The 144,179-nt window shown below is 39.4% G+C and overlaps 2 protein-coding genes and 1 long non-coding RNA gene across 3 annotated transcripts in view; 1 reads left to right on the forward strand and 2 right to left on the reverse strand.

Annotated features, from left to right (window-relative positions):
• Positions 1-71,703: 71,703 nt before the first annotated feature.
• On the forward strand, positions 71,704-90,384 carry LOC121322062 (insulin-like growth factor-binding protein 5). Its single transcript, XM_041261551.1, has 4 exons — positions 71,704-72,555; positions 87,621-87,826; positions 88,311-88,430; positions 89,918-90,384. The coding sequence occupies exons 1-4, from the start codon at positions 72,222-72,224 to the stop codon at positions 90,047-90,049; spliced, it is 792 nt and encodes a 263-aa protein (XP_041117485.1). The 5' UTR covers positions 71,704-72,221; the 3' UTR covers positions 90,050-90,384.
• A 6,758-nt stretch (positions 90,385-97,142) lies between these two features.
• On the reverse strand, positions 97,143-119,489 carry LOC121322063 (insulin-like growth factor-binding protein 2-A). The gene is made up of 4 exons (XM_041261552.1): positions 118,918-119,489; positions 100,508-100,701; positions 97,644-97,784; positions 97,143-97,505 (listed from the first exon to the last, which is right to left on the reverse strand). The coding sequence occupies exons 1-4, from the start codon at positions 119,477-119,479 to the stop codon at positions 97,356-97,358; spliced, it is 1,047 nt and encodes a 348-aa protein (XP_041117486.1). The 5' UTR covers positions 119,480-119,489; the 3' UTR covers positions 97,143-97,355.
• Positions 119,490-135,790: 16,301 nt separating this feature from the next.
• Positions 135,791-144,179, reverse strand: part of LOC121321436 — a 9,671-nt gene continuing 1,282 nt past the window's right edge. The window contains exons 2-3 of the long non-coding RNA XR_005950939.1: positions 136,013-136,104; positions 135,791-135,853 (exon numbers count right to left, since the gene is read on the reverse strand). This is a non-coding gene — a long non-coding RNA (uncharacterized LOC121321436). The remainder of the gene's footprint in view (positions 135,854-136,012; positions 136,105-144,179) is intronic.

Here is a 144,179-nt window from a genome sequence, read left to right on the forward strand (position 1 = left end):
AGCTCCACCTGGCGAGAGCATTTGTCTAGGATTGTAGCCATCCTTCAGGCTCTAAGGGCAGTCCAGCTGACAGCTAACTTGAGAAAATGTGTGTTTGCCAAGACAGAGACTCAATATTTGGTATTTTTAATGGGAAATGGAAGGGTGAGACCCGTGGTCACCAAAATCCAGGCTTTGGTCGACGCGGTGATCCCCAAAACCAAGTCTCAGCTGAGGTCACTACTGGGATTAGCCAGATATTACTGCCACATTATCCCCAAGTATGCCACAGTGGTTAACCCTTTAGTTGACCTCACCAAAAAGAGTGCTCCAAATTTAATTAAATGGTTAGCTGAGTGTCGGGGGGCATTTGAGACTATTAATTGTAAACTTTGCCAGGCCCCCACTATTATCACACCTGACACAACCAATAGATTCATCCTCCACACCGATGTGTCAGACGTGGGTTTGGGTGCTGTCTTGTCCCAAAACCGATACTGTATCTGATCAAAAAGATGCTGCCTCAAGAGGACAACTACTACATAGTTAAAAAGGAATGTTTGGCCATTAAATGGGCTACTCACTCTTTACGATACTACCTGCTGGGACATTCATTTGATCTTGTTACAGACATCGCCCCACTCAAGTGGTTAAGTGCAATGAAGGATAGCAATGCCCGGATAACTCGGTGGTATCTGGCATTACAACCCTTCATGTACCACATGGTACACCATGCAGGGAAAGACCATCAAAATGCAGATTATTTTTCCCAGGAGGGGGGAGTAATGGGAAAGATAGTTTCAGCCACGTGTTCCTTCGGCTCCACTCTGAGAGGTGGGATATGTGACAGAAATACAATGAATCTTGGTTGTAAATCTCCCTCCCGATCTGTAAGGGCACTATGCAGCGAGGACAGTGTTTTTTTGATGGGCTGGTCTGTCAGTTCTTTCCCAGGGTCGGGAAGTCGGCCAGTCTAGAAGAAGAGACTCTGTTGCAAGAACGTCTTGACCCAAAGGGGAAATGTCATAGCAGCAGCAGATTGGAGAGGCAGTTGCACTCGTTTATCAAGGGGCCATGCGTGACAGCATAAAAGGGGATGGAGAATTGTAATCTGTTCCTTCGCTTTGGTTAATGTATTTATTTAGACCTAAGAAGGATACTGAGAGACCCCTGTCACGAGAAAGTTGTTTTCGTGGGTGTTTTCTGTGTAATGTCTTGTTTGTTACACCACATTAGACAGCTTTAACCTGTATCATCCACCACGAGCACTATTGCACTCACCCAGGTCTGGTGACCATGTGTGTATAATTGTGGGCTGGATGCATCGTTTGGGTTACTATTATTGTTTGAGTTTGCAAAACCCAGTGTTATTTGTTGTTATTGTTTCGGTCGCCTGAATTGGATTACAAATGCAATAAAAACATTTATTTTCCAACTGGATTAAAACTCTGTTTGTTTCTTTACCGCACTGCAACACCCCTGCACCTGCATCCACTCAGCTACCATGTCACAGTGCTACATTGTTTTTAACTTAAAATTAAGTCAAAATTAAAAAAATGTTAACTTAATTCCTGAAATATTTTTAGCTTACACGTTTGTGTGGATCTGCTTCATCAGGAACTACAATACTTGAGGTAGCTTCAGACACACAAGATTCCCTCTTCTTTGTAAACTAAACTGCTGTCCTCCAGGTACTACCTGTAGCAGGGGTTATGAATGCTTTGTTGTAACACCAAGAAGCAAAACAAAACGTTTTTGCGTACTGATAACATTTTATAAGAAATATTTATAAAGATAAAACACATACCTTATTTAATTAACTAGTCACTGGGGGGTTTTTTTGTATTTATTTATTTTTTAATAAATGCAATGCAAATAAAAGTATCAGGTCAGTGTATACAGCCCATGGTTTTACTAGCTGCTATGGACTCGAACCAGAATGATGTTCAACCAGTTAATTTCTAGGGTCTTTTCTCATTTCTCCCCTGTCCTTGTTCTTTATGTTGTTGTTTTTTTACCACACATCACATTCTGACACTTGACATTAGGCCTTGCAGTGGCAGCACTCAAAATGAATTATTTTTACCGAGGCAGAGAAGTATTTTGAATTCCTGACGGTTATGCAATTCTCAGAGACAGGCGGGACTGCAATGCGATCTCTCCTAGATTCGCTTGCCTTACACCAGCTCAACTGCTGGCCTGTTTGGTGCACCACATGGTTTGCACATGCACAAAAACAAATAAGGGAAAACACAATCGACTTACTGTAGGGCTAGATTCTTCTTTCCTGACTTTAAACAACCAGCTGCTTTCCTTATTGACTGATGTGGTTTCAGCCAGTAAGATGCGTTGACACAGAAGGCACTGTTGACTTTGGAAGTACAAGTGTTACAGATTCCCTGAGAGGTTCAACGAGAACTTTCTTTAAAGGTTTGTTTTATAATGAAAATACGTGTATGAAAATACAAGTGCACATTTGACACCTACTGTATATAAGGAATTGAAGTTCAAAACAGGTTAGATTTAGGGAATTATTTTAATATATTACACTACAATCACTTTTCATAAGCTATTTTTATAGGATTGTAATTGATATTTGTTTTCGTACAGAATGGCACCAATGACAATTTAGAGTAAATAGCTTGAAGAATTAAACTTATACTCACTTGAAATGTCTAAAAGGCAATACTAAACTGCTCAAACGATACATTGCAATAGCAATGTAATCCATTTAGAGACTTCTGGGTAATGTGGATGGAAAAACAATGCAACACTTCACGTTCAAAGTAATGTGATGATAGCAGTTGGTTATTTTTAATGTTTTTTTTTTTTATGTCTTTTGTTTGTGGTTTGATTCGTCAGTGTGACTGCACACATTATCCATTGTAGATGTTTTTTTTGTTTACATGTCAGCAATTGAGCATTTATGGAGATTGGAGGTATTTTTTAATGTCTGCCTATATGTTTTGGTTGTGCTTGTCTGAGTAAGGAGGGAGGCATTTTTGTTCAGGGAATGACACTGCCATGGATGCTTTACCATCTCTGACCCAGCATTAGTATCTAACCTTTATTTAACATAATAATAATACAATCTGCAGAGAAAACAGGCAAATATTTTCTGAAAGCAAAAGTTATTTAGTTTTGTAAGCCTTGGCAATACATAACACTGTTGTTCTAAAAAGTCCTTAGTCCTACAGTTGATTTAGAGAACCTCATTTTCACGAGTAATCCCTTTAAGATATGGGATGCAAGAGTTCCCAGAAAGAGGATAAGACATAATTGTTGCTGACAACATTGTTCTTCCAGTCACACACAAATCCTTCTGATTCTAATATAATTATTTCATATTTTGAAACAGCAAAGAGATTATCATGGGGTGTTTTATTAACTTCTAGAACAGTTCCCTGAATATTAAACCTTATCTAATTAATAAAAACAATAAAATTCAGAGCTATGTGGATTTCACTCAGATAATGTCAGTAACATACATCCCCCCCACAACTGTACATTCAAAATTAAAGCCATCCATATGATAGAAAACAAGTTGGTGACCAAGAAATATATCAATAGTATAGAACAAAAAATCACAATGAAATGTTTATATAATGTTTAGAAGCAATTCTCCAGATACAGTATAAGAATATGGTGTGGAATTGAAGTTGACAAATGTTTGCACTCAACAAATTTCACCATTATGTCCGGTTACAGTGTTTATAGTCACCATTGTACTGTATATCATGAAACATCAGTATTTTTCTGTATAGTCTTGGATACAGTACACCTGCTAATCAGTCACCTACTCTATATAAGTCTATGACATCTGAGGCAGGATTTTCAAAAACAGTGCTAATGTATTGAAGTTGTGGTACAGTAATGAGAGCTTTAGTAGCAAGTGATTTTCAAAAGAAATGTGTTAATTAAATCAATCTGTTAATGCTTTGAAATTGAGTCAATGAGGTTGTTAATGAAAGCATTTCTTTTTATAAGCTTAATTGTCGCCAGTCCCCTACATCACTTCCTTCCTGTCTCAATGACTAGATAAAGGGAAGTCTTTAATCAAAATAGATCAAGAAAAATGAATGGAAGCATGTGGCAAAGTGGTTTGCAGTGCTTAGGTGTAGTGATGATGTGATTAGGAAACAGAAGACAGACGACAAAGTTTGCAATCTAAATGGGTTCTATTATTGGAATCCTGGTCTAGCAACCACAAAGAATAATCCCAGGCCATACACAGCAATGTGTATTGCACTGTTTCAAAACAACAGGTTACATTCCTGAAATAATAAGACACAGTTCGTAATTAATGAAACACAGTAGAACACACACAAAGACACACGTTCACAAGTCCAGAATGATTGTTATTGTGCTCATGGTGAAAATACAATTTATTTGTGTACAGTGGTTCAGTGCTGTCTGGGTTTAGTGCTGGCCTGCAGTGACAACTCCGGATCATGTTAGCCATTTAATAAATAACAAATAGTACAATTAGAACCGACAAAACAAACAAACACTAGACCCTCACTGTAATATTTTGCTCATCCTTTAGCATTCTCTTAACCATAAAAACAAAGGAACAGATCACCTAGGCACATCCCCTATTTGAACCTTCATTCACGCCCCCTTGGTTAGCGAGTACAACCTTTTCTCCTCCAATCCGTGGTTGCTTTCCCTCTGGAGTGACAACTTAATGTATCACAGCTTTACTCCCTTTCTAGATGGTTGGCTTTCACCTAACCCTGGGAATTAATTGTCCAGTCCAGGGCACTCTGTTACCTTTTCACTGCGTCCTCGCAGGTCAGGAGGGATTTTTATCACCAAGAATCATTCTGTCTCTGTCACAAACCATAATTTGTTGTTATGGAAACTACTACTTGCATACAGGGAGGCTATCTCACTATTGAGCAGCAGACAAATGGAAATAAAAAATAATGGGAATATCAAGTTTGTGTATAATTTGTAAACTTCATTTAAAATTGTGCATTTTGTCATTCAGAATGTATATTTATTTAGAACGCTTCACATGTAAAATGCTTATTTATGATTATCTGACGTGTGGGTAAAAGTCAAGCAGCACAGACTAAAAAAAAAAGAATTTATACACCATTAGTAAATTATCTTCATTCAGTGGGATATTTAGCCACATATACAACTCTTTTAATGTGCATTTTGCAATTGTTGTTGGTTAATACCATAAGCCATCTATGTTTATTAGAATCTACTTTTGTATGTATTTTAGTATGTACGATTGCAGGCTATCAGTACATACGTTTCAAGTGCCATTGGTGTTTGTAGCTATGTGGTAGAGTGCGTGTATTTTGTGTTATATGTTGTATGTTGTGTGTATGTATTAGTTCATGTAGTGTGGGTTATGTAGCACAGGTGATGTAAAATGTATAATTATATTTAGACACAGGGATTGAACAATCACTCCACGTGCAGATTAAAGTGAGTATTAGGACAGAAGCACGAGGGGCACAATTAGTTCACATGCAGATGTACCGAGATTCCAATTGAATGATTGATTACCAATCGAGTCTCGGTACAGCTGCATAAAAAGAGTCAGTTTCACTCACTCAGACTTGTGTGATCAGGAGAGGAGAGCGGGTGTAGAGAGGAGAGTAAAAACTAAAACTAATTTAAATAACAATTGCTATGTATGCTAGTTTTGCAACCAGCATACTACTTGTTATTGTTTGTATCTGTCTGTTTTGGCCACCATGCTGTATTTTTTACAAAATGTTTTTGTCTTTGTGGAAGGGTGGTGGGTAATTTACTGGCACATGTGAGAGGTGCCACACAGGTGCCCAGTTTTATTTCTTTCCTGACTCTCGTCAGTGATTTGTTTTAGCCCGCAGAGGGCGCTGTTGTCCGTGGTCTGACTGAACAATGATAGACAGGACCACGGAAATACCAATCCTGGTACTTAAGTCAGTTGCGGGCGCACTCGCAGGTGCTCAAATAATAAATGGAAAAACAAAAGGAGAAGAAAAAGGGAAAATAAAACACGTAATAAAACTACAAATAAAAGGTGCTGCACTTCACAGCTTTACCCCGGTCGTCGCTACCCGCACGACCCGGGTCACCGTCCTACACTCCCCGCTCCCTCAGCCTTCTACACACACAGTACTTCGGGGTCCTGCCCAATGTTTCCCCGCTACCACTACGACTCTCACATTCCTCCCGGGTTGGTTTCTTAAGGCCGTTCGCAGTCCTGGAACAGTGCTTCCATACACACAGCACGTCTAAAAGGGCAGACCTTTGGGAACACCAGAGTGTTATTTTATAGGACTAACAATTCCCCCAAAACCCGCCTCTCGGCCACTCAGAGAGAAGGAAAGCCACACACCCTCTCTCCCACCTCTCCGTGTCACTGCCGTGACCGCGGGGCGGGTGTTGGACAACCGCTGCCCTCTTCCTGCAGCACTATGAACATGCCAGCAGAGTCAGCACAGATCTTCCCCTGTTACAGTCTTGTTAAATCTTTTTATTTTACATTAAACTGGTGTATCAGCGCGATTTCATCACTTATTAGTTATGTCTGTGTCCTGTGTTCTTCCTGGTCTGACGTCACCACTCAAGCCATCCTGTGACAAGTTGATAGTTATTATACATGCATGTAACACTTCATTGTACATTTATTAAGCTTTTAAAATTATGATAGAACTCCCTAAACCAATACACAATTTGTTTATAATTAATTGTTCGCTGAATTCCTCTAATCATGCATTTTCTCTATTACCCTTTGCTGGCCTCCGCTATACATAAACTCATCATGATTAGACGTAGCCACTGAACACTTCCTGTATTATTGGAGCATGTTATATGCATACAAACTTGTGAAAGTGTACATTGTACATAAAGTGTAGGGGGAGTCTGACATCATTATGAAATACGTTTAGACAAAATCCATGTCAACGATCTCGATCACATTCCTAGTGCATCGCTATGTGTCCTTGACATCTGTTCTTCGCTCTTGTGTGGATAAGACACAGCTGTTAAAAGCCAAGGATGCATTGCAAATCTGCAATCACCTAAGGAAACTTTATGTATGCTGTTTTCTATACCAAGATTTCAGTTGTATAATTCAAATAAAATCTACAGTAGAGTTCAGCTGTCATACAATGTACAATTGTAGAATTCAAATAGGCTACAGTTGCGTTCATAATTTCTTGGTAGTAACATTACACTGGGTGCAAATAACGATGTATAATTTTAGCAATACAACAAATGTTCTGTAAGGTTACAAATGTTTAAAACAAGTGGATAAATCTCATTCATAACCCTAAGTATAGATAAAATATTTTCATAACTACAAATATTATATTAACGAGGCAGTCTGTAAGAAATTAACTGTGGTCCTGTACAATTTCTCTGTAGACAGTCTGTTAAATGTCTGTTTCAAGGTGAGTTATACTGTTTTATTAATTAAAGCCCTGTGGCAGGGTAGGGCCCTGTCTGTAAATATTGTTGGGTGGTGATTTGGTGGTGGTTGGCAGGGATGGGGTTAATTTCCTATCCCCTGCCAAAATACATGTGAGAATGTGGCTGGAGCTAATTGAGTAATTGATAATTAGGCTCCAGCCACATGCTATAAGAAAGGGGGAAATTACTTTGTTTGTTGGAGGTGTTGTGGGGTGAGTGTTTCTAAATTTGTTTTGTGTTACAAAATTCAGTGAAGGCTCTGCCCAGCCTGAACAGTTTTTGTTTGACCTTTTTATTTTTGGCTCTATGAACAGTGTTTTGTTTGACTTCTTTTTATTTATTTTTGTTGATTAAAACAGCGCAGCAGCGCTTTAACTGCAGTTTTACTGTGTCCGAGTCTCTGTCCTCCCAGCTATCCGGTCACAAGCCCTCTTTTTCTAAGTGCAAATTAACTCCTGATAAATGATGACAATTAACACGGATTTGAAATAGTCACAAGAAGCACTGCTCGTTAAGATATTAACATTATTTCATAAATCAACATCATTTCGGAAATCACATTAGGAGGATTATTTAATAATGAAATAAACACAACAGCTGTTTGAAAATGCCAAAATCAAAGCTGCATACCAATTTATTGATTAACACTGGAGTTATCATTTACAAACTTTTGAAAACTTTTTGCCAACAGTATACATGTCAGAGATTCCATTTGCAGAAAAAATGAATCAGTCATGTGAGGGACTTTTTTTTTTTTAATTTAGTGGTTGCCAATTATTTTATTGTTCTCTCCCCAATTTATTAATTTCCAATCATTTTTAGGCTCAGCCCACCACTACCACTCCTGTGCTGAGCTACAGCATCAGAGGACAACGCAGCCATTGGGCAGCTTATAGGCAAGCCCACAGGTGCCCGGACAGACCACAGGGGTCACTGGTGTGTGGTGAACCGAGGACACTCTGGCTGACCTAGCCCTCCCTCCCCCCGGGCAGCGCTTGGACAATTGAGCACCGCCCCCTGGGAGCTCACATCTTTGGTCAGCAAAAGAATAGCCTGGACTGACACTGGCGATGTCCAGACTATAGAGCGCATCCTGCACTCCATGCGAAGCGCCTTTACTGGATGCACTACTCAGGAGCCCTTGTGAGGGACTTTCTAACTCATCCTCCTTCTGTAGATGTATCCAGTGATAGTCTTACAGTATACTCCTCAAGCTGCAATTGGAGCATGTTTAAAATGTAAAAAACAGAGGACTTAAGGGCTCCCAAGTGGTGCATCCAGTAAAGGCACTCTGTCTGGAGTGCAGGATGCGCCCTATAGTTTGGAGATCGCCGGTTTGAATATAAGCTATGCCACTGCTGACCGTGGAAGGGAGTTCCAGGAGGTGGCGTACAATTGATCAAGCGCTGTCGGGTGGGGTAGGAGTTAGGTCGGCTGGGGAGTCCTTGGCTCATTGCATACCAGCAACACCTATGGCCTGCCGGGCGCCTCTGTCAAATGGTGACATTAGCCTCTTTGTAAAGCCCGGGTTGACCACTGTTGTTATTTTTTGCATGTTAGAAATAAGCTTGTGTGTGTTTACTTTTTAATCCTTTAATGAGCACATTTATAAAAGTATTAGAACTCGCCTTATATTTTGACATGGAGCACTTATTAGGATTGTTTGTGTATGGAGCATGGGGCTGCGAGAGGGGAGGTCATTGTAAATGGAGGGCTGCGGAACAAAGGCTGTGGTTTTGTTTGAGTAGGCAAGGTGAAGCACTGTTATAGGGTCAAGTTGTTTTTAAAGCTTTTTACCAGTGTTGTTGTTTCTCTGCCCCTCCCTGATAGGTGCAGTGGGGGAGCCTTAGGGACTGCTGGACCCGACCATTGTGCTGACACTATGCATCCAGGAGGATTGGACTCTGCAGCAGACAGCTCTGCTGAAGTCTAGTGGACAGGGCCTCTGTACTGCAAGTTCTATTTTTCCCTCTTATTATTTTGATACTTTTCCAATTAGTAGGTGGTGGCCGTTTTGCTGAAGTTTTAACTGTTGTTGTCATTTTTTATATAATTAATAAACAGTGTTTTAATTACATTGCTGGTGTTGTCTGTCTCTGGGTGGGTTAGTCTCCATTGATGCAAATTAAATGAACCTGTGCAAATGAATGGTTTTATTGTTGTATACTGGGTCCTGGTGCCCACTACCACCAGTTGGCATAGTCGGACTACATATATATTTTCACTACCGTGCTATTAAGCTTGCCGGAGGCTGTGTGGACCAGTGATTAAAGAAATGGGCTTGTAACCAGCTGGTCTCCAGTTCAAATCCCAGCTCAGCCTCTGACTCATTGTTTGACCCTGAGCAAGTCACTTAACCTCCTTGTGCTCCATCTTTGGGGTGAGATGTTGTTGTAAGTGAGTCTGCAGCTGATGCATAGTTCACACACCCTAGTCTCACATCTTGTAAAGCGCTTTGTGATGATGGTCCACTATGAAAGGCACTATATAAAAATAAAGATTATTATTACAAGATTATTATTAACATGTACCACAACACCTGCAGGCCAGTCTGTACACAATTCATAACTGCATGGTCCTCCAACATTGTAAGTTCTGGATATATCTGCATGGCAGGCTCACAGAGTGAAATAAAGCTGACAGCACTCGTTTCGGAGGACGCGAGTGCTCTTCTTCGTCTCTCCCAAGTTAGTTCGGGGGTGCAGCGGTGAGCCAGGTTGAATGATAATTGGACGCTCCAAAAATTGGTAGAAAATTGGAAAATTAATAAAAATAATTGTTAAATAAATACATAAATAAATAAATAACCCTATGACATGATGAAGATAACAGAACAATGCTTATTTCCTTCCTTTTGATTTTCTTTAATAAAAGTGCAGATGGATTTGACAGTTGTAAAATCGAATACCAAATGCTTGCAACCTGGCCTGTTTTTCTGTTTGAATGGGACCATGGCACATAAATTGAGTCTAATTCCATTGTAGAGTTTCATCTGTGGCTACAGTATAACAGCATGGCTATAATCAAAGTATAATATAAGCATTTTAGCCATATAACTGCATTGCCGTTACATGGTTTGGGTTAAATTGCTGTGTAACAAATGAATGATGCTTTGTGATGGTGGTCCACTATGAAAGGTGCTATATAAAAGAAAGATTGATTGAATAGCTATGATCTGATTATCTGAAAGGACCTTGAACATTTTATAAAGGTAGTAAGTGGTTTTGTTGTGGTGGGAAAATGTGTATTCATGAATTCTTTATTTCTGGACGTAGAATCTAAAAAACTATTTTAAAAATAAGTTTTGATTCCAAACAGATGAGTCAGAAGAGATAGTGATCTTAAAGAAATGTAGAATGGCACTGAAATGGCTTTAAATAATAATAGCTATCCCCTTATGAACCAGGGCCCCTTGCAACTGAGTTCCACTGTAACTCACACCCACCAGTACAAAGGCAGTTCAATGTCTTAAACTGCTGAAAGCTTTTTCATTGTGCTTACAGAAAGAAATGCAGGTTGTGGTGATGGTGGTAAAGGGGTATGAGGGGTAGAATAATTCAAGACAGGTTTGATCAAGTATTGTCTGGCTCCACAGCAAATTTCAAGGCAGTTTGAAACAAGTGAGACGTATTATTCTGCACAATCGTTAGGATTTCTATCTGCAAAGTTTCCATGATTCATTCAGGATTGTTTTGGGTAGAGGGTGGAGATGTTATCAAGACTGAAAGAAACTGTATGTCTTTTGTGCTTTGGGTGTCAACTAGAATGTATCAAACAGGATTGGGTGTAAATCACAGGTATGATAATACCTGTGCTGAAATACTCTAACTTGAATTAAAGCTGCAGTGTCCTTCAATCCTGCTGAGTGTTATGTAACATTTTGGATTAAAGAGTCATATCTATGGCTAGAGCCTTAAAAAACACAACAAAAAATAATCAAGGGGAATTTTTTTTTTAACTTGTCTACACACTGCTTCAGTGTTCCTGTGCTCATTAGACAAGCTACTGTTTAAACACCAAAAACTACATACTACAGATAGCTAAAGGGTCATCTCTAGGGTTATAATATACCTAAAACATCAAGTAGCCTCAAATTACATTTTAGTATTTATGCATTTTGTACCTTTCCAAGTGCTGCTGCTCTCTTTTATTGTTTGATTTTTTTCATATGGCCTGGGAAAGTGCTTTTAATTGTTGAAAAGCCAAACTATTTTTGAACCTGCCATAATTTCTAATTTGTCTTCCACATTCTCATTCTGCTTAATCACCTGTATATAGGGCATACAGAATAAGGAGGTACAGAAGCAAGTGCTGCATGGCAAAAGGCGCTGCGGTGCTGTTTATTTTCATAACAATAAAATAAAAGGTTTGAACAAAAATAAACACAGAGTAAGAATAAATAAACAGAACAAAAATTTTGTTTTCAGATGCCTTCGCTCGCTCTCGTTCTTTCTACTACTCTCCACCCAGAGTGTAGAAAACTGTATGCTTTTTATACAGGTGACCATTTCACGATTAGCAACAATTAATCAATGAATTAACTCGGGAGATGGTCACCTTCTGCACGAGCAATAACAAAAATACACACGGCTATTCGCCATTATTTATAAACAATAAATCATAATACAATAAATAACAGCGCACGTACCCCCAGAAGGCACCTCTTATAAAAGGCGTAGAGTGTTTTCTGGTGTGAATCCCACCCCTAGCCAGGAGGATGAGTATGACACCTGGGTGGCCCATGTGGCCCACATGATCCAAGAGTGGAACTGTGGAGAAGGAGAGAAGTGAAGAAGGCTGGTTGAAAGTTTGAGTGGCCCGGCCCTTGATGTTGTCTGACCCATGTGTGTTGGAAACCCTGATGCAGCGGCTCAGAAGTACCTCAGTACACTTGAACACATGTTTGGAAGCAAGAGTGGAGAGGACCTATATTTAAGATTTAGCACTACAATGCAGAAGCATGGAAATAGCTGTCTGTATTTCTGGCCAGACTGGAGAAGCTATTACAGAAAGTGTATATGAAGGGAGGTATAGAAGTCAGCGTGTTAGGAAAAGCATGCTTCACAGCTACTCAAATGAGCTATCTATTCCAACATGTGTCTAGTTAAAATCAGGCTTAAAGAAAAGGCAGGATAATCCACCCGCTTCAAGGTTACCCAGAAAGTTTGAGCCTGTAGCAAATACCAGCAGGAGCCTCTCTGTCTCAGAAAAAAATATACAGTCCACAAATTGTAATTTCTGGCACTGAGGTTGGCAGTTGTCAACTGTTTCCATGACTAGCTATATGGAGCAAAGTTTACTGTACAAACAGAAAACAACCCCCTAACACACACACACACACATATATATATATATATATATATTGAAATCACCCCGATTGGGTGCAGCTGGACACAGATGGCTTGCTTCCTTAGCTCTATACGACTTTCAAATCTTGTACCGCCCTGGCTGACATAACACTGATGCAGATGCATTATCAAGAAGGCCTCACCCTGACAGACCAGTTGACGATGAGCCATGTGTAAAATGGTAGAAAGGCAAACGGAGAATGCGACAGTGAACTTTCTTAGGGCTGTAGATACCCTTGGAGCACCCCCTGCTAGAATTCCGGATTCCTATGCCTACACTTCTGAGCAACAAGTAACATCGCAACAGTTATCTCAAAATCTCAACAAACTGACCCCTGCCTAAAAAGAATGCTACATGTGAAGAGAATGGATAAGCCTGCTCACTGGGTAAAGATTGATCATCCTGACACCAAGCTCCTTTTGAAGGAAAGGGATAAGCTTGTGCTGAAGGGAGGAATCCTCTACAGAGCAATCAAAGATCCACCTCGGCAGCCCCAACAACTAGTGTTACCCCAGGAATAGAGAGAAACCGTTCTGAAAGCAATGCACAATGACAGTGGGCATCTTGCAATGGACAAGATTTTGGTTCAGATGAGACAATGGTTCTACTGGCCTCATCAAAGCAAAGATGTGGAGACATACTGCAAAAACTTTCTGTGTTGTATGGCTCGAAAGACGTTGTCCAAGAAGTCCACCCCACTTGTCAACATACAAAGCCAAGGGCCGATGGAATTAGTGTGCATGGACTTTTTATTTGAGTCTTGATTATTGCTAAAAGTTATTATTTTAGTTTAGTTTAATATTACAAGGTAAAATATTTACAGTGTTGCTGCAATAATTCTCTCTCTCTCTCCTATTAACAGGTCTAGATATATATTATATATATATATATATATATATATATATATATATATATATATATATATATATATATATATATACGGAGAGTTAGGTGAGGAACATATATTCCCCTGGAGGCACTAAAACACAGGCCGTTGAAAACTCTAAAACACCAGAGAGGACATCGGGTAAGGGGCTCCTTTTTATTAATAACTCCTATTATATTATATACACTGTGGAAGGGTGGTGGGCAATTCCCTGACACACAGGAGACAAAACTTTATTTGTAACGCCACTCAGGTGCACTGATTTATTTTTGCCCGCAGGGGGCGCTGTTGTCCGTGGCCTGAATACAGCCAACAGTAAACAGGACCACAGGGTTACCAATACCGTTATACAGTCCAGTGCACATACAAGTGCTCAAAATAATAACGAAAACAAAAGGCACAAAAAAAGGGAAAACAAAACACTGCTAACGAAACTACAAAATAAAGGTGCTGTACTCTGCAGCGTTTCCCCAACCGTCGCTACCCACATGGTCCGGGTCTCCGTCCTACACTCCACTGTTCCCTCAGACTACAGTCTATACATTTGGGGCCAGCCCATGGTTTGTCCTCTGTCCCTATATTTGTTTTATTTTATTTTGTTTCCATTCTCCGGATGTTCTCGATCCACAAATAGAGCTTCCCGATCGATCGTTTGTCGTCCTATAGAAGCAGACCTGATGGAACAACAGAATGTTATTTTGTAGGCCCAGCAATCCCCCAAGGCCTCCCAACCATTCAGAGAGAGGCCATGACTGAAAGGCGGGTCTTACGGATTGCGGCCCTCTTCCTGCAGAACCACGCATGCGGCAGACAGTCAGTACAGATCTCCCCTGTTACATACATCAAAAATACACCCTTACTATACTTGAAGGTCTAATGGTAGTGAATCTAAAAACTGTTGCAATTTAAAGTGGTTTAATGGCATTTGGTATATTTTTACATGTGTATCAAACATCTTGCTTGTACTAAGTGTTTGATACACAAAGGGCCCTCTGTTAATAATCTATACAATAGCAGTATCTAGATAAATTTAATAGACCCCTTGATGATCACATATGGTTGGAAGTTAGAAAGGTTAATGTCCAAAAGTTCACAACTGATGATAATAGTTATAAACATTCTATGCTATTATCCATATGTATTATACAGAGCGGAATAATAGAGTTTTGGCAGTGCTATAGTATTTTGTTTTTTGTCTGTTTATTTCTTAAAACCTGTGCTTTTTGGGAATACCCACATTATTATCTCATTTACTGAGGCAGTCTCTTGGGACACCAGATAATTGCAACAGTACAAGTTGTACACATTCAGATATACGTCATGTGCTTAAAAAACGTACTGTACACTGTTATACTGTACAATAAACACATGAACTAAATACATTCTAAGACTGGATAAGAATTGTTGGCCGAACACCAAAACAGTACTAAAAAATCAGTCCTCGATGGACAAGCTTTTTTGTTTTTAATTTGTATACCCTCTACATGTCTGTGGGGAATTATTATTATAAATATTTCCCCCGAAATTAATACAGTTGTTCTGCGTTATACCAGCCCCTTTATAATGCCACCCTCGCATACCACCAGCTATTCTCTCTGAACAAATGTCACTAATATAAAAACAGTGCTATTTTTACGTTATATCGTCACCCCGCTGTCGGCCACCCACCAATTTCCCAAGTCAAGCAAACGTAAATATAAGCATTGTAGTTTCCCTCATTGTAACATCAGCAAAATAATCATGGCCAATTGATTAAGTTATGGAGTTAACCTTTGACTTGCTTGTTAACTGAACGTTCATACCAATGTCATCAACACTCCCGCTCCCAAAGCAAAACATAAAGTACAAAATGGAGAGTCGACCCTACATTTAACACCAGAGCAAGAAAAAAAACTGCATGTATGCATCTGAAAATAAGAAAGCAAGACATTGCAAATGTTTTTTCGCCTAAGTGAGGCATATACTGTCAATCAAAGGACAATTGGAGACATTCTAATGGATAAAAACAAATGGCTTACCTTGATGGAACCAGTCGATTTGCTTAACCTGAAAAAGGCTTGACGCATTCTAAAATAAGTGACTTTTATAAAGCACAGAAAAAGTACGGCAAGACTGAGGTTTGTTTGTTTACGTGCAAGTTTTGCACAAATACAGTAGGTAGGGTGGGCCTGTGGTTAAAGTACAGGGCTTACAACCAGAAGATCACTGGTTCAAATCCCACCCCTGCCACAGATTAACTCAGTTAACCTCCTTGTACTCCATCCTGCAGATGAGATGTTAAATCAATGTCCTATTGTAAGTGACTCTGCATATAGTTCACAGCCTACCTTGGTAAAGCACTTTGTGATGGTGGTCCACTATGAAAGGCACTATATAAAAATAAAGATATTATCAAATGAAGGCTGACTTAAACTAAAGCTTCAGTTTTGTAAACAGCAGAATTTTATTTATTTATTTATTTTTTACTGTTTCAACTTTTTTTTTTAAATTGCTTTAAAAAAAGAGTGCTGTTGAGCCTAAAATGGTTTTGTGGAATAAATAGATGGCATTGTTCAATGGGGGATAGTATTCAGCAGGCTTACAGTCATGCCACAAACAGTGAAGTTCAAATGACCAGTAAGTATAAACTATTTCTCAAAAGCAACCATGTATGTTTCATACAGATAGGAAAAGATAATATGTCACTAGTAGACCTACTGTTATGTTAGGAACTAGCACTGTAGTTTAAAAAAAAAAGTTTTAATCTTGTATTAAAATGGTGTGGAGATACTGTAATTATATAACTAAAAATATTAAGTGTTTGACTTTATTGCAAACATAGAAAGTTGTGTGTATTTTGTGATGTGGTTGTTGTTGTTGTTGTTTTAACCCTTGCTATAATGCCGCCCTCGCTTATTGCCTGTTTTTGCACCTGGCTCTTACCAGGCGGTATAAAGAGGGTTGATTGTATTAGAAGCTAAATCACAATCAAAGTTGATGCTATTTGGCAGCTGACAGTAAATGTATAGATCTTATCAATCCCAAGCGATGACGCCACAGTGCAAACATCAGTGTGTTTGTTACAAGAAGTCCTTTCAGGAAGAATTCAAATATGATTTGTATTTTGTTTTAAGTTCACTTAAATAGGAAAAGCAAAATTTCAAAAGCAATAGTGCTACACCAAGGTTATAGAAACTGTAACCCTAGTGTTGATGTGGGTCAGCAAAATGTACAATGAAATTCAAGGAAGAGTAATGCTTTAAAGTAAGTGTGCTCCAGGCACTGATTTTGTACTTTAATGGTAACATTGTAAAAGTAATGGTCCACCTGACCAAATGACCAACCACTGCCTGTTACTCAAAGAACATGATAGAAACACAAACCACAAATGTTTATGTTTAACCTCAGTTATGCTATGTTGTAGTTTCTAAGTGAGTTCAGAAACAAGGGACTCATTCAAGACTTTTTCTAGTCAGTCATTTTCATCTTGTTAGGTCAGATTAAGCATGGGTTTCACGTGACCATTATTCACTAATAGCTTTCAAAATGTATTTCTATTCCGTTTACATAAAGTCAAACTTTGTGAGTGGATCGAAAGTACTGTAACTCATGAATTATTAATAAATGTATTGATCTTTTTCTGATTCGCCATTAGCGACCAATTTCCTAATCGAACATCAGGTAAAAATCAGTGACTCTTTACAGAGGCCTTCAAAACTGAAAATATGCAAATAATATTATATATTGTATACACATGAGGCTCCAAGTATCCCACCAGGACTTTTAATCAATCAACTCACGTTTAATTGAAGCTGACAAAATGAAAGCCATGGCGATCAATAGTTAATCGATTGTAGCGTAGTATCTCTGGAAGTAAACTAGCTTTGTCTTTTTGGGGGTTTGTGGCAGGGCTTAGGCCTGCCCTGTAAATAGTATGGTTTGCTTTGGGGTTTCTAAATAAAATATGGTTTTGGGTTGGGTTGTAAATAATGACATGTTTAACTTTGTTTAATTGGATGGCAGGGCAGGGAGGTTAGACCTACCTGATTGCCTAATTAAAAGGAATGGGCAGCAGCTGGCCAGGGGGAACTGAACAATTGACAATCATTTAACTCTGCTTACCTGCCTTTAAAAAGAGGCTGAAAAGCCAGTTTCTTGGTTCTTCTTGGTGTTGTACTATTTCTGTGTTTGGTGCTTTGTGTGCTCATCCTGGAGGTGAAGGACTTTATGGTAGGGGTTATTGTAGGGGATCCTACCAGTTTATTTAGTTTGTGTTGTGAAGAAGGTTCCTGGTGCGGGACCTCCCTGTGTAATGGAAGTAGCCCACAGCCTGAGCTTGGACACCTTTTATTTCTTAGCTGTTTTTAAACTGTGTTTTGTTTTTCCTTTTTGCTATTCGTGTACTGCTAAGTATATATCCTCCGGCCCTTGGGTTACCATTGCTGGTACCCTAGTGGAGGCCACCAACACTGCAACTTTAAATAAATAAAACCTGGACGCCTGAGCGACGTTTCAAATACAAAACCCTCTGAGTCTCACACGTTTCTCAGCAGATACCCACACCGTAACAGTACACCCTTGTTACAGGGTTGCTTCTTGTTTTGGCTCTAGATAGCTGGACTGTAAGCTCTGAGAAGAAAAAGATTGGGCCAAGTTATTGCAGCAGTTAAATCTTTGCAATGTAACAGCTTAAAAGCCATTAACTATTTTAGCCCTATTTTTGCTTCCTGTCTAAAATATTTAAGTCAGGATTTCTCCTTATTCATTCATGTTTTTGAATAGAAAGCCAGTGGGAAAAGCCAGAGTCAATTTTCTCTATGCCTGCTTTAAGCATGATAATACTGTAAGCCAGCCTTTTCTCTTTCATACATTCTTATCTATCAAGTGTTGACTATTTTCTTCATATTAGCCCATATAATCTATATAATGTATAACAATGCTTTAACAATGACCTGTATTAGTGTTTAATACCTGTATTTTATTGATTTTAACATATTATAGATGTATTATAGATTTTATATACTGTGCATACCTGAAGTGACACCAGTACATGACCCAAATACACCTGTAGTTTTACAATTTACTTCAGCTTATTAGAAGTTTTTTCCCCATATAGTAAAGAACAGCAAGCTTAGACCAGAGTACAAATCAAAGCACCAATAAAAGTCTTCTAAGATTGCCAAAGCTGGCCGACCGTATCTAATTGTAATCACTATTTTACTCTGTCTGTTTGGTCCCCTGGTGTTTGCTCCGGTTTTGTCTGAGTGAGTCCCATCGCTTCCCACAGCCCTGCTGACATACAGATTCTGAAAACAGTGAACTCCTGGAAACTCTCTCTGCTCTGTAACCCAATCCTATTGAATACCGAGGCTGTATTTTTATCACTGGCCACTGGCTGATGCAACTCCGTGAGAGGAGAGAGGGCATCGGGAGACTTCACCGTGGAATTGTGCCAAAATGGTTGCGTCGGATAGGGTAAAATTGGGACATAGAGGCAGCTAAGATGAATAAACAGAAATATAGGCTAACAGGCTGGTCAATTACTAGATTTTTTTTGCAATGCTGTGATTTAACAACAGCAATATCCACAGTATAATATGTCATGTACATGTTATACTGTATAAAAAAAGTTTGAAAAACAATTCTCCAGCAGAAATTAGGAAACATGTATATAGTTTATAGACAAATCTTTAGATTAGGTAGTGAGATAAACTGCAAAGTACTGTGCAAAGAAGTTAGATTTAACTTCAAGACTGTTTTGTTTCTCCAACTTAATTTCATTACCTGTGCACAACATGCTACACCGCACCAATTTAGTACAGAAGTGGTACTTCATGCTAACAATGAAGAGTTAAAGGAATGAATTCAGTCTTTGGCAGGTTAGGAATTCAAAATCTCATAAAAGATGTAGAGGAAATTGTGTTGGAAAGCTTTAATGATGTTGACGACATCATTAAAGAGATAGGCAGGGAAGTGACTTATTAAAATGTACTTTTAGAATGGTATCTGATGGGGGGGCAAGATACTGTTTATATGGCAGGTTACATAACAAAAGCATGCTATATTTAAATAGCTGTTGTTCAATAACTAATTTTGCAACTTTTACAACCTCCCAAATAGTTTTTTATGCATCCCTTCAGGAAAATGTGATGAGAATAGGTGTCATCATTGACCATTAAAGCATTAAAAAAGAGTGAATGTCAATGCACTACCAGGGCACACTGGAGACATCACTGCTGTGCAACTCAGCATGGGTTTCATTGTCAGCTAATGCATGTGTACTCAGCATGTTGCTGTAATTTAGTGTCCCAAATGCTACCTAATAAGCCCCTTAATAGTTGGGTAGCTGCACCTGAATGGACATTATGTGCAGTGAGGGAGAGCCGTGCCAAGGATGACAGGACTTAAATGTCACTGGATGAATGATTGGGCTAGGTGTAGGGCAAAGGTATTCATCTAGATGTATCCTATACACGAACGTGTATTAGGTGAAAGACGGTAAAAGGATAAATCTTCGGCCTTGAACCATTGATCTCAACCTAGCAAAATGGCCACTCCTGCTAACTTTATATCAAAATGGAAAACCAACTGGAACAAATGTTGTCTTTGTCAACTGGATGAGAAGGAAGATCTCAAGTCACAACCAAGTTCCTACAGTGCAGAACAAAATGGCTATAGCAACATTGCAACAGATGTTTCTGTTTCATGCAATCAATACTTTACCCATCAGATTAGACAAAGATAGCAGCATAGAAGATACAATGATAAAGAACAAAGCAAAATATCTTCAAACATGTAGACTGATGTTCAACAACACCAAGGTACAAAAGACTCAAAAAAGAACATCTACTGTTGAAGCAGATGCAGATCAGAACCACAGCAAATGCTCGAGAACTAATAGTTCTCAATCGTCCGAATGCTTTTTGTTTGAGAAAGAGGCTCCAGAATCTGCATTGAGACAAGCAATGAACATGAAACTCAATGACAGACTAAACGAATGTACAAGAACTCTTAGCAATGGAAGGCTCTTGGCAAAACTGGTGGTGGAGATGTTGTGGCACAGGTGCTGAAGTACCATCCTCCTTGCTTGGCAGGATTATATAACAGAGAGAGCCCACCTTAACCATGAGAAGAGTGGTCAAGGCTTACCTGGCAGGGAACTGGCATTTTCTGAACTTGTCACCTATATAACTGACCTGAACTCTTGCAGTGAAGGTACCACTTCCACCATATTCAGGCTTGCATTTCAATGCCTAACCCTGGGAATGAATTGCCTGGCCACCCAGTGAAAAAAACAAATCAATTAAAGATAAAAAAAAAACCTTTACTATGACACTCCTAAATAAACTCAGGTGAAACCAACTGCCTTCAGAATTCACACAATAAGTTAAATGGAGTCTATCTGTGAGCAATAAAAGTGGTTCAAATTTCAGATTAAATACACCTGTCTCTGTAAGGTCCCATAGTTGGGTAGTGGATTCAAAGCAAATATATTACCATGAAGACCAAGGAGCTTTCAAAACAACTCCTGGATAAAGTTGCGGAAAGGCACAGATCAGGGGAGGAGTATAAAAAGATTTCAAAGGCACTGAATACCCTTGGAGCACAGTCATGTCGATCATTAAGAAGTGGAAGGTGTATGACACCACTCAGAATCTGCTTAGAGCAGGCCGTCCTCCCAAACTGAGCAGCTGGGTAAGAAGGGTATTGGTCAGAGAAGCCACCAAGAGGCCAACGATAACTCTGAAAGACCTACAGCGTTCCATGACTGAAATGGGAGAAACTGTCCATGTGTTAACAATAGCTGAGCCCATGTAAAATCCGGCTTGAATTTGCAAAAAGGCATGTGAGACACTGTGGCAGGAAATGGCGTTGTGGTGACGTCAGGCCAGAAAGTGAAAGAATAACACAGGTAACTGCAGTTCCGGTACAATGGCGCTTGCGCCGTTTTATTTTCAAATAACAAAAATAAATAAAATATTTAAACAAAAATAAACACTGCTCACAGAGCAAAAATAAAGGTTGAACAAAACAAATAATGAACACAAATATGTCAGGCTGGGCAATAGTCTTCACTGCTCTAAATTTCTTTCTCTCTCCTCTCACTCTCACGTTCTCCACTTCTGAACAAACCACCCCAAAGTGCAGAGCTCTGCAGGTATTTATACAGGTGACCATCTCCTGATTAGTAACAAATTAATCACTTAATTAATTCGGGAGATGAACACCTTCTGCACGAGTTTTAATTATTAACATGGATGGGCTTCCCATCCAAGCTGCAACAAAACAAAAAAAAATGTTTTACACCTACAAAAACAATAAACAAAACACATAGCAGTTCACTGTCATATATACAAATACAGTAAATAATAAATAAACACACACACAAAATAACACAGGGGCAGAGGGGGAGACCCCATTCTAAAAAATAAACAAACACAAAAAAAAATTTTATGTATTGAACTATAGACCTAAATGCAAAGCGTTATGTCTGGCGCAAACCTAACACAGCACATGACCCAGGTAACACCATCCCTACTGTGAAGCATGGTGGTGGCAGCATCATGCTAAGGGGATGCTTTTCATCAGCAGGGACTGTGAAGCTTGTCAGGGTAGAGGGCAAAATGTATGGAGCTAAATACAGGCAAATCCTTGAGGAAACCAGTCTGCAAAAGACTTAAGACTGGGATGGAGATTCATCTTTTAGCAGGGCAATTACCCCAAACACACAGCCCAAGCAACACTGGGGTGGCTTAAAAACCAGAAAGTGAATGACTAGAGTGGCCCAGTCAAAGCCCGGACTTGAATCCAATTGAGAATCTGTGACAAGACTTGAAGATTGCTGTCCATCAACGATCCCCATCCAGATATCCTTGACAGAGCTTGAACAATTTTGCCAAGAAAAATGGGCCAGTATTGCACGATCCAAATGGTCAAGACTTACCCCAATAGACTCACAGCTGTAATTGCTGCCAAAGGTGGTTCTAGCAAGTATTGACTCAGGGGGGTGAATACTTATTTAACCAAGACATTTCATTTTTATTTATTAGTATTATTTATGTAAATGTGACGACGTAGCCGTGCATGTTTTTTTGCTGTAATTTGCATTTAAATGTGTTCTGGTAGGTCGGTAGCTCGTCCTCTGCCAGGGTGGCCATCTCCCAAATTAAGTGATTAATTTGTTGCTAATCAGGAGATGGTTATCTGCATAAAAGCCTGCAGCTCTCTGCTCTCTGTGTGGGTTGTCCAGAGGAGAGAATGGAATGAGAGAGAGGAGAAAGAAACAAAACAAAACAGAAAGTAAAGTGTGAGAAACCCGGATCAAGACAAAACTGCCTGGACAGGACAGCAATGCGAACCTCTTGAAAACTGTACCCCTCGATAACTCCATCGCTATAGTCTACATATTAAAAATAATTATCATTAGATGAATTTTCATATTTTTGTAAAATAAATTTAAATGCTTAAAATAATATTTATTTTTAATATCTAGACTAGAGTACTCATGTGGTATAGTTTTCAAGACATTTTGCATTGTTATAGTGTCCAGCTTTCAAGCACTCCCATTAAAACATACATGCTGCTACAGCTGAGTTGCTTTTAGTTGATGTGATTATTAATAACTCTAAAAAGATTTTTGTAAATTAAGGAACAAAACACAGCCAGTCAAGGACAGACATTATTTGGGATATCAATATGCATGCTGTCGATCAAACAAAAACAACTGCGAGTAAACAAAAAAAACGAACTGCCATGAAGTAAAAAACAAAAGAAAAAAATAGCATTGGCAAACAAATCTGCATAGGTGGTGGATGACATCTGGATACTCTTTTACCCCCGCTGGAAATACAAGCCCAATCAACTATGAACATGGAAAACACTGACGGAATTTGTGGAACTGATTCTGTATTCCGTCCTCGAACAGGCAATAATGGAATGTACTGTATCTCCAGATTTGTTTAAAAGAAAGCACACTTTTGATTTTATTTTGTAAATTAATTGGGTGGGTGCATGTTTGCAATATGGGAATATAATATGATTACAATATGTAACCCTATGTTGCATGTCATGAGTCCAACCTTCCCATTATACAAAGTTTCAACTTATTTCGTTCTGGTGCCCACAGGGTTACCCAATTGTACATGAAATGTACATTTAATAAATGATGGAGTCTATAGGGACATGGTATGCAAATATACCTGCCAAGTACACTTTCAGCATAGAGGGGGACCTGCCCACCTCCAGCAGATCTTGCAGAAATTGTAAAATAATCGCTATGGGGCAGTAGATCGGGTCATGACCTCTGTCCATGCATCGCTTCTGAAAATACCTCCACTTGTAAGCATATAATGCTCTTGTGGAGTGCAGTGCACTAACTACCGCATCTGAGAGCCCTAAGGCAGACAGATGCAGTCAGGGGCCAGACGCACAGCTGGAGTCTGCCCAGTTCTGGATGCCAGAGGGTGCCTTGCGACTCACTGAGTAGATCCATACACAGCGGGATCTCCAAGGACAGGCCCTGCAGCAGCTGGCAGAGGTTTGAAAACCAGATTCTCCTGCGCCATATGGGGGCCATCAGGAGAACTGTTGTTTTCTCTCTCCTGACCTTTTTCCAAAAAACCAGGGAGCAGTGGTTTTGGGGGAAAGTGTATAAAAGCACTTTGGGCAATTCATTGGCTAGGGCGTCGACGCCTAGTCGACCTCCGCAACAGTGGAGGAAGAACCACAGAGGGCCGAGGCAAAGATTTCAACCTGGGGACCAAAGCGGGGACCAAAGCCAACTCTAGTGGTCCACATACGCCAATACTTCTCAACATGAGTGAGACATTGTCAACCGATGATGTCTGTCTTGCTTGGGATGTGGGCTGCAGCCATCAAACCCAATAGTTTTTGACACAACAGTAGCTGCACTGTGGACCCCTGTTGAAACAGGGCCAGACAGTTTTAAATGGCCTCTACTCTGTCGTCCGACAGAGAGGCTTACACGGTGAGGGAATCCAGCCAGAGACCCAAGAAGACCGTACACTGCACCAGTATTAATTGACTCTTGACCCAGTCTCGCTAGATGGTTTGTCACTGTCGCCGTGTAGGCCTCTGCTCTTTCCTGCAAATGGAAGCAGATCAACTAGTCGTACACGTAGTTCAACACCCAGATCCTTTGCAGCCGGAGGGAGATCTAGGATTGCATCCATGCACTTCGAAAAGGTGTGGGGGTCTATAGAGAGGCTGAAAGGCAGCACGAAAAACTCAAACATTCTCCCCTGAGCGGTGAAGCAGAGGTATTTCCTGTGTGCTGGATGGATAGGAACATGAAAATACACATCCTTCAAGTCCACTATTTTAACCAAACAGACTGGAGGATATGGCAATGCGTGACCATCTGGAATCTCCTCTCCCTCAAGAACCGATTGAGGTATTTCAGGTCTAGGATGGGGTGAAAGCAGACATCCTTTTTTGGCATCAGAAAGTATCTTGAGTAAAACCCCTCTTCTTGAGAGGTGGTCGTTTGAGAAGCAGTTTCTCTACTTCTTGCCTGAGTGCCAAAGCCTGGAGAGGGTCGTTCACAGATATAACCGGTGTGCAGGGTGGCGAGCACCCAGGAATCCAAGATGCAAACGCGACCTGCAGGCGGTGTCTGTGCCCTCTAAAGAAGTGAGCTGGGCCGCTTGCTTCAGCACACTGGACGCTGAGGCCGGACAATCCCAGGAGGAGCGTATCTCCTCCATGAAATTGGGGAATGCAAGGAATTGCTGAGGGTGAGGAACCTGAGGGCCCAAGGGACCTGCAAAAAGTTTGCAGCATGTCCTATCAGGGTTGACATGGAGCTCGAAAACGGAGGTTCGCTGGCTTATAAAGGCAACCTCAGAGTGGGGCTCTACCTCAGTAGAGAGTGCAGGTTCCTCTCCTTCCTCCATTTCAGTTGGGAAGGAGTCCTCATTCCAGGAGGCCATATAGAGAGTGTGTCCTCCTCCTCAGCTGTCTGTGCCAACGATTCTAGCTCATTGTAAACTCCATTGGGGAGACAGGGGCTGGTACTGGGACAGGCACTGGCGGAGCCACAGTCGAAGCGGCAGCACTCTGCTGTCACACCAACAGCTGCAGGACCAGTGCCTTCCAGTCCATGATGTCTCTCACCTGTCTTATGCGTTTCACCCACTTCACCATCTGTGGAGACATGGAGCAGCTGCAAGAGGGTGGTGGCTGAGATTGCTCGCAGGGGAGACCCTGCAAGGGGCACTGGCACAGTTGGAGGAGGGGGGAACCAGGGATCCTAGGGACTCAGAAGGCTCGGTCATAACGATGAACATTTTATTCCTATGGCCGTGTTAAGTCTTCTGTGAAGCACCCAGGCTGGAAAGCCACATAATTGTCGCAGAACGTCTCGTCCCCGAGGGCTGAAGTGGCGTGTTGGACACCCAAGCACTGCACACATAATGTACGTCCGTCCTCCTGGGGGTTGTTTGCCCTGCAGGAAACCAAGACATACCAGCTGGGGTATAACCCTGGCACTGTACACCTTCTTGCACTTAGTGTAAGTACGGGAACACCTAAGCACTGCAAATTCCGAGGTACCCAACTGCCGTGGGCACAGAGTGCATTGAGCACTGTGCATACCGAGTGTGCCGAATGTCTTGTGTACTGATTATTGTGTGCACTAAGCACCACATGCACCGTGCACCGAGGTGCTATGCACACCGAGGCACCAATGCACCATGTGGACCGAGTATCCTGCACAGCGCGTGCATCAAGCACTGTGTGCAGCGAGTGCAATGTGTATACCGAGTATCGTACGTACTGTGACCACAAAGTGCAACGCGTGCCCTGAGGTGCTATGGACCAGTGGAGACAGACAGGCCGAAGCTGCGGTGAACGAGAGCTCAGTCGAAAAAGAACAGAGCAGAAGGGAGAACACACTTTTTTTTTTTTTAAAGGCCCAAAGCACCAAGGTGGGCAGGCTGAGGTAGCCAACAAGGTCTACTCGACAGCTGGGCACGCTAAAGCACAGCCCTGATGGAGGAATGCACGGCTGACTGAGAACAGCGTTCTACCTGAAGATGTAGGTTGAAAGATAATACACGCACACACACCAATACTGTACAGGTAGTCACACTCATATGACGGACAGCCAAGAAAAGACTGTGACACAAGCGAAGTAGACCATAAGAAGGAAAAAGACACTCAAAATGGAGCCGCTGATTCCACAAGAGCAGCAAGCCAACTCTCAGCACGAATACAAGGGAATTGCAGTCCACTCAGAAGAGCGCTTTTCGAAAAACACTCTGGTCAGTGACACAGGTAGCTTACTGTTGGTGAGAGGCAAAAAAGGAAGTGAGCTCTGCGGAGCGACTACTTATTCCCTCGACAGGCGGGACCGAAGACGTCACTCCACAGAGGGGCCTATCGGCATCTCTGACATAAAATGCTCAGCAAATACCTACCCATAAAGTATTGGTTGGTTGTCTTTGAACGGAAAGGGAACTAGGTAAAATTATAGAAAATGCAGCACTGAGGCATTGCTACTTAACCTTGTTGATGAAACCTCAGCCTCAATCAACAATACATGTGATCGTCTGGTACTAACACCACCAAAACATTCTGTGAACTGGACCCATAGTTTCCTGTGAGCATCAGAAGGAGTATAATTTGCAGGTGGGGTCCTACAAATTGTTTTTTAGCCTTTAAAGTTATGTTTTGGTAACAGCAAAATTGCTATAACTTTGGCTGTGTGTAAATCAGGGGGGAAGAAACCTTGCTCATATAAACAGTTTATCCACTTGGGAGTTGATTTATTTCTTGGTACACTGAACCAGTATAAAAGTGATCTCTTAAATATATTTGTAGCATCCTTGCTCTGACATAAAGAAAGGACGTAGTGAGATAAACGTGCAAAGTACTATGCAAAGAAGTTAGATTTAACTGCTTTGTTTCTGCAGCTTAATTTCATTACCTGTGTACGACATGCTGCACCATACCTATTTAGTACAGAAGTGGTATTTCACGCTAACAATAAAGAGTTAAAGGAATTAAATCAGGGCTTGGCAGGTTAGGAATTCAAACTCTCATAAAAAACCTAGAGGTGATTGTGTTGGAAAGCTTTAATACAATATATGATGTTGATGACATCAATAAAGAGAGGCGAAGAAGTGACTCATTACAAATAATTGTTATCTCATGAGGGGCATGATACTGTTTATGGGGCAGGTTGCAGAAGGAAAATATGCTGTATTCAAATAGCTGTAATTCAACAATGCCTGTGTTTACTGCAGGAAGTTGTGAAAAAGTTATTTCTTAAATATATTGGTAGTATCCTTGCTCTGACTGAAAAGAAATGGCAGGTGTAAAGTATCTGTAAATGGATGAGTCTTTTCAGGAAAAGTCTTTTCAGGTTTGTCTAACAAGGTAAAAGAATGGTTACCTCCTAGCAGTATAAATACAACAGTGAAACTGAGTTTGGTACTTAGTAACAGTGCTCAAGACAAGACAAAATATTGTGTTTTTGTTTTTGCAAGGGTTATCTTTGAGGTTATCTTAAAGAGACATCAATATACAATACATTTTGAAAAAAGGAAAAATATAGCTCCAAGCTTCCTAAAAAAAGGCTGTCCGCCAATTACAACTATTGTATGTTGATATTAAAGTAACGATCAGTTTATATAGTACCTGTTGGAATGCTTTGTCTTTGACATTCTGAGTGAGAGAAATTAACTTGCAGCAAAATTATAAGTGAGGTAGCTACAAATAGGTTCCAATGGGAACATGAGTTTTAGACACTAAACCACAGGGCTGCACTGATTGTATGACTTGTGATAATGTAAATAGGAGAAATACTAATCAGAACTTCTAAAAATAACAAATTCAAACGTTGAATTGCTGAACAAAAAAAAATCAACTCTTTCACACTCTGGTGTATTTAAATGGCATTTGAAGCTATATTTTTGAAGACATCTATGACATCTATTTAAGAATATGTATTATTATTATTATTATTATTATTATTATTATTATTATTATTATTATTATTATTATTATTATTATTATTGCTATTTTGTTTACCTATTGTTTTTGTATTTTAAAACTTAAATTATTCTGAATATAAAAAGATAGGCTTCTTCCCTGACACTATTTCTCATTGACAAGCCTTCAATTTAAAGTATTCTGTATACTCTGTATTTCAGCTGCAGCAAACAGGTCAAGGGCATGATAATATTTCTCTCTTGATATTGACCTCATGTGCACAGTAGATTGCAATGGCTTGATTTACTCTGCAATACTACATTGGTATTTCAGTAGTCAGGATTATGTCAAGTGCAGGCACAGCTGGATACAGAGCTAAGGTTACATTTCAGTGAACTACCCAAAGGGATTAGAAATTGCTTAAACAAAATAAACTGCATTTATAATACTAACTTCCACTGCTGTCCTGTCACAGATAAAATTAGTTAAATGCTGACCGTGATTAACCTTAGGGAGTATGTGCCAGATATACCAGGGGAGACAAGGTTCGATACAGGTTGCCTCAAACTAGGTCTTTTGGTCTCCTGGAACGAGGTTTCAAGCCACTGTTCTTGAAACAGTCTTTTGTTTCTTGCACAGATAAACAGAATTGTTAGATGTCTGTATATCATGTTTTATATAGTTACTAAAACTCTGAACATAGGGATGTCACTAGTATCTGATCAGTGTTTAAATGATGTTACATGTTCAACTTCTGGTTACATGTTACATCGTTCACACTTATTTCATTGTCCCATAAAGTAACAGGTATTTCAATGTACGAGTTGCATGCTCAAACATACGGACTGCCTAAATTTATATAATATATATATATATATATTATATATATATATAATATAATATATATTATATATATATATATATATATATATATATATCCCTGTGCGTCATATGGGGATTTCCCTGTGCAGTATCTTACAGTCATCTTCTTGGAATTAAAAGGAGATGGATTCTTCTGCTCACTGACGAGAAACAAAGGCTGTGATTGTCTCACCTTTTGGGTTTTAGGATACTGTGGCTTTGTGTAGGAGTCAGCTGGGGATTATCACTGACAACTCCAGAGATTTTCCCACCAAAATTTGTTTTCCTATTCCAAATGCCACTGTGCCAAAATGGTAGTGATTCAGTTCATTTTTCTTACAAAGTGGGTGGCGCATTGTTCACCTTGGGAGACCCAGAGATCCTTGCAGCTTGCTTTGGGCAGGAACCGGGTGGAACTGGGTCCAGAGAGATATGAGCCCTTTTGAAGGGACTCGTGAGACTTTAGTTTGCTTCAGAGACTGGGTGGCCGCAGGATGTTTGCTTTCCTGTTCATGTCAGACAGATAGGGTAGGGTTATAGACAAATCGATGACATGACAGTTTCTGCATACTGTACTGTATACAGCGTGTGGATATCCAGACAATGTGCTGCACAGTTACATTTCCAGTGCAGTGGTCCATACAACAGTACTGAGTGTCTTGCCTAAGTAGGCTATTTAAGTAACTGCAAGTTAAGGAATCCTAGGTATCTGACTAAATAAACCTTGTTTATTGTCATTTGTAGTTCTAGCTACAGTATATTTGTTTTAAAATAGCAACTTTATTGTGGACTGCTGTATAGAACATTGAATTAAATATATTACACACGTCTTTATTTTGTTTCAATGTATAAAAGCACTGGGCAAGACAGTGATTTTGGGATTCTCAATCAGAGATTTGGAGCTGGAAGTTGCCAACTTCAAGGAGTCAGACATTTGGGCTGAAAAGTTTTGTACTCTAAATTCAAATCTGGAATGCCTTGCTCGGCAACGCGCAGAACTAGCCAAACTGCACAAATGGACTGATTTGAAGAAATTAGAGCGTGAAGATTCTATGTAAGTGGAATGAACTTCCACTTACATACGGTACAATGAAGAATGTCAGTTTTGCTCTCTTAATGATGTTTGGCTCCATCTATATGTGCAGACAGGCATTCTCATATTTGAATCACATCAAAAACAATTTGCGCTCAAGATTAATAGGAGAAAGCCTGAATGCTTGCATGAAGCTAAACTTAACCAGCTAAAAACCGTGTACGTTCCTTGAAGGGTGTGGCAGGGTCCCCCGTCCCTGTGCATATTTTGTGTTTTGTGTTTTATGTTGTCTGTTATATGTATGTATGTATTGGTGCACAGAGTGTGGGTTATCATGGGCAATTTAAAATATATAGCTGTATTTAGGCACAGGGATTGCACAATCACTTCACATGCAGATAAAGTATGTAATAGTATGTGAGCATGAGGAGTGCACAAAGTAGTTCATATGCCGTTGTGCCGAGACTCCAATTGAATGATTGATTAGCAATTGAGTCTCGATACAGCTGCATAAAAGATCCAGTGTTTCAAGCACAAGGGTTGGGTGTTCGGTGAGTGGAGACCGGGAGTAGATAGAGGAAATAAAAATAATAAATAACAATTGGTACTGGTGCTAAACCACCTCAGCACTGTATTTGTTTGGGTCACTGTTTTGTTTGTCTGTTTAGTTTATCCAATGAGCCTTTTTGTTTCTTCTGTGTTTCTGCTTTGTTAAACTTTTGTATCTGTTCATGTATAATAAGCTGGCACAACAGTGCAATTTACTCACAGTACTGTTGTCATTACTTCTTGGCCTGACGTCACCACCAGCCAGGCTGGTCAAAAAGGGTTTGAGGGAAGAGAACCTAAACTCGCTAGTCACTGGGAGGGACCTTGCAAATTGTTGGTCCTCCATCAGGATCAGCAAGAACCTACCATCCTGGGGCATATGAAGAAGAAGTCCCTCAGGCTAGTCAACAAGGGGTGGCCTTGTCTCCTGCCTCTTCTGTCCAAATCTAAATTACATATTTTAGCTGCCAATGGCCATGGCTTTACAATTGGGAACCCCCAATCCACAAACTGAAGAAGAAGAATGAACTGACGACCACAGTATGTACAGAGAACAGTGCAGCCATAAAGTCCATTGGGGCTCCCAAGATTCCCAAGAGATGTCCATGTTGCTCTGCTATTGAAGTGCACAAAAGTGCTAAAAACAAGAATTTGTGTGATTCCTGATTTACCACCAAGCTTTGTATTCAAGAGGCAAGTATGTGTTAGTTGGACCGTCATAGCACCAGTCAATCTAAGGCTCATTCAGCATTTTCTGAGCATTTGGATCAGGAGGCTGTTTCACAATCAGGAGCGGCTACTCCCGAGATTCCTCCTGGGGTTTCAGCACCTGACACTGTTGTCCAACAAGCCCCCTCTGTACCACCAACTGTAACCTTTCAGGTTCTTTTTGGCCTTCTCTGCCAAAGCTGCTGCCCTTCTCCAACAATGGAACCAGAGGATCTACTGGGGCGCCCTGGACCAAGACATATTCTCCATTTTTTTCACAGGTCTCCGGCTCCTAGCATGCTCTGTATCTTCTCATCCCCTCATGTCCCTCCCTCACAATCCTCCTCATTCTTTCTATGGTGGTGGTGGGGTTATGGTATGGGCAGGCATAAGCTAGGACAACGAACACAATTAAATTTTATTGATGGCAATTTGAATGCACAGAAATACCGTGACGAGATCCTGAGGCCCATTGTCGTGCCATTCATCTGCCGCCATCACCTCATGTTTCAGAATTTTCCTCATGTCGCAAGGAACTGTACACGGTTCCTGGAAGCTGAAAATGTCCCAGTTCTTCCATGGCCTGTGTACTCACCAGACATGTCACCCGTTGAGCATGTTTGGGATGCTCTGGATCAACGTGTATGACAGCGTGTTACAGTTCCCACCAATATCCAGCAGCTTCGCACAGCCATTGAAGAGGAGTGGGAAACAGTCCACTGGCCACAATCAACAGCCTGATCAACTATGCGAAGGAGTTGTGTCACGCTGCATGAGGCAAATGGTGGTCACACCAAATACGGACTGGATGTCTGATCCACGCCCCTACCTTTTTTTTTTTTTTTAAGGGATCTGTGACCAATGCATATCTGTATTCCCAGTCATGTAAAATCCATAGATTAGAGCCTAATTAATTTATTTCAATTGACTGATTTCCTTATATGAACGTTTATGTTTTTGTGTGTGTGTATATATAAAACATACTTCTGTGTAATTTTGTGTACTCTGCATTCTCCAATAACAATATTTGTACTAAAACATGTTGTGACTGGTGTTTCACAAACTGCTGAAATGCTATTATAAAGGGGAAAAAATGAGACATTTTAAAATGTTTTTTATGGTTAGACTGGACTTAGAAAGCTTGGAATTGACATTTCTGTTTAAGGTCGTTTCAATGTGGATGTTTTGGGGTAAGGGGTGTCACAGTAGTCATAAGCAAGAAAAAGTTTGTAAACCACCACTGCTGTAGAGTTTAATATTAAAGTAAATCTCATATAAAAAGGATGAAACTTTCAAATTAAGAAAACTACTGCTAAATCAATCAAGAGGATTAGGTGGCTAAAGGTGAAATAATAATTTTGCTCATGCCTTTCATGTAAAAAAAAAGTTAAACTTTGTGTGACATTTGCATACTAGATGTTATACAATGATGAATTTCACCATCACATGCTGTTAGTCCCTAAAGCAAAAGGTTTTCAAACACAGGAGGCAGCCCTATTCACCAATGACAAAGTAATGGCATACCTCTCAAATCTTTTCCCTGGGGTGTCTGCTAGAAGTGAACTTATTGTTTCATCTGTGTATTTAACTGCTTTAGCCTGATTGTAATTGATTGTAAATGTGATTGTAAATCCTGTTAGAACACGTTTCATTCACACAGTGCCCAGGGAGTAATGAATTTTAAAGTCAATGGAGAGTCAGTGAGCTTTGGTTATTTTTTTTTAGTGTACTTTATATGTTTGAAACATGTCTTGGACATATAAAGTTCCTTTTTGATAAAATATGTTTATCAATAAAACATAATAGTGCATCATGGGAAACTGGATTTATTAATCACTAATGCACGCATGATGAATACAGTCTAAAAATCTGCCTACAAGTACATCTAAGAAAGGTTAAAGGAATTCATCAGAGCAAAATGAGTTGAAAGAAACTCTTATAAATTGTAATGTATCAGGGTGCTGCAGTAGGAGCATTGTGGTTGGTGACTTAGATTTATTCTTAGTGGATAAGGAGACAATACTCACAGAACCCCACATGACCCAAGGGCTGTTATATTTCATTTGTTTATTTGTAATTTTTGCCAGTATATATTAGACTGACTTTCGAGTCTGTGAGTGCCTGATGCTAACAATTAATTAAGATTTTAGTTTTAATTGGGCAGTATAAGGTAATCGCAAACTGACCATAAAACAGGGATTTGTTGAGGTCCACAATAAATAATGCCCAGCTGTCTAACATTAGTTCATGCAGTACTTTTACATGGGAATGGTGGATGGCATTTATAAATCTATACAGGAAAGGTGGGGAATCATAAAGCAGGTGTGTGAGGCGAGAGTGTATTAAATGGAATGTCCAGACAGTAATTTATGTGTACAGAAATAAAATAATTTATTTGTATTATCTATACACAACAAAATAATTAAATAACAAAAGAAAACAAAATGGTGTGAGGGAAGGAGTGCAGGGGTGAAATCCAAAACAAATCGTGATGACTCGTCTTTAATTGTCTTCGTGGCGAACCATACATAAACAAAAAAGACAAAAGAAATGTTAGTGTTTTTTGTTTTAAAAATAACCCGCTGCACCAAACCAGTCTCTCCCTCCACCCGTTACTCCTCCTATTTTACTTTCGGACCAACCCCGAACACAGTAGTACGTTTCTTTTAGTATGTAATGTCCCGCCTCTGTAGTCAGTGGAACACAAATCCCCAACTGACAAGTGTCCTTATCCTTCACTTGACTCCAGTGGCTGGAATTTACATACTCGTACTTCTGCCCCTCACCAAGGTGCCGCCCCTCAAAAGATGACTTTTTCCATGGTCATGAGATCTTGGTAAGGGAAGTCCCGAGTTGGTTTGATGCCATCTACTGTCGGGAGGCTGAATCACAGACCGAAATCCCTTTGACTCATCACAAGGTGTTATCAAGATTATCCAATGACAATATTCTGCATAGCTGCTTGGACACTGTTCCAGTTGATAACGCTGATTACGATCTGCATTCTATATTTGGGTTTCTGTACAGATTAATTGATGTCCTTCACCTCACAATCCTCTGAAAAAAGTCACCTTTTAACTCATTAAGTACCAGATACATTTTTCTGTATTTGTGTAATTTGGTGCATTCTAAATCAATATAAATCAGTTGTTTTGGCTACAAACTGCTGGGTTCTATTTTGATAACATTCAAGACAGCAGCCTGAAAAAAGAAACAAGAACCAGGGGTCACAAATGGAGATTAGACAAAGGGACATTCAAAACAGAAAATAGAAGGCACTTTTTTACACAGAGAATTGTGAGGGTCTGGAATCAACTCCCCAGTAATGTTGTTGAAGCTGACACCCTGGGATCCTTCAAGAAGCTGCTTAATGAGATTTTGGGATCAATAAGCTACTAACAACCAAACGAGCAAGATGGGCCGAATGGCCTCCTCTCGTTTGTAAACGTTCTTATGTTCTTATGTTCTTATGTAGATGTGGCTGTAATTAGACCAATGAAATTTCATGCCGGCTATGAAGCTCAACACATAGGAAATGTACCTTTATTATCATTGTGGCAAGGAAAACACATTTTTAGTCATAAAAGCATCTGAAGGGCTATATTTGCAGAGTGAACAATTACATTTAGAATAAGTTATCAAAACAATATAGTTAAAGAGAAAATTCAAATAGGAAGTAAACACCAGTTAAAAATGTTCCAAAAAATGAAAAAGCAGCCTGTCCTCAAATAAATACAATTACACTCAATGAGCTAAAAAGCCAACTTGAATAGGAACTCAAACATGGAAATATTTTGTGTTTTCACATTCTATTAACAGTTTCTTTAGTAATTTGCCCTTTTGGTAACTTAAAGTTAAGAGCAAGGAAAGCACTGGGAACCAAGAAAAACTTTTTCTAGCAGCAAAGTATTACAAAGTATTAGTTTTTTTGACCATGGCTAGACAATGCACACACTCAAATGCTAGCCCCAACACTACCCCTTTAAAAAAAAACTGAAGAGCAAAATTTAAAAAGAAATTAGGATTGATATCTGAAAAAGAAACCAAAACCACAAATTATGGCAGAGGGACCGATAAAAAAAAAAATAAACTTAGTTAAATGTGACATGAAAACCCTGGGGAAGAATTCAATAGTTGCTGACTCATTTTATAAACACCGTGACTGGTATTTATTTATTTATTTATTTATTTAATGTTGTTTTTTTGTTTTTTTTTAACAAAAACTGCATATCAGCATATTTTCCAATGTGATTCACCCTGCATTGTGTTACATGCCTACCATGCAGCCCTTATAAAAGATTACCATGGTAACTACATTTGCACAAAATTGACATTTTGCTGTGCCTTTCCCATGCTTACTGGATACTGTGCATTTAATCCTTCTTTCCATTTTCCAAATTTAGTAATCATAGCCACACATAACATGACTGTGCAATACAATAGTAAACTGTGGTTCAGAAACTTTCTATAGACTGAAACTTTATTCGCTGGACAAGTTTCTTTCAGTCTTTGCAATTTCTGTTTGTGAGTAGCTTTACTATTACAGTACTTTAGACGGTGTACGTTAACCAGTCACTACTCTAACTATATGATATTGACAACAGTATTCTTTCTAACAACATGTAATTAGACCAGACTAGGCTGATTTATCCAGAATACCCTCAAACCACATAAAAGCTGCACTGTGGGTAAAAAAAATAAGTCAATTATGTTACTAAAGTGCATTTCATTTAAATTATGTAGATTGAGTCTGAATAAGTCTTCACAATAAAAATTCAATTATTATTTTTCTTTTTTTTTTGGTGAAAGAAAAATAAAACTGATTATTCAGTACTGGTAACATTAACAATTAGATTTTTATTTCATGGAAAATTAAATTGGTTCAAGACACAGGCCTTTCATAACTAATGTAGATAGAAAGCTAGAACACATCAGAAAGTTAAAAACAGAGCTGTTGTACACATTATATTGTGTTTGGCATGTGTCAGAACATTTCAATACTGTACAACACTGTAATCTCTCCATTCTTATGTTTTTATATCCCAAAGTGATATTAAAGTAGTTGAAACTGAGGGATCTAATTGATGTTAGCCTTGGATAATACCTGATTGTGAAAAGTTAGGAGTTTTTCCTATTGACGTCCATTTCTATTTGATGATATTACACAGATAGGTGCAACTAAGTGATATTAAACATGTTTATCCATAGATAGATAGATAGATAGATAGATAGATAGATAGATAGATAGATAGATAGATATTGCTTAATTAAAAGGTACTTTACTACTACCTGAGGAATATGTAGGAATTACTGAAGGCATGTTATATAAAAATTGCTCACAGCAATTTTCACTTGAACAATCCCTCTACATGTAATAAATCATGCAGGGAGGTAAGCAGAGACCTGTCTTTTCCTGGAATTTCTCCAGCAAAGTGTGGGGGGTTGTGCTGAGGTGTCACTTTCCAGGCATGAAGAAATATACAGTATGTGTGGCCCAATCTACAGCACATCAGAGATTGTCAAACCAGAATATTTATACTAAGCTACAGTTTTCCATGTTGGTGTGTAACCAGTAACCTGTAACAATATATCAATATCAATATTAAGCCACAAATTAATATATCAATATATCAAATCAAAACAAGAAAATGTAAATAAATAAACCTCTGAACAGACATCAGTTTACAACACACCTGTTTTGTGTGTGTGTGTGTGTGTGTGTGTGTGTGTGTGTGTGTGTGTGTGTGTGTGTATATATATATATATATATATATATATATATATATATATATATATATATATATATAAAACTGAAAATAGCAATACATTTTTTTTACTCATCAACAGCAATCAGTTTGTTATCAGATGAGCAAAAGCAACTGAACAATGTAGATAAATAAAGTTTACATTTTAAAACATTTTACAGAAGCCCACAGCACAAGAAGTTATAAAAAAAAAAAAGTAAAATGTATTTTTCTTTTTATCGACAAAAGAGTATTCCTTTACTTTGAGTGTAAGGCTGTTTACAATCAACACAGATAATACGCTTCTCCACGCCGCCTTTCTGCACAGGGCAGTTGTCTGAAGTTTTATTTTTATTGCACTTGCCAACCTGGCATTGCCAGCTTCAGCTGTGGATACACGCTTGGCAGTCTCCCTCTGTTCCAAATGCTTCTTGCAAAGTTCCTGTGCTAACTGTAAAATATATTCTCTCCTTGGTAAATTCTTCTCCGTGCATTCCTTGTAAAGTACCCAGGAGCTGATCGCTGCTAGGTCTAATATATTGTAAAACACCTGAACAGACCACCGTTGGGAGCCACCGGTGGGTAGAACAAGCAAGCCTGAGTCAGAGGACCTCAGCTTGCCATAGCGGGTCAGCAGGTTGAAGAGAAATTCAGGACCTGTGTGATGAAGGAGAATTTTAAAAGTAATCCTGAACTTTACAGGTAGCCAGTGCAGCTGGGCAAGACTGGGGGTAATGTGATCATGTTTTTTACATCTGGTAAGGATCCTAGCAGTGGCATTTTGAATGCATTGCAATCAGTTTATCACATGTGATGAAAGACCACCATACAGAGAGTTGCAGTAGTTGAGAGGAGATGAATGAATGACAGAGTATCTCTGCATCTGGGAGGGAAAGGTAGGGCCAGACCTTTGAGATGTTTTGGAGGTGGTAGAAGGAGGATTTGACTAGGTCAAGGGAGAGTGTGTTGAGCACTGGAGTTACTCAGGCACGCTGGCTTTAGTGGCTATCATTTATACATTGGTAAGAAATGCTACATAGTACACATGTTATATTCCTAGGAGTGGCAGGTTAGTGTCTACACTTTGGTGTAGGAAATATACTTGTAGGTTTGATATGATTCTGAGGGCTATATTGAAGCTACAGGGGTACTTTAAAAAAAAGGTTCTAGGAGATAGTGTGGGGAGAGGGCAATTATATATGGGGTGGAATAGATAAGTGGTGTCTTACTACATGAATAAAACAAAACACAGTCCAGATACATAGGTGTCTGACATTTTGCATGTCTTTTTGTGAAGCTTCAGGTGAAGCAGGCCTGTCTGTTTGTCAGGTGAGAGGATTGTGAAGCTCCAGGTAAGGCATGTCTGTCTCTTTCTTCAGGTGTGAGGATTGTGAAACTCCAGGTAAAGCAAGCCTGTCTGTTTGTCAGGTGTGAGGATTGTGAAGCTTCAGGTATAGCAGGCCTGCCTGTTTCTTGAGTTGTGAGGATTGTGAAGCTCAAGTTAAAGCAGGCCTGTCTGTTTGTCAGGTGTGAGGGTTTTCTGAAAATGTAATATATGTCAAGAATTGTAAACTTGGTTCCTTTTCTGGAAGGAGAATCTGCCATAACCAATACGTCATCAGCAAGCGCATAAAAGCTCTATGTACTATTCATTCTTGTCAATCCTTTTTGTTTCGGCTGCTCAGTCAAGCACTGGGAGGCTGAAACGGGAGTTGACCACCTAAAGCCTGGTAGAAGGGCTGCCCTCAGCCAAGGATTTCCTGAGGTTTCCCCTAAAAAAAATGTAAAATATGTGAGTATGGGTTTGTTCCTTAACTGTGCTGAGTGGTTCATATTTAGTTCTGCGGGGTGGGTGGTCGGGTTTGAGAGGCTGGGTTCTCTCCCTCGGTGCAGTCATGCTCTGGGGGACGGGCCGTGTCTCAGCTGCTCATTTTCTTTCAATTCAATATTTGGGGGTTAGGTGGAGTGTGCCACTGTGGAGATCGTTAAATATTTTTAATTATTTATTCATGGTTTGGCGGCCTCGTCATTCGGGGATAGGTGGCTGCAGCCACTTCTTATCTGCGGCACTGGGATGCATGTATCTGTTCGTGTTTTTCTAGCTGGCCTCATGTAGGTAGCTGTTGGACACCCACAGACAAGGCCTCCGGCCAATTTTATCTCGCAGTTGTGGGGTGCATTAATTATTTATTACTCTCCATTCATGGTTTGACGGTCTCATCTTTTGGGGGAAGGTGGCTTATAGTTATGTCCTATCTGCCTATCTATCCAGCTGGCCTCGAGCAGGTAGCCATCGGGCACCCGTGGACGAGACCTCCGGCCAAATTTATATTTCTCTTGGGCCCTGATCGCCTACACAGTCATAAATAATCTGCAATTGCAATCGCCATCATCTCATTCATTCACTGCCATTCATTTAAGCGGATTCTCTGTGCTGAATATAATATGCACTGTTATTTAAAAGAAAACATGAATCCAGCTTTCATTAAAAAAAATGGTACAAAATGAATCAGAACAACCAGAATAATCTATTAGTTAGGAAAACTCATACCAAGTCTCTTTTTTATGTTTAACTGTGTTTTAATGTATTTATTGGGTTTTTTTTTTTTTTTTTTTTTTTTTTAACACAATACATATATTACAGGAAAATTACAAATGGGGCTGCTGTGGTTACTCTTGGTTATTATTCACGCTTGTGAATTTATAATGTCACCAGAACATCAATACAAACAATAGCTCTGTAGTTTCCCACCGCCTATCTTTGTTTCTGTATTTACACAACATTCAAGACTATTTCAGCCATCCGGAGCACAGATCATTTATTATACAGTAACAGCACAAATCCAACTCAAGCATGTAGGTAAATGCAGTTATACTGCTAAACGTGTAATTAGAGCCATGCAGTTGTACTACAGTCCTGGAGCACATCTCCGTTCTGTTACTACAACTTCAATACTGGCCATGTCACCTTTTATTTCAATCAGAGTAGGCTATCTTACCTCCACTGGCCCAGCCACCACTAAACACACCACATTAAAACCACAGACAGTAGCAAACTTTGCATAGTTGAAGTAATTAAATAAGCAGCATCACCTTTGTCAACCATTTAAACATTCTGAATAATATCTCAGTTACCAGGTGAAGCTACTTGTGCAACTTGGCTATCACTTATTTCCAAGGGAGACACCCTGAACACAACCCCTCAGACTGACTTTCAGTCAGTGATACATTTCTGACAAGATAAATAGAATACACAAACATCAGGGGTTACACTACAAACACTTTCTTTGTAACTTCAAAACATTGGGCTTACACAAGTATTGTATTTAAATTGAGAACAGTGGTCAGTTAACACTCAGACATCCAAGGGTAATTATTTACAGGTTTATAATTATAGAGTGATTGTTTTGTGCTGAGTAGCTGAATAAAATACGAGTGATAAACCTTGTCATTTTGTGCAGACGATAAAGCTTCTTCTGTCATAAGGATTACTTTTTAAACTTCAGCACAGATCTGCCTTCAAGCATTGAATGAAACTGACACCAACCTGTACTTTCAAAGGGCCTGTCTATTATTTCAGTAAAACTGACACAGACCTGTACTTTCAAAATAACTGTCTATATAAATAACACCTGATCATATCCAGACACTGTACCAGTACTTTGATTTGACATCCAATTTAAATAACTGTGTCTTTCTTTTAAATAATTTCAAAATGTCTACACTGTGTTGGTAAATAAAATACACTTTATATTTTTAAAACGCACAGATATTAACGATATTAAAGGTATATTAAAACACTTGCTGCATAATTCGCTATAACTTTATTGTTGTGTAATTCGGACAAACCTCCCACCTTGGTATAAGTAGCCCTCAACATAGTCTTTGACATTTATTCACTCTGGAGTTGAATTATTGCCTCTCTTAACCAGTCCTACAGTTGTCTCTTAAATCTACTGGCTATGCTTCAGTATACACAAGGCCACATAACATCACACCCTTAATCAACAATCTTGACACTGACAACAAAGCACGCTGTCTAAGATAAGGACACCCACTCATAAGTGTGTCTGGGGAACTGCTGTAAGCATTTCCAAAAGTAACACCATGTGGTGTCAAAACAAACAAGTTTTTTTTTTTTTTTTTTTTTTTTTTTTTTTTTTTTTTTAACAAAGAGTTGTTCAAGCTTAAGTAAGATTTTTATTTTCACAGTCTTTAATAGAAAACCTTTTAAATGGTTGGGTTTCTTAGTTTCAGTTTGTATGGATCAGCTTCCCTTTAATTAGCGAGAGAAAAAAAAAAGAATGAAAAGCATTTCCCAGCTTCAGTTGAGGCTTTTCCATACCACAGTGATATTCAGAGCAATTGACCTCACGAGCAACAGATGTCTCACAGGTCAGTGAGTGAATGCCTGCCTTTGTTTTTGTAAAGACTGAACAAGTGTCTAGCAAGGTGAAGGGTTAGCCACAGCAAAATACATTTTTTGACCAGTATGTTGACCTCTTAAATAACTGCGATGTGATACTACAGGGGTTAGCTGTCCCCTACTGAAACGAGACCCTTGCCAGATACAGCCTTGGTTTACAAGCACTGAGCCCCTAGCAACAGTGTGATACTGCAAAACAAAGAGATATCAATAAAGGACATTGGCAGTAGAGGGGAGAGCTCATACCTCAAATTTCCACATTACCTCAAAAGAAAAGGCATATCTTCTTGGTGAAACTTGGAAAAACACTTAAAATAAACAAAACCATGGAATTACTGCAGAAATTAAGAGATTTTCTTTTATTTTCTTTTTCTATTTAAATCTATATGGATTTCCAGTGTGCGCAGAGATTTCTGAAGAGAGGTTTGTAGAATGTTGTTGTTGTTGCTATTGTTGTTGTTGTTGTTGTTGTTGATGATGATGTTGTTGTTGTTTAAAGAAATATTAAAACAGCTGCAGCTGCAAAAATATGCAGTGTTTACATAAAACTGCAGAGAACTCAGCTATGAGAGGGCAATGGGGAGAGTGGGCTCTTGGTTCTTATCATATAGTGAGATCACAGTAAAGCATAGGGAAACATCACATATAAGTCTGGTTTTATGGTAAGTTTAAGATAAAGTAAATACATATGCTAGGCAAGGTTAAAGCAAAGTATGCTGCAAATGGTACACTTTTATTAGGGGCCTAGCAAATAATCCACATAAAAGTCAAATTTTGGAAAATTAATTTTGATTAACCATCTTGTCGCTTCTCCTCCAAATATGTTCTGAAGATGATGTATTTGCACGCATTATGTGTAGAATGATTTCCTTTATTGTATGTTAAAGAAAGTAAGGAAACCAAAATATGTTGTGCATTTTAAGGGTTTACATTTAAAAAAAAAAAAAAAAAAAAAATGAGAACAGCATTTCAACATGCAGAACCTTGAACAGAACACAGTTCAGTTTACCATCGTGATGCAAACTGCTGATATCTACTGAAAAACAGGTAAAGTAACTGTAAGATACTGGTGTTTTTATAACTGCCTCTTTACACCCAGGAGCAGATGTCTACCAGCCTATGGAGGACAAAGGCCATCCGTGCATCCGTGTCCACTTGAGCTGGCTAGGTGCCTGGACAGTAGGGGTCCGCTGTAACATGACGAGGATAACAGTTGCCAGAACCAATATTGTGCTCCCTCTGGAGTCACCAACAAAGACCATCGACTTTGCATAGCCAGGGCACAGACATGCACCCCCCTGACAATAACTAAACCTGCACTCCATGTGGCTTTACCAGGTGAGCCACTCGGGACCTTATTCAATGGGTTAAATCAGAAAAGGGCTTTATTTTTAAAGTAAACTATTATTATAAATATTAACAGAATTGTTTCTTTAATTCAGGGCTAGCGAATCAGTAGAATGTGCAGTAACCAATGAGATTGCTTGTTTTAATTTTCAGTGTTCAGGCTTGTAATCAGATGGGAAGGGTGTGCTCGATCTAGCTGTTTCTGGTCCAATTAGCAAAGAGGGGAGCTGGAATTTTCTTTATGAATATCCATTATGGAAGGCCTCTATTGTGAAAACCATGCTCTCTCCTAGTCCTTTAGAAAAACTGGTCCCTTGCCAGTGATGTGGTAACTGCAATGGCAATGTTAGCAATGCCTTATTGAATCCAGACTGCTTAGTGTCCTTGTTGAATGATATAAAGTAATTCCTTTTTACTTTTGGGCCTTGTTTTTTGGAACAAATAGGGACTCAAATATCTCATGGAATGTTAAGCATTTCTGCTGTCATGACGGCTTGCTTGTTCAAATTTGTTCAGAAATCATGAAGCAAAGAGTGTACAAAAGATGTTACTGTTTATGGATTAAAGCAGTAAGAAGGAGAAATCCCATACCAAATGATTTTCAGTTGCAGTAGCATGTAGTAGCACTATAATGCCAGTGCTATGGGGTATTGGTAGAATAGTACCACAGTTTTATTCTGACATAACTTAACAACACACATTGGTCAATTGTTGATCAGCGTGTTACCATATCAGTACTACAGGGTGGGCCAAAAGTCCTGGTAAAGGCACCATGGCTGCAGGGCTAGTCATACAGTCAGGGAAGCACAGGTTTGCATCTTGGGTCTGTGAAGCTGTTTGTATTTACCAGGGATCTGTTCGGTCGTTTTTGCTCTGGTGTTCCCACTGGTTAGGGAGGCAAAACCGACAACAAATGTTTCTCCTGAACATGCTACAGTAAACCTTATTCCCTATTGGCCAGGCAGCTGGTGAGCTACGTGGACACAGGGCACATGGCCCTGGTCTTCCAGATGCTGGTGGCTCGATATCCACTTTAGAGCTCCTAGGTGTAAAGTTGGCTTGGTCGTGGGATCGGAGAACACACACTATAGACATATTTGTTGATATTAAACCAGGTAGAAAAACGTGGGCACCAAAAAGTTTTTTAAGTATTTTCTCCAAATCCATTGTGTTGCCATTACTATACTATGTTCAGCTGATGGTTCTGCTCCAATTTCTTCAGGATTATACACCTTACCTCTCTGTGGGGACCAGGAGTGCCTCTTGCTCCAAACTTTTAAAATAACTCCAAACAATGAGTAATACTTATTGTTGGTTCGCCTGCAGTTTTGGCTGGCCTTCTTTGGCCATCCTTTGAGCCGACTAAGTGGATCTGTACGTTATTTAATGAAATCCTGTTGGTCTTCTTCAGTTAAACATTTCGAAACATGCAGTCAAACTGTGCTATTAAATATAAAAAGCTAATATTTACAAGTCACGACATCTTTAACTGTTTAGATGTTTGCTTTGTCCTATAAACACCCAGATTAAGAAAATGTATCTTCGGTCCTTGAAGTTATTTATTACCATTAAAATTCTTTCACATGCCATGATTGTGAGACATCCTGGGAAGGGTTCCCCTAGTTCCTTGCTTTTATTTTAATTAAACAAAGGCACAGTGTTGGTTGCTGATCGGTTGTTTTCACTTTGTTTATTTTGGTTGCACTGTTGAGTTTCTGTTGTTTTTAAAACTGCTTAGTCAGTTCTCTGTTGTTCATTATATAACAAACAAACCTTTGATTACAATGAGACCAAGAATGCATTTACTTGAGTGACAGCCAAGGCTTTACAATTCATTTCTTTACTTCTTATGATTAGCATTAGCAATAATGGTTATGAGAGATATAAATTGTTATAACTGGTCTTCCATTGTGCTGAAGATGTACAATAATAAAAAAATAGAGCATTGTGTGCAAACATATGAGAGTTATGTGCTCCTACTCAGTAGAAGGATCTCAGTGCCAGCACAACCAGCTCATCCCACAATGCACTGGCCAAGACAGTTTCTATCTAAACTGTCTATTGAGTTTTTCTGAAAAGCCAATGTTTGCAGGAAACCACCCCTGAAAACACAACTCAGTTTGCAAGGTGGTCACAACATATTGTGACAAGCATCAGTCCTGTTAGAGAACTGGACACACTTATTTTAGTGTAGTGGTAGATACTGTACGTGGTCCTACCATTCTCTATTTGTTCAGCCAGTCAGCGTATATAAAGATTGAAAGTTCAATGTGCTTATTACACCTTCTACCTCATTGTTTCCTGTGCTGTAGGTCATCTGGTCTGATGTATATAGACCGTTGGAAAGAGCGGAAATATAAACTATAATTTCAAGGTTTTTTTTTTATTTTTTCACTGTAGTTTCAAAATAATGAAAAGTTTGTATGCGAAGGATACTTTTGCCACAGTACCTCAGCATTTCTTATAGTATTTTCACAATGAATTGCATAAGAGTTCAACCCCACACATAACCTTTCCTCTGAGGCTATCAATCCCAATGCTGACAGGTGCCTGAAGCACTGTATCTCAAATGTGGCCACCAGGGTGTGCAGTTACAGAAATCCCCCAGGAGCAGCCTTAATCAACTCCTCATCTGTACAGATTTACATTGTAGAGAATTGTACATTAAAGTGACCCTGTGGTTCTGGGGTGGATGTTGTGAAGTCTCTTATTTTCAACCATCCTTTTTGATAATGTTTTTGAAAGTTTCTTTGCTCATAATTTGTATTTTTTCATGTATGTTGGCAAAAGAGGACCACAATTATTTCTGGTGAGAGTAGCCATGTAGATATAAACATAAAAGTATGGTTTTGTGTGGGGTTTTAAGGTGGGTGGGAGGGTGTTGTGAATTCTCACAGGACAGGATGAAATAATTTCACATATGCAGTATAAATCAATATAACACGCAGGTCATATAAGGCGTTACACATACCATACAAATATCTTGGTTGTTCAATGGTCTTATGTAATTCACTTTGTTAGCCAATCATATGAAAAACAACTGCTGTTATCAACTATTTTGAACTAACCAAAAGCAGTTAACCATCCATGATGTGCTGTCTACTGATAGGAGATAGTGTAACAGGGCGGAGGCTGGGCATAAACTGGTGGCCACACACACAGCAATCAAGCATCTTAACCACTATGCAAAAGGCTCTTCTGCATTTGTGGTCATAGAGCTTTTAACCTCATCTTGAGTCAGATTCCGTCGTGCAGTGTATCATACAACACTGCCCATTACACTGGCTTCAAGTGCTTGTTGGGTGGAGGAGGTTGTAAATGGCTTCCTGTTTCTACCATCTTGTGTTTTTTCTTTAGAAATTGATTACTGTGTAGGAGACATCTGTAAACGGGCGAGCACTCATGGTAGTTTGTTGTCCCTTTAAAAAAATAAGACCCAGAACATAGAAAATGGAGTTTAAAGTGCAGATGCGCTATTTTTTAATAAACCAAACTAAACACTTAGCTCCATTAGAGCACTGACTATACACTTTTCAGCCGGACAGCTAAGCTGTTTACCAGCTAAAAACACTCAGTTTACCAAAACAAAAGGAACATACCGTTACCTTTCAGTGATGGCTTGGCAGCAGGGTACACCTCCTGCTTCCTTTTACTCAGTGTCCAGTGGAGACTGACTGCACCTCTTAAATACCCTGCACCTGGGTCTAATTTACAATTACTTCCACGTGCAGGGGATAATTAACAATAAAATTAAACAAAACGTGCATTCAGAAGGAATTTAACCCTCTGCCTGCTCACACATCCTCCCCCATGTCTTTTTAAGACACCAGCATTTAACGGCCACTTCCCTCCACCTTTAATAGACCACCGCTGGTGGTGGATACAATGAGCTATTTCTTACAGAAAGCAAAGCTATAGCACTGCAATGGCAGTATTGCAAAAGCACTTACACTACAGGGAATCAGTGCTTCAAAGCAAAGCCCTGTTTGCTATTTTGTTAGCAGATTAGAACCTATCTTGTCAGAAAAGTTTAAAATCTTCTTGCTATTGCCATGGAAACAGGAACCTGTTGCCATGGCTACCACAAAATTCATGCAAAAGCACACCAATATTACTGGCAAATAAAAAGGACAAATAGTGGTAACCATAGTTACAGTAGAACGCTGTCAAAAATCCCCCCCCCCCCCCCCCCCCCCCCCCGTGCTCAAACACTTGGTAACAGGTTTTCCCTCTTTTAGAAACTAGTTGAATGTAACTTGTTCTCCAGAGATTACAAGTTTCCCTGCTGGGTAGAAAGTAAAAGCAAACAGACAGACACTTTGAGGGCAGACAGATAACGTTGATGGGTGCTGCTCTGGATTCAGAAGCCAAAATCTTTAAATATTCAGCTTCTGAGTTCTAATAATGCAACTTTTTTCAATCTGTGGAGTGGGGCTTGTACCTTCAGTGGGGGAATGCTAGAAGGTGACGCATTGTGGCTAGAGTTTGTTTTATTGTTATAAAAGATGTGATCATTTGAAGCTTGAGCGAGAGAACCACAAAGCGATGCTGAACAGCTTGTAACAAGAGACACTATGCAAGTCACCTAACTTACTATAAATCACAAAAACAGATTGTACTCAGGAACTAGGACTGTTAAATATAAAAGGTTTTTTTTTTTTTTTTTTTTTTTTTTTTTTTTTTTTACTTAAGGATTGTGTAAGGTGTTCTATGCACTGGATGACATCTACAGATCCCCAAAGTTAGCTAATATATATTATATATTCCGATCATGTCATAGATTTCACATTTTCCTATATGAAAGTTTTTCATTACATTTGTAAACAACAAAACTGGTGAGCGTGTCTTGCATTGTTTTCCATGCTGCACTTCCTGTTGAGGGAACACATTCAACACAGGTAAGTTGTTTCTGGGAGTTTGAGACGATGTAGGAAAAAACAATTCAGAACGTTTTCATTTTTTAGACAGTGACTTTTCTTGGGTGTATGTTTTAAGTATATATTTTTTCAGAAAGAGAAACATGCATTTGAGTACCAATCACAGTTTTTTGCATGATGTGTTTTCAATGTCAAATTAGTTATTTCATGCAACATTTCAAAGTTGATTTGCCTTTACCATGATGCGTTTTTCATACAGAAAATGGGGTTATTTGTCTTGAAAAATAATCCAATTTGAAAAATGTGAAGAAGCTGATAATTACACATGTGCACTGTATCAAGAGTGACCCGTGATCTACAGTGTGAAATGCCTTTTGTTTTCTATTGTGAAGACCTCAGCCAAGCATACTTTTTCTAAGTGAGGCATTGCTCCTCAGATTTTTCTCTGCCACACAGACAGGCTGTGGATTGTTGAAGCTGTTCAGTTGTCCGTGTTGTCGTTGGTGATGGACCGGTGAACATGTTTTTTAAACCACTAAAATGTGCCCCCAGGCGTCTTGAGAAGGAAGGCCTCTGGTGAACAGGACTACCAAAACAGGTACGATCCTTTGTAGGAATGTCCTGCTTTGTGTGTGTGGATGCAGAGTGATTGAGTGGACTGCTTTGATCTTCTTCATATAGATCCCCTGAAGCATGGTGCACAGACTGACAGATCCATCATGTAGAAATGGCCAAACCCTTTTTTCAGTGGTGAGGAAAGTAAAAATGGTATATCAACAAACTTCTTATGCTTTCTCAAGCAACTGCTCAGATTCATTCTATGATCACCTCTGAGGTTGATATTTTCATTTCTCTGTTTGTTGACCTTTCTAGCGTTTAACAGGTTGCAGGGATAGTAACTCACCTTAAACCCCCATATCATATCCTTACATTGCATAACAGAATAAGACATTAAGATTTTAAAATGTTGCCTGTCATTTAGAAAGCTGTCCACTGTAAAAAAGATTTCCTATTTACATTGTAGAGATTAATGTGTGGATACATTCCTTTAAGTGTTCACTAGTGCTCAAGCTAAAGTTGAGCAACATTTTTTTTTTTAAACCTTGGTGGACATTCTATTGCTTATACAATATTGATATGGAGCCTACTATTGTAAACATGAAATAAACTGTAAGATAAATCAATAAATTTGTGTTGAGGGGGAAACTGTAAAATCTGATAACACGATGGAATTATTCACATACTGTAACTTGACACCGGTCATATAAAATACTAGATATATCAGGAGTCTTTGGGAACCGTTCATATGAACAAAACTACTACTGCTAAGTTATTCAGGGTCCAGTGTATCTATTTTTTGTCCTGGTGACAGAAGATTCTAAACATTTGGTTGCTTTTTACATACCTACCTGGTGCCTGAGCAAGAATTACTTTCACAGAATTGATGCCTGAACAAGGACGTACACCCAAGATTCTGTTTAACACTATAACCGCCATGCCGGTCAATGTGACCCATTTTGCATTTAAAATGTTAATTATTTGCATTCATAAGTCACATGTGTATGTCTGTTTTTGGCTTTTCCTAAATATATGAATTAAATATCCTGATGGCATTGATAGCCTGAATCTGCAAAATTATAAAGTTATTAACAGTTCTACCTAGAACCGCCACGTGGGTCAATGTGACCCAGGCATTACAATACATGTCTTTTTTTTTTTTTTAGTATAACGTAAGAGATTCTATTATTTTATCATTTTTGTAAATGCAGCAAACAAGACATGCCCCCTACTCCTAGCACAACGTTGTTGTTTTTTTTTTTTTCAAGCCTTTGTGGACTGACTACGAGACAGAGATTGCTATGATAGTGGATTTATCAAGATGCCAACTCAGTCAAAGCCTAGTTGTTTATTTTTCAATGAACCTGGGAGACAACAATCCTTTCTTTTGTTCCACAAATGCAACTGGGAATATACCAGAAGGAAATGTTTAATCTTGAAAGTAATCATTTTGATTGGATTAAGGCAAGCTGCACTCAGATGCATACAGCAAGCTGAAATGACAGGTAGGATAACAACTTATGCACCTGTTATGTTACACTGCACGATTTTTGCTGCTCACCGATGAGCAGAGGAGTCGGTGACTAATTTCTTAAAATCTGGGACAAATTGAGGTTGTTGGGGAGAAAATGGTCGATAAATATGAGAGGGTCTAAGTTAATAGCTTCTGCGATCTCCCGACACTCTTACGACGTCTCGACAAATTTCTAACATGTCAGAAAACTTTAGACCTCGACAAAGCCATTCGTGAAGTGTGGTGGAGCTACAGGCTGATTTTTTCATGAATGCTGCCAGCAGCCAATAGGACAAGCTAGCAACAGTAGCAACGAAGTGAAAGGTTGTGCCCCTCTTTGAAATAAGTGACATTTCCTATCATGATCGCTCATTGAAGGTACCTGGTAAGTAAATAATTGTTATAACTTGTTAACCCCAAAGCAGATACTGTGTGTGGTAGTGGTTGATTTCTACAGTCACTCATATTCCATATCCCTTTCAAACCCTTACTGTATGCTTGTATTGCTAATTTATTCAAAATACAAGGAGGAGGAGTGCGCTTCTGTGTGTGTGAGAAATAGAGAGAATGTAGATTACATTGTTGCATATTTAAACCTATAACAAACTTGTAGTAGCCTACTATTAAAGTTGTATTCTAGTCTGTTCAAAAGCGCAACACTCGCTCGTAGTACAAAATATTTATTAGTTTAAACGTCTTCAAATTATTCATCAGAATTTTATATTTTGATGAAGATCTCTTGACGGCCAAACTCCCACGCCAATCTTTTATTTATCTCCCGAATAATGTCTATGATTCTGCATTGAAAAGAGGCTCAATCCGTGACAACATATCTCGTGTAGTGTGTGTAGCTTGTAATCCCCGATCTGTAGTGAGAAATTGTAGTTCAATCGGTAAGTGTGAGTGTAAGCCCGGTTTAACAGGGCGAGCAGCCCTGCTCAGTTATTCTTTTGAACGGGATCTCCCCCTCCGCCCCTGTGTTATTTTGTGTTTTGTTGTATTGTTATTATTTGTATTAGTGACGCTGTAGCTGTATGTTTTGTATTTATGTTGCAGTGTGGATGGGAAGCCCATCCACATTAATTTAAAAACCTTGTGCAGAAGATGGCCATCTCCCGAATTAATTAATTGTGTAGCTGTTGCTAATCGGGAGATGGCCACCTGTATATAAACCCATAGGTCTCTGCACTTCATGGTGGGTGTTCAGAGGAGGAACGAGAGCAAGGAGTGAAAGAGAAGCGAGAGATTAATTTAAAAATACATGCAATCTATGATCAGTGAAGGCGATTGCCCAGCCTGACTGGGAGTATTTATTTTCTTTGTATTCGAGACTTTGTTTTTGTTTACCTGTTTCATTTGCTCTGTGAGCCTTTCTGTTTGTTTAAATATTTACTTAATTTTTTTGTCTTTAATAAAAACGGCACACACAGCGTGTTCTTTTGAACTGCAGTACTTACCTGCCTTTGTTTTGCTTCCTGCATTCTGGCCTTGTTGTCATCCTGTCACAGTGCCTAATATGAAATGTATTTTACATATTCTTTTTTTTATATATTTCTTTTAGAAAAAAAAACACATTTCGGTTTTGCAGGTTTGAATGTACCAGTTTACACGTGTTTACACAATAGTGTTCAATGGAACTGCATCTGTGTTTACAACACAGCTCCTGGATGCAGGATGCGTACGTTCCTCCATAGAGTACAATGCAGCCATCATACTGGAAGAAGTGTTATATTTTCTTTTTATGTAATGTTATAAACAATGATTTCGGTTTTTTAGTTTTGTGTGTACATATACCCATTTACACCTGTACATGGGTATATGTACATAGCCATTTCTTTTGAAATGTGTATTTTATTATATTTTTCACTGTATGTGATGTTCATGAATACAACTTTTCAGTTGTACCTGATAGTATGTCTTTCATTTTCATAACAAAGCAGTTTAAAAATGTGTGGGTCAAAGTGACATGCGTGTGTTCTCCTAAATGAGGAGAAGGGAGTCGCAAATTAGGATGCTATTGTCCTTCACCTTTCATGAGCAATAAATACAGATATCCATATAAATAACAGTGGTTGCTTCAATATGCATATCTCAAATATTTACATAGGAGTAAATTAGACTGGAGAAAAAGCAATGACAATGTGCCACAATGAAAAATATCATATAAAATATTTAAAGTGTAGGACGACACTCCCAAGGCTCAGAGTGTAGTTGCCTTTTACCAACACTGTATCAGCAATTTAGAATAATTATACACAGCGGGATAATAGAGTGTAACTGCAGTTTAACATCAACACAACTGCTTACAGGAGAACAGAGACTCTCAAGCATTGGAAATCTCAGACTAATCTTTAAGATTTCCATGATGTATGTTTCAATCTACAACAATTGTTTGCTCAACAGCATGATAATACCTTGTTTTGCAGGCTTATTATCGTTGCACAGCATGATTACAGAAAAGAGGGTGTTTCCACCTCGGTTTTGATCCTCCCAGACTTCCCAGTTCGCAGGCATAGCTTACTAAACAACCAGATGTGTTTCCTTCACTGTGAATGTCCTTCTGAAGCGCTTATTGAAATAGGCTCAGTAAGCATGCATGAAAACCTCTGCTTAATGTAACAGCCTGCTTGTTACCGTCGGTTTGAGCACATATTTGCTCAAGATGGAGCATTTTTCAGAATGTCATGAGATGGAATGAAAAGTTGTCAAAGGTCATGTTTTCTTCTTCTTGTCTGCACTGTATTTAACTGTTCCCTGGCAATTTTGTTGCTATAATATTAAATTATCATAATTTCTCTCTGTACTTTATCTGTCTTTCATTGAATGAGCTTGCTTTGAGCTTGCCTAGACAATCCAAAATACCAGAGATTGAACAGAGCTCTTCATTCCATCTAAATAATGTGACAATGTGACCTTTCATCTCTGCTGGCCCCAACTACTGCCTCTCTATATGAGCAGGTGGGCTAACAGAGTTCAAAGGTTACATTCTATTTATTTCTGCTGAAAGTGTCGGCTTTGCATGAGGTGGGGAAGCATGTTATTGTTAAGCTGTGCACATGCCCATAGGTTAAACAAAAAATATATACGCAAGCCTGTGTAACATTGATAGTCTTCCCCACAATCAGCCTTGAGAAGTCTTTTCAGAAGCATTTTTTGCAAGGAAAATAATGATCCTAAAAAAAATAGAGCAGAATATCAAACAGGTTAAAAAATAATAAGGAACATGTATATCTATATAGGTAAATTAAACATGAAAACTGAATTGACCAAAGAGACTGAATATTTGTGACTGCTTATTCAAGGTACCCTCTATCATTCACTAATATTTTTCTGGGGTTTAGTGGCTGTTAAGAGTAGGTGAATATTTAGTTCAGGTAAGCAGTAAATACTGGTAAGTCAAAAGTGTATACATCTGTCATGCAAAAAATAAAATGGCTTCAGCTTGTGCCTTGGAGCTATCATAATATCCACTTTCAAAACTAACAGTGTAAAACCCTGTGACAGGGCGATAAGCACTGCACATGAAAAGGGGCAGGGCAAAGCCCTGTTGTAAAATGTATTTGTTAGGTATTATGATTTAAAAATGTATTGTTTATTTATTTTAGAATGGGGTACCCATCCGCCCCTGTGTTTAGTGTGCATTATTTTGTGTAAAGTGTTTTATTATAATTTATATATTTTTTAATATGACAGCGTAGCTGTGTTTTGTTATTGTTTTTTAGTGTGGTTGGGAATCTCTGAGCTGTGTTTTTTTGATGAAATATTTTATTTTCTTGTTGTTTAAAAAAACGGTGTGCAGCAACTTTTGCCCTGCAGTACTGCATTTGTCATTCTTCCTGCATCTGGCCTGATTTCACCACTATAGCCATGCCTGTCACAAACCCCTATAGAATTTTTTTTTCAAGATGAACCCTGTATAGCAGGGATCTCCAACCCTGGTCCTGGAGATCCCCAATCCTGCAGGTTTTCTAGTTGTTTTTACATCAGCAATGGCCAGAACACCTGTTCATCTTGACTAATTAAGAAAATAATTGGTTCAATTAAGTAACTGAGAGCTCAGTTGAACCGAAAACCAGAAGACCCTGTAGCTCTTCAGGACCAGGTTTGGAGACCCCTGCTGTATAGTTTTTCAGTTTCTGTATGGGATTATAAACTCCACTGCTTTTACAAAACTCACTTTTTGAGAGCATTCCTTGTGAAAACTTCAATAATTTATGCAGGCTTGGAAATGAAAGTTAACCAAATGCCAACTATAAATCCTCTCTCTGTCTGCTCTGTTGCCCACTATGACTGAACTCGATTAGTAACATGGGGATGTCATTACAGCTACATTTATATCAGGGGATGTCATTTTCCTAACTAATAAATTAGTTATATATGGGACAGCCCATTATCCAAACATTCACTAAACCATACCATGACCATGATTGTTTCATTTTGACTCATGTTATAATAATGACTAGTTGTGACAGCCTACATCAGTATACAGTCTATCTTATTATAAATCACAAGATTGTATTCAGGAACTTCTGTTACATATAAAAAGTGAGGTTTTTTTTTGCCGTTTCATGCACGGAATGTCAGCTGTACATAGGACACAAGGTACTGGAATTTTAACAAATCTGTTTGATTTCTTATACGTGATTTGAAAATGTGTATAAGTTGAACATGATTTGGTTGTTGTGCCATATTATCGAGCATGCTTATTAGTGGTAAATTGGGACTGATTAAGATGATAATTCATAATCTTTTATTAATCCATGCACCTATAATATTGCCAGAAGTAGTTAATTCTGTTGCTTTTGTAATATTCTCACTGAAGTTCTACTATACAGGTGCTGACTGCCAAGGGCCCGTTGTTCTGGAACAGAGAGTTAATCCCAGGACACTATAGCACAGTATTGCCATTGTAGGGAAGTTGATGTATTTTGTGAAAGAGGGATATCAAGCAAGACAAATTGCTGGAAGGTGAAAAAGGGCTCACCAGAAAAGCGACAAGATCAAGATTGACAGTGCGGCATGTTGAACGTGAGTCAAGCTATCATGCACAGCATTAGAGACAATGCTGAGGGAGCTTTGATAACAGGTACACGTCTCCAAACTTGCTGGCTTAAACTTCACAACTTAAACCTAGTAATTAGCGGGTATTGGAAAAGCGCTGGAAGGGTTTTTTTGTTTTATTGTGTTTTTTTTTTTTTAAATCTTCTGGTTAATCATATGATGACTCAGCCTAGTTGTAAAGCCTTCAATGAGTAGACTGGGGCTGCAATTGAGATTAGCATTCCCTTGGAGTGTTGAAGCCTTGGTACTGAGGTGGTACTGAAGTGGTAATGCTGTAAATTCAATGGGATTACCTACCTTTTACAACCATGAAGTGGGGCTGCAAAAGCACCATTATAAGATACCATTTTAAAATTGTCACCATGTGTTATCCCAAGGTTTACAAGTAAACACGGTAGTATATTTGTATGAAAACATTATATATCCTAATGTTCTTGGCACTGTTAGGAATGTAATATATCTGCTAAGGAGCAATGGTGATACAAGAGCAGCTAAGAACAGCCATTGGTACTGTAAAATTATACCACAGTGGCATACCAAGGGTAGTAATGTTATACCAATAAACTCTGAGAATTCACTGCAGTTTACCTTTTATAAAAACATACTCTCTGGGCTTTACAGTGATGTATTATGCTTTATCATGCTTTCACTATGCTTTGTGCATCTGTATGTTTTTATTCTGCTGCCATATCAGGACCACCGTGCAATATTCATTTGAAATCCATTGGGTTCCCATTGCTGGTAATGCTGTGGTCAGGTAATGCATCTGCTAGGGTTTCTTCAGGGTGTTACACTACATTATAATAGAATGCCAATAGTTCTTTTTTAACCCTAAAACTCATATTATATATATATATATATATATATATATATATATATATATATATATATATATATATATATATATATATAGAGAGAGAGAGAGAGAGAGAGAGAGAGAGAGAGAGAGAGAGAGAGAGAGAGATTAAATATTATTTTAACATTTTTCTTTTTCATCATTACCACATGCTTAAGAGTGTTTAAATATTCTTTTAACTTTTTAGCTAGGGCATGTTGAGTCCTTCTATTCATGCTCTCCAATGAATAATTATGATTTGAATATTGTGTGTTTTACCTGGTAATAAAATATAAAATAAAAATGTAATTTACAGTCTGCTTTCTAAATCTGGAAAACAAAAACATAATGATGTACATGTGAGGAATAATCAACTTTGAGTGGGGCTTGACGCTACTTCGGCCATACTCCATGAAGGTTCAGGTTGTATCTTCTTTATGTACAATGCAGTGGATGAGTTAATACAGGGGAGTTTTTTCTTGATGTGTGGAATGCACCTTGAGTTGTCCTGGAGTGTGTTTGAAAAGAGAAGAAACAGACATGAATTAGCTGTGATTTTTGTGAGCAGGCTTATTGTTTCTTTCCGGCCTGTCTTCGTTCACAAAGCCAGATGTCTAATCCTGGGTGGTAGCAGCGCTCTGAGAGCCCTGAAAAGTGAGAGCTTTGCTGCTGAGGTCTGGGATCAGGGGCCAGGTGGTAAACTGGCAAGAGACTCAAATTTCGAACCCTGAAGTCTGTGAGCATCCTTTCACAGGTTATTTAACAAACAATCTGAAGTGTGTGTTCATATACTGTATGTATAGTGACACCAAAAATGATTCAGATGCTTTTTTGTAAATTTCAGTAGCCATAAGTTGTATAGGTTACAATTAGGTTGAATTGTGTACAAAGAAAATGTTGTAGTAAAGCAGAAGAAGATATTGAGATAGTTTAGGTGACAGCGGTTGTGAAGATATTTTTCAATTCCTTTAAAGAAGTTTTCAGTTGTTAGGTATTAATTAAATGGAATAAAACATGGTAATCACTCAAAATGGTTACCCTTGTTTACACAAATTTTGAATAACAATAACTAAAAATGAGCATGTTTTCAAATCAACTATTTTTTTAAAGGGAAAAATGCAATGCAGTGCAAAGTTTCAGGCACTCTCAGGTTATTTTCTTCTCATTTTTACCACATTAAACTAACTGAATAATTTACGATCCGCTTTCACATCAAAGTGGAATGTTCTCCTCTCAACAAAATAGGAGTTAATTAGAGGCTGGAGTAAACAATTTAAAAGGATGGTCAGATAAATTAAGATTGTGTCAAGTGTGTATTATGTGGATGTTTAAAACAGAAGCAGTAAATCAGTGTTATAGTCACAACTGTGAATTACTGTACAACTGACTGTATTGGAAACAACAAAACATCCCCTTCTTGTGTTGTGTTTAATTAATCCTTATTTCTAATTGAACTAATTGCTACAAAAAACAAAATAACAGATTGTGCATTTACTTGTTCCCATGGTCTGTAATGTCATCATAACTTTGATGTTAGCTTAAAAAACAAAACTTACATGCATGGGGCGCAAGAATTGGGCATAACTTGTGTCAAATTGACATAATGAAACAACTGGTCCATATAGGACAGCTTCATACTAAGAGCATTGCTCAGGACTACCATATAGAACACCAACCAGAACCTCAACCTATTATAATTACTTTCTAAGCATTCTAAGTACTTGGCCCTCCCTAGCTCTAACATGTTATCACCATGAATTATTAAACTGATGAAGGATTTAGAATGTCTTGTTTCATGCATGTACCTGCAACAACATTTATAAATGTTTTTGATTGCTAAAATACCCTAACATGTCATCTCATTTACAAGAGGGGAAAAGTTAACTTTAGATTACTTAACTTTATACAAACCACACCATGCAAATAGAGAACGTCTTACATTTTGGCAGCAAAACAAACAGCATGTGGCTTGTGATGATATTTAACTTGACTGGAAACTGTCTGAAATGATTTCATCAGTCTGGATGTAGAATGCTTGTCTTCTTCTGCATTGCTGGTGCTGCTGCTGATGTATTTCAACATGAGATGTTCCAGTTAACCTCTGTGTGGTATTAACTTTGAATAAATAAATAATGCATTTCATGATCTCTTTTTCTTACAAATAGTAGCAATGGAGCCTTTATGAAACGTGTAATTGCAGCATCAATGTACAGTTGGTATGTTAATCAAATCGCAATGGCAGTATTATTAGCTATGCTATTGTTTTTACTGTTTTGATGCAGCTGAATTGCAGTACAATATGATGTTGCTAAACTGATTGGAGCAGTGCCTCATTAACACTCTTTTCTTTTCCACAAAGAGATACCTTCGTAGGTCTTCTTGATTATCAGATCCTGTAGGACAAGAAAGAAACAGGAAAATCAACCCTGTGAACCCCATAAATCAGTCGTAAGCTCGGTTCATCAGTAATTAAACACAGTTGCGCTCAAGGGGATTTGAAGTATAAGTGCTGGCGCTGGAGCATTTCAAGACTCTCCTTTTCACAACTACACAGACACATACTCACAAAACTTACACATGCTTAAACACACACAAGGCATGGCTGCATAAACACACCAACTGTATACAGAGTGCGGACTGTGAATGGTAAGGAGCTGTTAGGAAATAAAGTAGGTACATTATTTGGCATCACTTAACATATAATATTATCCACTGTGGCCTGGAGAAGTTAGCTGTGAGTTGGTGGCCATTATAAATCACATATGAAAAATCAACAAGTTACTGTTAAGAATTGGTCAGAGTTCTAGTAGATCTGCTGCTGTGTCTAGATGTCATCCTGTGCTTAGAACATAGTATAGTACAGTTCTAAAAAAAACAACAATCATATATAGTGACCAATTCTTCTACCCCTATTTTCTTGACCATAGAATGTCCAATTACATTCCCTCAGTGCAGCAATTACCCACAACAGCTCAGGAGAACTAAAGGTCAGTGGGTGTTCTCCGATCCCATGACCAAAGCGGAAGTCAACAATCGACCTGCCTAGTCTGCAGGACAAAGGCCATCTTTGAAATTGTTCAGTTTTTAATATAATTAATATCCTCTGTAGTTATCATTACCAGTAAATAATTTACCTTTTGATAAGTGCCCTCAACTTCCACTCGTATCATCAGTTATCTAGCAGGTAATGGTCTTCTGCATCAGACAACAAAGCTTACATACATATTTCCATTGTGTGTAAAAAAATATTCAAACTTTTATTGCTCTTTCATTGTTGTTATGGTCCTTTAGATGGAATCTTTCACTTTGACAAGTGCTGATAAATTGTGGAACAGAAAATAGGTTACTTGAATAAAACATTGTAATTTGCATGACAGAGAGCATGGCAGAACAGTGCTCACAACCACACTGTTTGCCCAGTGCTTACTTGGAATGTTTTAAATGCATTCTTCATGAAGAATAATAATGTAATAAAACCATTTTCCCAAGGTAGGATAGTGTACTAACTGGATTTAGAGAGAGTAGCATATAGCTGCCACCACCTTTGATTACCCAAGAAGGTCTGTAAATAATGGATTGCTGGAAGATCTATACAATAAAAGATGCACCAAAAAATAGGACTAGTATAAAACAATAATCCCATATTTACTGGCATGTAAAAAAGAGGACATTAAAAAATCACCATATAAAATGACTGTATGTTCAGAGACAGGATTAACAATCACCATTAATAATAAAGACAAGTTACCTAGCTAGAGTCAGTAAGGCTGCATATAAATCAATTGACTACAATTAACACAACTGTATAAAACTATCTAACAATGCACACAACAAACAATAAAGCAAATCCTTGAAATCTATTTAGAAATACACACAACAAACAATAAAGTGAATCTTTCAAACCAACACAATACCAAATCAAAACACTCATTAATATAAACACATACGTGAATCTACAAACATGTAGCCAATAGATAAGAATCAGATCTATTCAATCAATACAGGCTTATATACAATTAAGTTGGGTGTTAGATAATATGTAGGCTCCAATAGTTATATGGTTAATAGTAATCTCTAAATCACAGCATGCATTAATAATTGCAGTAATTAAAAGCCCCCCTCACAATACAATATCCCACCCCACAATTGATACAATCAATTAAAAGAAAAAAAGTATTTAAAACTTCCCTCGAAACGGTGGTCGGAAGAGCACCACCGCCCACCCCACACACACACACACACACCAAAAGTCTTAAAAGTCCTATTCCTCCTTAAACAGAAGACGTACTCCAGCCCTGCCCTCTGACATCCTTTTGTGGCTCTGCCTCTGGCATTCAGGTTTTTCTCAGTTCCAGGTAGGGGTGCACCGAATCCAAGTTAGTGAGATTCAGCTGAATACTGAATCCATTTCAAAAGATTTGGCCGAATACCGAACCGAATACCTAATCTACAAAAAACTGTCAAGAAAGCTGAAGGAAACTGTTGAATGAAAAACAGACTGGCAGCTACTAAAAAGGGACTCCCACAATTTATAGCTTTTGAGCCTTTTAGTTAACAGTATTTTTTTTTTATTACCAAATGGAACCTCTGAGCATGCAGAGTCATATTCTCGGTACCTCTAGTTAAAAATCTCATAAAAAGCGTTCTTTTTAAATTCTCAACAGTTGTATAAAGTCTGCAAGTTCTTGCGTGCGCTAAAGAGAGAGAGTCCGCTGCCACGTTTGTAGCCTACTTCAATTTACTTTACAATTCCAGCTTGAGTGCCTTTAAGTAAGATGAGCACTGGCTGCAATTCCATTGTTGTTTTTTTATACACAAATAAGCTTACATGATTTGAAAAACATCATGAATGATACAAGCAGCTTCTTACATTATTTGGTTTGATTAAATGAGTAGTATACAACAAACAACAACAACTTTTTAATGAAAAAAATACAGTGTAGCCTACTTCAATCGGAACATTAGCCTGATATATTAAACCAAAACAATAAAAATATATAAAAAATCTGGTTCTCTTTTGCCTTTTTCAATGAATATAATTTAATTAATAGTGAATAAAAACATACTAAGATAACAACTACCTAGCCTAAGTTTAAGTAATAATTTTTGTAATCTACCAGAGGCTTCTGTTGCATACACATCACTGATGTAATAGTGCAGACCGTGGGTCAAACCATACTGTTTGTTTTGGGGCGCGTATTATTTTATTTTTTTCTTATCGTCCTTTTGGAGCCCTCTGAAAACCTTTTATTTATTTATTTTTTTAAACAATTTAAATGAAAGACAATAACAAAACATGTATACAGGCTTTTTTTTTTAATTATTATTATTATTTATCATCCAGTTGCCTTTAATTATTTTTTCTGCACGTACTACTATTGATGTAGAGTACCTAAATATAAATATTGAATGTGCAATACTTTCAAATAAACATGTTATGATTTTGAATGTGTGGTTCTTTGTCCAAGAAGGTTGAAACTCCCTTGGCATAATTTGTTTTACAGAAGACCCTCCAGATACCATGTTGTCAACTGTAGGCTGAGAAGCAGTGCATTGAAGTCACAAAGGGTCCCTTGTATTGTTGCAGAGGGTAAAGCCAATACTTGCTTGAACATTGCTTCTATAAGCCATCATCACATATGGTAAAACCCCAACCCAATTAGATCAGTTTTCATCTACAGAGAAAACGTAGAGGTGAGCGTATGATTGAATCATTCAACGAGTCCATCAGATTGAGGGTGATAGGGGGAAGTTCTAGATTTATTAATCTCCATGAGTCTATATAGCTCGCCAAAGAGAACAGATTCAAAATGCTTGCCCTGATCTATATGGATTGAATGTGGAGTCCCAAAATGACAAGTGAACTGTTCTACAAATACCTTTGCCATAGTAATAGCCTCCTGATTAGGCAAAGGGAAAGCCTCTGTCCATTTAGAAAAATAATCTCCACCAACAAGGATAAATGTATTTCCTAAGACAGATTCAGGAAGAGGTCTTCAACTATCAAGTGCTATCCTTTCCATAGGTCTTGAAGTTTTAGAAGGACACAATGGGGCACACAGATTCTTACCCTGAGTCTTACAAGATGCACAATCTGAACACTCCCTACACCACCTCTTTACTTCCTGAGAAGCAAGCTCTTACTTTCTACTGTAATTTCTGTATCCCCCAGGTGACATCCATCACATTTCAGTAGGTGGGAAGAACCTGCACCAACTACTGGCCTAGCACTTGAAGTAGGATCAATACTCCTGTAAACCTCTTCAATGTAGAGTGCACTTGTACTTCTCTGAGAATATCTTCTGCTGTCCCCTTCCATTGTAGTAATTGTTTAATCTCTTATTTGAATGGCAGCCACTAGTGGTTCTTCAGGAGGTATTCTCAGTATACCCTATGATACATTTCTCACACTCTGGACGAAGTCTTGTTCCATCTCTGTCTGAACCGGAAGCCTTGAAAGAGCATCTGCATTAACATGCAGTTTTCCTGGATATTGCACAATTTTATACTGAAAACTTGCAAGACGTTCCATCCACCGAGCGAGCTGACCTTCAAGTTCCTGGAAATTGTTCCTGTTGTGGCCTGTCTGCACTACAAACTCTTTCCCTAACAGGTAGTGTCTGAAGTACTGCATAAAGGTGACCATAACTAACAGCTCCTTCTTAGTAGTAGCATACAGGCACTCCTGTTTTGTCAGGGCCCGGCTAGCATAAGCTAACACTCTCTCCAGTCCTCCTTCTTCTTGGGACAAAACTACACCTATGCCCGTATCACTCGCATCTGTGTCCAAAATAAAGCTTTTCATAGGACCTGGATAAGCCTGCACAGGTCCAGTGATAATTTTTGTCTTCAAAAGTTCAAAGGCTTTTTTGATAATCTTCATCCTAATTAAAACCTTTTCCTTTCTCAGTCAGTTGATGTAATGGATGAGCAATAGCAGCAAAGTTCTTGATACAACAGTGGTGGTAGGAAGCAAACCCCAGAAAGCTCCTCACTTCTGTCTGTTTCTTCGGTACTGGCCACACTCACAGTGCTTCCAGCTTCTTTGGATCTGCTGTCATGGCCTGTGCAGAAATAATATGCCCCAGATACTGTACTTGAGTAGAAAACAAATTAAACTTAGATGACTTCACTTTTAGTTCAGCTTCTTTAAGTTTAGCAAGGACTTTACCTAACCTAATCAGGTACTCTCCAAAAGTTCTTCTGAATACAATAATGTCATCGAGATTGACTAAACAAGTAGTCCACTGTAAATCAGCAAGAACTATAAGTCTTTGAAATGTACCTGGGTCATTACACAACCCGAAGGGTAAAACACTCAATTTGTACAGTCCATAGCGCATGGTAAAAGCAGTCTTGGCTTTGTCCCGAGGGTCCACTTCTACTTGCCAGTGTCCACTGGCTAAGTCTAAAGTGGAAAACCATTTTTGCATTGGCCAGTGCATCAACAGCATCATCAATCCTAGGTAAAGGATATGCATCCTTCACTGTAACATCGTTTACTTTACAATAGTCCATGCAGAAACTTAATCCTCCATCCTTTTTATAAACTGGAACTACTGGCGCTGCCCATGGATTGTGACTCTTGTACAACTCCACTGTCTTGCGTCTTCTTCAAATGGTCAGCAATCCTCTCCGTGATGCCATTTTAATTTGCATAACTTGGCCAGTATCAATTTGATGACTGGTCAGGTAGGTTCTCACTAGACCACTATCTCTTTTACTAAAAACAAACAAATTAGCTTGAAGCAAAAACCCAGTTGCCCAGTTGCCTTACTAGAGCATAGACCAACCAATTACTAATCTGATATTTCCCACCTTCCCTCTCCGAATCAATAAACTCACCCCTAATGCTAATATCAATAAAAAATGATGCTACTGATGTACCTTTTTTAATATTTGTGCATCCTCTGCCAGATTGACTATCCTGACAGGCATAATTCCCTTCTCTGATGAGGGTTCCAACATTCCTTCTAAACATTCCTGTACTAACCCTTCAACTTGACCAGGAACAATAACTTCCATTTGAAGGATAATAGTTACATCTTTCCCTGCTACAACAGACCGAGTGTCAACAGTACCCCGAGAAAAGTACAGCTAGCACCCAATTCATTAACTGCACTAAATCTGTACTGAAAAGTCTGTACCCAGTAAACCCTCCTGTTGAGCAACAATAGCTACCAAGAATTCCAGTCAAAGCAAGAGTGTCAAGCTGACATACAGTTTTCCATTTTCCTAAAATGTCCATTACTCCACTAGCAACCAGGACTCTACCTTCATAGCAAAAAAGACCTTTTAGCAACTTCTTGCCAAAAGGACTTCGAAACTATAGATACTTGTGCACCTGTATCAGCTAACAAAGAACATGGCTCTCCTCCAATTTTTCCTCTCAGATACATCCCTACTCTAATCTGACTGCAGGGGGATGTTGGGGGCTTAGTATTGTATTAGAGGGGGTGGGCACCAAGCCCATAATGCCAGCCCTCTCTAGTTTATTTATTTCCTATCCTTTCATTATTATCCATATATGGCATCTCTCTCACAGCTTGTCTCTGTGTAACATATCCACCTTCCTTATGGTGCCTGCAAGACATGTTCAGCTTCCTTGTGACTCTGAATACTAGTTTGTAACTGTTTCACTTCCTGACATAAACATTCTACAACTCCCAATACAGTTTGCATTTGTATATTAGCAGCAGACGAGGTATCAGTTGTCAACCCTTTAACTTTAGTATCTGTCCCACTACAATTCTGTTCAAGCTCTCTAATCAATTCCAACTCAGATGCCAAATGTATAGCTTCTTCCAAAGTAGTTGGTACAGCACTTCATAACTGGATGTGTAAATCTCCACCACCTACATTAGCAATAAAATTATCTCTTACTAAAATGTCTTTGGTGTTCAAATCAGCAGAAGGATAAGCCTTTGCAACCAATTGTCTAAGAGCATTTCCAAATTCCCTAGCTAATTCTTTAGTCAAACATTTTCTTGTAGAAAAGCTCACTCTGATCTAATCCCCACTTGCCAAAAGAACCAAATACTTCTCCATAGCCTGCTTTAAATTCTCATAACTACCCCGAGCTTCAGGATTAAGTCTGTTAATATCACAAGCTTGTCCAGAAAGCAATAAGGACATGAATTTCAATTGCAAATCATAATTCCATTGTTTAACTTCAGCTGCCATTTCAAATTGTTCTGCACAATCAGCCCAATTCCATCCAGCCCCTATAAATGTCTCTGGCATAAATACTGCCTTATGAAGAAGCAAGTTCCTATTACTAGAATATTGTATAGAACTACCAGCAGGCTCCATTTTATTTTATTTAATTGTATCCCACTGCTTTCACCAGTTTGATTAAACCCTTTCCCAAGGTACGGTAGTGTACTGACTGGATTTACAGTGAGTAGTGTATAGCTGCCACCACCTCAACATTCAGCTTGTTGAATTTTGAGCCTCTTGTCCACAGCATGTCATGTCAGCATTCAGTCCAGTCTCTCCCATACAAGAGAGAGATTGCCTTAAATGCAGCCCTGAGTCTCCTGCGTGTATTTCATACAGCTTTAAGCAATTAAGCAAACATTTATAGAGAGGGGTGTGCTGTTACGTTCATCACAATAGCATTAAAAGCATGCTTGAAGTATCAAAAATTCATCAAGTGTGTGTACTGCTTCTCAGAAAGTTAAGGAAACAGATTTAAATATTATTAAGAGCTGTCATGAGCTTTCACAATTTTGTATGTTTATATTTGTATGAGAACATTTGAACAATCATTTAAGATGTGCTGACTCTCTGGCACATATGTGGTTCTGCAGGAAGAAGGCAGCAGCCTTGTAAGATCCGCTTATCAGTAATGGCAATGACACGGAGAGGTGGGGAAGAGGTTCTGTTGGCTTTCCCTCTCTCTGAGTGTTTGAGAGGCTCAGCCCATTAGTACAGCGGTTATGCATTAAAGAAACCGATTATTTAAATAGGTTACCTACTCGAGGGGATGTATGTAGTAATAGGGGAGCCTTGGCCACCACAGTGAATGTTGCACAGTGAAGTGTAGGACAGAGACCTGAGCTGACCGGCATAGCAGCAGTGGAGGCACTACGTAAGCAGCACTTTTGCTTTGTAGGTTTCTTACTGTTTTTTACTTTCCCTTTTCATTTCGCCTTTGGTTTTCATTATCCTTTTTGAGCACCTGTGAGTGAGCCTGCACACAGCAGTGCAAAACTAGGGTTCAGAATGGACCCGCAGCAATTCACCGCTATGATGGACCACCATAGATGCATACAATATAGTCCACTCTTCCAGTAGATTTTTATTTTAATGTATGACTGCACAATAAATGATTAACAACTCTGCTACAGGCACCAGTAATTGAATTAAGATATATAATATATTATATAATAATATATATATATATATATATATATATATATATATGGATATTATAATGATATTTATACATAAATATGTTCTGTGTTTGATATGTCACAATCATCTTGATATTAATATATAATTATAATTTCCTAGACACGTTATATAAATACTTTTATACAAGACAAAACTATACAGTGTTAGAACTGCCTCATTTAATTGTCATATTAATAATAACTATATCTGTGCAAAGGGTTACCTGAGTATGCTTGCTAGGCAACCAAAAGGTGTCTCATTTTCCCTTTAATAAGTTGGGTAGATGTTTTTTTTTTTTTTTTTTTGTCCTGTTTTCCAAATATTAAATCTGAACATAAGTTTAGCACCTTTCTGTGTTTACAGTTAATCCAGTAACAATGTAATTTTTTTTAACTGTATTTGTTACTTTACATTACAATAATTTACTAACTACTTATACAATCATTTTGAAGTGTGTATTTTGCAGTGTCTTTTTTGTTTGAAAGACAACTTTATTTTTCTAGCTGTAATGCTATTTTGTCTGTTTTATGTGTATTAACATTGTACTTTGCAGCAATTTTTACTGTGAAAGGCTCTATATTAAACAAACAGAGCAGGATCTTTCCATCAATCATTAACTTGTAAGCAATAATGAATAATCTCTTATATGGATTATTTTATTTATAAACAAACACACACACACAATGTATTTTAGCAGTTGTTCCCTAGTTGTCTTTTACGCTGAAGTAAACCACATAATTGTTTTACAATTTCCATAAAATTTGCATATTCAAATCATACCACTGCATTTCCATTTAAGCCTTCATTTGATAAGGGCTAGTAAAGATCATGCTATTTAACAACCCTTATCATATCAAAGCCTAAATGTCACTGCAGGGGCATGACAGTGGCAATTGTGTACCAACGTTTGAGCAATGGCAGCACAGGGGACCGCTGTAGTAGTTAGACTGGTACCATACCATAATATTTAATAATAACATAACTGTGATATCCTAATGGTTTGCACCAATACACAAAACCCCTTGCAAGGCCACTGCTGTCGAAGCTTTCTAATCATTTCCCAGCAAATGCCTACAGGTTGGAACTTTTTTAACCTCATCACATTCTTAAAACTTAAATGAAATGAAGTTGGCTTCACCTCATGTCTCGCCACATGGTATATTACATGAAGACTGCATAGCCTGTCCATACCTTATCTTGTGTTATTGCATACTTAATGCACCAATTAAATCAACAAAAAAATCAATACTTTCTGTCCTTGATTGTCTTTCCTTGGCTAGAGGATGGGATGATGAAATAGGTAGGGAATTAACTGCATGTTGGTGGGAGGTAGAAGTGACTTGAAAATGATAAGTAGAAGTCATTTGTGTTTGTTCCATAGCTTACTTTGTACAGTTATACAACCACAATTGTTGAACACAAACGTATATTTTTTAAGTACTGTATAAAGTTAAATGCATATTGCAGCTTTCTTAATGGCCTGGCTGTCATTTTCTCTCTGTCTACTCAACATAAACCTGTTTGTCAACAGCACAGTGATGTGTATGCCATTTCAGTACAAACCATCAAATGTGCTAATAGTGCAGAGTGAGAATGACCTGTTTTCTTTACCTGATCGCTCAGCATCACCCAAAACAAACAACACTACAGCATAATCAAATTTCCTGAAGGACCCTGTGAAAAGCAGCATGTGAAACTTACCTCTGCTTATAGACAATTTGGTTTCTTCTTACCTAGACATGTCATCTTAAGTGGCAAATGCTTTGTTTTAACCCTTTATGAATATGGGGCACTGTTTTTAAACACGGGAATGTAAAATTGCATTAGAATGTGCTTCTTTGATTCTCAATGTGGTTTTCCAGTTTGTTCTCTGTATCACAAAGTAGCATAAATTTCAATAAATTCAAATAGCACATACGCTGTGCCCAGTTTGACTTTCTCTTAATTGGGACAGTCTTTGCCAAGCAGTCTTGTCCCATATTCAGTACTCCAAATTTACTATAATATTTATCATACAGCTGAGTTTGGTAGTGTGATGCAAATAACCATGATGGCTATGTATTTCAACAGTAATCAAACATCAAAAACTTACATACCTAAAGGTACAGTACTGTACAATTTTCATGTGTACATTATGTGTACAGGTATTGTAGCATGGCAGCTTTGTGCATAGGCAAAGTAAACATTTTCATTGGTTAATTTTACCATTTATGACACTGGCTGCATTCCATTTCAGGTGTCAGAAAGATAAAAAGATAGACAAACCAAACAAATGGCTGTGTTGGGAGTTTTAAAAGGCCCACTTCACTATTTCACTACTTGGAGATCATTTTCCACAAAAGGATTGCTAATCTGATTGCCTTTTTTCTCTGCTTCTCAACCCACAAAAGTTAACAGACAGTTAAATTAATAGAGCATTGAAAATAGTTACATTTAATAAAGATGAACGTATCCAAAAACTCTTGTGATTGGTAACAGCTCCTTCTAGTGGTCATCGACATTATTGCAACTAAAATTTGCATTATTGTAAATCTTTCAGAAGGAAAGCAGTTGAAATACATAATCTAAAATTTTAAGAACAAGGTGGTAAGGATATTTTTTTTTTTTTTTTTTTTTTTAATCCAATACAGAAATGTGTTTATTATTTTGCTATTTATGGTTTATTGTGAAAAATTTGAATGGACATTTTGCAGATACATATGCTATGCATTAAACTGTGTATCACAAACTTCAAATATGCTTTAATATACTGCACAACATATACATAGCGGGATAGAATTATATACAGCTATAAGATTTGTATTTTATATTATTATAAGATATGCATATCAATTAAACTACAGTTGCGCATTCTTAAGACATTTAATATTGTTTCAGCATATTTATTTTGTTAAACTGGGATGACAAGGACTGGACAGTATAAACAAAAGCACAGCACCAATATGCTTTGATAGAGAGTAATCTAAACTGATGGTTATGGATTTAGAATACTGTGTCAAATAATCCTTTATTTCAGTTGGAAGCAGACTTGGTTCTCAGGAATTGACACCACTGTTACACGCAAGATCTGATAAAACTATCCTATCCTCTTTTTAAGCACTGCTACTTTTTCTGTTATAAATGGTGCTCAATAGATATAACAGGTGCAGGGTTTAAAGTGAGGTTATTTATGGAACAGAATAGGCAGCAACAGCCCATGGTTATCTAAATACAAAACAGGGATCAGTTTAGCAAGCAGAGCATGTTGGACACTAGGGGCTAACACACACTGATGGTTCAGGGGAGGTGGCATTTAAAATAGGGGCCAGGGAACAAATGCAGAATTTGGCATTGTGACTCAAACTTCATCCATCCCTGTGAATCCATGGACCGTGCCCTTTTCTATTCGCTGCCAGTGACCCTTGACCTCTGTCTGGGGTTGACGAATGTAACCTTCTACTCCTAATAGAAAAGCCTTAAGAGCTACTTTTATGATGTATGCGATGTCTCAAGGACTAGGGAATCCATTGCAGGTTGCACAAAGTTTTGACCCTTAAGAAAGTCTTTTTAAAAGCAAAAGTGTGTGCTTACAGATTTGTTTACTTTTTGATGCACAGAGATTAGTCCAGTTAGACGGGAAGCTATGGGTGAGACCAGGCTTGGAGACAGAGACAGGGATAGACAGACAGACAGATGAACACAGATGGACAAACAACCAGGCAGGTGGATAGACAGGGGGTATGGTGCCTGAGGCTTGACTTTCGGTTTTCAAGATGATTTAGTGGCAGACAACAGACTTGCTGGTAGATTAGTGGTCTGGATGAGATGACAAGCATACTCTTTGTATAGACTGACAGGTACATCAAACAACAAATACAAAGACCCCGATTAAAAGGACAAACAATTGAAAAGACAGATCATGCATTGAGAAAGAATTGCTTTATTATTATTATTATTATTATTATTATTATTATTATTATTATTATTATTATTATTTTCAGGTTTTGTGATGGGGTGTTTGAATTGAAAGAAATGAACCCTGTTAAAAAGGCAGAAAATAATGTTCACTTCACTTGATTTTGTTTCTAAACACACACTGTCAGGTTTTCTTAATGGCTCCAGGTATCCTGGGACTCATCCTGAACCTTTTAAATTCAATGGTATATTTTGGTAAATGTGATTCAAGTCACCTACCTGTCTTTCCTGTTATTTCTAATATTGTCCCTGAAGGTGGTGAGTCAGAAGAGTCAGGCAAGCGGATTTAACATATTGATGAACTCCCATTGCTATTAAAGTTGATTGCAACACGGAAGTTGAATGTATAGACAGTTCACAAAACCACACTCAAAGTAATGTTGCTGCAAAGTCATAGTTTACTACAGCACTTCTGGATAGTATGGCTCCACTCATTTAGGAATGCCCATTTGTGAGCTATTAATTTATTTTTTCAGGAAAATCATGTAAATGTACCGGTCGTTATCCTCCCGTTGTTTACTTTGCGTATAAAAGTAACAGTAAGTTATAAAAATGTTTTTTTTTTTTTTTTTTTTTTCTTAATAGAAACAGAAGGAATTTCTAGGCGATGGTTGTTATGTTACCTAAGAAAATAGTTTGTATGTAATAATTTTGTCACAAGCAACTTCCTGGACATATATTTGCTATCATTTAGCTTTTAAAATATCCCCAATTTGAGAATACATTGTACCTAACCTCCGGTGTTTCTTCCTAAACACACACTCCATTGAGAAAGGCTTCTTAACCTGCATGCCGAAACCTGGGAAGCTGGCATTTGGGTGAAACGTATGCATTATAGTAAACTCCAACACTCGTAAACATATAACGGACTATTTTACATTTATATACAGATTCAATATAACCTACGGTGTTGTGAGCATTTAAACCTAGGGCACGCGCGCAAGTATGCAGAATGTCATGCTACTTAGGTGTTTTTTTTTTTTTTTTTTTTTTTTTTTTTATGCTTCAGGTTCCACAGCCAGTTTTGCACGAGATTTGAGGTTGCACCGGTTACTTGTACTGCTTGCTCTTGGCATCTTCTTAGCCCCGAGTGTCAAAGGCAGCTCGAATTGCAGATAAAGACTGGCAGCGTGCCAGAAAGCGCTTTTTGAAACGCCAGGAACCCGCCCCAGATTCTGCACATTATATAGCTAGTGCGCCCGTCGTCTTTACTCCCATGCGGGTTATTCATGGTCCCGGGTTGAGGAATTCGCTGCTGTTTAAAAAGCCAAGCCTGCTCTAAATTGATCAGTCTGCTTAGAAAGTTCTCCAGAGGGGGAGGTTGGAAAGGCTTATAAAAACCTTGGGGTTTTGTGCACAGATTTGCAATTCTTTGCAGACAGAACATTTGGCAGTTTTTATTTATTTTTTTTTCTTCCAATGAAAGAACTTTTGAAAGCGTGTGCCCATACTGGTTAATTTGCACCTTTTTGGTGGCATTTGGTTAATTTATAGAAATAAGCTTTTAGTCCTAAGTATAACTTAATTTTATGAACCCGTAGAGAGAAAAAAACGCAAACACGCTGTCGTTTGAGGTATTCTGCGGTGTTGCAGGTGCTGTGGATGCTGAAATATAAATCTTGAATTGACAACTCCTTAAGGCATTTTTTTTCTTTCAATTTTCATCTTTGTTGTAATTTGTCGAAACGTATTCAGTGAGCAGAGTCACGCCACTTGAATTTTGAAGAAATTGCTTTGGACACTTTTTATTGTTATTATTGCAGTACTATTATTTTTGCAATAAGAAGATGTTGTTCAGTTTTTGCCTGTTGCTGTCATTTTTCATGGGACTGCCCCAGTGCACGGGCTCTTATGTCCATTGCGACCCCTGTGACGAGAAAGCCTTCTCAATGTGCCCTCAGGTCCCGGTCGGCTGCGAGTTGGTTAAGGAGCCGGGCTGCGGCTGCTGTCGGACCTGCGCCCTGTCTGAAGGGCAACAGTGCGGCGTGTACACCCAACCATGCTCCCAAGGACTTCGCTGCTTGCCACGAAACGGCGAAGAAAAGCCTCTTCACGCTCTGCTGCACGGCCGAGGAATGTGTAGGAACGAGAAAGGATACAAAGAGCACCATCCACCCACCGGTAAGTGCTGCCTGGCTGGGGGTGCTGCCTTTTGGTCTGTGGGCAGTAACCGCTAGTTTACCTGTGTATGTAGCTTTGTCCTCTCCTCACCCTTGAATTTCTTTCTGTCTCTTTACTGCACTGAATAAAACGCAAAGAGCAGGTGCAAACAATGAATACAGTATTCCACTGATACAGTCAAGGTTTTACTGAGTTTGCACATCCCGTAGTAACGACCTAGTTCAAGTAAGGTTTTGTACAAAGAAGTGGTTCATTGCATGTGATAATGAAAATGTTATTTAAAAAGGGAAGAGTAATGTATTTATGCATGTAGGTAAGTTATATCAATTTTTGTTACAAGTTCTAATCGTTTTGTAACATGTTTATATACAACACTGACTGTTATGAAGATGGCAAAAAAAGGTGGGGGCGCACTGAATAGCAGACTGCAAACTTTCCACAGAGATTAATAGAAACAAGAGTAACAGGTTCGCCAGCACAGCCAGGATTTAAAAAAAAAAACTCAGTTTCACGGAGTGCAGTCATTTGTTTACGTGTAAAGAGCTGAGGTAAGACTCAATGTAATTATCTCTGAACTACCAACCTTTAACTTTCCTCGCAGTCAGTGTATCTTTGGTTTATCCGGTTTGTTTTGTTATTACGCATAGATAACTTATCAAACTCCCCGCAAACCACCCCACCAATGGTTATTTCTGTAAGATATTTTTATCGTTTAAAATAAATTACTGAAAACAGATTACCTATTTGACCTGTGGAGAACATAGTTGACCTTCATAGGGTTAAATATTACGATCAACGCATGGGTTTTACTCGGCACCGCGCCAATGGAAAGGTAAAGGTGGCAATGGAAAACATTTCTTGTGTGGAGGTGTGAAATGCTTGCTTTGCATTACATACATATTGACAGGTTGGTTAGTTTAATAGCTAACACAAATGGTTTCCATGGATTGGGTTTGTATGTGATGGTTCACAAATGTTGTATTGTACAGTAATTCAATTAGTTGTTGGAATAATTTGTATTGGGAATGAAGGTATCGGCTCTAAGGCATCTTTGCAAAGAAGTAAGCACTGGTTTGGGTGGTGGTTTTATAGAGGTCCACTATCTAATGGAAACCCAGTACTCAAATCTGCTGAGACACCCCACAGACTGTCCTCTCTGTTTAATCTGTCTGCATGTATTGGTACAGCCTGTCTTGTCAGTACATGCTGCTAATTCTATATAGCTGCATACCCTTCTTTTATTCCTTCCACTACCCAGTTTATTTATGTATTCTAATAGATACACCACTTGGTTTACAGTAGTGTTCTATTTGATAAGCCATTTGGAATTTGAGTTTTCTATGCTATATAAACTTATTTTTTCCACTTTCTATTGGATTTTGATTTGAATCACAGTTTGTTTTAACCTGTGTGTACTGTAAATACAATGCTTAGAGACACTGTAGACTGAATGCACCATGTAGTTGTTTGTCATACATCACTCTAGAGCTACTATAGTGGAAACAAACAGCTCCAGTACTTTGTTTATTTCTTAGTGGGACAATCCATCTTTGCTGGAAATTTCCAAACTGAAAGAAATGGACTTTAAATTCCTGGGGGCAACAGGTCTTGGCAGAGCTGGTCGGTCTGAAATAAGGTTTATATCTGTGGGTGGTGTCGAGAGTTGGATTACTATTCGATGATTAAATCTGACTGAGGGAGGGGGGCGTGCTCCAATTAAAAATAAATTAATGTCTGGCTAACTGTAAACAGACAGACACACCTGATTGGAGGTCAAAAGCACAACTAATTAACCTCTTGGTTTCTGGATGTTTTTACAATAGTCCTTCAGTTTGCAGTACAAACAGAGCATATGTAGCCACTGTAATGCCACAACAGTTACTACAGTGTTACAACCATAGGCACCGGAGACAGGTGGGCCAATGGGCCACTGCCCACATCCTTTTTTTACCAAGGGGGAGTGGGGACTCTGCCCACTCACTTGTAACAGCGAGGCAAAAAGAAATACATATTAATACCTTGTATCTCATTGTTCTTCCAAAACTCACAGATAAGTCAAATAGATCCACAATTTGAGACGACACCGGAACTGATGGACAATAATGTTAACATTTCACTAGCTGTGCCACCAGCTTCTACAGAGGAACTTTAAAGCTTTTAACAAATCATATGGGAAAGAATAAGCTCAGAGAAGCCGAGTGTGTGTGTGGTAGTGAATGTTGCTACATTTGTCATCTTGTAACACTATAGAACTGCCTTTGTGACATCTTGACAACTTTTGTACACTTTGTAAACGGAGCATTTAAATATATTATATATATATATATATATATATATATATATATATATATATATATATATATATATATATAATATATATATATATCTAGGGGGGCCGTATATCTATCGATTTGGTATATGAGCTAATCGACAAAGCTAAACAAATACGTTGTAGACAGCTGTTTAATATTCTTTATCAATGCATTTTCTTTTTGGTTGTTTTATAAACCAAACATTTAATTCATTTTGAACTAAATTAAACAATGTTTGTGTGATACCACTCACTACCCAACATTCAGATAACAAGCTCATTATTAGCAGTCGTAGTCGTCATAGTAGTGTAGTAGTATTATTGTTGCAAACTTTAAATAACCAGTCAACTATAAATATATAACCTGCTTCAATAATTGATGTAGTAGTTAAAATGGATTAATTTATCTATAGAAATACTTCATACCAACACCCCCCACCCCCCACCCTCCTTGGCCCACCCACTTTTAGAAATGCTCCAACGCCGTTGGTTACAACTATGCTGCAGTGTTAATGCAATAGCACTTAAATGGTTCAGCAACCTGTTTTTTTTTTTTTTTTTTTTTGGAAGGCCTCTTTGTAGCACCACTGGTCTGAAGATGATGATTTTTCGATTAATTAATTTGACCAGGTTTACCTTGAACTGAGATGCGTCATCTCTGTTTCAACCTGATTTTACAGTAGCGTATGATACAACCACAGAGAGGTCACATGACCTGCCGAAGGTCACACAAAATATTGCTGAGCTTTAAGTGAAGCCTGGGATCTCTTGTTTTTAACTCTTTTATTGTGCTACTGTACAACTGCTTCCTAAACCCATAGTAAGTACACTGAACAAAAATATAAACGCAACATGTAAAGTGTTGGTCCCATGTTTCATGAGCTGAAATAAAACATCAAAGAAATTTTCCATACGCACAAAAAGCTTATTTCTCTCAAATTTTGTGCACAAATTTGTTTACATCCCTGTTAATGAGCATTTCTCCTTTGCCAAGATAATCCATCCACCTGACAGGTGTGGCATATTAAGAAGCTGATTAAACAGCATGATCATTACACAGGTGCACCTTGTGCTGGGGACAATAAAAGGCCACTCTAAAATGTGCAGTTTTGTCACACAACACAATGCCACAGATGTCTCAAGTTTTGAGGGAGTGTGCAATTGGCATGCTGACTGCAGGAATGTCCACCAGAACTGTTGCCAGGGAATTGAATGTTCATTTCTCTACCATAAGCTGCCTCCAACATCGTTTTAGAGAATTTGGCAGTATGTCCAACCAGCCTCATAACCGCAGACCATGTGTAACCACACCAGCCCAGGACCTCCACATCCGGCTTCTTCACCTGCGGGATCGTCTGAGACCAGCCACCCGGACAGCTGATGAAACTGTGGGTTTCCACAGCCAAAGAATTTCTACACAAACTGTCAGAAACCGTCTCAGGGAAGCTCATCTGTGTGCTCGTCGTCCTCACCAGGGTCTTGACCTGACTGCAGTTCGGCGTCGTAACCGACTTCAGTGGGCAAATGCTCACCTTCAATGGCCACTGGCACGCTGGATGAATCCCGGTTTCAACTGTACCGGGCAGATGGCATCGTGTGGGCGAGCTGTTTGCTGATGTCAACATTGTGAACAGAGTACCCCATGGTGGCGGTGGGGTTATGGTATGGGCAGGCATAAGCTACGGACAACGAACACAATTGCATTTTATCGATGGCAATTTGAATGCACAGAGATACCGTGACGAGATCCTGAGGCCCATTGTCGTGCCAGTCATCCGCCACCATCACCTCATGTTTCAGCATGATAGTGCACGGCCCCATGTCACAAGGATCTGTACACAATTCCTGGAAGCTGAAAATGTCCCAGTTCTTCCATGGCCTGCACACTCACCAGTATGTCACCCATTGAGCATGTTTGGGATGGTCTGGATTGACGTGTACGACAGCGTGTTCCAGTTCCCGCCAATATCCAGCAACTTCACACAGCCATTGAAGAGGAGTGGGACAACATTCTACAGGCCACAATCAACAGCCTGATCAGCTCTATGTGAAGGAGATGTGTCGCGCTGCATGAGGCAAATGGTGGTCATACCAGATACTGACCGGTTTTCTGGTTCACGCCCCAACCTTTTTTTTTTAAGGTATCTGTGACCAACAGATGCATATCTGTATTCCCAGTCATGTGAAATCCATAGATTAGGGCCTTAATGAATTTATTTAAATTGACTGATTTCCGTATATGAACTCAGTAAAAAAAATTGTTGCATGTTGCGTTTACATTTTTGTTCAGTGTAGTACAGTATCTCCATATATAACCAATTACATAACTATTAGGTATTTCAAATGATTGCATTTTAATCAGATGATTGCTAGTATTGCACACACAGTGAAGTGAGACATGATTTATATTTAACTACTAGAGAACTGGTACCAACTATTAGCAAAATCTTCTTGTGTCTTGATAAACACACAAGTGATTTACCAGAGTCACCAGTGCCTCACAGATGGAAATGTAACCCTGTGTGTACAGGTTTAGGGTGTTATATTCATTAGCAAGTGGTAGATTTAAAGTGGTAGAGCAATATCAGATATCAAGTATGGTAACCTAAATATCAATTACATTACCACAGAACTTCCAACAGTTTAGCATTAAATCCTAAACATTGCAAAAAGGGAGACATACACTGGAACTACAAATAAGACAGCTGAGCAGCCAATTGCGGCAGTGGGACAGCAAGAACTGTTTAAGTGTTCATTACAGTATTGGCAGCTGCTTGGTAATGATCAATATGTATCATCATTTACTGTAAGACCACCCTTGTGATGGCTGCCTGCTGATCTGCATCTGTCCTCATTTATGTGAACATTACCAAGGTTCTTTCGTCACAGCATGGATCTACAGTCTAAGGGGCACGCTCATTTAAAGCACATGGTGTAGGAGTGTTTAGTCGTCACTAAGCTGCTACTGCCAAGCAACATGACATTGCAACAGCTGATTTTTTTTTGCCCTTGCAGCTTTAAAGCCTTATGTTTGCTCATTTAAATGCAAAGCATCTTCAGAGGACAATAAACAACATGCTTTAAACAGCATACCTTTGGCTTTTAAATCTCCATTTAAGGAATATAAGTAAACTTGAATAAAAAAATGAATAATTGTTTCTATTTGCATAATGAGTTAAAAGGGAATGCCAATGAGTACTAGACAGCTTGATTTGATTTATGGTTTGATGTTGTCAGCCTTTTGTTGACATGTTGCAATGCAAGTTTGTGTTTTTCTGAAGTAACAACACATATAAGACATATTATTGTCTTCTAGTTGGTCTCATAGAGATATTGTCTCCATAAAGCAAACAATGAACACAGTATTCTGCATTGATACATGTAATAATATATGATATTCTCAATGCATTTGTGATACTGGCATGTGACAGTAACTGTGAAATATGCGACAGTAGGATCACATTAATTTCAAATGTGTTTTAACCTGTTACATCAATAGGATTAAGTATTGTTTTAAAGGTTGACTCTTATTTGTCTTTTGAAGATTACATTAGTGCACCACTCTCTGGTTTAATAAAGGCATGGTACAGCCAAGCAAAGGGAAAACACTTTTGACAAAGTATGGAATAGCATGTTAAACTTTTCTAGGTAAAGAAATTCCATGAATGTGCAAGTGACACTCCAAAGTACTGTAATGAACAGAGCGTATCACACCGTCAGCTGCATGCATCGTACCAACCTGTAAGACGAGAAGCTGTGTAATAAGCTGGGATCATATCTCCCAATAAAAGTCTTGCTGCAATCTGCGCCACATATATGTATCACGACACCTGGGAAATGCTTGTAGTTTGCATAGCCGCTCCTGTAAGCATAAACACTTCCAGACTAGAATTGTCTTTAACATGAAAGGGGATGAACATTTGCACTCTTTTTAATGAAATGTTTTGTTAGGACTGCCTGTTTTTTGATTCATTAAATCAAGTTGGCATTAAATTAAACCTTTTTTTAAACTAAGAATTCTTTAAACTCCTGAAAAAAAAATAACAGTCCTTAATTGTGTGTGGATTAGGGCCACGGTATGTGAAAAAGCTTTGATACTAAAACCAAAAGTGTGAATTCACAATGTCAAAACAATAAAATATATACTTTTTTTTAAAAAGAATTAACACATATTTTATTTGTTAATTTATTCATGTTGAGAGGAGCCCTTAACAATTAGAGGTGCTTCTGTAGACAAACTGGATGCAACATGCATTATCAAAACACTGTCAAAACAACTTTCCCAATGCTCGCAGTGGAAATTATAAAACAACACCATAAAGATATCTAACACAATGTCTTTTTTCATTTCAGTATTCAGCTACTACGGCACCACAAAACACTAAATGGTAATGAAAACACCAATACTAGCAAAGTTTCGAGTTCGATCAGCATATAGAGTTCACTCCCTACCCTTTTCTTGTCAACTCAGTGGAGCTTATCTTGAATAAGTGTTCCTTAATTGAGACTTGAATAGCATATGTGCGCTATATATAACTTGCCAGGCCGTTATAAACTGAATTAAAATGCAACTTAGTTTGATTTTGCTGTCTCACTGTTTTCACTTGGTATTGTGTTTATAAAATGGTTTATTTCCTGTGAAGTATTGGCTACAGGAACCGTGCTGAATTTGGTCTGTCAGCAAATTTACACAGCAACAGGGAACTTGGATCATACAGCCAGCAATTTCAAGGCAGAACTCAGCTTTCAAGATCTTTTTGAACCTGCGGAAATAGAAGAGCTATAAATCAAATACAGAAAACAGTTTTTAGAAGTTTTTTTTTTTTTCAACATAAAGAACTGAGTAACTGGAAACAAGTATACTACTTTTTGTACCATCTCTATATATGTAAAGTGAGAAAATCTGAAAACCTCTGGAGCCATTGCTATTGTTGCATATGCATGTATATGATTAAGGTTCCACATGCACTCAGGTGCTGTAACTAATTGCAGTATTCCAGTTTAATGCAGCCGCTGCTAAAAAGATTCTTTGTTTTTGATTTATTACTGAGAATTTATTATCAAGGATTACCTTATCAAGATCTATTGAGTTGTAAGCCTACCTGAAATTTGGAACCCTTGTGGGTTAACCAGTTCTCTTGATGAGATTACCATCTTGTCATTGAAATGCATTTTCTTGTGTCTTAAAGGACAAAGGTAGGACAGAAAAATAAAATAAAAACTTGGTAATCAACTGAATGCAGTTCTAAAACCAGTTTCATTTTGTGCAAGCCTTGCTTTGCTAAGGTTTACCATCTGAAAAACAAAGTATGCGGCATATATTATCTCAGATGTATCTTGTGCTGCAAGGAGTATTGCGATTCCTTATCAATTACTTATATACTCATACGAAGGTGTTGTTATTGTTATGATTTAGTGTTTAAAGTGATTGGTGACATGTTAAAAGGATAAAATCAAGAAATAATGAAACAAAACATAGCAAAACTAAGAATTTACATTGTCTCACATATTTGTTATAGAGTACGTGTTACCTGTTAATGTATATTATTTAAATGCAAACATGTACCAAAAAAACCCCACTGATCTCCCTTATATGAACCAATCTGAACAGAGTATTCCTCATTTGAGCTTGTGTGTCAGTTATCTGTTGGGAGTTGTCGAAGCAACAATGGCAGAGGAACAACAAATCAATTCAGAGGAGATTTAACTGGGATAGGATTGCTCAAATTCCTAGCACCATATGTTTAAATGAGGGTAGTTCAAAACCCCAGAACTGGTTACCAGGCATCTCTTAAGTTTTAGCTATGGTTTAAACTGAGTGTACTTTCACTACCGGTTACTACCCAAGCTGGTCCCGCACAGCAGTTAATTCTGTTCTGAGGAACTTTATGGCACAGAAGTGTTTTGTAGTTTCTGGATTGTCTTGTAAAAAGTCTTAACATCTAAAAATGTTACCCTGCCAATTTATACAAAATAATTACAGTTAAAGTTGTGCTGTGCATTATAAATATGGTGGTTTCTTACGTGGGGTAAAAAAATAAAAGACAGTGCCTTGAATCAGTAGGACACATAAAAAAAATGAATACAGCTGGGAATGCAATCTGACCATCAGCGTTATACACTTGCATCTTTTCCTAGACTGAGGGCTATTTTTAGTCCGAACTCATTATCTGCTGGAATGAATGTCTGCAAAGCTTAATAGCTGCCTCAATAACTGCTATTTCCCCGAACTTCATGTTTTCTGGAAGCTTCTATGCAGTGCACGCAATGTTGTTCTTAAGTGAAAATGAAAATGATAGCTTCTAAGCATGCCTTGATAGCCAAAAAGACCTGTCTCTTTATCAGGGTGGGTAATGAAACTCATAGAGAATAATTGCTGAAAGATCCTCATTGTAGGCACATCTTCAAAGCTATCTGATGCCCTTATATTTTGTGGAAACTTTCTTGTGGCAAAACGGGTAGAGATGTATATGTTTTTTGAAGGGGTGTACGGATAACACTATGTAACACAATTTTTGTTCCTGGGTAGTAAGTGTTATTTCTTAATTGCTTATGCCTCAAAAGTATAGAAAATGGCTATTATTCCCCACAAACTTTGCTTTTGTGACCAGGACAGTGATATTTTGAAATGTACCTATTTCCAATGAGAAAATGGGCAAATTTGTGTCATTTCGTTCACATAAAGTCAGAAAAAAACAACATATGAATCCAAATTAACATGTATTTATACTAAAGCAATACAAAAATGACTACAAAAGATTTAGAAGTGAGTAGTTTTGAGATTTACGATTATACTGTAAATCACTTTCACGAATCAGCCCCCAAATGTAGTCTCCCATCATGTTCTCGCTATACTGTCCTTGGTAGCGGCATTCAAAGTCCAGTATATCCTGGTGGAAGCGCTCGCCTTGCTCCTCCGAGTATGCTCCCATGTTCTCCTTGAATTTATCAAGATGAGCATCAAGGATATGGACTTTGAGGGACATCCTACAGCCCATTGTGCCGTAGTTCTTCACCAGAGTCTCAACCAGCTCCACATAGTTTTCGGCCTTGTGATTGCCCTGGAAGCCCCGAACCACTGTGACAAAGCTGCTCCAAGCCGCTTTCTCCTTACTAGTGAGCTTCTTGGGGAATTCATTGCACTCCAGGATCTTCTTTATCTGTGGTCCGACGAAGACACCGGCTTTGACCTTTGCCTCAGACAGCTTAGGGAAGAAGTCTTGAAGGTACTTGAAGGCTGCCGACTCCTTATCTAGAGCTCTGACAAATTGTTTCATAAGGCCCAATTTGATGTGCAGTGGTGGCATCAGCACCTTCCAGGGGTCCACCAGTGGCTCCCACTTGACGTTGTTCCTCCCCACAGAGAACTCGGTCCGCTGTGGCCAGTCCTGCCTGTGGTAGTGCGCCTTGGTGTCCCTGCTGTCCCAAAGGCAAAGATAGCAGGGAAACTTGGTAAAACCACCTTGGAGACCCATCAGGAATGCCACCATTTTGAAGTCTCCTATGACCTCCCAGTCATACTCATCATACTTCAAGGCGTCCAGCAAGGTCTTGATGCTGTTGTAATCCTCTTTGAGGTGCACCGAGTGAGCCAGGGGAAGAGACGGGTACTTGTTACCATTATGGAGCAGCACAGCTTTGAGGCTCCTGGATGAGCTGTCAATGAAGAGGCGCCACTCATTCTGGTTACAGGCGATTCCAATTGCCTCGAACAGATTGGTCACATTGTGGCAGAAGCAGAGCCCATCTTGACGGGTGAAGAAGCTGGAAAAAGGTTGGTGACGCTTCCTCTGATCTGCGACTTGCACACTTTCATCCAACAAGTTCCACTGCTTGAGCCTAGACGTCAAAAGCTCTGCATTGGACTTGGTGAGACCAAGATCTCTAATCAAGTCGTTGAGGTCTTTTTGGTTGTGGTCGTATGGGTTTCTCTCCTCAGCTCCACCTCTGAAATTGTCATCTGGATCTACATTGTCTTCCTCTCTCTCTGACTTGCTGCTCTCTTCTAAAGACGGCTGCTCTCTCTCCGGAGGAGTGGGTACGGGGAGCTCATGGCAGTGTGGCACCGGGGCGATGGATGAAGGAAGGTCCAGATACGTGATAGCAAGTGCATTCTTGCCAGTCTGACGTTTGGAAGGGTCCACTATGCAGAAGTAGCAGATGCTTGAGTGGTCAGTGGGTTCCCGCCAAATTCTTGGGATAGCGAACTTCATGGCTCTCATTTCCCCTCTGTACCATCCTACAAAAATACATTTATTTCACCCATGACTAATGTGTAAGAGATTCTCACAACATTTTTCATATATGATATATTTTTTCAATAACATTGAAAATTGTAAAACATTTTAAAATTAAAAACTTTTACAATTTAAAAAATTTTAACAAATTTTATAACATAAAATTCCGAGCAACAATTGTCCATCTTACCTTCCGGAGTTTTTTTTGCAGTGCTCGCAGGTGAAATGAGGTGCCCAGGGTTTGTCTTGATCCCCGACAGGCATGCCGAAATATGCCTTGTAGGCCTCACACATCTTAGCAGATGCTTCCACGGAGTACATTTTCGCTCTTGTCTTGATAAATTAGCCGCAGACATAACAAAATGTGTCTGCCGGATGCTTGCAGCCTCTTGATGCCATCTCAGAAAAATGCAGATATGTATCCACTTAGGCAGCTGGAACTAAACTGAACTGGTGGGCTTAAGGCCCCTGTATTTATACTACTATTTATATTACTGGAAAGTTCTAGAAAGTTCAGAAGTTACTCCAAGTTTACTCAGCACTGAATCTATCTGGAATGTTCTGGAAAATAGGTAAATTTCAAAATATCACTGTCCTGGTCACAAAAGCAAAGTCTGTGGGGATTAATAGCCATTTTCTAGACTTTTGAGGCATAAGAAATTAGGAAATAACACTACGCAGGACCCCAAAAAAAAAAAAAATTGTTACACGGTGTAATCGGTAGCCTATTCTCATGGCACATATATAAAATTGGAAAAACACACAATCGGCAATTGGCAGTTTATGTTATTTTATCCGATAATGTACGCAGATATTCGTGCTTAAATTTCTCCCAGCACAGAACACTGACACTAATTTTCTCAGTGCTGTGTAACTGCGATCACAATGGAGTAAGTACGTCTCAAAAGAGCAGTGTTTGGATTTATTTATATTTTATTTTTTTATATATAAACAATAGGATGCTTTGTAGTTGGTTTCAGGCTGACAAAACTGTAATAAATATAGGGGTATTTTTTTTTTCTACTGATACTGTACAGTCAGTATGTCGAAGTTATAATACCCAATATTTGACAGCAAGTGGCTATAAAGTTCTTTTCTACAGAAGTGTTTTTACTAGTACAAATGCAACATGTTATTTTTGTGTGAGTGTGTTGAATGACACTTGAATAAATGAAATTATAAATTGCTGACAAGCACAAAATATAAATACTATGTTATTCTTTGCATTCATTTTCTGAAGTAAATGCAACAAGTAAACAATACCTCTTTGTTTTTGTCATAAATACAAAAGTAAACGATATCTGTTAATTTAACATTCATAATTCTAAAACAGTTTAAATATAGGTCCTATCTAGTAGTTTACCTGCACTGTTTATCAGTATTGGCCGATATGGGTAGATAACCACCGGCTATCAGTATCGGCCAAGAAAATCTTATCGGTGCACCTCTAGTTTTTTTAGCCTGCATACTACATCTACAGTTGTTGAACTAGTGTTCTGTATGTGATGCCATGTGCTAGAGTCTCTCCAACAGATTGGCATTGATTCAATTATAAAACATGGGCTCACCCAGCCTTCCTTTAAAACTAGGCCAAGTCTTGGTGCATTGAAGTCAAGCCCTGGTAGGAAAAGAAAGACTAGAATTGTGTAAAACACATTGTCTGTATCATCCACCCATATATACAACACGAAAACCCACATTTCTACATTCAGGTCATGGTAATTAAACTGATGTCAGCATCACTTAGAGATCATCAAGTCATCTGAACCAGTGACGGATGAAAAATCCGAGCAGTTGTAGAGAACTTGTTCATAGGCAGGATTTCTATCCACTTATATTCAAGACAGTATTCACCAGCTGGCAACGAGTTGTTCATGAGTGTGATGATGAAAATGTGATTGTATTGTGGCAAATCCCTGCTATTACAATTTCCACTTGCTTGATTTGTGATTAAAATATATGCAAGAGATATATTTATAGTACTTTATTACGTGCTTCCTGACATGGACAAGTCTGGGAAAGTCAATGTGTCTGTATGATAAATTTGGATAGAAGCCTGTCAGCCAGAACTGAGAAATTTGCCGCATTTTTTATTTTTTAGTTGGGGTTTAGATCCCAGCTGGCTAAATTTAAAATTTAGAACCTTCTGATGCTAACAGTCTGTTCAGGGGTGTGCTGTTAGATGGACAGATCAACAGCACACCCTTGAATAGACTTTTTGTTTTTATAAAACGCCTTTTGCAGGGCACATTCACAGAGCATACGGAAGTGAACTTGTACGATTATTTGTATTCCACCCACCTGTCCCGTAATATCTCACTGCCTTCTCTGTAACAATACTTGGCACATTTTGGCAATGTTCTAGCCAGACTTTGCCTGCCCATCGCAATTCTGCTGGATTTCCTGACTGGATAAATATAACCAGTCATGCACTGGCACAGTGGTTCAGTTAGTCACGGACTGCCAGACAGATGTTGTTATTTACCTTTTTCAAGGTATTCTTGCCACAAGAAAAGTCCATCAATAAAATAAATGTTATAAATAAAATGTTTATACAGTTTGTCAGTTTTTTGAGATTGAAATTGTTGAGCTATTTACAACATGTTCAACAGGCAGTAGTTCTGAAACTTGAACTGACAGGGCACAAACACCTTCCCAGAAAGATTCACGGTGAGTAAATATACTAGAACAGAACTCCTTGCTTTGTTGCACCCTGCTGCCCCTACGCATGCTGTTATCATCTTACTGCAAAAAAAAAAAGCTGACTGTGGAATTTTGGCCAGGTGTTTGTTCAGATTTCAGAACGACATTGCACTGATTATGCATTGTGATAAGTGGAGAATTACTGAAATACTTAAACGATAAACAATCTGCCTTCATCTCTGAGATTAATTGCAATGTTGCATCATTCTATTGTCATACTTTAAATCTGGCAATTCTGCTTAGTTAAGAATGTGAATAACTGTGTGACTGAATGTTAAAGGCCTCTAGTTCTGTTTCAAGCTGTTTTAGCATAGTTTAGATTCTAACCATCTGCACCCAGACAAAATAGTCTGATGAGAGAGCCTAAGGCCATGCTTATGCAATGAATTTACCATGCTGTACCATACTGTTACTTGTTTTGCTTTCATTACTGTTTTACCATGGTAATACAGTTCATAAAAATATGTAGAATCAGAGCTCACTTCAGATATTTCCCGATTCTAACAATTAGAGAATGCCTCAGCTTATAACTCGTCTTGGAAGAGAATTCCAGCACAAGGGTGCAACACATCTCCTCTAGCATCCTCAAAATGAAAATACACGATCAGGAACGTAATGACGAACCCAGTCGCAAAACCACCCTGGGGCTAAACCATGTGAAATCTGACAAGGGTCATAACCTTCATATCAGTGCCATTGGCATGAAATGGCACGTAACACCAGTTGGTTTCAGAAACAAAAAGAGAGAGGCTGTGCCGTGCAAAACAGTCATGCTGCTGCGGGACACTTGGTTTCACCGCGTGCACATTTATTACAAACCTGAGAACAAAGATACTCAGAGACAGTGACGTACAGAGCCCTCACCACACCAATCACTGTACAGTGCAAATGATATATTTAGGACTTCAGTTTTTTTGTTTTTTATTAATTACATTTTGGTGTTTATTTTTTAGCTATTTTCGAGTTTTATGTAAATCATTTTTGTAATTCTTTTTCAAATCCTCCTTATCTTAACTGTACTACATCGTAAAATTCTGGGAACAAGCCTCCATTCGGGTTTAAAGCATCCAGAACGCATAAATGATAAATATACAAGTCAGGAAGGATCGAGGAACATTGCCCAGCTGCACAGGGAAAGGTAGTTTGTTTTTGTTTTTTATGTGTTAAGTTTTTGTTTTTGCAGTGGGAAAGTGGTGATGTCAACGTTAACTGAGAAACCACGTCCAGTGTTTTTCCGGTGTTTATTATATACAGATTTCATTTTTTTTTTGAGGGGTGGGGAGGGGGGAACCGCTGCTATAGGATAGATATATAGTAATGAAACAACTATGTAGTATTAGTCTTTACTGTTTTAAGGGGGAGGGGAAATTTTGTCCAACACAATTGTACAAAAGTGCCCTCTAGTGGAGAAATAGTTACATTAGACTACTGCTATTTAAATAACGTGAATCCAATTTTTCATCTAATTTATGTAAATCCATTGGAAAAATAATGAAACTTTGCACTGACAATTTTTTTAGAAGTATTTCATTTACCATGCCTTTTTTTCATGAATTGTTTCTGGTGAAAGTGTACACCTTTTCCTTAATGTCTGGACATTTTCAGTAAAAGAATATAATAAGAACTCCATGGCAGAGTAGTTTGCAGTTCAGTTAAAATGCCTTACCCATACTTTGCAGTTCCTTGTGTCAGCACAGTCCCACTGCATTTCTACAAGGCTGAGGCTGTAAGAACATGTAATGTGTTTCCAAAGGCTCTGGGTTTGTGCATGCATGCAGCGTATCTAACTCGATTTCTCTTGGTATTGTTCCCAGATCGTGATTCACGAGAGCCTGATGACATCCCTGAGATCACAGAGAATCCACTCCCTGCCAAGGTCCCTCTCCACAACAAGAACCGAGTGTCTGACAAGAAGGCCGAGGCATTGCGCAAAGAAAATCGGAGGAGGCTGGAAAAATCCAAGACTGTCATTCAGACGGATTTCACCACCTACTCCATCGACAAGCAGGAAACAGTCTATGTAAGTTTAAACACTTGCTGTAACACTGTCATTTACTAATGGAGACGCTTTTCTCGAGAGGGATATATGACCAAATGAAGAAAATTGTGGGGCTACTGATCTAAACAATGGAGTTTCTAAATAACAGTGCTGTTTTATTCTTTCCTGCTATTTTACAAATTACATACATTACATAGCCTTGGCCCACAACAGGCCCTTTTTTGAGGATTTTTTGAGGTCAATTGAATAAACTCCACAGAGTACTCATTAAGACATTTCCTTCTGAAACATGATTTTACAGTCTTTGTGAGGGAAGCACCTGCTTACCAAGCACCTTATACATGGGATAGGCTACTATACGATAAGATGCAGGCTAGTACAGCACTAATGAGGTCACATGTCACATATTAAATGATTGGTAAAAGGATGCGTGGATGCTGTGTGTTTTGTTTGGTAGGTGCGTTTAAGATATGAGTCTGTAATGCTCCTGTCACTGCTCTCACAGGGTCCATGCCGAAGACAGATGGTAGAGATTCTCAAGCAGTTAAAAAACTCATCTCGAATCTTAACCCAGGCACTGTACCTTCCCAACTGCGACAAAAAGGGCTTGTACAAGCGGAAACAGGTATGGAAGAATACAACTGCGATTTTAGTGATCTATTTCCACAAGTTAAAGAACATAAGAATATAAGAAAGTTTACAAACAAGAGGAGGCCATTCGGCCCATCTTACTCATTTAGTAGTTAGTAGCTTATTGATTCCAGAATCTCATCAAGCAGCTTCTTGAAGGATACCAGGATGTCATCTTCAACAACATTATCAGGGAGTTGGTTCCAGACCCTATTCTCTATTTAAAAAAGTGCCTGTTATGTTCTGTTCTGAATGCCCCTTTAATCTCCATTTCTGACCCGTGGTCCTTGTTTATTTTTTCAGGTCGAAACAATCCCCTGGGTCAACATTGTCAATACCTTTTAGAAATGTGAATGCTTGAATAAAATCGTTGCATAGTCTTCTTTGTTCAAGACTGAATAGATTAAATTATTTTAGCCTGTCTGCACATGACATGCCTTTTAAACCCGGAATAATTCTGGTTACTCTTCTTTGCACTCTTTTGGAGCAGCAATATCCTTTTTGTAGTGAGGTGACCAGAACTGAACACAATATTCTAGATGAGGTCTTACTAATGCATTGTAAAGTTTTAACATTACTTCCCTTGATTTAAATTCAACACTTTTCACAGTATATCCAAACATAAATTCTTAGGTTTTTTTCATAGATTCCTTCTTCAATTTCAGTATCTCCCATGTGGTATTTATAATACAATTTTTTATTGCCTGCGTGCAGTACCTTACACTTTTCTCTATTAAATGTCTGCCCAGTTCTGAATGGTATCTAGATCATTTTGAATGACTTTTCTGCGACAACGGTGTTTGCCACTCCTCCTATTTTTGTGTTGTCTGCAAATTTAACAAGTTTGCTTACTGTACCAGAATCTAAGTCATTAGTGTAGATTAGGAATAGCAGAGGACCTAATACTGATCCCTGTGGTTCTCCACTGGTTACCTCACTCCATTCTGAGGTTTCTCCTCTAATCAGTACTTTCTGTTTTCTACATGTTATCCACTCCCTAATCCATGTGCATGCATTTCCTTAAATCCCTGTTGCGTTCAGTTTCAGAATTAATGTTTTATGTGGGACTTTGTCAAAAGCTTTCTGGAAATCTAAATAAACCATGTCATATGTTTTTCAATTATCCATTGGCAATATAGCATCCTTAAAAATATCAAGCAGGTTAGTTAGACACAATCTCCCTTTCCTAAAACCATGCTGACTGTCTCCCAGGATAGTGTTACCATATTGGATCTTATTATAGTTTAAAGGAAAACAAAAGGCAGACTTTTAAAAGTAATTTCTTTCCACCAGTAGAAGAATTAATAAATAAATAAACAAATAAATAAACAAACATACTTTGGGTTTAGTATTGTCAGGGTGCTAAATAAAGATCAATTTGGCCATCCTTTAAGTGTAGTTAGTTTTCTTCCAAAAAAAGGTTCTCACTTTTCCATTGCTTATAGCCTCTCCCTTTTTTTCCCCCTTTTCCCTGTGCTGCAGTGCAAGCCGTCCCATGGGCGGAGGCGTGGAATCTGCTGGTGTGTGGATCGGTATGGGCTGAAGCTTCCTGGCTCCGAGAACAAAGGTGCTGACATCCACTGTCAGGAACTGGAGAGCAGTAACAATGAGTGAGGTGGAAAGGAGGGGTCCAATCACCACACTCCCTGAGAACGTGACCCAGGGCCTTCCTCCTTCCCTCTCGTCCACCCGCCAGTCACTTCGGGATAGAAAACTTTTTCATAAAAAAAGAAAAGGAAAAGGAAAAAAAAAAGACATTTGAACCTTCAACTGTGCGCTCATCTCTAAATAGCTGGGCTCTTTGGCTCTCTGCTCTCCCTCTGTCTTTGTCTCTCTGTCTTGGGGCCTCTGTGGAAAGGGCTGGGTCAAAGCACTTGATTTGTAAAAAAAAAAAAATATATATATATATATATATATATATATATATATATATATATATATAATACAAACCAGGGTTGAGCACAAAACTTCTTTTAAAGTTTTACTAATGCAAAAAATTAAAAAAAAAAAAAAAACAGAAAGAGGAGTCCGTGATGATAGGGCTGTCTATGTCTTTTATGTTTCTTACTTTGTAATGAAGTAGCAAGAACTAATACTAAAGGCCATTTTTTATTATTTGGTTTAATTATATTATTATTTTATTTTCTGACAAGTTATGCAGGGGTCTGCTGAAAAAGTTCTCCTTATTTGGGCGTTTGTCTTGTCAGAGCACTTACTTATGTTGGTGGAGAGGAGGGGAGAGAACCTTGTTAGCTGTAACAGTTACAGTTTGTATGTGTCTGTATTTACACTGTATGTGTATAAATTGGGCCCAGTTTTGTTGTTGTCAGATAGGTCATCTCTTACTGGCTGGTATACACAGTATACATACCGGGAGTTTCAGCAGAGAATTCCTGGTGCTCTGTGACACCGACCATACTCAAACATGCCTACTGTCTGTGGACTGGCGGTTTAATTCACCCTATAGGTAAATGCTTAAAATATATTAATTGCTAGGTTTCTAAGTTGGCTAAGGATCACCATGTCTTTGTGCTATAGCCTTGCCTTCAGTGGAGTAAGATATAACTTCCAGGACATTTTGAGCCATTTTCTTGGTTATGTAGAGATAGCAGCAGAGGTATATTCATATAAACACCTATGTATATGTGGATTTTGCCAGTAAGAACTATCTTAAGACATATGAAGATACAGACATTAAGTATATCACTAAAAACCCTCAAATGTCATTTTCTTTTTCTTAATGATTGTTAATAACTAAAAAACATCTAGTTCCTCAAAAAGCACCTTTCTTATATCTTAACCAATGGTACAGGCAAGTCTAAAACATTTTTTTCAATAGCAACCATTTTCGTTGCTGCTTTCAGGTTCTACCTAACAATGTTTGGCTGTTTCTCTTTTCTATGTAAAACCAGGGAGAAACATGTTTCTCTCACCCCTGGGTTTGCATGAGCAAATTCTATCTAGCTGGGTATTTTTTTTGTCTGCACTCTCTTCAAATGTTAAAGTGATTGTAAATGTTATCTTTTAAAGGAACAGCATAAAAAACACAACCTTTACAGTGGAGTCTCAGTTATCTGAAATGAATGGAGAAACATTTTTGTTTTACATAAAAAAAAAAAAAAAACTATATGCAAATATAGTTGAAATGCGTTTATGTGTCAGTCTGGTTTTGGGGTTAGTGACATGAGCAAGGTCATCCATTTAAAAAAAAAAAAAAAAAACAGCGCCTCCAACTGGCCAAACATGTTCAGTTCTATTCCAGGACAGCAGGCAAAACCCTAATCTAATTATAAGAGCCACTATATTATATATGTACCATATAGCATGCAGTTACAATGCTATAAAAACAGTTATATGACTGGATTGAAATGACTTGTGCTGTAGTTAGTCTAATGTTTTCATATATGGTGATGACTCTTTAACAAATTCACAAATTGACAGTTATTTATATCTGTTAATTGTTTCGACAGACAGTCCGTATGGTACTTCAGATATATGTGACTCTACTGTATAGCACAGCTGACAAGAAATTCTTGCTTTTCTTCAGTGGGCAGAAAGTGACAATTCCATAAATGAAGTCAAATGTTTTAGTTTTTTTTAATCAAGAACGTGACTGGGTATGTTGAAGTTCTGAAACTTTCAATAAGCTTTATTGATGTAAAGACAGCAGCCAAATACTTCTGTACTGTGTTTTTAATTTTCTTTCTCACTGTCACACTCTCTCGCGCATTGACCCAATGCACTAAATGCAGAATCGCTCACCCAGTTCACACCCTGATTGACCCCAATACCTGGACACCCCAATCAGAGAGAGATTTTACTTTTTTATCATCCCATGTCAAAATAAGCTGACTTCTAGTGAGCTATTTGTGGCTTTACCTTTCATAGTTTAAAAAGAGTTGCACCCACAGTAGTTATTTTCTCCTGGTTAAGGAGTCACCTATTGCTTCATTCCCTTCCTGAAGCTTTACAATGGGGTTCTATATGTTATACATTGTCCAGTCTGCAAAAATGTGTTAGTAAGTTTTAAACCCATTGCAGATGTGTTTGATATCCTGTGAAATACTGACTATCCAAAATTTTTTTTAAAAAAACTGGAATAATATATATGAAAATGTCAATGTCCTTTTTGAATATTTCTTTTATTGTACTGTACTGTAACGTCAGTAGAATTTAGTGCAAAAAAGAACTGCCGGGTATCCTTAAGGGCTTTGTGATGGTGGTCCACTATGAAAGGTGCTATATAAAATAAAGATTGATTGATTATGTACAGAGCTAACCAGTATCACAATAAAAAGGATGTGAAAATCACACTATTAGAATATTTGGCCTCCAGGTGGTGCCAGACTCAATTGTTATTTTGAATTTGATACAATAAGTTATCTTTGAGGTGTTTTTAATTTCAAAAAATCTTTTTTGTACAAACACAATCAATGTTATCACATACCCCAGCACAGGATGAAAAAAATTAATCAATTTAATATGCTGTATTTAACTTTGACAGAGGCTGTACAGCCCAAGCCTGGGGTGTGGGAAATGCAATTTGGGAGAACAGCTACTAGTACAACACAGCCTGTGGAGGTGCTCCTTAGCTGTCACATGTAAATGAGCATTGGGGAGATCAGGTGACAGGTGATCACCAAGGAATTAAATATCTTTGTTTGCATCACACGCATTTAGCACAGACAAAGGGGGCTTTGGAATCTGAGGAATGTGAGACATTTTATTTTAATCTTTTTGCTGCAAAATTTTTTCATAGTTTTTAGACTGATTATAAATCTGGAAGAAAATTAAAAAAAAAACACTAACAATATCTCAATATTAATTAGACAATCCCTGGAGGTCTTACCCAGTCAGATTCCAAGTTTCCTACCATGTTAGACTAAGCAATATTCACTGCTGATGTTACAATAGATAACTATAGCTTTTTTAAATGCATAACTACTTTGTCTTTTTCAAGGAGAAAAATAAACTATTAATTATCTTAACGTGTGACGTAAACCAGTTTGTGAAAAAAAGAACAGCAAGAAGAGAGTGAAATGTATAGCATTTTGAACTTTTATTAAAAAAAGGGGGAAAAAAATCTGTGTAATATTTATTCAACCTGTAATTTATGTACTCTTTTAACCTTTGTCTTTTTGTTATGACAAAGCATTTATTTAAATAAAGTTATGTATTCATTTAAATACAGGGTCACAGTAAATGTTTGTTTGTTTATGTCAGAATGAGGATGGCTGTTTATAACATTTAAGAAAAATGCAGGCATGAAGACACAGATATTAAATATATCAGTAAAAACCCTCAAATGTAATTTTCTTTTTCTTAATGATTGTTATTTACTTTTTAAACATCCCTGTAAGGGGAGATTGCATGAGTCTCATCCTGCAGCTACGACTGTTAAAATCTTATAAACCATTTAGCCTAGCAATTTCAGTGTTGTGAAAACTGCAAAATCTAATGTCGCCCTTCACTTTGGCCTGTGATCTAAGGTGGCTGCCATGCTTATGGGACTTCTGAAGTTACACTTTGTACACTGAGTTGTTGTTGATGTCTGGTTATGGTTAATGTCTAACTTTTTTCCCTGACCCTAAGGGAGCGCAAAGGCCTATGCAGAACTCCCTGCTCCTTTCCTTGTTAATAAATTATTGTTGTTTGCAGTGAATTGGAGTGGTTCTGAGAATACTCCATAATCTAGCTTTCTGATAAAGTCAGATAGTAATCAAAATAAGGCTTCAAAATGCTCAAAGCTTGACAGAAATATGTAAAACTCCAGACAATCTATACAATACCAGTACCTATTTTAACACTTACATTTGAACTGCAGTCATAATGTGTAGAGGACCTGCTTCTCATGGTCTCTTTCACTTATTCTTGATTTCTGTATATAATCATACGTTCTTCTGGTTTAACAGATCCTAAGTATTGATAATACAAAAAGGGAGCTAATATATGTAATATAATGCTAGAAGAGGAGGTAGACTTGCAGCAAGGTGACTGGCAAAGGCTTTAATGTCTTGGGGTACAGCCAAAACTGTAAAAAGCATTGATATGGATCATTCCAGCTCCGCTTGTTTTAATGGAATCTAATGACAAGGACACTAGAAACATAGTGTTAAAACTCAAACAGTATAAAACTATACAAAGGATACAAACTGACAACATTGATTAACCTTAACACATCTGATTCATATTTTTTATTTGCATTTATTTATTTTACAAATGCCATGTTTACTATGATTTTATCTGACAGTCATGTGACAAATAAGAAGTGTGCTGCGCTACATGCACTGTTGCCATGGGAACTGAGAGGACAGAAAGAGTAAACCTCATCCAAGACCCCAGAACCTGTATCTTGAAGAATGTAAGCTTAAGATTGTAGTCTAAATTCTTAATCACCAAAAGATAAACAGTGATTCAAGAAAAAAGAAAAAAACATCTAGAGCCATTGATATAAACTTTAGGACAATCTCATATTATACAAGTTTAATTACAGACATTAATATATGTCTCTGAATACCATTACATGTATTATATGTATGTTGAATCAGGCCTGTCCTTTGGCTCCCTATGGCGGCTCTACATTCTGTTACAAATCCAGGGGATATAGAACTACACAGTACTCAAAGTAAGCTTTTTATTTTAGGCCCTAGCAGACTCTGATTTTTTTTCTTTATGGTCGCATAACTGCACTGAAATGTATTAAATATAAATAAAAACTATCGTTCAAAATAATATAATATTAATGTATACATTTTTTATTTGTTTTTCTGCACAGAACTTATTTTAAAAAAAGGTAGTCCAAAACAAACTTTAGAATAGGTAATAGTGAACAGTAATTTTGTTACTATACTTGCTTACAATAACTGCAGTACATTACTCCAGATTTGCTAACTAATCAGTTGAACTGTTGGTACCGTGATGGCTCAAATCTCATGTGAACTTTTGGTTAAACACATTCAGAACACAATAACTCCAACGTTGTGGGGTTAAAATTTGAACTGTGTTTTTCTGTAATTTCGGACTCATTTCGCTTCATTTGTATTGGTGCTGCTTAGAGATATTGGTGTAACTTTCTTTGTCTTTGAAATAAGACAGTACTTTTGCTGTCTGTTTTTTATGTTATTAATCTTCTTATAGGCTTGCGTGAACATTCGTGTAAGTTGGTGAACACGCACATAGCCTCACAGTTGCTGAAAACAAACAGGTGTCATGCTTTTAATTGTAACTACCATACACTGTAGAAGTAATTTTCCCAAAATGACAAGGAGCTGTGTGGTTGTGGGATGCCACTACCACGACTGTATGAAAGCAGCGCTTAAACTTTGAGCCTTGATAGACGAGAAAAGTGTCTGTCTGCTGTACATTGGCAGCTGCAAGATTGATCTCAAGACCCATCTGCAGCGAACATGTTCTTGGTAAACATACTTGCACTTACAGTATAAGTTACAGTAATAATTTATAAGTTACAACTATAATTTATACACAAATATAAAATATAATAACCACAATACTGTATCACTTTAGAAATGCAGAGATGGGTTTTATAAGCAGACACATGAATGTACTCTATTATTATTATTATTATTATTATTATTATACAAGTAAAACATTTTTTTCTGATTGTACAGTAGTTGTAGGCTGTGCAGCTTACCTATTTTCATAATGAAATGCTTGCACATTAAGTGATCAGTTTGCCACTTCCATGTAAATTGATGTAGTGAAAATCGTAATAATATTTAAATACATTTTCCTGTTTTTGATTTTATTTTATTTTTGTTTTTTTTATGGTGTCTAGAGATTTTGCATACAGTAACATGACAATCTGTATGGACAGGTGTGCCTGTGACGTAGGCACTAAAAGGCTGTATTATGTTTAACATGGGTCCAAAGGTATTCTAATTTTAAAAAAAAATGCTGATTGTTATTAAATATTGAGAAAAATGCAAAGTGGTCGTCTGTAGGCGGCAAAAATAATATTTAGCCGCCAAAAGAAAAAAACATTGCCATGACAACTAAAATGGTCGCTACTTCGAGCACTGCTACACCACATATAATTGTTTGACATTGATTGAAACTAAGCCTTGTAGCAAATATGACACGGTTTAAAATGAACTCCATAACTAGCAATTATATTAGAGGTATAATTCATTTATAATAGCATATACGGCACACTTTATACACAGTAATTCATAATTCACAACAACATTGTTGTTTTGCATTGTTTTCAATTCTACTTAAACGTCGATGTTACTGAACAAACCTCTAGTGGCCAAATAGTGCAGCATAAACATTGTCCCTTTGTATATCATCCTCCATGTACCCTATTCAGCACATTTACCAATATGGCCCTTCATTTGCAGAGAAGCTAATGGAATAAGATTTAGAACTTGGTGGTCAATGATTGCAGTTGATCAATAGAAGGGCCTTGCTGAAAATTCATCATTGATCTTCCTGTGATTTGTATTGAATGATTTTTTGTTTTATTGGATAGCCTGTAAAAGCAGCAGTAACCCATAATCACATTGTATTTTACACAGAAATTATTCAATATGGCTTGCAAAATGTAGCCGACTGTACTGCTAGTTCAGAAATAGATTAGAAGTAACATTGTATAACCTCTGTTATAGATTCTTTTTTTTTTCCCCACTCAAAAATACTGTTCTAAATATACGGTTCTTGAAAATGTAAAAACAAAATAAAATAAATGTTTACATTTTTAAAACCATAAGGGCCACCAAACTCTAAAAAGTGATATTGGTGATATTTGACTTTATAGTCTGTATAAAAACAAACTATAAAATATACATCCATAGCTTGCATAGTTATATAATCTGTTGTTTCTCCAGGAGTTCCATGTTGCCTGGAGGGCCCAGACCATATGTTTCTGGACGCGTGGTGGTGGGGGTTACTGGAATACTTGCTATTTTTGGGGTACGGGGTCCTCATTTTCGTTGTAGTATAGATTGCACTCGGGGTCCCCCCTTACCATGGGGGAGTTTGGAATAGGCTTCCCTGTGCTTGGGCTCACACACCAACACTCGCCTCGCTGTCCGTTTATAGACATCTTGCACTGAAATTAAAGACAACGCAGAATGGTTTTGCATGGAACAAAGTACAGTCCTATTTACAACAGGGTTATTTTACAGTAAAAGTGCCTGGGACAAAGCAGAACAGTGGTAGGGTGCAGGTGTTTCTGTAGACTGCTCACCTGTTTGAGGTTGTAGAGCCCCCACTTGTCACAGTTGGGCATGTGCATTGTGTACAGGAGCTCCAGGGGTCCCTTCTCATCGTGGATATGCATCATGGAGATCTTCTCTAGGACCTGGTCCAGTTGCTTTTGGCACAGACTCTGCACAGCAAAGAGAAAAAGACAGTCAGGTATGTTTCTGCTGCTGAGCGCCACATTTACTACTAATGCAGAATGACTGTGTGGGATACATACATGCCAAAGCGCTTCCAGCACACATACTGTTTTATACATATTATTTTATGCATATTGTCATAGAAGTTTGTGACTTGTGAACAACTTGGATTGAACATTTGTACATGCCTTCATAATAGTGAAAAATGCACAATTTCTGATTTTTATAACCACAGAATACAGAAAACACCCACCCACTGTCTATCAGCATAATTATCTAATTCCCCACAATATGGATTTCTGCAACTGTGTCTGGCAAGACAGGCATCACATCGAAGGTTATATAGTTGTATTTGAATAACTTCATGGCAATGTCTAATAATCTGCAGGCATTGATAAGTGTGTAACGTTACATAAAGACACTGGCAATAACACTTGTTTGCCAACAGAGGGCTCTGCTGTACTGTGTTAAGCACAGTATCAATCTAGACTAAGTAAACTTTGGTTATGGATAGAACCTTCTAAGGAAGCATGTTTTTAAATAATATCAGTACCCAAAGAAGGGTTGTTCCTGAAATTTTAAAGAAGACTTTTCCTGCATCCTTTTCAGTTGTATTGGGAAAAATAAAAAATAAAAAAATTATATATATACACTACCGGTCAAAAGTTTTAGGTCACCCCCATTTTTCCAGTTTTTATTGAAATTTAAACAGTTCAAGTCCAGTGACTAACCTGAAATGGTACAAAGATAAGCGGTAAACTGCCAGAGGTTAACAAAAAAGTTTAGGTTACCAAAAACTGAAAAATAATGTACATTTCAGAGTTATACAAAAAGGCCTTTTTCAGGGAACAAGTAATGGGTTAACAACTTACAGCTGTTCTGCAGCAATGGAAGTAAATTAAGCCTTAAAAGTTGATGCTAACAATTCCTACAGGTGTCCCAACTTTTGTTGATTACTTAGAAACCCTCTGTCTGTATAAAAGCAGTGTTGGAACAGACTGTGGTACTACACTCTCTTAAGCATTATTTGGACAGTATTGTACTACAGGAAGTAGTATATTGTTATCATAATGGCAAGAAAAAGACAGACGGACCATTATAACCCTTAAATGTATAGGTCTTTCCTTTAGAGAAATTGCAAAGAAAGCCAAGGTGTCAGGTGAGTACAGTTTCCTACACCATCAAAAGGCACTTGGAAACTGGAGGAAACTCTCACAGGAAGAGGTCTGGCAGACCCAAAGCCACAACAGAATCAGAAGACAAGTTTCTGAGAGTCAACAGCTTGCGTGATAGGTGGCTCCCAGGACAACAGCTTCAAGCATAGCTTAACACTGGTCGAAGTAAGCAAGTCTCAGATTCAACTGTGAAGAGAAGACTTCGAGCTGCAGGTTTGACAGGTCGAGTCGCAGTAAGAAAGCGATTGCTAAGATGGCAAAATAAGAAAATGAGGCTTGCCTGGGCCATGAAGCACGGCCAGTGGACTACTGAAGACTGGAAGAAGGTCTTATGGACCGAAATCTTTGAAATCTTCAGTTCATCATGCAGGGTTTTTCGGTGTGTGACACCAGCTGTTAAACATGGAGGAGGAAGCATGATGGTCTAGGACTCTTTTGCTGGATCCAGAGTCGGCGAGTTGCACAGAGTGAGTGGCACCCTGAACCAAAACGGCTACCACAGCATTTTGCAGCGCCGTGCAATACCCTCTGGTATACGACTAGTTGGTCAGGGGTTCATCCTACAGCAAGATAATGACCCAAAACATACCTCAAGGCTATGTCAGAACTACCTTAGAAGAAAAGAACAAGATGTAGGCTTCAAATCATGGAATGGCCAGCACAGTCTCCAGACTTAAACCCCATCGAACTGGTTTGGGATGAACTGGACAGAAGGGTGAAAGCTAAGCAACCTACAAGTGCAACACATATGTGACAACTTCTGCAACAGTATTGGGAAGAACTTTCCGATCAGTATTTGATTTCCATTGTAGAAAGAATGCCACAAGTGTGTTCAGCTGTTATATCTGCAAAAGGTGGCTACTTTGATGAGTCAAAAATTTAGATTAAATTTTGTTAAACAAAACGATTCCATGATTTCTTTTTTTATCTCCAATTGTGTATTTGTTCTATGCTTTAATTTCAGAGTACATTGAGACATAAAACTGCATAAATTTCAATAAAAACTGGAAAAATGGAGGTGTTCTAAAACTTTTGACCGCATCAGTATTTACAATAGTGAAAAAAAAAAAATATATCGCATATATATATATATTATATATATTATCGGTTATATATATATATATATAATATATATATATATATATTAAAAGGTATAAGCAAATAATACAAATAAAAAAGGACTAAAACTAAGTATTTTTTTTTACCTGGCTCCAAATAAAGAATTGTATTGGCTAAAAAAAGTAGTGCTCACATTAGATTATTTTAGATTTTTTAATTTATTTTCTTAATCTTTTGTTTTATTGGTTTTAAAATTGATGTAATTAAGGAAAACAATTTGGTGTTGTGCGGGTGGACAGTACAAATGTGTGTGCCCCCTTCTCTTACATTACCACATATCTTTAGCATGCGCTTAAACTTAGACATATACACACAGGACTAAAATATTAAACCAAAAACAGTCAATGCATATATGCAAATATAAGCTCGCAACTCCAATTTCAAAGATTTTACAGTAAGGTGTGATTTCCACTGACCGGTTTTAGCCTGGTCCTCTTACTGACTTCAGTGGTGTGGGGCTGTTTCGGTCCCTTGCACATCTGACGTTCCTGTTCGGTCTGCCGGAGTCGGATCACAGCCAAATCCTTTGCTTCATTCCGCTGACCGTTCGTCTTGCGGCCCTCTGGTATGGCCTCAGTCAGACTCACCTCCAACTGATCAAGAAACTCTGCTGTTGAACAGAAATTACTGAAATTAGATATAAACTACACATATACCTTTACCAACACCAGTAACTGTTTTTCGGATGGAGAGACAGACAGCCTCTAATTATCCCCACATTCCAATTCTAGCAATAACCTAGGCAAACTAAGATCCTGAGCAAGTTGCATCACAATTGCATAAGCAGTTCATATATATATATATATATATATATATATATATAAAACAATATGACATACAGTGTGTCAGACCAATAGACTCCGTATTGTGACATACTTGATCATCTGTGCTAGATAGTAATTATCACGTTTTATCACAAACTGTTCTTTTGTAATTTTTTTATCTATTCCCTTTCTAAGATATACATTTTTGGGCAAAATAATCTGGGGGAAAAAATATCTGAACTGGATTTATTTGGGTTTTGGCAAACAGTGGTTTTGTAATAAGAAGCATAGGGTTAAAGTACAGGTGATTAGCCGTAAACTGAGAATAAATACAACACATTATTCAATTGAATGTTCAAATTACATCAGAAGGTTTGATGATGTTAGCACCCAGAACCCATGAATAAAAACTGCCTTGTTTAAATCCAACCACCTATTATGGTTTTATATTATAGACTTCATTAAAAAGAAAGTTGATGAGACTAGTGTCCAGAACTGGCTCTATCTATATACCTTTGGATCATTTTAGCAGTTGTCAGCATGTAGGTCAAGCAAGTGACTGTATCCTTTGGAATTCTTCACACGTTCACGTACATATGTATATACATAAAGACAGGCGGACAGGTATTCTCCATAATCTTAACTTTCATTATTGATCAGGGGAAACACCAGGGAGTTTCATTTTTCTTATTCATAACTGAATCCATCAAGGCAATGTCACCTTGCGCAATCAAAGTCTGAGAAGTGAGTGATAAAACATAAAAGCGATGAGATGATGAGGTCCTATTCTAAGTGACTCTGCAGTAATTTAATGCATAGTTTACCCCGTGATCTCTATAAGTCGCTTTGGATAAAAGTGTATGTTAAATGACTGTCGTGTCCTGTGTTTTTGCTATTCTTTGAAACCTTTTATTTTATGTTTGTTCATTATTAAATGCTGAGTGAAAACAATCGCTCAGCTTCACCAAACTCCACCTCTCTGTTTATTTTGTGTTGGTTCCTGTTTCTGGCCTGATGTCACCCACTGCATCCATCTTTGTGACAATCCTTTACACAGTAAAGCAATCAATATCCTTTAAGGAACGTATAGCTAGAAAAATAGCTTGTTTCTTCATCGTCAGATAATATAATTTAATTCAACAGTCATGGTTTAACATTGCTAATTGTAGCTTTACTAAAGGCAGGTAGAGTGGAAATAAATAAAATAGACAATAATAAAATATGCAATTAATAATCAAAAAATGTTTTAGCTCTGTCTTTTGCTAAAACGTTGCATTTTATTTTCTTCGTTGGTGCAGCAGCCATGTTGAGTTTCATCAGAGAAGTATTAAGTGAAGTCACATGATGAATTAATTCAACGTGGCTGGGTGCAAGATAGAAAAAAAACAGACAACTGGAGTTGTGGAGAAAAAGACAACAATGCAAAATCCCATTCACAAAATGCCTAATTCCATTCCCAATGCCTAATTCCACCATTCCGTGATTGCGGAAAATCAGTAGACCTATTTTAGAGTAACTTTTAAGCTATACAGGATTCTTATGTATTCTGATTTTAGCATTCAACCTGATGGAATAAAAAAAAATCTGATAGATCTCTTTCATTAATATTATAAAGCTACTTTTAATAAAGCATACTGAAATGTTAAGGTGGATGTTTTGGTTGTTAAAAGGACCCAACAGCCTATTCTTTGAGTTCAGATTAATCTTGTGTAGTTCCACACAAACAAAAGATGGACTTTTACTAAAGACATGAAACAAACTTTCAACTGTTGGGGTATCCAGGACAAAAAAGGTTAAATGGCCTCTTCCTGGGGTCAGTCCCAGAGCAGCCAACATCCTTAGGATGACTCCCTAAACCGTGCCATGGGGGAAATTTAGTCCACCAAGCACATAACCTGCCTTTGCAGGTGTTGTCAAAGTTTTGGCCTCCTTGTTTTAGTGGATTGAAACTACAGTGCTTGTCACTGATATTTGCTTGCCAGTTGGTACAGCTAAACCTACTCAGTATTGTCATAGCATTATGTCACAGCCAACACCAATATGTCTTGTGAAATTATGCCTTTGTGTGCACAACAGTAACACTCTACTGAGCCCTAAACTGTTGCCTAGTGTACGGTATAAACAAAGTTTTCAGACCTGAGACATTCCAGTTTCTCATTCTCATTTGCAAGGTAAAAAATAGATTCAGTAAATAGATGATAGATCAATGAAATTGAGACATCTATGGATGTGTTTCTTTTTTGTTTCATAACCACTGAGTTCAGGGTCAGGAAAGGTTAATATGGTCTCATATTAATCCAATATGTCTCCAACATACTATGGGTTCACCTTGAGTTGGGAAATCAGTTATATAAACCACAGACATTTTTGTTGAAAAAACACAAATGCTGCTTCTCCCTTTAGTGGATCTGAAGTAAAAGAAAAACAACCTACTTTAACCTTGGACATTTAACCTGGTAACTCTACAAACCTGATAAAGTATCAAACATTTACAGAGATGGCGTAACATCCAAAAATGTAACAAAGTCATCCAGTTTGTATTGTATAAGCATTATATTCGGTTAAACAATTATTTAACAAATATCTAACCCATATAAAAACGGTTTCATGGACTGCAAACTTAATTTAATTATTCAAAATGGACTTTTAAAAAAGATATTTAAAATAATTCCCTAAGATATTTAAAATAATTCCAGTCTTTAAAAGTTGAGTAAATAGGCCCAATGTTTCTACTTATTACCCCCTTACCCCAGAACTTCAAGTGACTATATGTGTATCTACTGGGGGTTCACTTCAGATTCACCTGTATGGGGAATATGCAACTCCACAGAGAGCTGAGTGAAAAAAAATCCAATGTCTTTTATTTTTTATTATATTTATAATTGGTTCCTGGATGAAACCTCCTTTAAAAAAAAATAAAAACATGCTGACTCAACTAGCACTTCTCCAACAATGAAGAGAATACGATTAATGATTTCACAGTAAGAACATTTAGTGTTTACATTTGCAATTACAGATTAGTCAAACCTGCGTGAAATGTGCTGTCACAGCATGTTCAGGAAAAACCCTTCCAGCAGGTAACATACCAATAATTACACTCGGTTGTATAAGTCCTCTTCCTCAGCAAGTATTAAAAAACACTGAGCCTGCTTTATGGTAACTAACTAAAGAAAACCTCTATTCATTCAGCTTAACTTCCTTCCAGGGTTTTCACAATTTATATACATCATCTTTGAGGTTAATATTACATTTATATGCTGAGCCAACCTATGTCACAGGTTATCTCCCTCAACTCAAAGGAAGTAAGTTTAGCCCAACGAGTTACATAGTAGGTAAAGCAAATCAGCTCTTAATTAAACAGTAAAATATCAAGGTGGTACTTACATGTATTAAACAACCGTGACGTGATGGTGCAGTTGGTGTTACAATAGTCTGATAAGAATCATATCGTTGATATAACATTCCAAATAACCAAGGGGGCAAAAGAACCAGGAATAAAACACGTAATATCCAAATATGTATGAGTGAACATGCTAGATTTGCTGCTGAAATACACCCTTTACCATGTCACAAACAAATTAACGGTGTGTCAAAGCAGCCTTCTCTTTTATGGTGTTCTGCTCACTGTACTATCCCTTCAAACAACAACTATCAACCTACAATTATTCTTTAGCAAAAGTACTCAGCTTTGCTAAGATCTACAGACAGGGTTTCAATAAAGCTGGTGCACAACACACCTAAAACAGAAAATTCACAGAATAACAATGAGGTCATAAAGAGACTTCAATAAGTTGACTCCATGTGCTTGTGAGTGCATTGAAAAGTAAAAGGGACTTCTTGCATGAATAAAGCTTCAGAAATTAACAAATCTTTAAACTAGCTTTAAAAAATGTAAAGGCAGAAGACAATGGCATTCATGTTTTTGCCTGTCAAACATAGCAGAGCCCACACACCCTTCTCTCGTACCAAAGTAGACATGACATTTACCTAACTGCCTTTCTCTGTATTTGCTTCAGGTTATCCGTACATGTTATCTGTCTTGGGTAATTTCTCTTGGACACCAGCCAACTAAAACTGGCTCCTTTCCAATCTGTCATTTGGTTCACCCAGAAGGTGTTTTTCACAGCTTGTTTCACTTGTAAGATTTGTTTTCAAACTCTTAATATAGGATCAGCAGGGTTGTGGGATAGCTCCAGAGCACAAACTGACTCACCTAGGCCATCTCAGCCATCTAGGTCATCTAGAGATGCAGCAAAATACAATACTGCTGGCACTGGACGCAAAATATTCCAGACATTACTTTTCAATTAATCAGTTTGTTTTAAATATGCTGCCCAGTTCCTTGGTGGTCACTGTATGCCTTGTCAATAAGGAGTTGGAAGCAACTGAACGTTTCAACTGAAAGCGCCTTCGAAGGCACTTCAGTGGTGGCGCCAGAGAGTGTACATTCATCTGCAAGTCACTGTGCAACCTTCATACATTAAAGAACAACATCAGACTACCTAGCTATTTCTACCATGGTATTTAAAGGAGGAAGCCAAAATGTTGAAGCTAATTATTAAAACAGCAAGTTATCTGTCTATCAATTATTTTTCTTCTTCATTAAGTATTTCTAGTGATTGATGAGTATGCTGTTGGATCCCGATTCTCCCTGGATATAGAGCGGTTTGCTGTTTTTAAATACTCTTACTCTATATACAGTATATGAATACTCTCCCTCTATACATACTGTAATTACCTATAAACATAAACAGCTAGATTAACTCATATTGCAATCATATCTCATATTTCCAATTGCATTACAGCAGTGACTCACATGTGCCACCATGTGGTTTTTCGAGAAGCGTTTCATTTGCTGTTTTATTTGAAAAATGCTTGTACTTCCGCCTGTCTGTGTAACATTTCCCCTGACTTTTGATAGTAGATTCCAACTCAGCAGAAATATGGCAATCGTATAAACAGTGCAAGGCAAATGTATAGGCTATACCCTGTATGATGGAGGCAGATTAAAGTAGGTAGGGCACCAGTAAAAGCTGGTGTCAAAGTTAGTGCTGTTGTTACGGTTCAGACCTAGGCAGCTACATGGGATACATACGACTGTAAAACGAGGAATTACACTTGAAAGCGACAGTTATGAAAATTAATATAATCCCAATCCAGCTGTCCACATATCTCTCACACTCATCTATACTGTGTAAGCTCACCATTGCCAAGGCAACACCTAAAAGGCTTTTCAGTATCCCAGCGTTATCAAGGAGTTCAAAAAGGAAAATAACTTGGGAACACATAACAGGCAATCAGAGCAGGCTGAAGGTTACTAATCAGAGAAGGAATGTCTTTTTTAATAATACGATTTTTAATTTGTAGTTTACCAACTATGTAGATCAAGTCATGAGCTACAGTTAGTCAATTATTGATTTTACAGTATATGTTATAAGAAAAGCTACCAGGGTAATAGGATTGAACCGACCCTTGGAATAGTCTGCCATTAATGCGCAATCATTTTGGGAGAGGAGCGCTTTTAAAGTGTATACGAAAAACCTTTTGCTCATCCCTTGTTGTTGCTGAACTTGGCTGTGAAGATACTATTAGTTTGTTTGGTTGTTTGAACTGGCAACCTTCACAACCACAGTCGGTTGACCTGATGATTAATGATATGTGCCAATGTTTAGTATGAATGTATAGAATGGAAATGTGTTAAACGTTTTACTTTTGTGTACTCTAGTGTATTCACCAGGATCTCCAAAACAGGTAAGCTCCAGGTTACCATCAATTCACTTAAGCAATTAATGAGTGTGATGTTGGAATAGAGCCATACAGCTTGCTATAAGAACGACTCTTGTATCTGCTTTTTGCCATCTTGAATCAGGCTCGCCACTTCATCACCCTCTAAGCTAAAAAGATACGCTTCTGCTACTACTTACAGCAGTAGGAGGTTATAAACCATATACACCCATGTACAATCTTATACCAGAACAAATAAAAAAACAACACCATTTGGAAAAAGGAGACCCCTTTGCTCCTTGAGATGTGACATAGCTTGAATTTTATAACACCCTGCTGTTGCAAGTAGCCGCATGAGCACGCCTTTATGACTTGTAGCATGAACTAATAAAAGAACTATAAGATTGACAATTTTCATTATAGTAACAAGTACATCAAATGTAATATGTTTGTTTCTGAGAACACTATAATACCACTGTCAGTACTCATTTTATTTACTCAGTTTGGCAGCCATCCCATGCACTGTAAATTCAATAAACAGGCATATTCATGGAAGCAGGTGACAGGCTTTAAAAACCTATTTTTTTTCGTGGCCCCAGGGAGGGGTTAACCAAGTCCTACGAGAGACAGCTTGAATTCCTTATGCTTCAAGGAGAATCTCTGCTCCTCCTCCCTGGCTTCAAACTGCACATTAAATCCTGGGCTGTCTGCAAGGGCCGCTCTTTAAGACAGGTTCTGACACACGTGCTGTGAGGAGGGAGAGAGATAGAATCAGCCTCTCCCCCTCACCTGTTAATTACACACTGACAGGTTTTTAATGACGCCCCGAGCAGATAAAATCGCAGTGCTGTGCATGTCTGAGTGAGCCCGTCAGCCAAGAGCAAGTCTTGGCATGACTGGTAGTCACAGGGCTGGTACGGTAATTACCTCACCCCTAAAGACAGCGACAGTGTGAAAGAGAGGCCTGGCAAGTGAGGAGTGTGAGGAGAAGAGGAACCACACCATGATTCTGGTCTTGGCAGAAGCAAAAGTGCTTGGTTGGGAGAAGGTTTGGGTGAAGATTGCATAAGCTTGCATTGTAACCCTTTACTGCCCTATAATATATAAATTGATACATACATAAAGAAACAAACAAAGAAATAAATAATAACAACAACAACAGATATCAGAAGAAATTTCTGAATATTTTGTCTGCTTTGCACATCATTGGTAGGCATCAAGGTTTTATGGCCCACGGCGCAATAGAACACAGAATACTTGCATTCTACTAATGCTATCACTTTTCATTTCCTCTAGCTAGGGGATCTGGTAACAAGATAAACCATCAATGTCTCATTAGGATGCTGGTCTTCTTGTAGTCCCTAGGCTGAAGTAGACTATAGACAAGGGTTTGGTTGTTCAGTTAAGTTTTTTAAACCTAGGATAAAGCCCTTTTACCTGGCTATAAAAAAGTTGGTATTGTATTCTAATGTCCGCAGCCACACCAACCAGCTCTTAAAAGCTAAGCAAGGTTGTACCTTGTTAAAATATAGAAAATCTGGTGCTACAGAAAGTGGTTTTGAGTTCACTCAATACCTCTTAACCAATGTTACTGTGCTTCAGAAGGTGCTAATTTTTGGATTACTTCAACAGGTTCTTGCACTGTAAACAATGCCTCGGTTCCACTAGCCAGGTTCAAGTATACCTCAGCTGGTCCGTCTGAGTCCAGGGCGTGTCCCTGTGAACAGGCTGGCTGTAGGGTGACATCAAGCCTTAAAGGAGTACACATGCAGACAAGCAGTACTGGCAGGTGAAACCGAAACGCTGCAGCGCTCAGTGCGTTTAGTGAAAAATAAAAGGTTTAAACAAAAAAACAGTACATGGCACTTAAACATAAACAGACAAACCAAACAGACAGTGGACAAAAACTAAACAAATACCGTGCTGGTCCTTCCCGTACTTTGTAGCAATTGTCATATTTACTTTGCTTAAATCGTTTTTACCTCCTCTCCACACACATTCTCCACTCAACAAACACACAACCTTGAGTGAGTGAAGCGTGCATCTATAAAAAATGTTGTGCCGGGATTCAATTACTTCAATTATGAATTAATTATTCAGTTGAATCCCAGCATGTGAACTAATTTGTGCAACCCAGTGCTCACATGCTATTAAATACTTTAAATGCATGTGGAGTGATTGTGTAATCCCCATGACTAAATACAACTATATACTGTAAATCACTTGTGCTACACGACCCATTTATATCCCGTGCAGCAATATCTACACACCAACATTAACACACCACACACAACATATAACACAAAATACACACGGGGCAGAGCACACTGGCCTCAATGGCCACCCTCCCCCCCTTAAAATCTCCAGGTGGCTACTGGCAATGTAGTCAGTAGATGTGCTGACAGTGGGGTAGCACACTCCAGCAACAGAAAGGCTGCTTCCTCCCTTTGCGGTGGAGGTGAGAACAGTAGCCCATCTCCCTCTGGCGGTGGAGGCAGAGACAGCTCCTGCTGCTCTCCCTCTGGTGGTGGAGGCAGAGGCAGCTCCTACTGCTCTGTTCCTGCCGGTGGAGTTGGTGGAGGCAGAGGCAGCTCCTGCTGCTCTGGCTCCTGCCGGTGGAGTTGGTGGAGGCAGAGGCAGATCCTGCTGCTCTCCTCCTGCCGGTAGAGGTGGCGGAGGCAGAGGGAGCTCCTGCAGCTCTCCTCCTGCCAGTGGAAGTGGCGGATGCAGAGGCAGCTCCTACTGCTCTCCCTCATGCAGTGGAGGAGGGAACAGCTCCCCCTCGGGCTTTGGATGCTCATGCTCCCCCCGTCTGGGCGCTGGATGCTCGTGCTCCCCCCGTCTGGGCGCTGGATGCTCGTGCTTCCCACGCCTGGGCGCTGAATGCTCGTGCTCCCCCCGCTTGGGCGCTGGATGCCTGTGCTCCCCCCTTCTGAGTGCTGGAGACAGCAAGGCTTCTCCCTCTTGCACTGGAGACCCTGCTACCTGGGCTGCTGTTCTATTTATAGCTGCCTCCAGGTAGCAGAGGACCAACTCCACACCTTCCTCCAGGGTGTTTGGGGTGTTCCCTCTCATAAGCCTCCCATCATTCCCTGTCCATCACCCACAGAACCCAGATGGCTATGGACATTGACTGGGCCTCCAGTCCAGCACTGTCTTAGATCCAGTCCCTCAGCCTGATGCCGTCTTCTGCCATTGCCCTTTTTTTAATTTTTGTCTGCAGTACTCTTCCTGACCTGAGTCTTGGAGGTGCTGTTACCCCACTCTAGAACCACGTGTGAACAGGCTGGCTGTAGGGTGATGTCAAGCCAGAAAGGAGCACACACACACAGACAAGCAGTACTGGCAAGTGAAACTGAGACGCTGCAGCGCTCAGTTTCACTTATTAAATACTTTAATTAACTACTATTAAATACTTTAAATGTACATGAAGTAATCTTAAATCCCTGTGCCTAAATACAACTATATATTTTAAATCACTTGTGCTACACACACCCATTTACATCCTGTGCAGCAATATTATACATACCACATGCAACATATAACACAAAATACACACTGGGGCAGAGCACACTGCCACAGTCCCAAACCGGTTTGCAATATCCGATGAGTAGGGGTCTACTTAAATCGCAGTAGATTTACAGGTATTTTTCACAGGTGGATTGCGGAATAAAATTAGGATTTCGCTGACCTTTTTAAACATTAAATAACCTTAGCAGACAATATTTCAGAACACTATAAAGCCTAAAAATAGTGGTACTTGCTTCCTTACTAAAACAGAGTGCTGTCATTTGTTAACGGCAAGCATGCTGCATCCCTCTGCAGTTCACTTGCCCATACATTGAGACTGCACTTTCTGCATCCACTGAATTGGTTGGAAGTTAAGGCAAAGCTTTGTCAAGTTATAAAGATGTGGAAATTGATTAGAAACAGCCCCAAAACTCGGTTACCCAAGGGCATCTGGCATACTTTAATAAAGGCAATGTAATGAAGAACGTTCGTTGTTATGTTATTTGTACCATCCAATAATTTATTTTATTAATACCGTACCGAGTCAAAACAAAGAAAACGTAGCTATTCGGGTCTAAAACACCAACTGAGAAAAAGTAAGCAGCAGGTTGAGCCAAGGTGGTGGTTCTAGACCATTTTAACTTGCAGACAGGAATAGCTTTTTGTCTGGGCTGACTTTCTAGTTTAGTTTCTGAAAGCTCTTTATTTTACGTTATGTTCAGCAGCCTCTGCAGTAGCCTTTTGTTTAATGTGTGATTCTGAAGCTAAAAAGTGAGGGATCTTATTTTCTCCAAAGACACATTAAGATATGCAAAACAATTACCTCAATCTGCATGTACAGTTTCTTTGGGAAATATCTCGAAACGATCATCGGCTGAAATATAAATCGCTTTTTTTGTTGTCCACTTCTACTATTTTACCTCCAATGCTGAAAAATAGATTTTAGCAACCTAAATGAAAATGCAGCACCATTTTGCCCCACCCCCAACTGCAGAGTACAGGTCACAGAAAAGCAGTAAAGACTTACTGATAGGCTGAATAAAACTTTGTTGTCAACAACAACGTTAACCACGTTGGAGAATTTTTTTTGTAATGTTATTTGTGGACGTTTTTGGTTTGTTTCTTTTTTGCTTAAGTAAAAGAGGTAAATTTAGCGGTGACCCCTCAATTTCACAATTTACGCAAAATCGCGATTTAGGTAGACCCTTACCGATGAGTCCCAACTGGTCCAGGCAGAAGTGTCACTACGTAGCATGATACACAACATCAGTGTGTTTCTGGATTTCAATGCAGCAACAGCAGTTGCTAGCGACCCAAGAAAAGAAAATGTTTGCTTACCTTGGGATGGGGAGGAAATGAAAGCACTTTTGAATATTTGGTCAGAAAGTTCACTTCTAACAACCATTAACACAACAAACAAATACTTACCATGTGAGCTTTACAAAGAAATACTTACCATGCGAGCTTTGCAAACAAATACTTACATGTGAGCTGTACGACGATATAAGTACAGGTCATCATCATCTTTTTCTTTGTTTTCGCTGCCAGTTGCTGTAAAACCAGTATTTATAAGTCTATCAATACTGTGGATAACGAAAATGAAAACAGCAACAAGACTTCTTTCAACCTTAATGTTTACAAATGATCTGTTGTTTCTGAAAAGCCACAGAATCCCAGCATGCTGTGTGTCACAGAATGTCATTTGATCTCTAATATGCGTCACAGAATGCCATTTGACCTCTGATGTAGCGCAAATACTTCCAAGGATAGGTGTACCTGAGAAAATGCAGTGGATACGCAGACAGCCATTTGTAGCTACAACTCAGCTGGTCAGTCTAGCTATGATGCACCTAAGCGTGGCTACTGGAAACGGGGTACAAGATTTCATATCAGTGGATCAAACATGCATTATGCTTTATAATAAATGCTCTTACATGCATAAACATTATCACTAGTCCCCCTTTTTGTTCTGCTAAAATACAGAGCTTTAGTGTTGCATGTTAATTCTGGATATTCAAATATTTAAAATAGGTCTGACAAGAAATAGGCCATTGGAGTGAGTTTAAACTACAACATAGGAAGGGATTAGATAAAAGGAAGCAGCAGCAACTTCTCATCTATAGTGTTGTATTTGAGAAATCTGTATATTTTAAATTAAAATATTGAAGATAATAAACAAAAGATGTTCAACATACAAACTGCTGTGCACTGTATTGCAATTAGAGGTTAGATATCTATTTTAAAACCTTGGGTAGCACTCTTAAAATGAGCGAGGTTTCAGTGGTTTATTCATCTCACCAAAACTCAATATATAGATACATAGATAGAAAGATAGACAGATAGATAGATAGTCAGATAGGATATATCACAGCACGCCAACTGGAAACTTCCAACTGTTTTATTTTAACTTGCTGCAGAACAGGTTAGTATCTGTTTTAGCACCACCTACTGGCCAAATTTAGGTATTGTTCCTGCTTACTGAATTAAAACTAAACTATAGTAAACACTTTAAATTCGGTACTTGATACAACAATATATTACATCTCCTCTCCCTTTAGTCAGGAACAAATCGGTCAGGAGGTTTGTGGTTTCGTCTTGGCCTTTGAAGGAGTGCTGGCAATTGAAGGTTCTGATTTTAACGTCGCTTCATTTCTGGTTAAGGGGTAGAATCAACTGGAGTAGATGACATCTCCCAGAAGTATTCATGGAAATTTGGTTCTTCGTTCTTTGCTTCTCTAATCTGGTCAGTTGGTCGCTTCCAGATTCCGCTGGAGTTCTCAACTTCATATGTCAGTGGTCCTCGTCACTTGATGATCCTTCCCAGGAGCCACTTTGGTTTTCCACTGTAGTTTCTGACCCAGACAGACTGTTAAAGATCAAAGTCACAAGCTGGTTTACTTGAGTCATGTGCTATTTTCTGATCCAGTTGTTTTGAGACCATCTTTCCTTTCAAGTCAGGATGCAGTAAGTCAATTCTAGTATGCAGTCTTCATCCAAGCATTAGCTCAACAGGTGATATGCCAGTAGTAGAATGTGGGGTATTCCGATACATTAACAGAAAGTTCTTCAGCTTCATTTGCTAATCTGTATCCTTCATCCCCTTCGAAATGGCTGGCGTGAATGTCTGGTCAAAGCATTCAGCTTCTCCATTACAGGAGGGGTGATAAGGTGAAGTGCATATTTGCTTTATGCCATTGCTTTTCAAAAAGGTCTTGAATTCGTCAGATGTAAACTGTGTACCATTGTCAGACACAATCTGCTCCGGCAATCCAAATATTGTGAACACATTTCAGAGAGCATCCATGGTCTTAGTTGAAGTAGTTGTTTTCATGAGAATGACGTAGGCCACTTTGAGTGAGCATCCACCACAACAAGAAACATGTGTCCAAACAGTGGTCCAGCAAAAGTCCATATGAAGTCTCTGCCACGGATATTCTGGCCACACCTATGGGTGCAGTGGAGCTGGTGTAGGAGATGGCTTCACTTCTTGACATGGAAAGCATTTGCCAACCATGCTTTCAATGTCTTTATCCAGGTTGGGCCACCACACATGTATCCAAACCAGTGCTTTCACGATTCCCATTTGACTGATGTGCAGTTCTTCTAACACACGTTTTTGGAACTTTAGAGGAACAACAACTCTGATTCCCCACAAGAAATAACCATCCTGCAGAGTCAGCTCAAATCTGTGTGAACAGCAGAGTCTGACCTGAGCTATCACTTTGTGGGATGCACACCATCCTTTTCATGTGAACTGGTAAACTTTGGAGAGTACAGAATCTCTCTGTGTTTCAAGCCAGATTTGTTCTGCTTTAACAGGTAACATTTCAATTTGAATTACATTGAAAGTAGTGATTTTGATTCAGTTTGTAGAACTGTGTTTTAAATGCAGTCTTGAAAATGCATCTGCATTCCCATGGTTCTCAGTAGAGCGAAACTGTATTTCGTACTGCTAGACAGACAAGATCAGTGCCCATCTTTGAAGGCATGCAGCTGCAAGTGTTGGAATTTGAGGATTAGGGCTCAGCAGCCAGGTCAACGGCTTGTGGTCTGTTATCAGTGTATATTTTCGCCCATACAGATACTGGTGAAACTTTTTAACTCCCAGAGCTTCCTTTTCTATTTGAGCGTAATTTTGCTCTGCTGTGGACAATGTGTGTGATGCATAGGTGATGGGCCTTTCACTGCCATCAGGAAATGTGTGTGAGATGATGGCTCCAATGCCATATCCGGATGTGTCACAAGCCAGGCTAACAAGCCAGGACTTTAGCAGAAGTGAGCTCTTTCTGGAGTTTCTTGAAACTCTCCTAACAGGCTGGAGACCAGATCCATTTTGTTTCTTTTCTCAGTAGACTGTTCAGTGGCACTGCCAGGTGGTTAATGTTGAAATAAACTTGCCGTAGTAATTCACAGGTCCCAAAAATGAACGAAGTTCTCTTGCATTTCTAGGCTGTGGTGCTTTAACTACTGCTTCCACCTTACTGGGTGATGTTGAGAGTCCAGTTTTGTCAATCACGTGTCCAAGATATTCTACTGAGGGAGTCAAGAATGAGCATTCTGATTTCTTGCAGTGAATGTCACACTGTTTTAGTCGTTCCAGAACTCTGCTCAGGTTGTCTAGATGGCTTGTGAGGTCTTTTCCAGTGATGAGCATGTTGTCTTGGAAACAGATTACACCCTGCAAGACTTTGTCCATGGTCTGCTGAAAAAAAGCTGGTGAAGATGCAATTCCAGAAGGCAGACTTTTGTATTGGTACAACCCACGGTGTGTGCTAATGGTGATGTATCTTCTAGAATCTGCACTAAGTTGAATTTACAAAAATGCCTAGGAGAGGTCCAGCTTTGTGAACAAATTGCCTCCATTCAGAGCTGCAAACAGATCTTCAATCCTTGGTAACGGATACTGATACACTTCCAAGAAGGGATTAATGGTAATTTTGTAGTCATCACATATTCATCACATACCCGTTTTCTTTAACTACAAGGACAATGGGGGCTACCCAATCTGCATAGTTAACTTTTTCAATAATCTTAAACTTTTCAAGACGTTCCAACTCCTGTTCAATCTTCTGTCTCATTGACTAGGGGGCTGAACATGGTTTGTGAAATCTTGGAATGGCTTCAGCCTTCACTGCAAATTTTGCTTCAATATATTTGATTTCCCCTAGACCTTCTTTAAAGACTCCAGCATACTTTTCTAACAGCAACTGCAAACTATGATTGCCATGCACTTTGTTTACTTTGTTCCAGTCTTTCAGCCAGTTTCTTTTGCAATGATCAGAGGTAACTGTGTGGTCTGATATTCATATTTAACTTCAACTGACATTTTCTCTGGTATTTTTACAAACTCACCAGTGTAGATGCTCAGCTGAAGGAAGGTTTTCTCTAGAGGGATTTTCTTAAATTCTCTCCCATGTATTCTCTGAGGCAATGGGGACAGATGCCCCAGTATCAACTTCCATTCCAATCACTTTACCATTTAAAGCACTGTGAACTTTAATTCCTTCATTTTAAGTCAGATCAGGCTTAATGCAGAATAATCGCTCTTCGGCATCGTCACTGTTAGTTTCACTTTCTGTTTCATCTCAACTGACGTTTTTGCATTTAGTTTCTAAGTAGTGCGTCTTTTTCTGCTGTCGTTGGTAAGCTTTGGTACTTGGCCTACCTGTATATGTTTCAGAATGAGCCTTCAATGGCGGTGCAGTTTTACTTTGATCAGTCTTTGATCTGCACGCTTGCTGTATATGTCCCTGTGACAGGGTCTTGCTTGTCACGTGTGTGGGTAGCCGATGTTCAAGCACATAGAGAGATCACTGGGGGTGATGTTGAAACATCGGCACAGGCGCGCAGGATTTATTAACAAACAGAAAACAAAAGTAAATAAAGGTGGTCATGTGATGTTACCAGTAATGGTAACGCACAGAGGACTATTACAGCAAGCTGTACAAAAAGTGCAAAATAAAACACAATACAACAAACTACAAATCAAAGGTGCCGTGAAAACGACAGGCTTTGCAGCAGCCCCGATCACAGCAATCACCATGCTTTTACAATGACGCTCCGCCGAGACATGCCCATCCGCCTGCTGGAACAGCTGATCGCCTTCAGCTGCTGCTCCAAGCATACGGGTACTCGTCCCCGGCGAAGCGCCACAGCAGCTAAACAATTAAATCAATCTATTAACAATTAACCCAAAAACATACAATTAAACTACATATTTCCCCATGTGTAGGGCTTACGCCCTGTTACAGTCCCCTATTTCAACAGTTGCGACAATTAGCTGTTTTCCATTTACAGTTTCCTGAATTATGCCCTTTACCATTGCAATGGTAACAAGAGGTCTGAGAATGTGTATTCACTGACTTCACAATATTGACTTCTACAGTACTAGAATGCACTTTCATATCACCTGCTTGTTTCTCTGCCATCTCAATTCCTTGAGCAATATCAAATGCTTTTTTCAATGTCAGGTTTTGCTCAGATAACAATCTGTGCTGAATTCTTTCTTTTCTTAAACCACACACTAAACGATCCTGCAGCTCTTCATCCAGGTCATTTTTTAAATCACAATGCTCTGCTAGTTTCTCAACTCAGCCAAAAACTGTGAAATTGACTCACCCTCCAGCTGGTCTCTTCAGTGAAACTTGAATCTTTCTGCAATAACTGCTGGTCTCGGATCGAAGTGTTTTCTCAGAGTCTCAACAAGCACTGTAAAACTTTTCTCTGCCAGCTTACTGAATTAAAACTAAACTATAGTAAACAATTTAAATTCAGTATTTGATACAACACTATATTACAAGTGTTAACCTAATTGTGTGATGCTGCAGCTTTAATCTAATCAGAGAAAATAGTTTTTACCAACACCATAAAGCATTTCACATTGCATGCTTAACGATCAACACTAAGCACTCAGAGTTTGCACAGTGCATTAGCATATTCCAGCAACAATGACTTTCCATGTGGTTGTTAACGACTAGACACACTGGAACCAGACAGATGCAGCTACTGTAACATACTTATTTCTAATATTGAGTCTGGGATTCAAACTCACTCAAAGACAACTAGATGTAAATATAGCATGAACAGGTAACAAAATGAACCCACCAATTATATTCCTAAATGTTTAGGGTATCGGTGCCTGCAATTTTTACACTTCACACAGCAGGTATTTTATGTGTGACTTCATATTTTAAAACAACAACCAGTGTCAACAAAGACCTCACTGATTAGCAGAGACAGAGAACTTCAAAACAGGCCAAACTTGGGGGTGGGTGCAACTGATAGACTTCTATTGGCACTGCCACCCAGCATGATACCAAATCAAAACTAACCAGTCAATCGATCCACCAATATAAGAGTTTACTTAGCGTTATATACAGCATAGAATATATCTTAAGTCCAAAAAATATGTATATCCCTGGGCTCTATTTATAGAGCTTTAACTAATAAGTTATTTAATGAATGTTCATGAAACTAGACTTTCTGTATTGGACTTTAGTGATAAGACCATAGGTTCTGCTTAGTTCTGAGGTTATTTTATTTTATGTAGGATGAAAGGCACTAGAGCTGTTTATCACACGGGTGCATGAAGTCAGTTGATTACTTAAAACTTTCAAATTAGAGTCCACACACAATGATAAAGGTGTCTGTGTTCAGAAAAGCTAGTTAGCTATTTTCTGTGCTTACTCTTTGCTGTTGTAAGCACAAAATAGAGTATATTGTTCTTTAGGCTTAATATTCTGCAAGATTTACTAAGCTTTTGCTTCGAGAAATACAATTTCAGTTTCAGAACTAGGCATAAACAACTCAAATGTTAAATCAACATCTCCTGCACACACCTCTATTATTATTTTAAATTTCTGGATTTTTTTTTTTTTCTTTTTCAGTGAAATAGTCTAAAGTTATTACATCCATCTTAATTTCATTAAAACGTTCACTGTGATAAGACACAGCCTGTAGGATGTATTGTGACTTCTATTTCAATGCAGCTTTTAATGACAAAATGAGACTTTTTTGCGCTGTAAAGTAAGCTACTTCATTTTGCATTGGCACAAAATAAGAATGTTGCTTATCAATCCAGTTGTATACACTTACACAATGTGGAAATCACCTGCTTTTTTAATATTAAAGTGTTGATTATATCCTTCTCCTTTTCCGTTTTGTATTGGTTCATATTTATCTTGTTTTTTGTTGCTGTTTTTTTATTACCCACAATAATGCTATCTGTAACTATGCTGCTGATTGTATTATGCACACCCCATCTTGAATTCAACAGCTTTGATAACATGAGAAAGGACAAGAACATCCATTGAAGTTTCTAAACTAGTTCAACTTAAAGGATTTATTCTTGTTTCTTTTACTATAACATTAGCGTTTTCTGTCTGTTGTATTTGCACATTTCTTCAATATGCACATTACAAAGACCTGTGAATTATTAATCCTTATTTGTTTATTTTGTGGTGGGAAAATCATGCTATCATTAGTATCACTAGTCTTTGAAACTAGAGCAATGTATAAACATACTGACATGGAAAATAATAAACTATATCGAAAAGCTCTTTATTGGTAAAAAGTATATTTGCATTTAAAGCACGTGAAGCTACAATAGTTTACTTATGACTACATTATTCTATACCGTTACAACCAACGGGTTTGTTTTAGTGTGCTTGAAAAACAAAAACACAATCATAACACAGAATAATTAGTTAACAAAATTGGTTTTATTGTGTATCCACATAAAGGTGATATAAATAAATATATATATATATATATAAACACACACACACAGGTTAATTCTCACTGTCTAACAGGTTGTATCTACTACTTACCACTAGCTCCATTTTCGTTACTCCCTTTACTCTCCTCGTCATTTCTTCGCCCGCAGCGCCCGTGTCCCTGCACCAGCTCCTGCAGGGGTACCTCTGAGTCTGGTTTCGGGTAACACCGAAGTCCGGTGGAGCAGCGCGCGGTGTACACCCCACAGGTCTCACCCTCTTGTCGGGCACATACCGGGCAGCAACCACAGCCGGGCTCCCGCACCAGCTCTGTACATGGCATCCTGATTTCGGGGCAACCAGCCTGGCGCTCTGCAGCACAACTCGGGCAACGAAACACCACCTCCCCAAGTGAGGTGTCGAGGATGAACACAGATGCCAACAACAAGGTACAGCCAATATATAAAATCATTTTAGCAGCAGAGTTCAAACTGCAGATTAATAGCACATAACAGTGGAGAGCTACTCCGGGTGAAAGACTGAAGAGAATGACAGGTAGGACTGTGGAAGACGCCGTACTAGGTCCTACAGACTGACAAATTACCTTGGATACTGAATTGACAGGTCCAAGCCACCTAGTGAAAATGATAAGTAAAAGCTGAGGTACGGTGTCCATATTAGGACATCTTCCTACCTCAGGCAAAAACGAGTCATTATGTGCTCCCTCCCACAGAACTATATATTAGATGTTCTAATATTGTTCTAAGCTCCCTCCTCTGTAACTCCCACCCTCCCCTGAAACTTCCTCCCTCCCACAAAGTTTTTGCTAGTCTGAAGAAATCAGCCAATAAAGAACAGTGTCCAACTTTTACGCGTTTTCATTGGTTAGATTAGTTGCCAGTCACATTACCCGGGATACCAGCTACGTAATTGAATGGGGCGTGGCTAACTAAACATATTCAACGTTTGAGAGCTGAAAAAAGTAGTAATACGTGAAGTAATGATTGTAATATTCATTTAAATGCAAGCAAAGCAAGCCTAAAAAAGTATGTTAAAAAGTACACACACTCGTTTAAAAAATATGCTCCTTAAAAGTACTCATTCTTGTAATGCTATTTTGCACAAAAGTGTCTATAGACATCCCATATATATATATATATATATATATATATATATATATATATATATATATATATATATATATAACTGTGTGTTTAAGACACAAACATTCATTTTATGCTCAGCATACATACATACATACATACAGTGCCGTAAAAAAGTATTTGCCCCAGTCTGATTTTCTGCATTTTTCCACATTTTGCACATTTATTGGTCAGATCTTTTTGTGGGTTGTAGTATATAGAGAGACCATAAATGACACCAAAGTTTGGGCCTTCTTTCATTTGTTTGGTGTGCAAGGTAATCAAACATGGAATCTTCAGGTGTGAAAAAGTTACCCCACAAACCCCCCCCCCCCCCCCCCCCCCCCCCCCCCCCCCCCCAGTTGATGCAACCCAATTAAAGGGATAGTTAGGGTCAACTGTATGAAAACTTTGGTTAACAATCAGGCCTGATTTGGGCCAGCCCTGCCCCATATAAACCTGACTAACTTTGGCCTTTACCATAAGAGTGAAGTTGTCAGCACACAGGTTCTAGCGGCACATCATGCCACAATCAAAAGAAATTCCTGAAGCCCTACGGAAAAAAAGTTGTCGATGTCAATCAGCCTAGAAAGGTTTACAAAGCCATTTCTAAGGCTCTGGGGCTCCACCAAACCACAGTCAGAAACATATTATCCAAATGGAGAAAGCTTGGGACAATAGTGAATCTTCCCAGGAGTGGAAGTCCTGCCAAAACCTCTCCAACAGCAAGGCATATAATTGTCCAGGAAGTCACGAAGAACCCTAGAACAACATCCAGGGATCTGCAGGCCTCTCTCGACCTCGGCTAAGGTCAGTGTTTATGACTCCATGTAACAAAGTGCCCGCCCCTGTGTATATTATCTGTTATGTGTTGCGTGTGGTGTGTTAAATGTTGGTGTATAGACATTGGTACACGGGATATAAACGGGTCTGTGTAACACGAGTGTTTAAAATGTATATTTGTATTTAGGCACGAGGATTGCACAGCACTTCACGTGCAAGTAAAATGTAATAATATGTGAGCACGGGGAATTGCACTTTATTAATTCACGTGCTGGGATTCAAGTGAATAATTAATTGGTAATTGAATCCCAGCACAATAGTATATATAGATGCACGTTGGCACATACTGGTGGTTGGGTGTTCGGTGAGCGGAGAACGGGATTGGAGACGGAGGAAATTAGTAGTAGTAGTCTGTTTTCGTTTGTCTATTTATTTTGGCGTAGAGTGCCGTGTGCTGTGTTTTTCGTGTTTGTGTAAACCTTTTATTTTGTAATAAACCGGCGCCAACAGGCGTCTTCATCACTTCATTTCATCCGTCCTGTGTTTTGTGTATTGCATTACCTTTCCTGGTTCTGACGCCGCCCACTTCGGCCGTCTCTGTGACACGTGGTGTCCTGCGTGGGATAACAGCGCCTCCAAGCGTCAGACCAGGAGAGGTGTTTTGTCAAAAAAAAAAAAAAAACCACAGCAACAAACAAAAAAAAAAAAAACATGGAAGGCTGGGACTGGAGAGATGGCTGCCAGGACCTGGAGGAGTTCCTCGGTGGTCTGGAGGACCAGGGCTGGTGCCTTGCCTGTGGGGAGTTTGGGCACCCGGTGGTGCGCTGCCCCTACCAGGAAGGAGAGGAGGAACTGCCGCAGGAGAGGAAGGTGAGGAGGTGGCAGAGAAGGGGAAAGGGGAAGAGGAAGGCAGAGGTCCCACCGCTGTCTCCACAGCCGCACCAGTCTCCTGCAAGGGAGGAAGAGCCGCACCAGTCCCCTGCAAGTGAGGGAGAGCCGCACCAGTCCCCTGTATCAAGGGGAGACTACACACCGCTCCCACCTCCACCACCAGGAGACTACACGCCGCTCCTACCTCCACCGGCAGGGGGAGAGCAGCAGGAGCTGCCTCTGCCTCCGCCACCTCCACCGGCAGGGGGAGAGCAGCAGGAGCTGCCTCTGCCTCCGCCACCTCCACCGGCAGGGGGAGAGCAGCAGGAGCTGCCTCTCCTCCTCCGCCACCTCCACCGGCAGGGGCAGAGCAGCAGGAGCTGCCTCTGCCTCCGCCACCTCCACCGGCAGGGGGAGAGCAGCAGGAGCTGCCTCTGCCTCCGCCACCAGCAGAGGGTGAATGCCTGCTGGGTTCCTGTCCACCAGCAGAGGGTGAATGCCTGCTGGGTTCCTGTCCACCAGCAGAGGGTGAATGCCTGCTGGGTCCCTGTCCACCAGCAGAGGGTGAATGCCTGCTGGTATCACTTCCCCCACCAGCAGAGGGTGAATGCCTGCTGGTATCACTTCCCCCACCAGCAGAGGGTGAATGCCTGCTGGTATCACTTCCCCCACCATCACGAGGAGAGGAGCTGGAGCTTCCTCTGCCTCCACCTCCATCAGGGGGAGAGGAGCAGGAGCTGCCTCTCCCTGCACCACAAGGGCCAGGACTAGATGCTGGCGGTCCTCAGCAGCCCTTGCATAGGCTGCTGAGGGAAGCACGGGGAAGAACCTCCCGGCTGCAGTGGCCGAAAAGAGGGCCAACACCCGCACCCCAGCTTGTCCTGACTGCCAGCCTCGCTTCGCCCAAGGATGCCAGCCTCGCTTCGCCCAAGGATGCCAGCCTCGCTTCGCCCAAGGATGCCAGCCTCGCTTCGCCCAAGGATGCCAGCCTCGCTTCGCCCAAGGATGCCAGCCTCTGCATCGCCTGGGGTTGCCCGCCGCTCTGCATCGCCTGGGGTTGCCCGCCGCTCTGCATCGCCTGGGGTTGCCCGCCGCTCTGCATCGCCTGGGGTTGCCCGCCGCTCTGCATCGCCTGGGGTTGCCCGCCGCTCTGCATCGCCTGGGGTTGCCCGCCGCTCTGCATCGCCTGGGGTTGCCCGCCGCTCTGCATCGCCTGGGGTTGCCCGCCGCTCTGCATCGCCTGGGGTTGCCCGCCGCTCCGCATCACAGCCGGAAGTACTGTGGCCGGAACCCCACGAAGGGGAGCTGCCGGCCATGAAGAAGGGGGAGGAGGTCTGGAGACCGCCAACCCCAGCAGCAGTTTCGCTGCCGGAGAAGGGGGAGGAGGTCTGGAGACAGCCAACCCCAGCAGCAGTTTCGCTGCCGGAGAAGGGGGAGGAGGTCTGGAGACCGCCAACCCCAGCAGCAGTTTCGCTGCCGGAGAAGGGGGAGGAGGTCTGGAGACCGCCAACCCCAGCAGCAGTTTCGCTGCCGGAGGAGGGGGAGGAGGTCTGGAGACCGCCAACCCCAGCAGCAGTTTCGCTGCCGGAGAAGGGGGAGGAGGTCTGGAGACCACCAACCCCAGCAGCAGTTTCGCTGCCGGAGATCGTGGGGGAGGTCCGGAGACCTGCTCCCTCTGCAGTTTCTTCCCTGCAGGAAGAACGGTGGTTGAAGCCCCACCAAGGGGAGCTGCCGGCGCCGAAGGAGGGGGAAGGTCAGGAGACCACACCCCAAGCAGCCTTTCCGCTGCTAGGACTACCCTGGCAGGAGAATGCTACCCTGCTGACAGCATTACGACCTGTGGGCCCCTGGAAGCCTCTGGTCCTGGCCAAGGACTTTGGGCGGGACTTTTGGGCTTTTAAGGGGGGAGGTGGCCATTGAGGCCATGTGTGCTTTGCACAGGAGGGGGTATATGTAACAAAGTGCCCGCCCCTGTGTATATTATCTGTTATGTGTTGCGTGTGGTGTGTTTAAATGTTGGTGTATAGTCATTGGTACACGGGATATAAACGGGTCTGTGTAACACGAGTGTTTAAAAATGTATATGTGTATTTAGGCACGAGGATTGCACAGCACTTCACGTGCAAGTAAAATGTAATAATATGTGAGCACGGGGAATTGCACTTTATTAATTCACGTGCTGGGATTCAAGTGAATAATTAATTGGTAATTGAATCCCAGCACAATAGTATATATAGATGCACGTTGTCACATACTGGTGGTTGGGTGTTCGGTGAGCGGAGAACGGGATTGGAGACGGAGGAAATTAGTAGTAGTAGTCTGTTTTCGTTTGTCTATTTATTTTGGCGTAGAGTGCCGTGTCCTGTGTTTTTCGTGTTTGTGTAAACCTTTTATTTTGTAATAAACCGGCGCCAACAGGCGTCTTCATCATTTCATTTCATCCGTCCTGTGTTTTGTGTATTGCATTACCTTTCCTGGTTCTGACGCCGCCCACTTCGGCCGTCTCTGTGACACGTGGTGTCCTGCGTGGGATAACAGCGCCTCCAAGCGTCAGACCAGGAGAGGTGTTTTGTCAAAAAAAAAAAAAAAAACCACAGCAACAACAAAAAAAAATAAAACATGGAAGGCTGGGACTGGAGAGATGGCTGCCAGGACCTGGAGGAGTTCCTCGGTGGTCTGGAGGACCAGGGCTGGTGCCTTGCCTGTGGGGAGTTTGGGCACCCGGTGGTGCGCTGCCCCTACCAGGAAGGAGAGGAGGAACTGCCGCAGGAGAGGAAGGTGAGGAGGTGGCAGAGAAGGGGAAAGGGGAAGAGGAAGGCAGAGGTCCCACCGCTGTCTCCACAGCCGCACCAGTCTCCTGCAAGGGAGGAAGAGCCGCACCAGTCCCCTGCAAGTGAGGGAGAGCCGCACCAGTCCCCTGTATCAAGGGGAGACTACACACCGCTCCCACCTCCACCACCAGGAGACTACACGCCGCTCCTACCTCCACCGGCAGGCGCAGAGCAGCAGGAGCTGCCTCTGCCTCCGCCACCTCCACCGGCAGGGGGAGAGCAGCAGGAGCTGCCTCTGCCTCCGCCACCTCCACCGGCAGGGGCAGAGCAGCAGGAGCTGCCTCTGCCTCCGCCACCTCCACCGGCAGGGGCAGAGCAGCAGGAGCTGCCTCTGCCTCCGCCACCTCCACCGGCAGGGGGAGAGCAGCAGGAGCTGCCTCTGCCTCCGCCACCAGCAGAGGGTGAATGCCTGCTGGGTCCCTGTCCACCAGCAGAGGGTGAATGCCTGCTGGGTCCCTGTCCACCAGCAGAGGGTGAATGCCTGCTGGGTCCCTGTCCACCAGCAGAGGGTGAATGCCTGCTGGTATCACTTCCCCCACCAGCAGAGGGTGAATGCCTGCTGGTATCACTTCCCCCACCAGCAGAGGGTGAATGCCTGCTGGTATCACTTCCCCCACCATCACGAGGAGAGGAGCTGGAGCTTCCTCTGCCTCCACCTCCATCAGGGGGAGAGGAGCAGGAGCTGCCTCTCCCTGCACCACAAGGGCCAGGACTAGATGCTGGCGGTCCTCAGCAGCCCTTGCATAGGCTGCTGAGGGAAGCACGGGGAAGAACCTCCCGGCTGCAGTGGCCGAAAAGAGGGCCAACACCCGCACCCCAGCTTGTCCTGACTGCCAGCCTCGCTTCGCCCAAGGATGCCAGCCTCGCTTCGCCCAAGGATGCCAGCCTCGCTTCGCCCAAGGATGCCAGCCTCGCTTCGCCCAAGGATGCCAGCCTCGCTTCGCCCAAGGATGCCTCTGCATCGCCTGGGGTTGCCCGCCGCTCTGCATCGCCTGGGGTTGCCCGCCGCCCCAGCAGCAGTTTCTCCGCCGGAGATCGTGGGGGAGGTCCGGAGACCTGCTCCCTCTGCAGTTTCTTCCCTGCAGGAAGAACGGTGGTTGAAGCCCCACCAAGGGGAGCTGCCGGCGCCGAAGGAGGGGGAAGGTCAGGAGACCACACCCCAAGCAGCCTTTCCGCTGCTAGGACTACCCTGGCAGGAGAATGCTACCCTGCTGACAGCATTACGACCTGTGGGCCCCTGGAAGCCTCTGGTCCTGGCCAAGGACTTTGGGCGGGACTTTTGGGCTTTTAAGGGGGGAGGTGGCCATTGAGGCCATGTGTGCTTTGCACAGGAGGGGGTATATGTAACAAAGTGCCCGCCCCTGTGTATATTATCTGTTATGTGTTGCGTGTGGTGTGTTTAAATGTTGGTGTATAGACATTGGTACACGGGATATAAACGGGTCTGTGTAACACGAGTGTTTAAAAATGTATATGTGTATTTAGGCACGAGGATTGCACAGCACTTCACGTGCAAGTAAAATGTAATAATATGTGAGCACGGGGAATTGCACTTTATTAATTCACGTGCTGGGATTCAAGTGAATAATTAATTGGTAATTGAATCCCAGCACAATAGTATATATAGATGCACGTTGGCACATACTGGTGGTTGGGTGTTCGGTGAGCGGAGAACGGGATTGGAGACGGAGGAAATTAGTAGTAGTAGTCTGTTTTCGTTTGTCTATTTATTTTGGCGTAGAGTGCCGTGTGCTGTGTTTTTCGTGTTTGTGTAAACCTTTTATTTTGTAATAAACCGGCGCCAACAGGCGTCTTCATCACTTCATTTCATCCGTCCTGTGTTCTGTGTATTGCATTACCTTTCCTGGTTCTGACGCCGCCCACTTCGGCCGTCTCTGTGACACTCCACCATCAGAAAGACACTGGGTAAAAATGGGATTCATGGCAGAGTAGCAAAGCGGAAACCACTGCTCACTATGAAGAACATGAATACTCATCTCGAGTTTGCCAAAAAGCACCTGGATGATCATCAAGAGTTCTGGAACAATGTTCTATGGACAGATGAGTCAAAAGTGAAACTTTTTGGCCAACATGGGCCCCGTTATGTCTGGCAAAAATTCAATCCCGCCTCCTGAGGGTATTTAACCATCATGCAGTGGGAGGAACATCATCTTTCGCTTCTCACATTGGTAAGGTAAGACCTCTGTGTTGCACGGAGCCCTCTTCTAAAAAGTGCTGCATAAGCTACTGTTAGTTCCCCTACACTCTGTGCTGAAAGCTGACATCGCCTCTTTCCCAGAATCAGTAGTTTAAAAATTCGTAGCCTTTTTATTCTATTTCTGACTATAAGCACCTGCGTGCTCCATGTGTCAGGCTGCTTCTTTATGTTGTCTGTCTTAGTACTGTAAGTATTATTGTTAAGAATTGTGTGTGTTTTTCACCCTTTCTTACTTCAGAGAGCACTATTACTCTATAGGACTGGGCTTGCCTTGTTCCCATTGTCGAGTTTGCCCATTAGCTGACTGCGGGCCGCGGTTGGGTCTTGTTTTGATTGCAGCTACATGATACACGTTTTGATAACCCGTTAACATTGCCGGTGGCCACGGAACTGTGACTTCTGACGCACACGTTGCTCCAGATCTGCAGCCTGCAGGCTCAGTCCCTGGGCCGGAGCCTGGCGGGCCTAGTGGTCGCACGCAGACAGCTGTGGCTGTCGCAGGCGCAGGTGCCTGACGCTGATAAGGCCACGCTTTTGGACGTGCCCATATCTCCAGGCCACAGCTTCGGCCCAGCAGTGGAGGAGATCCTTCAACAAAGCCTTCAGGAACGTGAGGCGTAGACGCAGTACAATGTGTTTACACGCTTCAGTTTTGTTTGGGACCCCCTCCTTTTCGCGGCATCACGACTGCATTCCCTCCTTTCGAGGGAGAGCCTCATCAGAGTGGCGACTCCACCCTCAGGTGTTGGCGCGCATTTGGGAACGTTTCAGGAAGGCGCAGGTCAGTCTCTTCTCCTCAGTGGAGATCCCCTATGGAACTCCCACCACCACTGAGTGGTTCACTCGGCGTCAACGCCCTAGCCCACGTATGGCTCACAGCACTCCTTTATGCGTTCCCGCCTCTGCCATTCCTCCCGGCCTTTCTCGAAAAGGTCTGGTCAGAGAAGGCTTTGGTTCTCCTAATCGCCCCCAGGTGGCCCAGAAGAATCTGGTTTTCACCCTGTGCCAGCTATTGAACGGCCCGCCCTGGGAAATCCCGTTTCACTGGGATCTTCTCAGTTAGATGAGAGGCATACTTTGGCGCCCAGGGCCAGGCAGGCTCCAGCTGTGGGTCTGGCCCCTGAAAGGGATGCTGGTCAGCCTTAGGGCTGTAAGACGCGGTCGTGGGTACGCTGCAGAATGTTAGGGTGCATTCCACTAGGTCATTATACGCCTATAAGTGGAAATGTTTTTAAGATTGGTACCATACTAACAGTCATGATCCAATCCCCTGTCCCATGCCCGCCATCTTGCAGTTTCTGCAAGATCTGCTTGGTGTAGTGAAGGTTTACCTAATGACTATTTCTGCTTGCCATGCCCCCGTTGACCCAGTGTTCCCGGGCACGCATTTTTTGGCTACCTGATTTCTCAGAGGTGCTTGGCGATTGCACCCTCCTAGAAGAGCCACTCTCCCTGAATGCAGCCTTGAGATTGTATTGGAGGCTGTCACGCAGGCCTCGTTTGAGCCTACATACTCCATCGAGTTGAAGCACCTGTCCATGAAGACAGCCTTCCTCTTGGCTATCACCTCCGCAAAGCGGGTTAGTGAGCTGCTGGCACTATCTGTGCATAGCTCCTGTATGCATATTTGGGATGATGGTAGCATAGTGTCACTGCATGCAAACCCTGCTTTTCTCCCCAATGTGGTTACAGCCTTCCACGTGAATCAGTCCATGGAACTGGAATCCTTTGATCCTCCACCGTTTGTGACAGAAGAGGATAAGAAGTTGAACCTTCTCTGCCCAGTTCTGGCATTGAGAGGTTATGTAGATAGGACAAGAGAACTGCGTCAGTCTGACCAGCTCTTCGTCTGCCATGGAACACGGACCCTGGGACAGCCCCTCTCCAAGCAAAGCATTGATAGTGCTGGCTTACCCCCACCTGGGCGGATAGCCGTGCATTCCACGAGAGGTGTGGCTACATCAGGGGTCCTCTTCTGAGATGCCTCCATGGCTAAGATTTGTGATGCGGCTACCTGGGCTACCCTGCATACTTTTTCCAGGTTCTACCGCCTGAATGTGGTAGATGCCTGTGACAGAAATACAATGAGTTCTGGTTGTAAATCGTACCCAGCAAGGCTGCCACTTCATTCTGGAGCACCGAGGCCTGAAGCGGATCCGTCACGAACATAATCGTGATGCAGTGAAAAGGAGGAGGTCCCAAGCGAAACTGAAGTGCGTAACAGTATTGTATGGTTGCGAGCACCCAAGCATCTGAGGTGCAAGCACGCCAGTAGTGCAGCTGTTGTGCCGTAAACTGGGTCTGAGGCCGCAAGCCTGCTGGGGCTGCTGAGGCTGAGGCAGGGCTCTCCTCCACGTATATAGCGTATGGAGGATGGCTATATACGCGCATCCAAAAGCGCAGCCTTATCTGCATCAGGCACCCGCGCCTGCAACAGCCATAGCTGTCTGCGCGCGACCACTAGACCAGCCAGGCTCTGGTCCAGGGCCTGCCCTTGCCCTTGCCCTTTAAGTAATAAAAAGGGCTCAATGCAACACAGATGGTCTTACTGTACCAACTTGAGAAGCGAAAATATGTCAATCCTTCCCTGCCTGACAGTTTCATTCCCCCTCGGTAGGCGGGACTGAGGAGGTCATCGAGGGAAAGGGCCCTATTGACAGCTTTGATAGTAAGAGCACAGTGACACCTACCAATAGGCAGGGATATATCCCATAAACGATTTTGGTGGCCAACTTCGAATTGAAAGGGAACATGTATTATGTTTTCGATTCATTGTAGATAAAAACGTTATTTGGTATAATTTAATTAAAAGGCTATTACTAATAAATAAATCACAGTTACAGCAGCAGTTTTTAAGTACTGTATTCTGTAAACATTAATAGTCTAATAGTCTAATAGTTAACATAGTATACATAATATACAAACCAATGGAATACCTTTTGTGCGTGTGTTAATATAGTGAGAATACATGCCTGTGTGTCTCCAGTCATATGACTGAACGCGGTGAACTCATTGGTTGCTGACTGAGACTTGCGAGTGGGTATGACGCATTGCCGATGCGACTGAAAAATCGCATCGGGCAGTGTGTTACCGTTCATAATGACAACTTTTTTTTTTTTTTTTTTTTACAATTTCTATGGCTATGGCACACACACGAATACAGCGTGCGCATGCATTGCAACGGCTATTTATGTATTCGTTTTCATAACGCAGCTGTACATTTATTGAGTCTGACTGTCATCTGGCATCATGGCGTCAAAACGTGTAGACCTTTCTATAGCCGATAAAGTTCAGATACTGGAGGCACTACGTGAACCTGGTGCTGAACAAGTACGGGTAGCAGAAAAGTTAATTTAATGTATTAAATGTAAGTACGGTATACCAAGTGTGTTTACTGATTTTAAGGATATTGATAATACAGTGTTGTACTAGTACTATGTGTACAATACAGTACTGTGTATACTTTTTTGTTTTCTCTGTAGCAGTAAACAGTTGTTTCGATATTTTGAGTTTTTCGTGATTATTTTTTAACAATGAACCAAGACTTGTGTTTCAGTGCACTGTTTCTACAACTGTAGTCTTTTTTCCATATACAGACACTTGAAAATGAGGCTTTTCGCTTTTTAACAACGTCCGGTTAATAACAACTTTTTGATGGGAACCGAGAGGTTTCTAATAAGCGACATCTACGGTATATGCTTTTGTGCAAAATAACATTACAACAATGTGTACTTTTAAGGAGCATATTTTTTAAACGAGTATGTATTTTTTAACATGCTTTTTGGTCTTGCTCTGCTTGCACTGACAGAAATATACCAAAGCCAGCTAACAGCTGGAGACTGAGCTGGGGTATCAGACAGAGTGGCCTCTCTAGTGATGTATTTGCGTTGTGAAATTTTCGTTGTGTGTCATGGGCTTCTTGTCTTTGTGTTTTCTGCTTTTGTTTTTACGTTTCGTGCTTTTGTATTTTCAGTTTCATGTATGTGTTTTTTTATTTGTATTTGTGTATATATTTATTTTCAGATGTAATAGTTTACAACATGAAGTGAGTATACACGTACTTTTCTACATGCTATCCCCCAACAATTGTATGCAAGTATTTGAAAAAGTAAGCTTAATTTATAGTGATTGTTCATGAAACTTAAAATTAGATTACTTTTAGTGATCAAACACTAAAATAGTAAAACTATAGTACATATTGCAATTCAATTAACATGCATTTAAGTTCATGCTTAAAACTGCTCCCCTAAATGCACGGCGGTATGATGTGGAGGTTGAGTCGAACAGTGTGGGGAGCGCAACCTTGCTTTTAAGTTGCTGACGTGTTCTGGGGCTCTCACAGGTTACCCTTATAATATGTTACCACTGTATTTGTGCAGTTTTCCAATGCTTTCACCATGATCACACTATGCATTTGCTATAGTTTAACATGGTTTTCTTTGCTTTTAATATTCATTACTATACCTTTCTGGGTTTTGTAATGTGTACCCATGCTTTACTGTGTTTCACTGTGCTTTAGAAGTTTGCTGTGCTTTTAGTATGGTACATTGTTATAAGGTTAGGGAGGCAAGGTCAGTAGGGTCACCTCACTGCACTGCAGTGGCCCCTACTGGCCAAGCTACCAGTATCCTCCAGGGTCCTGTAGCTCACAACATCCACAGAGGAGCGCCTTAGCATACTTCCATTTACAGTTGATATCAATTTCATGCATACATAGTGAAGATATTCCTTGTGTTTCCTGATTTCAATGTTTGCTTTGAAAATACCTCTTTTAACATTTTCATTTCATGGGGAAATGTTAGAAGGCAGTTTGCTGACACTTGCTTTCTCCTTTGACTCTGAGATATTCAGTATGTCATAATCTAAGGCTGTTTCAGAAACACGTTGCTATGGTTACAGTAAGTGCATGTAATGAAGCTAACACAGTTGAAGGAATTGTTGGCCGATGAAGACTTTCTTTATTTACCTACAATACTATTATACTTTTTATTACATTACTATATTACCTAAAACAAAATGAACAACTTGTTAATGTGTCAATAAGCTAGTTGTTAAAAGTTGATAAACTAAAAAAAAGTGTCCCTTAGAATATTTTAAAATAATGCTGAATTATTCTGAAATTATATAGAAAGCTTTTTTGAAAGTGCAGGTCAATGTCAGTTTCATCAAAGTGATAGACAGCTGAGGTTTAAAAACTGTGATGTTGGGTCTTTCACACTATGTACCATTACTGTACTCCCAAGTTTGGCAGTTAATTCTACTGTTCAGGATCCAAACGTCTGTAGGATTTATTGAAAAAAAACTCTTTGCTAACCTTTTGAAACACTCCTAGCCACTAGATGGTGCTGAAAGTCTATACTTTTCCAGTTAAAGCAGTAGGGGGTGCTGTGCATCTGTCAATTACATAAAGTCACATACATTAGCACCTGTTCTATATACAAAGCAAAGATCAGTTCACGTGCTGTTTAATTAGAGGTTAAATCTTGCCAATGGTAACAATACCACAGTTCACTGCAGAGATTAATAATTTCTTTGGAAACAAGCAGTGAACATTTGAATGATATAAAGATAAGGGAAGGCAAATACTTGCAGATAAAATATGGTGTGATTTTAGTTAGTTAGTTCAATACAGGATCTATAATAGTACCTCACACTGGCAGATTGTTAGTGAAGTGCAAATGAGAGAATGTTTTGTGAAATTTAGAATGAATATATATATATATATATATATATATATTATATATATATATATATATATATATATATATATATATATATATATATATAAAATAACATAAATGATTTCACATACTGTATACATAAATGGCAACAATTGATCTTGTGTATAGATATACATTCAGTTTTCAATCTGTTGAGGACAGTATCTAGGGTTAAACTAGTCATGAGCATGACCTAAAGTGCGTGAGTAGTTTCCTCACAGTAACAGTGACCATGAGCAAGAGCTTGCATCTGGGCTTCTAAGCCTGACTATATCTGAGGTAATGTCTGATGCACTAGTTGCTGTGGAGATGACCTAAACCCAAGACTCAAGAAAAGTAGTTGCTGGTATTTGGGGTCTCCCTTGGAATGTATACATTTGTCACAGTTCAACATTTAGATAGATAGCAGATAGACAGTCTAATAGTAAACAGATTAGCTGATTGGTAGATGGTAAGCAGAACATGGTTCACTTATTATTTGAAAGCATTTAGGCACCATATATCTGGTTTTGTATTTAGCAGTGTTCTTGTTCTGATTATATGGTAGGCAGGATATATCCTAGCTAGCATTTTTACCTGTGTGTGTAGCCTCTGCTAATCTTAAAAAAAAGTCCTGTTATGTATACTGTATGTCAATGAAGAAGCAAATATATTAATTGTATAATCCAAAGGTTATTATTTTATATCATATACTATTAATGGACTAATGGACATAGATACTCATATATAAAAACAACCAAGTAGCAACAACATAACCCCCTTCTTTTTCTTCTGTTGAAATATATTTGGTTCTTTGCTTCATTATTATTATTATTATTATTATTATTATTATTATTATTATTATTATTATTATTATTAAATATAATAATAATAATAATAATAATAATAATAATAATAATGTGGTAAAAATATATGTTTTCACTACATAATTCAATTTAAACCCTGGTTATCAAATACCCTGAATTATCAAGGAATCAGAAGATGAAACCTTATGAGTCCAATGCAAAGACAACAGCAAAAAAATAAATACAAATTTAGACAGAATTGAGTCTGTTAATTCTGATATCATGGAAACTGGATTGCGGACTACAGCTAGAGTCCCAGTTTTATCTCGTTCTGCTTAACGCTGGCAGATTGCTCAGATTACAGAATTATTTAGCAGGAATATATTTTGAACTTGGGCAGCAGTTTTCCAGTACTTCAGGTGCAGCATCTCCTCTTCTTCCACGTCTCCTGCCTCCCACTCTGCCCTGTGCAGGAGGAGGTTCATTTCATTCCTCTTCTCACCTAACATAACCTGAAAGGTCTGGATCCTCTGTGAGACCTCCCTGATGTTCTTCTTCAAAGCCATAGCTCTTTTGTCCCTCCAGGCCAATGTCATCAGCTCAATTCTGCTGTCCCTGAGCTTGGTTCTGATCTCCCCCAACCTTTCTCCTCGATTCTCTCAGCTAGCTGTTTTCCATTCTTTCTGAGTCAAGGCTTTTCAAACTTTCTGACCCTGCTTGAAAATTGCTATGAGTAGAGAGCTTCTGGGGAACCCTGTCACTGTATTTCCTCTGGTGGTGATCCAGCCATTGCGTAGCAAGATTGGCGGCTAAGAGACTCTTGTAGAAGACATCTGGCGCCAACCAGAGGACCTTTGCAAAGCATTGAGTTCCCCATAATCCATGAGGAACACTCTGAGGGCTAAAGTTCTCTGCTCTGATGGTTCCAGGAGCTAAAAGCAAAGCCCACTTCTGCCTAATGCTAAAAAGCTCATTGGCCACTTCAATAATTGACTCCATGGTTGACTCTCTGTGTCTGGTACGGCCAGACATGGGCGAGGACCCCTAAAGGGAAGACAAGGAGGAATCTGAAGAAGATGCAAAGGAAGTGTCTTGTGCCTCCTCTTCCTCATTGATGTAAAAGTTCTCACAAAGAGGGATAACTACTTTTTCATCGAAAGTCTCTTTAAGCTTCCCAAGGTGACCCAGGTATAAAAAGAACCAGGAAATGTATCCGTCAATGTCGACCCTCCTGTCATTAAAGGTCATCTTCACCACGCTTTGCTCTGTTAATTTCTGTGCCCTGGTTAGATGCTGGACAGTGTCCAGGCTTTCTATCTCTCCATGATGGCCCTCTGTGAGCAGAGTCAGTACATTTTCCAGAGTGTCAAGGTCAAAGCAGCTGCAGTCCTGCACATGTCTCTCAAAGGAATGGATTTCTGTCCGGAGGCTGGAGTAGAGCTGATCCATGCTGCTCACCACACAAAAATGTCCTAAGACAAAAGAGATATGGTATCAAAATAACTAGCTCAGAACAACATCCCTTTTCTGTCTGTTTCTCAGCATGTTAAGTCTGATACATCCTCCTCACCTGTTGCTGGACACCACTATCAGGGAAGTTGGAGCATCCCATTGCCTTTCCACAGTACCAGTTCTATTAACTTTCAGGGCTACAAGAATCCAAAAAGGTTCTGGTATATAGTGATAAACCATGAGAAGTTATATTACTTATCTAAGCATTTACGTTTTTAGTTTTTATTAGCAGAATGTGGAGAAATGCACCATGGTGAAATGTTAATATATACCTTGTAACCTATAGTTATTGCGAGACAATCACAGAAGCTTAACTCAATATTCGCGGATAGCAGCAACTTGGAAGATTAAGATGAGACCAATCATAACAACTTATTTTAATTGCAAGCCCCCCTAAAACGAAAGTAAGTCGGTGACATTTCTGTGAAATGCCACGGAAGCAGCTTGCAGTGGCTAAAGAAATAGAACTTCCTCTTTCTAGCTAAATGTCAGTACTTTTTCAATTCCTTATAAGAGCCACCTGTCTTTCAAAAAGAAAGAGGATGTATCTTCACAAACAACTACCGATAATAACACATTATTATATTACCTAAATGTTATAACCCGTAATAGCATTTAAACCTGAGCATGGAAACCCTAAACAATCATAGCAGTAGCAACATTAAAGTGGCCTATCAAATTACACAATAACAACACATCATATAACTAATATCATAACTACTTATAATTAACTTATTATGGCTTTAGCGAGTATGTCTTGTTCCTCCTGGCACCATGACAATCTCTGTCTTGTCACGTAGTCTCTTTTACAGTCTACTTCAAAGCATAGCTATATATGGACATCTCCAGTCCACCTTAGACCCTCTTCACTTAGCAATAACAAGATGTGTGATGAAGGCTGAAAGAGGAAGAGAAACATTCAGACTATATAAGTGTATTTCTTAATTTTAAACATTATAGAAAATAAGCTTAAAACTTTGTATTACATTGGTATAATCCCTTTTTAAGTCACACAGGTTAAACAAACACATGAACAAACAGCTCAGAGGTTAGTACATAAATTGCATGGGATGTAATTTTCCCACCACCTATGTAATAAACTATATATGTATATTTACCATGTTGACGGTGCCTCTGCCTGATTGCTCATCTGTTCCCCTGCAGTTAAAACAGTAGTCATTTATGTTACCTGTGAAAAGACAAAAGAAAAAAAACATCAAAATGAAATTCCAACAGTCCAACAAAAAAAGAGAAAAAAAAATACACCATAGCCTTTTTAAAATACATCATATAGTAAAACTGATACACTCGATGTAAAGCAGCAGTGGTGTACAAAGGCAAAGCTCACCTCGATTTTCCATCAAAAGGCAAGTCATCTCCAGTCTTGATCTTCTTGTTGCGTGTTATGTGCTTTCCGCTTTTAACGTAGCGTGCTGCAAACTTAAAAAAACAAACAAGGTAAAAGTTGTGATGCAATTAAAATCTCATTAGAAGTGTTTGAAATATTAACAGCAAAAAGACAATTTAATATCAGTACTCCTCAACTGCTGCAATCCATCACCATTGGTGCTCTAATATCTGTAGTTTCCAAAAAGCCTGGCTTTCTGTTTTGTTGTCATGTTCATGAAATTCCTAGAAATTTAAATTTCAATTGCAATAATTTTATTGAGTGTATGAAGTCATAACTCAAGGTTTCTACCTATGAATAATAGTGAATTTCACTTCCAATTACACATCACCATTATCAAGTAAATTTTCCTTCCCCTCCAGATAAGCTACAACGGCTTTAGTGGATTAAACCCAGAACACTTCAGTCAAAATACAGGGTAGCCCATTTTGAGTAGTCTTTTGTATCCCTCTGTGGCAAAGTGGTTTGCAGTGCTCAATAATAACAGACAAAGCAGCTCTTTTATTTGGTTGGGTTGCATGCTCGCAACTCTTAAATAATAATAACTGGCACTGCACACCAATGTATGTCGTTCAGTTAAACTACTGGGTTCAGTCCCGAAATAATAAGACACTTAGCAATACACAGATGAAGACAACACGGCCACAAGTCCAGAGTGAGTGCTCTTAGTGAAAGTGGTGATTTACAGGTTTATACGTGCACAGTGGTGAAGTGTAGTCTAGGTTTATTTGCTGGCTGGTTAGCTACAACTCTTGGAGATTAGCCTTCTATAATGACAAATATAATAGTTATAAATATAAGAGACAAATATAAGAGACAGGCAAAGCAACACACAAAAACGCACAGTTTTATTATAGCACAGTACTACTTCACTGGTCTTTTTGTAACCATAAAAAAGGACCAGATTGAAACTGTCGCCACCTTTGTTTATTTTGATTACTGTTATTGTGAGCCCAACACTTTTTGATTCCTGATTTATTTTTATTTTTTTATTTATAACTGATTAAATCTCCCTGTTTAACTAATGAATTTCCCTATATACAGTGCTTATAGAAAGTCTACACCCCCTTGAACTTTTTTCACCTTTTGTTGTTTCATGCATTGAAATGAGATTTTTCTTCCACTTATCTACACACAATACTCCACACTATTAAGGGGAAAAAAAATATTGAGAAAAAAAATTATATATTAAAAATACAAAACTGAAAGATCATAATTGGAGAAGTCTCCACCCCCCTGAGTTAATACTTGGTGGAAGCACCTTTGGCAGCAATTACAGCTGTGAGTCTGTTGGGATAGGTCTCTACCAATTTTGCACAAGTAGGTTTGGCAATATGTGACCATTCTTCTTTACAAAACTCTTGAAGCTCTGTCAAGTTATCTTTGTAAACTTAAAATCTGTGTAACATTTTTATTATTAGTATTAGTATTGCTGTGCCATGCCACTGAGAGAGTGAATTATGGAATCCAGCTATGTACAATACATCCCTGGGAGGGCTCACTTGCAAGAGATAACTAATCCAGTTCATTTTTACACTGGTGTATGAGCAGTTAAATTAGTTTGTTGTGCCATGTCACTGCCAGAAACCTCATATAAACCTTTATATTTTAATAAGTTATAAAGGGGAGAAAATGATCATTGCTTGATTTATAATAACTTCATCATAAGGTAACTGTTAGATTAATAACTGTCTTTTTAAAGCCTTTTTCAGGTGAAATAATGTTAATGTTAATCCTAATTGCAAAAATGTTGTTTGGAGTTTACAAATTGGGTTCAACCCTAAAAATCAGAACCCCTATTTTTGGTAAATCGGCACAGTAATTTTGAAGTTCAGCTACTTTTTTTATACAGTTCATGTGTGGCATTTAGAAGAAAAGCCTGGATGTGTTTTATCTTCTGGCATCCCAGTACACTATAATTAGGCATTGTTAATTGGTAGATAATATGTAACTAAAAAGCCAACAAAAGCCCTAATAAAGTTTCAGTGATATTTTATTAATCAAATTTGAAATAGGCTACATTTTTTTGATCCTAAACCCACCAACCAACCTACAATACAGTACATAATTCTATTTCAATACCGAATTTTCATAAAGCTGAAATACAAACGTATTCATCCACACAGATATACAAACATTCTGTACACTCAGTATATTAGCAATGACATCATTCCTACGCACGCATGTAAGATAACGATAACAGTTCCCTGTTCTGACCATATGGGAGTCAATTATCAAAAATTATTATTGACATGGTTCGCAAAATATTAACAGCAATTAAGTTGTGTAAACAGGAGCAATTTCATTTCCTGATGTTTGACATGATGTTTGTTGCCTCAGGTAAAGGCTACTGCAAGGAAAGGAATACGGTGTAGGTGTAAATATCTCACTGAGTGTCTCGGTTTAAGTGTGGAAGGTAATATGTTTCACTAGCCCAGTAGTTATAGTGGATTATCTTGTGAAAGATGTTCTGGCAGGCAAAATGTTATAAGACAGACAAGAGTAGAAGGCAATTGAGAAGACTGGGCTGAAAGCCAGAATATTTCCCTTCCCCTTTAAGGCTACATTTTTTGTGATTTAAAATTGGATTTTTAATTAAATAATTCCCTTTTAGAATGTTTCACCCTCAAACCCCAGCTGGCAGCATTGCCAATGGCAAAATAATGTTTTTGTAACCATTACTGCATGGTGATCTATATATCATACTGGTTCTGATATGGAACTGAAGTAACTTACAAAAAATAGATGGTGAGTAAGTAGATTCAAGAAAATGCACAGAGTCCTTTTCTTCAATCAGTTGCCAGGTTTATTGAAATATGCAGGGAGTCTGGTCCCAGGTACAGGACATACAGAACTCAACATTACAATGTTTGCGTGACATTAAATACCCTTCTGTATAGATGGTCCACCTCCCCTTTCTCTGACACTTAACCAATGGTCAAGGTAATTTAATTTATTGTGTGAGTGTTAATGTGTGTGTGTGTGTCTGTGTGTGTAGTCTAGTGTGACAACCTCTGAACTCAGTGCATTCTTCACACTCCTGGAGACAAAAGGTCCATACATCTGCCTTTTGTTATCTCCTTGCGACCCCCTTTGATGCCAGTGGGATTATCTCTTTTGATCTCTCTGAAGTCTAGAACCTGTTCCCTTCTAGTCCACAGCATTGTTATCTCATTAGCTTGCAGTCATTGTTGGGCAGTCTGTAGACGCATCGTCTCTATCAGTGGTTAGCAGTACATGCAATTTGAACCAAACAGTCTGCTATCTGCAATATTAGTCTCTTTTCAGAAAAGAACACCAGTATAGCTCTGCCAGTCCACATGCGTAGCAAACCCCTAATCAATTCTCAATCCATGTTTTCCAACAGGAACTGTTAAGAACTAATATACTCCTTTATATCTTTGTGTTAAGATTGGTTTGTCAACTTTAAAACTTTAGGCAAAGTAAAATAGTAAAATGTAGCAGCTACTGTTGCCCTGTGCATCACTGTATAGTGCATAGTACTGTCACTGTATTACCACTGGAGATCATTTAAGATTAAAAAGTGTTTGTGAAGGTTTTTGTGGTTTTACAAGGCTTCACTGTGGAGCAAATCTTGGTTTGAGTCCAAATAACATTCCTGTTGAATTAAGACACAGACCACTTGGCTCATAAGTTTACTAACCAACACCAGTGGGAAGTCAGTACCTGCCAGCCATTGGCACTTCTGTATTTGAAACATGCACTGAATTCCAGATGATGGTTTAGCTTAGTCAGTGCTGCTCCCATGATGGGACCAGGGTAGCCATGAGCAAAAGTCTGGAAAGGTCTGCGGAAAAACTCCTGATATGAATTATGTGGTGTGTCCTTGCTAGGGTACAGAGGCAATCACAAGCAGAGACATTTCCAATACAATGGAGTTTATAGATGAATAAAATACAGTGCAATTTATTTCTTTATTTTTTCCACCAACATCTTGACAGACACCAATGAAGCTTTTAGTATGAACACAATACAGAGCTGCACTGCATTGTCTCACTCTGCCGACCTTCCTTTTGTGTTTTGGTGGGCTAGCTGGGCCTTAGGTAAAACTGTGTTGGGCACCACTACCTTTAATTAGCACATTGTTATTTCTTCTGAAGGTCACAGATTCCTGGGTTTAATGAATCTTCCCATTTGTTCCCCCTGAGGTTAATTACACTAACAGCTATTCAACTTGTACAGGATACAGCTGAGGCATATTTCCAAAGTTTTACTATAGTCTGTAATTTACATCTATTGAAGTACAGTAGTCTATAAACTAAAACCAAACATCTAAGAAATATAATTGTCCTACGCACTCCCGTGTTTTGTTGGAGTAAACTATTTGCTCCATAGTCTATAAAGGGCTTCGAATCCATCATTTAAGGCAGGAAATATAAGAATTAGAGTTTATTTAGTTTTAACATAGAACACATTGATGCATTTGAGTAGTCTCAGGAAGTGAAGTAATGAAGGGGGCTAGTGCACTCAAGGACACATTTTTGGACACAGCTTTGTGAACTTAAATATCTAAAGATGACCTCAGTAGCTTATAAAGAGGGCCTGGTTTTTATAACAGTTTTATTTAACTAGTATCGCTGTAGCTTGTCACTGACAGAATCTTACATTTCTTTCAGGAATATGTAATCTGACTCTACAATACATACATGCGAGGGCTCACTTAGAGGCTCACCTAATCCTGTTATTTTGTACGGTACTGTATGTGTAATTTAATTAGATTTGCTGTGGTAGGTCACTGCCAGAAACTTCAATTTCTCTCAGGAATATCCCATTATGTACAATATGCTCCCGTCAGAGATAACTAATGCTGTTCATTTTAACAGTACTCCCTGTGCAGTGTTACTGTATGATACTGCCAGGAGCCTGTCATCTGTTGCTTTATTGGTCTAGTTGTAGGGGGAGTGAAACCACAATGTAAAGTGGAAGTGGCTTCGAAGGAGGAACCTGAGGTCCAGACCATGGGAAATAAAGCAGATGTTCTTGAGAACTTTTACGCAAGCGCTCTGCAAAGAGAAACCAGTTGACTGCCTGGCTGATAAGACAAGACCTAAAAGGCTTGTAGTATCCCTGGGCCTCTCACACTACAGCACAGGTGATCTGTCGGAGTGTATGTGGAATACATCTGGATTGAATACCCTTTCTTTTCTCTCAGTCTTGGTGAGGGGAATTTCTATGTTTTTTTTTTTTGTAAACGGTGAGTCTCAGAAATTGACTATTAAGAGACTTATATGTTTGTGCATTTGTTTTAGCCTACTGGTTGTTATTCAGGACTATAAAATACTCACTAGTGCTACATTTAGAAATAATACAAGAAACCTAATACAGCAATTGTGTAGTGTATAAAAATGGTTTTGTTTTACATAGTATCAGACTGTCTTGTGAGTTATTGGTTAACTTTGGGTTAATAAACACTGTAATACAATGTAGAATAGTATTTCCTACCATTTTGGTTCTGTTGTGTTAAAAATAAGGAAATTAAAATATGGGGAAGTGACGGAGAGCCCCGCCCCTATGTAGATACAGTATTGTGAGCTATTTTTATGATTTATTTGTATTCTATTAGTAGTAGTAGTAGTGGTAATATATATTGTGTTTTGTGCGGATGGACAAAAGCCGTCGTCATTGTTATTTAATATTTGAGATTGGTGAAAAAGTCTGTCTCATAAAGTGTAGCTGGCGTGGATGGGGTTGAATTCCCATCCCTGTAAAGCTTGTGGGAATGAGGTCATTGTTTAAAAGGTAATTAAGGGTCCAGCCACAGACATAAAAGACCCACTCCAAGCTTGTTGTTGGAGGGTGTTCGAGAGTGGAGAACGAGTAAGGAGTGAGGAGGTAAAGTTATTAAACAGAGATAACAATTGCTAGACGGGCTGGCTTTTCACAGCATGACTGCGCTATTCGTTATTTGTTTGGCCAACGCGCCTTTTTGCTTGTGTAGTTTTGTGTTTGTTGAAATCTTTTATTTTCTATTGTTTAATAAAGCACTGAGTACCACTGCACCTCAGTTTCACCCGCCATTCATTGTTTTTGGTTCTGTTTCTGGTCTGACGTCACCCCTACAAAGCCACCCTTTCACAAACATATTCAAGTTAGTGTAAAATTGTTTGTGTTATTGTTTAGGACCAGTAAATTCAGGACCAGTAAGTATTTCAGGTAGATTAATATTAATAATACATTACAAATACTTACCATTAAAAGGCTAATACGTCAGCCGGTTAAACTGTTCTTTTAGCATTGCACTTGTTATGCAGTATTGCTTTGCAGTAGTGTATTAGTGTTTGCCTTTTAATCATTTGTATAAAGTTATTTAAGGGTCTTGTATTCAGTAAGCTTATTGACAAAGCACGAAGTGAGTTGAGAAGTTGGAGAAGTTGGAAAACGATGCATACTCTGCGTGAGCTGCAGTAATACAACTGTATGATTGTAATCTCTCCGGGTCCAGCTAAATTGACATAAGAGTTATTTCTTCACCACATCTGAACCATGACATTACATTAATTACAGTAAATCAGTTTTTTAAACCACAAAGTATCATAAACATTTCTAAACTACTGACCTGAAAAAGTTTTGCCGGTAGAAATCCATGTGCTTAAAGGGTAGTGTTGCTACTTAACCACAAAAACATAATCATGTTATTGTTTGGATCCAAACACTTTCTAATACAGGTGTCTCTAGTTGCTGTAGCTATGGCATTGTGACCATAATGGCTATCAATTGGCATACATTTTGAGGGGCATTGCAGCAACTGTCGCATGGCCGCCATTAATTTCGAGGCCTGCCATGGCGTACACCCTGTGTTATGGCAGATGAATCAGCCCCATGGTGTACATCCTGTTAGTGTGACCAGATTTTCAAAGCTCAGAACTGGGCCACACTAATTCAGCCATTTAAATATATGTTATTTTACGCCCCAGTTTCACCCCTGGATAATCTATAAAAATTTCTATATACAGTGTACACTTGTACGGTGGCAGTGTATTGCTGCATTTCACAGGCAACCAGAAAATAGGAGACAGACACGCTTGTTTCTCATTCCAATAGCTCTCAGTCTCACACACAGCTCCCTGTCAGCTACTCTGGAACCATGGCAAACATGACACAACAATAACAGGTGAGACACAGACCATTCCCTACAAAACTGATACAGAGGGAAGGGCCAATCACAGGGGAGACACAAAACACGCCCCCGCACGCAGGCTAGGGTCACACAACAACAGAGTTAAAAAACAGTGGGAAATACAGAGGAGGAAGGGAACACAATTACAAACAACGGGAACGACATAAGACACACACAGCAGGTAAACACACATACACAGAAGTACAGTACAACATAAAGGCACAGATCGTTATAGTATGTTAAACATGTACTCAATACCCCCAAATCTAAGATTGACTTCACTGAGACATATAGCCAGTCTCTCTCTGGGACCAATAAGTCTGTAAGTTGTGTACTCCATTATTAGATTGTCTTTTGACATCCTGAAGTACTGCTGAAAGTGTCCCTCGTCAAACTCAAGTTCTTGTATGAATGTATGACACTCCCCCAGCTCTTTTCTCATCAGACTTAAGTTCTTGTATCAATGTATGACACTCCCCCAGTTTTTTTTCTCTTCTTCAGCATTTCGTGGACCCACCATCTCCTTCCTTTTTTTTAGGTCTGCTGCTTAATAATAAAATAATCTCTTCTTCCGCCTCCTCCTCTTCTGTTGAGGTATGATAATACATGAACATGTATTAGAAATGTAACTGGATTCATTAATGAAACTGTTTATCTTGAGAAACAGGGCAAAGAAGGGGGCTTCTGGTTTGCAGACAGACTGAACTATGTGACCTACTGATTAGAGGACCAGTGCCTGAACTGGATTAGGCTGAGCGGACAGTTTAATTACGTACAGATAATTCACAAATGAAACAACAATCGTTTTGATGTAAGGAATACATAAACTAGCGATGTCCCAGTGGAAAAGGACATTAAAACATCAAAGGACTGGGAGTTTAAAGAGGCAAGATACACAAATGACCTCATGAAAGTAGCTACTCAGCAGAGTGAAAAAGACTATAAATATCTAAGCAAAATTTAACATTT

The sequence above is a fragment of the Polyodon spathula genome, chromosome 10 (assembly GCF_017654505.1).
Source record: "Polyodon spathula isolate WHYD16114869_AA chromosome 10, ASM1765450v1, whole genome shotgun sequence".
Classification (NCBI taxonomy): domain Eukaryota; kingdom Metazoa; phylum Chordata; class Actinopteri; order Acipenseriformes; family Polyodontidae; genus Polyodon; species Polyodon spathula.

Coding starts and splice junctions, on each gene's coding strand:
- LOC121322062 (XM_041261551.1), top strand. CDS start 72,222: ATGTTGTTCAGTTTTTGCCTGTTGCTGTCATTTTTCATGGGACTGCCC. Junction 72,556..87,620: donor AGAGCACCATCCACCCACCG/GTAAGTGCTGCC, acceptor TATTGTTCCCAG/ATCGTGATTCACGAGAGCCT. Junction 88,431..89,917: donor GCTTGTACAAGCGGAAACAG/GTATGGAAGAAT, acceptor CCTGTGCTGCAG/TGCAAGCCGTCCCATGGGCG.
- LOC121322063 (XM_041261552.1), bottom strand. CDS start 119,479: ATGGACACCGTACCTCAGCTTTTACTTATCATTTTCACTAGGTGGCTT. Junction 100,702..118,917: donor TAACGAAAATGGAGCTAGTG/GTAAGTAGTAGA, acceptor TCTGTTCAACAG/CAGAGTTTCTTGATCAGTTG. Junction 97,785..100,507: donor AGAGGACCAGGCTAAAACCG/GTCAGTGGAAAT, acceptor TTTGCTGTGCAG/AGTCTGTGCCAAAAGCAACT.